Raw genomic sequence first — 144,179 nt, forward strand, 5'->3', positions numbered from 1 at the left:
TTCTGTACCAGTGCATTGATCAAGAAATATTTATAATACGGCGAGGATCTAAAGAGGTATATTTCCATTTAAATGGAGGTAACTCCTCTCTTGGGAATTATCTAGTCCTAGATAATGTTAAGAATGCAGAAACACTGATAATGTTTGTAGTATTAATCTCCTATTAGATTTTGAAGGAAACACATAGAACTTAAACAATCTAAAGTCATTTAGGCAGAAAGGAAAATTGTGATCAAGGATTACCATCAAAAGGTAATTAGTTTCACTTTGGGTGTTGTGGATTATTTTCTAGCTTCAGATATGTTTCCAAACTGTTTATTTGGCCACCACATGGATTGATCTCATAATATGGCCTCTCATATCTAAACTGCCATTGTAGCTGCATGTTCTTCAATAAAAAAAAGAAAATGAAAACATGTGTGCCCGATGCATGACCATATGCATCAATGGATTATAGCAGTCACAGATTGAGACAAATGGATATGTAAGAGACGTTACGAAATTAGTTTACATAATTACATCAATAATAGAAACAAGGAATGCCGTTTTTTCACAAGAAAATGGGAAACAACATTTGAAAATTATAAATTGATAAAAATATGTACATAAAGAGGTAAGATGGAGATTTGGTAATGCACTCTTTCCTCTGCTTTGTCTCTTGTTATCTGCTTTCTGTGTCCTTTGTTTCATTTTTTTCTCCCATTTTCTAGCCGGTCAAGTGGCACAGCGAGTAGAGCGCTCGCTTTGACATCAGTGCAGCGCCTGCGAACGCAGGTTCGAATCCCAGCAGCGCCAAACTCAGCGTTTCATCCTTCCGAGCACCACACACCGTGGGTAATAATAAGCAGCGCTCAGATATCTGAGGGTTCGTAGCGCTATATAAATGCCAAATTATTATTATTATTATTTTGTGGACATTAGGCAGAAGGTCAACTAAAACCGATTAATGTGACTACAGCAATAAGGTGGGACCTCGGATAAATGTGTGGAACCCCTGATGAAGACTGGGTCTTGTTAGAATTAACACATATTTGATCCTGAAGCCAAAATCGGTCAGTTAGTTGAAAAAATCAAATTAAATTAACATTTAAATGTCAAGTTGTGATTTTTATCACAAATTGATAAGCATGCGATATTGTAAATATTGAAATGATTATGTAAAAACGATTGTATATCTATGCGATGGTGTCGTAAATCTCCCCCCGTCTCACCAGTAATCGGGATCTCCCTTGTTCGGCCGCAGGACTCTTCCAGTGGGTGGTTCAGGTCTTGAATAGGCTCGCCCGAGCCTCGTCAGGTTGCAGAGCGCGTTCAGAGTTCTGGGAAGTTCGTGGTTCCAGGGTGTCCAGGACAAGCGATAAACAAGCAATGTAGGGGGGAAGTCCAGGAACAGGAAAAAAGGCAAGGAAGGAAGTATGAGGATCAAGGAAGCAAATGTAGAGGGCAAACATACGTCGGGTCACTATCGAAGATAGCGTTGAGACGCGCGGACCCGCAGGGGCGTGACCAATTTATAGTACGTGCTACGACGTGAAAGCTAGTGCGTAGCACGGAGCTTGGTACGGCCATGTTGGGAGGAACAAGGAGTACAAGCCCTTCGTGACAATGACCATGAGGTCCAGAAGGGGCAATTTCGCCGGGTCATGACAGATGGTGGGAAAGTGGTTGGCATAAAAGGTATGAAATGATTGTTGAAGTTGCCTTAAGTAAAGTAAGACATTGTTGAGCAAGTTTATTTCTTACTGATAATGTGAGTATTTGGAGGATATTCTGATTTAGTGTTCTTTCTTTTACATATTTTTGTACAGGTAATTATATATTCACAACACTTCCACAAAAGAAAGGAAAAAGTCAAAATAATTTAAATTTGGGAATTTAATAAGAAAACAAAACAAACTCTAGAGTGTGACTATTAAAACAAACTTGCTTGTTAGACGAAAATAAGTTCATTTTTCAATTGTGTACTGTCTGTAACCTGTCGGACACTCCTGATACCCTGTTGTCTCCATTTAACAAAAGTATAACTTCAGTTTTGGATAACCTGGTGCCTCTTATTTGATGCAGAATCAAGTCTTTTAAACAGATAATAATTTTTTATGTACTTCAGATCTGATTTATTTAAAGAGAGAAAGTAAGCTCTTGCAATGCCGCCAGGAGAAGACTCTGGTCCAAGCAGATAAGAACAATTGTACAAATAATTCAGCCCTTTATAAAGGAACACTTTTTTGTGTGAAAGAAAGCATAACATGCTAATGAAATGTCTGTGCCACAATACTGAACTGTTTCAAATGTTTCAAAAGTGTGCAACAAGCCTTACCACAGAGTACAAGTTGTAGTAGTAGAAGGAGTTTTATCCTGGCAGGCAAGCAAACCACAAATGGGACAAATAGAGGTTAGTTCTGGCAGGCGAGTGGACCAGGAAGAAGAAAACCTGAATTACTGTGAATGTTGTATAAGGTTGTGGTGGATAAGAAGTGGCAATTCCACTACTGTGTTTGATTAACTGAACTATGATAGGCACTTTGCCAAATGAAGTACATATTAATTGAAAATAACTATATTTTACCTCGAGTGAATCTTGGCTAGTGAAAAGAATGTTCTGGAAACTGAAATTTGATTTGAAATATCGTGCATTGATCCAGGGAAAGCGGATTCAACCCTGTTTACAAGGATTCTTGTTTGTATCTTTTTTGTGTTTGAAGTTATATGTTTTATGAAGTCTAAACAGCCAAATGCGTCCTGTGTAATTCTGTTGTATGTATAAGTGTGAGGGACAGATACCTTTGGACACCATGTCATTTTCCTTTAGCATTAGTTTGTTAGGCAGGGAAATCCTTGTTAGACTAGGGAAAGATATGCATTTGTCTCACCCCTTTTCATTTAATAAAATGGATACTTGTGTGAAAACTATACCTATGTGTCCATCTCACATTCTTGACCCCTCACAGTACACACAGCCCAGCGGTGCTATCTGGTAATTTAGCCACCCATTAATTTCCACTGCCCATGCTAGTCCCTCTGGCAATTCCCACCACTAAAAGCCTTGTCCCAACAAAAAAAACCTCCAATATTATTTCGAGATAGCTGTGCTTTCTGAACAGCTGTCTGGAAGGTAATGTCTTAACTGCAGCAACAAACCATCTTGTGGTGTGATAAAAATGTCTTAACTAAGTGTGGCTTCAGCCACTTGCTTTATAAGCACTATGGGTGTTCTGGTCTATTTTCCTTGCACTGAATTCCTGTTAAAAACAAGCATTGACAGGGCCATAATGTTTTATTCATGACCAGGCATTAAATAGGCATTTACTGAGGTACTAACATAATTTTCCAAATGTTTCCACCTTTTGGCCAGGCAGTACCATTATAGCAGTGCCTGTAACATGCAGATCCCATTCCTACACAAAAGCCAATGCTTGCTCTTCTGGGTTGATATTTATTGTTATGTTTACTCTATTTTGTTGGTTTCTATGAAGTCAAATATTGTATTGTTTAGTGTTTTTGTTTAGCACCTTGAAACTGTTTTTTTTTAATATGCCTGATCTTAATAAATAATTTGACCACTACTTTGTATCCTGCTTGGCTACTTCATAGCTCGGGCTACGCGCTATAAAGCCCATATGTATATATTTATATACTATCTGCAAAGCAATCACTTTACCCCATGCTGCATGGATGACTGGTGAACCTTGAGTATATAGGCCATGTCACACATCACATTGAAATGCATTGGGGTAGAAAGCAGAACCATATGTAAATGTCCATAACAAAAGAGAGTGCACAGAACAGAGCCTTGGTGGTATTTCTAGCTAGTAATCACTCCAACACAGCACCTGGAGAGGGCTGGGAGGAAGCTTCCTTCACCAAAATACACCATGCCTTATAAACAGAAAACCCACTAGGTGTTTCTGCCTCACATGGTCAGGGTGGGTTACATATTTTACGGAAGGCATTGAATACCAACTGATCTTACACAATCATAAGATGTACATGAAGGTGTGTTTGTTCTAAAGCTACACAAAGACAGCAAAGGGTTCAGAGAAATAACAACTTTGACTTAACAAACATACCTTTGTCCATAAAAAGCGCTTAGACAAAGAACAAGCTCGATTTAACAAACAGACCTTTGTCCATAAGAAACGCTTAGAAAAAGAACACAATTGATATAACAAACAGACCTTTGTCCCTAAAAAGTGCTTAGGAAAAGAACACCATTGATTTAACAAATAGACCTTTCTCCAGACAAGGGTTCAGGCAGGGAACACGATTGCCTTTCCAAACAGATCATTGCCAAGAAGAGGGGTTGACCAAAAACAGTTTACAGCTCAGACAGAGCAATGTGTGGGTTATGCAATTGCTAACAAACATTTTCTTATAGCAAACCATTGTGTGGATTCGACATTTACTTACAGTCTCTTGTAGCAAACATGGGGTTCAAAACCAGAACATACAATCTATACTTTCACACATAAAACTAGTCAGACATGTTAATTTTGACAAAGCAGTTTTTCATAACCCCAGCTGGTTGTTTTAATTTTTTTCACAAGCTTGGAACGATTCAATGCCAGGTTGTTCCCCGACTCCACTTAACAGGGAATGCCCGGGTTTTATCCAGCTAGGAGGGTGATCATGAGCTCATTGCTGTTTCAGCCATACGCAAATAAGTCAGGCTGAAGCTTCTTCTCATGCATGGTTAATTTGTATTTTAACTCTCTCATTGCCTTTAGAATGTATATGTATGTCTAAAAAAAAGTCATGTTTTACCTAATGTAAGACTTATCGATGCACACCCTAAATTGGGGTCGGGGTGATCAGTGTGCCCTGCATGTCTTGGTCCCTGGGGCCAGTGGAGGGGTTAGGTAGTAAAAAGGTTAAATCCATTGGTCTTAATATTTGGTGGTATCCTGGTGTTAACATCAGGATGGCCGGCCACATGCTGACTACAAACTCAATATCAGTGGCTCTGCACACTGAAGTAAACAAAGGCTCTCTGCCCCATGTTATAAGCAAGGGAAAATCTTTCCATTTTGACTTTCAGTTTTGAGAAGCCAAAAGTTTGCTCTTCAATCTGAAGTTGGCCAGCAAGCAAATCTTCTCACTTCACCTTTGCTCCCCCCCACCCCCACCGCTGCCCAGGGTTGAGGGGGGACATACAATTGGCCTAGACAACTATAAAAATAACAATCAGGATTGCAAATGCCAATTTGTTACTTTTCAAGACAAAATATTTGCATACCACCCAATAGGTATTTGTTGGTAAAATATTTGGCAAATAGTGCCTTTTAAACCATATTTGGTCAGTAACATTGGTCTAAACTACCATCTGCACACTGCAGTAGGTCATCACACTGGACAAAAATAACAGGCCCACACTAGCCTACTGGGCTGGCCCTTCTTGAATTGCCCAAATGCCCTGTAGACAAGTCCAAACGTGCCACTGCTTCCTTGAACAGTGTGTTGCCAGACTTTTGCTAGTGCTTCCTGGCATCACTGACAGCCAGATTGGCTCCACTTGCTACAGTGCAAGTTTATTTTACTTTACATACAAATGGTCGCTTCTATTGGAATGGAGAAGCCCAGAGTCGGAGCACGGATGCAGAGCACAACCTCTAACGTCAATGGAAGCCTCTGTCTTGGAAGCCTGTAGTAGAAATATTTTAGTCATCACTGTGTGATTTAATACAGGACTGTCAATGAAAAGAAAGCATATTAGTCCACTGCAGACTATGACTTCTTTAGAAATGTGAATGCCCTACTGCATGGCAGTCTTTAAAATGCAAAAGGCTTCTTCCTGTCCTCTCTAAAATTGTTGATTGAGCCTCATATGCTCAGGTTGCCAGTTATCTAAATCTTCATTCTCTTATCCCACCTCTCCAATCTGGTTGTGGTCCTTCTCATTCCACAGAGACTGCTCTCTTGCATGTCTCCAACTCTCTTCTGTCTGCTCATCACCCCAGGCTTTCATCTATCCTTATTCTTTTTGATCTTTCTGCAGCCTTCGATCCTGTTGCTCATTCTCTTCTCATCTCGGGAGGATAGCTCAGGGGCAACATGCTCGCCTTGGAAGCAAGACGACACAGAGCAATACAAGTTCGATCCCGGGTCCACGCTTAGAAACCTATGGGTATTAAGCACGTTATAAATAACCTATATTACTTCCTCCTTACTCTCCATTCCCTTGCTTCCTTTTGAATCACGTCGTCTTTATCATTTACTCTCAATTGATTTTAAATGTACCCATGGTCTGGCTCCTCCTTATCTTCCTTCATTAGTGTTGTTCCACTCTTCGATCACAGAATCTATTCCTTCTCCCTATTCCTAAACCCACTTGTGCTTCATCTTATTTCCGTTCATTTGCTCTTCTAGCCCCTAAATATTGGAATTCTCTTCCTCTCTCTTTCCGCTCTTCGCCGTGCCTTTGTATTTTTCGATCTCATCTGAAAGCTCATCTCTTGTCTTCTCTTTCCACTCAATGCTACCTTTTCTCCCTTCTTCTGTTTTTAACTGACATTGCACTTTCATGTTATTGTACTGCTTTTCTGTAAATTCTGTTCCGCGTCCTTTCCCGAAAAGCACTTTATGAATCTAATGAAATGAAAAGAAGACTGCCACAAAAACGGTAAAGATTTGTTTTTTATTAAAAGAACACCTGTTTTGAATCAAAATGTGCCTGCTGAATCGATTTCCCTACTCTGTAAGATCAATCGGAGCCTATTTAAATGCAAATGAGATCTGCCTGCAGAAGAAGCTGAGAATTGAAACTCCATCTGGCTTATTGAAAAGCAAATGGCACGGGAGGTTTGGGGAGGAGGGTTGCTTTGGGGGATACGTTAAATATCCAGATCACTTCTGGGTCAGGCAGCTTCTGCTTCCTCCAAACTGCTCCGTTACAAAATAGTAAACCCCTCTCTTTTAGCATTTGTCCACTTTTTCAGTTATAAACCAATGGCTCCCCAGCCCTCAATTGAACTAGGAAAATAATTTAGAAAACACTACTCATCCCTGTACTCCTGCAAAGCAGTAGTCATTTTATCACAGTAGTGGGTGGTTAAAAAGGGCACAAGCTTGTTGGACCACGTTTCTGTTGTGTGTCCTTGTGTTGGCAGAACAGCAGCAAAACCCAGAGGACATTTTTTTAGACTCATGCTGCTTTGCTTGGCTTGAATTTTGGGAATGACCGAAATAGGGTTGAGCAAGGCCTGGACGTGGGGTGGTTTGGGGATACAGCCTGACCCAAACAATACTTTATGTATGACAGAATGACATCTGGTTAGGCCGGGACAGACTGAGCCTTTTGATTTTTACTGATAAAATAATGCAGGCAATTCTGTTTCTGAAAATGAGTTCTGCTAATCAGATTCCACTTTCATAATACTCCATGCTAACAGCATAATACACTAATGTACCTTGATGGGACTATCTCCTGGCACCAGTAGCAACTTCCCTACAGTGGCAGCAGCACAGGTTCAAAGGTCACGTTTGCAACCCTGAACACAGCTGCTGGAGAACAAAGTTCCAATAGGCAGAGATTGCTTTTTAAACATCTACACCTTTGGTTCAAAACATCATCATGGTGAAACCTAGACAGCATGTTGGCAGTTAATAAAATATCAATCTAAGCCTTGTGCTGTTTTGACATGATAATTACTGAGATTCCACAAATATACAGTCACAGGCTTTTGGATGTCATTATTGTCAGCATGGTAGGCACTGACTCATTCATCACAATGCTGGGTGTACATTAGTTGACTGACCTGGAGAAGGGATGACACATTGCTCCAGGGAACAGGAAACCCCCACAGGAAGTCTTGTAGGGACCAGTGCTTCAAAGATAGTCCTGTCATAACAATAGCCACCTCACACCAGGGTGCTGATTACTGGAGTCCTTTTGAAGTAAGCAGACAGAGAAAGGGGCAAGGTTAGAGTAGATGTGGGGGAGGGTCAGGCCCCAGAGGGATTTCACCATCTTGGTTTGCTAGAGCTCCACAAACGCCCTGTTCCCTCTCCCAACTTCCCCTTCCTGGGGACAAGGCACACTTGGTATGACATCCACGGGCAAAGAACACTTGTGTTAGGCCTTTGACAACAGACTTGCTCCTCACCAATTCTCTTTACCATTTTGCCTATATAAAGGTGGGAAAACCCTCCCCTTATTTGATTTGTTGTTGGACTTCAAGACAAGAAGGGTTCACTTAGAGCTCTTTTGGGACACAGTCTATTCCAAAGTTGTCTGCCTCAGAGGTGAAGACGGAGAGTTCCAAGCAAGAGAAAGCTCTTCTCCCCACCCATCTCCAGGACCTATGTGGGATGAGCAGCTGGCAGCACAAGGCCTACTACAATGTAGACACTGGTATCCAAGACCCTGCTCACCAGAGGTGACAGAGCTCTGCAAGTGCTCTTTACAATACTTTCTGGTTGGGAAGTGTAGAAGAAAGGACCAAACTTGCACCTCAAAGCCTGGACTGGGTCTCCTAGCAAACACAGACCAAAGGGAGAGACGTCTGGCTCTCCCTCCATCTGCAAACCACCTTGAAGGCGTTTTGGGCACTTCCAACACTGTCAAAGCTGCAGCAAGGGAAACATTGGAGTCATTTCTGACCCAAGTGCTTGACTGACTCCACATCATCAGGTTTCGCTCAACGCCGAATCTCATCTGAGATGCACTGAATCTTCTTGCGTCCCCAACCCAAACCTGTTGCCTGATCACCAGTTTCTTCTGGCTCCAAGCCGACACCACTGCAGAAGCCTAATGCCGTGGTGAGCCAACTGAGCCCAATCGCTGCAGAATACAAGTTTCTGCTTCTGTGCACCCGTGGATGCCGAGTGTTTCAGTGCCGTCAACCTGACATTGACTGCCGTCTCCAGTGTCTTTGACTCAAAACCCAACACTGCTGCCAAACAGAACATGTTAATGCTGCACCCCGACTCAACCCCGACTAAGCGCCCAAAGAGCCCAGACTTCTAGTTTGACACAGAAATGTCTGGCTTAATGCTTTTGAGCCCCAAAGCAAGAACATAAGGTCTTAGAAGAAGCAGTGTCCCCCTGCTCCACCTTAATGGACCCTAGTTTTCCCCAATCACCTTTTTTGTGAATAGGGATCACTATCGCTCTCTTCCAAGAACTCAGCAACTGGTGACATATGCCAATAGTCGGCCCTTTCCCCACACAAGCACCAGTACATGGGACTTGCCGACTGAAACATCTTGGAGAGCCGGACCGGGTCAAATTCCCATCTATGAAGAAGCTTTATGACGTGTAGTTTGTACTGAATAGAGATTGAGGTCCACGAGACCCCCTTGCACAGTTTCAACCAACGCCCTGGGTCTGTTTCCCTATCCATATCTCTTTCCTACCTCCGTCTCAGGTTCTCTGTGGACCCCTTACCTGTGAGCAAAACTGCATTGTACATGGCAGAAATTAAGCCCTTCGTTTCACTTCTTTTATCCAAAGGGAGTAAGGTCTCTCTGTATCCCCTTTCCATTTTCACTCGTGAGCACTCCTTAGTTGAAGGTATGAGAAGAACAAAAGAGCTCCTATGCCCAATTCCCCCTCCGGGTCCATGACTCTTATGAAGGAGCCCGTCTTCCACAGTTGGCCCACCCTCTCTAGGCCCACTTTGAACCATGCTTGGAATCTCTCGGGGGTTTGGGATCGTGTCACAGACACCAGGAGCCCAAAGGTGACTCAGGGGAGATGGCCATGTCGTTACTCTTTGAATATCCACCTTCTCCCACCAGATATCCAAAATGGTCCCCAGGATCAGGTGGTCCCTGATTTTACACAGAAGCTTACCTCTTAGTACACAAAGCCACTCTGCTACTGTAGAGGGAGCTAAATTACGGTTGTCCAACCCAACCCACTGGATTTCCTTATGCATCCTAAAATGAGGTATGAGGATCCTTAGCTGTACAGCTTTGTAATACAGTTGCAGGTTCGGAAGTCCCCACTCTTTCTTTGGGCAAAGCGAGAACCTTGTACGCAACTCTTGCTTTCTTCCCTTGCCACAAACACCTAAGCATCTCCCCTTTTGTCTCCCGGAAAAAAGACTCAGGGACCCGGATCGGAAGCATCTGAAATGCATATAAGAACCATGGCAGGCAAGCATCTTCAGGGCATTAAGACGTCCGAGCCAAGATATGGTCAGTTTTCCCCACCTTTCAAGGTCAGTACGAAATCCGGAAATGAGTGAGGGGAAAATGGCTTCAAATAAGGCTCCCACCTCCCTTGTGAGATTGATCCCCAGGTATCTCAGTGTGTCCCACTTAACTGTTAATCCCAGTTGGGCGAATCTATTTCTGTCTTCATCCCTGTCTCCCTTCAAAGGAAACAGGACAGACTTGGCCCTGTTAATCCTAAAACCGGCTAGCTCTCCATATCATTCAATCAAGTGGATTACCTTTGGTATCAAGGTTAGGGGGTTCCTTATTTGCAAAAGCCTATCATCTGCATACAAAGCCACTTTGTAACCTATCCCTCCCACCATGAGTTCTTCTACTCGGGGGTCCTCTCTGATTCTTTGAGCTAGAGGCTCTAGGGAAAGCGCAAATAAGATCGGATAGAGGGGACTGCCCTGTCTCGTATCCCTACTTAGGGTGATCCAGCAGAATAACTGGCATTAACTGCCACAGATGCCCTGGGGGAAGTGTACATTGCCATTATGCCCCTCCTGAACCTGCACCCCAAACCCACCTTGCCCAGAACTTCCTCAAGAAAGCCCCACTCCACCCTATCAAATGCTTTCTCAGCATCTACTGAGAGATGGGCGTGATTCCCCGCCATCTCCCGCGTCTCATGAATCAGATGCAAGGTTTTCCTCCTTGTGTCCACTCCCTGTCGACCCTTTATAAAGCCCACTTGATCTGAGTGTATCAGGTGGGGAATGTACGTTTCCAATCTCGCCATCAGCACCTTTGTATAGATCTTGGCGTTGATATTCAGGAGGAAGATGCGGCGGTAAGATCCACAACTTCTGGGGTCTCTACCTTCCTTATGAATCACCGATATTAGTGCACGGGAAAAGGATTCCACACTTCCCCCGCCTCGAGAATATCTTTAATGAGTTCCGCCATAAAGGAGAGGAGGGGGGAAATAAATTACTTATAAAAGCCCGCCGAGAACCCGTCTTCCCCCAGGGCCTTACCCAACAGTAGTATCACCACCGCCCTCTTAATTTCTTCTCCTGTAATTGGGGTGTCCAGTGCCTCAGCCTCCTCCCGGGAAACCCTTGGCATCTGCATTTTGGCCAAATAGGCCGATATCTCTCCACTCCCTGGATTAGCCTCCGATTTATAAAGATTTTCATAAAATGTCACAAATGCTTCTTGAATCCCTTCCATCCCAGGGTGCTGTGTCCCATCCACCCCTTCTATGGCTGCCACCCATCTCTCGGACCGCTGCCCCCAGTAGTGCATCCGCCTTGTCTCCCTTTTCATCAAACCTTTGTTTCAGGAATTGTAATTTCCTGACTATTTTACCTGATTCCAGGAGCCACAGCTCTTCCCTTGTCCTCCTTGCATCCAAAACTCTGACCTCCCTCTCTTCCGTGGCATCCCGTGTCCACCTATCAAGGTGAACGATCTCCTCTCTCAGCCTGTTCTCAATTAACGTCCGCTCCCTTTTCTTCCTTGCCCCCTGCATAATCAGGAGCACCCTCAACGTTACCTTCCCTGCCTCCAACACCATCCACACCATCCTCCTTGAGACCTTTCCCGTATGATTTATTTAAAAATATTCCCCAATTTCGGCAGTCATTTCCGCTCGGAACACCGGGTCCTTCCACAGTGACTCATTACATTTTCATTTGGACCCCCTATGTACCAGGCCAAGCCTGTTCAGTTCCACTGTTACCATATTGTGGTCTGACCATGTGATTGGGGAGATCTCCGAGCCCAGCGTCTCCTCCCACAGCCCCCTTGAGATATACAAATAATCTATTCTGGTGAAGGTGCCGTGTGAGGCAGAGTTAAAGGTATACCCCTTTGCTTTCGGGTGACGGTGCCGCCATTCATGTCCCCACACCCCTTCCAGGCAGGTCCTGTGTCTCTGTTTCTCCCACTTGTCTATCCAATTTAATATCACCCCCACATGTTAAAATCCCCTCCCAATATTATATGGCCTGAGGCCTCCAATATCAACTTCGGGAGAGTTTTCAGCAAAAACCTCAGCTGACCCTGGTTGGGGAAGTAAACAGTGGCAAATGTAAAACACACCTTTTGTACAGTACCAACAACCAAGAGAGCCCTGCCTTCTTCATCTGCCCATAACTTAGTCACCTCCATTTTAAGCCCCTTCCCAATGAGAATTCCCACCCCTGCTTTCCTCAAGGGCACAGAACCCCAGTATTCCTGTCCCAAGCCGCGGACCGGGATCCTCTGTTCCTCCCCTCTGGCGTATTTAGTCTCCCGGAGGAACATTCCATCAAGGCCCGCTCTATGGAACTCCCTAGCCACTAACAACCTTTTCGTGGTGACTTCTTCCCTGTGACATTCAACGTTCCCACCCTAAGATGACCACTCCCTGGGTTTTTTAATTTACTGCCATAGCACTATCCCACTGCCCTTGTCTTTTCTTCCCTCCCCAGGCGGCCAAGCCCTGAACTGCACCTCCCAACAACCGAAGAAACACAACTTCAAGAAGACGCCTATCCTAACCCCTTTCCCACTGCCCACCCCTCCCCACTCAACACCCTTCAAAGGCGCCCAACATCTCCCAGTTGTCATCACCAGGCTGAGGTCGGACCACCAGCAGGGACTGTTTCAATCCCAGTCCGGCACTTGCACGTCCTCATTGCCATTGAGCCCCCTCCCCCATCTCCGTCTAAGCAGCATCTTTCAAATCTACTTGCGGCCCCTGTGGGTCCCACAAATCCCCTTGAAAACGCTAAAAAAACATAATCAAACACGAGTACACCCACATCCTCTTTGCCACCATACAACCCATTTAAGACCACATCCTTCGCCATTATCCTCATTACTGTATTCCCGGAGTGATTCAAGTGTCTACCATGGGCGATGCATTCAGCTTCCTATACTTCCTGGATCCCGGTATATGCCTCCTTCTAGGCCCTTTGATGCGCCATTGTCTATCATCATCCGACCTTTCGCCCTGGTTCTTTGCGCTATCTGATCCACCCAGCAACTGGCTCATGTCTCTGTGAATGTCTTCTTCTGTTGTCAGCCTATATTTGTGTCCATCCAATTCAGTTCAAATGTGAGGGAAAACAGGAACCCCATCTGTAGCACGCTCCCTTCTCCTGGAGCCACTTCATAAGAGGCACACACTTCCTTCTATGTGCCAGTGAGGATAGATCCAGAAAAATGGTTACTCTGGACATCACATACATGATCGGGCCTTTCTGTTTCACTTTCTCTGGGATTTTCATTTTGTCCGCGTAGTTATGAAACAAGGCCAGGACTAACTTGGGGCCCCCATTAGCCCCTCCCCCTGGTGTATCCTCTCAATCTTAGCCTCGTCAATGGTGTTGTCTTCAAAAGCCAACTTCGTGACTTCATGAAGTGTTCTTTTCAAGTCTTGCTCCGACTCCCCCTCTCTATCTGGGATTCCGACGAGTCTAAGATTGTTCCGCCTTTCGCGGTTTTCCAAATCGTCCATTTTCATTCGAAATTCCTCCTATCAGCGCTCCATTTCCGACATCCGCAAGTCCATTTGTGACTCTAGGGTATCCAAGGAGGTTTGATTATGTTTGAATTCCTACAGCCACGCCTCCATTTTATCTATCCTCTGTGTAATCTTGTCAACCCTGCTTCCAATATCTGCCCTCATGTTCCTTGTTTCTTGCATCAGGGCCACCACATCCTTTTTGGTTGCTGAGGATTCCTCCGATGTGGAAGCCATTTTGCCCTGCCCTAGGGTCCCAGGCCCGGGGTGGCTTGCTGTATATATGTATGTGGCCAATGTCTGCTTTGCCTCCATGCACCAGAGCCCATTATCCAGTGCATGTCCCGCTCTCTGCCCTCTCCCCCTATGTGCCCCTCCGGACTGTGGATGTCGCCTTTTATATGTCTTTCCATTTGGGGTCACTTGCTCATCCTGGGCCGCTGCTCCCCTGCTGCAACCCGTGTGGCGGGCACACGCCCCAGTGTTGGGGGCCCACACCACTAAAGTCTGGCTTAGGGAGCCCTCCTCCACTGCCCAGTCCTGTGTTTCAGTTAGGGAGGGGAGCACCTGCCAATGTGCAATCCCTGGGGTACCTTTGTGAGTGAACACCAGCTCAGCCCCACGTGCTTACAGTCCCGTCCAGGCCGAGGGGCCTTCCTTTGCTTTACTCTGTGTCCCAATGACTCCCTCTTCACTGGGTGCGTGATCCAGCGCTGATCATCGAGTAGACTCGGCCACCTCACACCATGCTGTTTCCTGATGTCCGGGTGAACCCCTGTGTAGAGACCGGGGCATAGTGCTGCGCAAAGTACAATCCCAGTGTCTCTTCAGACAATGGCTGTCGATCCCCAGCTTATACCAGGGAGGCGGGCATACACCCCAAAGTTGGGGGCCCAAACTTCCCTTCGTCATCTGCGGGGGTCTACCTCATCCACCGGCTCTCCAACGTTATCTGCTTTCACGTAATTGCTGCAGCGTCCCTCGAACCCCCCGCTGCCGGCTCATGCTTCTCCACCTTAATTCTATGCAGCCCCAGAGCCTGCATGGCTGAGGGTGGTCACTGAGCCACGGGGGGACACATGCATGTTCCTGGGCATCCCCTGACTTCACTCCTGGGGTTCTATGGCATCCCCACCACAGCCTCTGCTGCAGGCCATCTCCTCAGGTTTCCCAAGCCCTGCAGACTGCAGGGTGGGGGACAGAGGGAGAGGGGCGGCCCTTCACTGTCACAGGGCCAATCGACTGCTGGAATTCAGGGGGGAGGGCACACACTCACCTCCCCCACAATCTCGGGAGGGATCCTCCGCTCTCCCTGCTGTTTCCGGTCTCTCGACAGGGATACCAGCCGACGCACGCCACCTTTCAAATCACCCGCTGGGAAGAATCCAACTTTCTCTCTTGTCCCAGGTACGCTGTGCTGGTTCTCCACGATTCCGGGCACATTTTGTTTCACCTTTTCTCCCTAATGTGCCGCAGCATATCACCTTCACTCACCTCGAATTTCATGCGCGGGGGACATAAAGTGGGGGCTCATGCTGCTCTACGGTCCCGGGCTGGGAGAAGATCGTGCTCAGGCTGCATCCATGAGCGAGCCCCCAGGTGGCCTTCTCCCCACCCTAAAAACAGTTTTATGACCCTAAAGAGTATCTGTTCAGATCTGAGTACTGCCCCACAGTTACATAGCTACCACTTGCTCCGATATCATGTGCTGCACCTTCAAACATTAGTGTCTTTTTAGCAAACTTTTTTTACTTTCTACGTCTTCTGGTTTTGTTGTTGAAATTAGTCACATGATCCTACAAGCCCTGACATGTCAAGTGATCCTGCTAAAAGTCCAAGAATGTCTTGGTTAATGGTGCCACTCAAAACAAAGGGCGTGTTGGCAGATGGAACTGTTTTCCCTTCTCGAAAATTAAGATACCATGGGCCTCATTACGACCCAGGCGGTCCGGAAATAACGGTGGCGGTAAACCCGCCGCCACCGTTGTTTCCGGACCGCCTGATCCCGACCTCTGCAGGCGGGAGGTGATGTTCCCGCCAGGTCTGACCTGGCGGGTTTAACACCTCCCGCATGCAGGCGGACGTGGAAACACCGGCAGCATTACGAGATGCTGCTGGTGTTTCCATGATCCCGATTCCCATTGAGTCCCATAGGACTCAATGGGAATGGGGATTTACACCATTCCGCCTCCGTGATTCCCGGAAAACCGGTGTTGTAATGCCCCGGTAATTCCGGGAATCATGGAGGCGGAATGGTAATACGAGTCCGGCGGTAACCAGGCGGTTTTACCGCCGCAGTTACCGCCGGACTCGTAATGAGGCCCCTTGTCCTTCCTTTGATGCATTTGCGTCGGTATTCATTTGCATCTGTGCATTTACATCGTTTGCTAATTTTTTATGGAGCAAGCATAACAGGTGTAAGAAAGCTTAACAGAGCATAGAAAAAGTAAAAAGGGACTGAGGTATTGGATATCTCCCTGCCTTTTTTTAAGTGTTGCAAATGCACCGATGCAAATGTATAACGACAAAAATGCACTCATGTAATGACATGGAAACAAGTGTAACCATGTTCTGTCTGCAAAAGAGCGAAAGGGACTATTGCAGCTCTTAATAATTAATTAACAAATAAAGGGTTTGACTGCTTTTCCTCACTCCACTTCAGAGTGCGCAGGCGTAGATATTGGGTATGTGGCAACTGTCCGGGCAGAAAGAGATTGGACAGACTTTACTGCAAGGAAATGGAAGCCTCAGACAAACCCCTCACTGCCATTTTTTTCAAACCTTTGTAGGTTTTGGTTAATAGATTTTGGTTGAACAGCAACAACTACATAAGAATAGCATTTAGATGCATACTCTCTCCTACACTCCTTTATCCTCTCGATTGAGCCTCTCAATCTCACCAATTAGTTCACAATCTCACTCCATCAACTATTACTAGGATGAAGTTCTTACTTGGACCATGACAAATGCTCTCCTAGTAGCTCTCTCACCTCTGCTGGTCCTCTCCATCAAACTGGACTTCCATGATGTCCGATGCAACTCTTGCCACATCCTTTGACTATCACTGTCCTGCATGCTCCTTTACCCACTCCCACCCTCAAACATGGACAACACAAGCTATCCAACAGCTAAGGACATCCGTGCACCTGCACCCAGGGCACACGTATCACTCCCCCATTCCCCTTCTCCCTACTAAGACTCTTTCATTGCCATTGCTTGTCTCAGCCACATCATCCTACTATACTGACCATGTTTCTTCTCTCCAATCCCACTGTCACAGGCTCTCTGTGACCATCCAAACTATACTCTCTCCTTCTAAAATACGCCCTCCATCATCATTTCTCACAGCTGACAATGTAGCCTATTACTTCTCATCCAAAATCATGAAAATGTGATGCCTTAAAGACTCTTCTATCACTTCCAACTCCTTCCTCCTTCTCTCAATCTCCTATCACCCCCTATCTTTTCTATCTCAGTTCCCCTACTTTTCCCAAAAGAATCTCTACTGATCGTCTGCTCTGCCAACCTTTCCTGTGCACTTTTGTGTTCCCTTCGCACACCTCTCCTCCCTCTTTAATCTCGCTCTCTCTCCTCTGATACTTTCCCTGTCTGCTATAAAAAAAAGCCACCACCATCCTAATTCTAAAATTCTAAAGAAATACACTGCTGCTGACTCTAAAAGAGCCTCTTTTTCAGACCTGCCTCTCTTCTGCCTTACAATCCTAAAACCATTGTGTAAGTCGTCTGGAACCCTATTGTCCACTACCTTGAGGACAACTCTCTTTGTGACCCCCTACAATCTGGATTTGGGATTAAGCATTCCACTGAAACAGCACTTAAGACACATCTCCAACTTTATAACCACTGTCACCACTCCCACCTCTCCTCCATTTTAATCCCTTGGCTTTAATGGCATTGCACTCAGATGAGTAGCCTCCTAACTCTCCTACTGTTTATTCTCCATTTCTTGGAACTCTAACACCTACTCCCTTCCGCCCTTTCCTGTGGGTGTCCCCCAGCGATCTGTCGTTGACCCAATCTTATTCACAATTACACTGGCTCCCTGAGTAAGCTCCCCTTCTTCAGCTTTCACTACCACCTCTTTGCCAATGGCACCCACATCTTTTTCTTCCCAGCCTTATTCACCTTTGCCATCTTTCCAAACTTTACCAATGCAGTCATCCATCAATGGATAACATTACAGGTGCGGACACAGCTGCACAAATCAATCTCTGCAAAATTCGGAAAAATGCACGTCCCCCATCTTAACGACCAGACATCCAAAATGCCAATCTCTGCTTGTCTGCTCAGTAAACTCGATTACTGCTTAATCTCATCTCTCGGTCTCCACCTCTACTCTTTCTCTCCCCAACCGATGCACATGACCACCATGCGGTTGGCTCTCAACGCAAAACCACTCTCTCTTTAAATTCCTTCTTCTTGTCTTAAAAGTCGTCTATGGTCTTGCCCCCAGACTTTGTGACTGCATCTCGCTCTACTCTTCCTCATGAACCCTATGATCCTCCTGCCTTTTTAATCTCTGTCCCCCTGCCCTCATGTGGCTCCTCCCACTTTTCTGCACCATCTCCTTACTTGCCCCAATCCATTGGATTGCACCCCCACATATCAAAGCTATCACATCTCCTGAGCACCCCAAGACATGACTCAAGCTATACCTTCAGCCCTGCAAAGGAGCTCCTCCACCTCCCCCCAAACTGACCCAATAAACCGCAGACACAATGCTCCATTACCATGTGCAGCTGTAAATATGAGAATATGTACACAATTATATTTTATGGAACAAGTCCCATATTAAATATACTTCTGATGTCTGTTTGTCCATGTTCAAGATTTCTGTATACCTTTACCTTTCGTTAACAACTGGCTACTCATTCCCAAGGGAACCTCATCCTGGCACTGTCTTTGTCCCCTGTACACTTACCACGTCATTTCTGTTCAAAATGTCAACCGCCTGTCAATAAATATAAAAAATAAATGTAACTTTATACACTTTATTATGTCAGAGTATGTCAGACCAGCATAATACAAACATGCCTCAGCACAAACAGCTGATCTTGAGCCAAACATATAGCTTCAGACTAAGGGCCTGATTCACAGAGCATTTTTCAATGGGATTGCCCCATTATAAAAATGATAATGATGTGTTATTTATATAGCGCCTTAATCCAAAGCGCTTTACAAAGCACATATTTACATACAATATCAACCAACCGAAATTGGTACTCATTTATCGACCTCGGAAGGAAGAAATGCTGAGTTGGCCTTGCCGGGATTCAAACCTGCAACCTGCAGATCACGTTCAGGTTGCAGCAGCGAGCGCTCAACCCGCTAAGCCATCGCCCTAAGAGTTTCTTGCAAGATGTGAATACAAATCTGCTTCTATGTCTATCTCTCGGTTTACATTGTGGGTGTGATATCGATCTGTATATTTCTTCATACTGTAGCGAACCATGTCGCAGATCCACTGTGCACAATGCGGTGGTTGTGTTCACAACCAATATGTTTCTGAAAGGCACAGGGAACCCCACACTCTAGATTAGGGTATTAACATAACAGTTGATGACGGAAAGAAAATCCAGAGGATACAATTTGAAAGTACGGTATCAAGGATTTTATTACACCTGATATATTTTTCACTATATGAGTTAAATCACGATTAAATCTGCACTCGGGCAATCATTTTACATAGCAGGAAAAAATTTAAGATCACAACAATCCCATAAAATTCATACTATTAAGTCATTCAATCATTCATCCACATACATTCATCATACATCAATCCACTCATACCAAACATCAATAGGTACAAGATAAAAACCTATAACAAATATATATCATAACAAACAATTCATCAATAATTCAATTATTATACAAAAATTGTGCAATACAAAGTGCATAGCCACAGAAGATCATATAAGTGGTCAGCAATTGGGATGGGTCCCAGAAATCTTCGCAAACGGCCTCATCCCAAATTTCTCTACCGGTTTCGACGTATTAACGTAATTTATGTTACGTCTTCATCAGGAGATAACAAATTACTTTCTAAAGAAAGGGAAAACATAAAATCATAAGTTCCCTATTCTTAAATTGCATCATAAAAAGAAATCTTATACAAAAAAAAGGAGGGGTGGTTTTGGATGACTTTAAAAATGCTAAATAAATACACAATTAGATCAGTTCACAACAGTCACATCATTATAAAAACCAATTTATACATAAACCAAACAACAACCTACTCTCACCCCAAATCTGTGTTTCTAGGGTGGACCATGGGTGTCAGGCGGAGAGTGCTACCATCAAAAATTGGTGTCCCAGGGCATAGTGGAAATGGGTCATGGCCCACAGAATTACCAATGATTAAAAGTGCACTTGCATCATGCTAGAAAGTTGGAAAATTGCAAGTGCAAGGTGCTGAAGGGTTAGGCAATTGTGTAGTTTGAGTGATTTGAGACTTGCAGTTACCGATTATTATTATTTTTTTTTAAATGTGCAACCTAAGGAAGCTCATGAGTAGTGAGAACTAACCTTGGCATAAAAAACAAGAAACAGTCCATTGCTTCTTGTATGGTAAACTGAAAAAGCCGCCGTAAAAATTGACAGCGTCCAGATGAGTGTTCACAACCAAAACATAAGTATCTTTCTTTTGGCAAGTAGCATTACTAGGTCTGCAAATTTGGTTTGTGATGGTTTTGCAGTGAGTAAGATGTTAAGAAGGTTTTTAGCCCACACTCAAAAAACATAGACCCAGATGAAAAACAGTGCTTCAAAAAAACTGCCACCCTTTCAAATGTTAACTGTCCCTCGCCTTCATAGTCCCAAATCAAATCTCACACGGACGGTTTTGCACTCTAACAAGAACCTGCTAGTGTATATACCGGGCATTAATCACAGCCACATGTGGGATAGATTCCCCAACATTCATTTCATGCTCAAATCTGTGTCAAAGGAAATTCCTGGCCTAATTTCCTGTAGAAAATTCTGTTTGGGGATATTCTCTTAAGCCCTCTCTTGCATCACTTCTGGGCAATAGTTATCGGTTAGGTAAACACTGCTTTATTGGATGTCCTGGAACCATGCTCCCTGTACCGAATGGTGGGTAAGAATATGTTATGTTATGTTATGTTATTGGGCATTTGTATAGCGCCTTTTGCCATCGGTAAGATCCCAAAGCGCTGTTGGTTGAACGCCCTTAGGGACGGCAGTCCAGGTCAGTGGAGAGAGTAATGTAGTAAAGCTTGCTTGGGTGCACTCAGTGTGTGTTCAGTCAGTGTGGATTAAGTGGTGTGTAGCTGCATACTAGTGCTAGCTGTGGGGCAGTGGTTGTGTGAGATCAATAGAATGTGTGCAGCAAGGCCAATGGACTTGGGTATCTGCATTATGGCGGCACTGGAGTTTGTAAGGGAGATTATGTGTGCAGCTATGCCGATTTAGAGGGGTATTGCTGCTTTCTAAAGACTGTTTAGGTGATTGTGGAGGTGTAGAACTATGTGTGCAGCTAGGCCAAATTAATCGAGCAGTATAGCTGCATTTTATTGTTTGTTGGTGCAGTGGAAAGAGTTAGCATAATGGTGTGTTTGAGTGTCTGTGTGCTATCCAGGGAGACCATGTTCTCTGATGAGCTTCCAGTGTCGGTCGAGGGGGTGGTGTATCCCTTTGGGTTTGAGCTGTTAGGCTAAGGTCATCCCTGTGTCTTGTTGGGCCAAATTGTTTTGCCGAAGACTGACGGGTGGTGACAAGTGACAACACGTGTTGGCTGAAGTGTTTTATCAAGCGTACAACATTAAACCTTTTTTTGTCTTGACTAAACGTATGATCAATGTATTCATAATTTCTAATAAGACTAGCGCAAACAACTAGAACCAACTTGCCATTTCTTAATACTTCTTGAGGTTGAGAGTAGAACCTCAAGGTTTCAGTTGCGCAGCATGCCTACTTATCTGCCAGGACTACAGCGCACTAACAGTCGGCCTTACTCACTCACTTTAAAGCTCTATTCAGAAGGCAATGGTTACCTCAGCCTTACAGGCACCCAGACTGTCCACTTAATTAAAGTTTTACCTCCAGTTTTAAAGACTGCTCTTACAATCTGATTGCCAAGTTATAGTTTATCACAAGTGTGGAGGAATTCCCATGGCAGCAATAATGATTGTATAAAAAGCAAATTAAGTTCTGTTGAAATACACAGTGCAAACCTTTTGTAGTCTGCAGGGTGAACCCAAGCTGGTTAGGTCTTACGTCTATAGTATCCTGTGTAACCATCATCTGAGGATTCTACAGAAATTGTTGTCTTATTGCTATAGTAACATGTTTTTAGAACTATTGGCAATGGGTGATGCTAGGATATTTCAGTAGTTTTTCTAGTGGTTCGATTTTTTTGGTTGCGTGGTCATGCTAAACCTTTCTTAAGTTTGGTATTGTTCTATTTTCATGGAAAATTGGACATGTTGGGACTAAGAGCTGTTCCTTGATTCATCCATGGCATTATTGTTATGTAACGTGATGTACAATTTGGGGTGTGATATTAACCAAATATACATGCAATGTACATGGATTGTGCATGTGATGTGGATGTAATGTTCATGTATTGCGTAAGCAGTTGCTCAAGGATTGATAGACAGGTGTGTATATACACTGTTCTCGACACGCTTAGTGTAGCGCCCCATATGAAATGGCTGGGTCCCACACCACATTCTGCCCAGCTACCACATATTCACTGACTGTGAGAAATTGCCATCTGGCATGGGTGCAAAACCCTGGCTTTTTTGATTTGTTATTAATGCATACAATCTTTCTGGTGATTTCTTCTCTGAAGGTTCATCTGCTAACCAGATCCCCTTTGTCACCAACTCCATGCCAAAAGCATGGTGTACTTGTGCCCTGCTGCATCAGTAGCCTAATGCACAGCACATGCCCTACTCATGACGCACAGCAGGTTCAAAGGTCAAAAGATGCCCACTCGACTGCTGCAGTGACAGCCAAATCACTGCAGCACAGGGGAGGAATTTAAGATATGCCCCCTGTACCAAAACTACAGTGATCATGAGTATCACATACTGGTGGCAAAGTAATCTCTAAAAATAAGCTATTCCTGAGTTTAGACATAGTGCATGGCACCACTTATGATCATGACTGCCCCATCCAAGTTGATATTGCACATGTGTCAGCTCCTCTCAGTCAGCTTTGCTGTGGAAGGGAATATTTATTTTGGTCAGCTGGGCCGATACTGCCAAATTGCTGGATAGAAACCCAGAGGACCCAGCTTTGCTTTGTCCCCCTTTGTGAGGGCTGGCAATCCCCCCCACCCCACCCTATCCCCTCTACCCCCTCAGGCAGATGTCCTGGGGCCAGGTATTAAAGAATTACACCATTAAGAAGCCTCACACCAGGGTGCTGCATGTCTAAAGGCCTTTGTTGCAGTAAGTAGGGAAGGGGCATGAGTAGGATAGGCAGGAGGGTTCTGATCACTGGAAGAAGCCTTCCACCATCTTGTTTCTCATTGTTTCTCTTTCCCTTTCCACTCCCCTCCAATTCTTCTGGAGAAAATCAGTTTGGGTGGGACATCAGCAGGGCAAAGTCTACTCCATCCAGGAGCAGGCATTGTACCACTAAGGCAGGCCGACTTTAGTCCAACCACCTGAGGACTCTTGCCCTTAAAAGAAGGCATTTTCCACCCCTTCAGCAGATTCCACTCAGTTACTCTCAGATCCTTTAAGGCCACAGGTTCGTTCTGAAGAAGTCACTGGACTTCCTTTGTCACTGAACTTCCTTTGGGAGAGTTGCACTCTCCAACGTCCTCAGCATAAGGTAAAGAAAGATTGTCCAAAACAGAATAAAGATCTGTCCCCTAAACACTCGCAGGGCACATTGAGGGTGCCCAGTGCTGTCAACTAGGAACAGCCCCTCTGCAACGAATCTCCTAAACTAGGGGAGCAGACCCTGAATGGAAGCATCCTGTCCGCGAGTCCTCTGCGGAGGTCTCACAGCAACCGGAGGGCCAGACCAGCCAAAGCAACCTGTTCTACTGCACAGAACTGGTCGCTCTGTGTTCCCTGCATCTTGAACAAAGGGGAATGCGCTGGTGCTGGTGTTTGCATTCCTACACCTAGCCAAACTATTGCTTGCATCTCAACCAGCTCGACAATGCATTGTGTCTTAGTGAACCACATTACCTGCTAGGCCCAAGGTGAGTGCTCAGAGCCAGAAACAAAATTTAATTACTGACAAGTCACTCGCTCACTCTAACCATGGCTCAGCCCAGCTAGTTCTTGAACTGCTGCTTCAGTGATCACACATCGATGCACGCAAGATCACCACTTTGACGACGGTCGCCCGCCGTCTCGAACCACTGGAGCGTCACTCATGGACCCCTCATAGGGGCTAAAGCCCAACTCGGCCTGGCCAACTGCTAAGCATTACTGGGACTACCCCAACCTGCATCATTAAAAAGCTGCGGTTCTACCCAAAAGCACCCACATTTGCCCCTACTTGACTCCTGTGTTCTGTCCGGGCCTCCCAAATCCTACATGCCCGAACTGAGCCTGATCAGCTTGCATCAATGTTTGAGCCAGAGTCAGACTGCGTCAGCCCACGAAGAACTGAATCCAGGTACTGTTGACTCTGAACTGCCCCCTCGATCCACTTGGATGCTAGAGACTGGTTCGGTCACGATTGCTCCCGTTTTCTACAAGATACCCTTTTTATAGTAGTACCTAACCTACCACCGCTGGAACCACACTCAGAGGGCTACCTTCTCCAGTCTGTTGCATCCTTTCTGTTCACCCGTTGGGGAGGGATTTTGTATAGTGTCTCTTTTCGTTCTACCTACAGATGGTGTGTTTTTATTAAAGTGTTTATATTTGTATAGAACCTAGATTAGGCATTCCCTTTATTTGGATCTGTGATACTGTGTTGTTTGGGTCACTACTAGTTACCCTTCACACCCCTCTTGAGAGTATAGCCTTCACTCTGCCCATGTTGCCACAAAAGTCAAAGGAGTTATAAATAGTCCCTCTCTTATCTTTATGATTGCATTGTGTTTTGCGTGAAGAATTGTGAGGGCTGAAGGTGCTATTTTACCCCTAATCATCCTTGTACTCCTCTGAGGCAGAGTCCAATTCGTCACACTGACATATCAAATCCACAGCACCTCACACCCAATACATAAACTGCTAATATAATGTGACTGTTATAGTAATCTCTGTCACAAATTGCAATTTGCCTATAAACATACATGTATACTTTCATGAAATGTACTGTTTTATTTATTTTGTGTTTTTGTATGCTGTGCCAGTAGCTTCGGGGCACTTGACAAGACACAGAACTGATGGAAGGTAATGAAAGGCATTTGAGAAAAGATGAGTTTTGAGTAATATTCTTAATTAGAGAAGATTGACTGGAAAATGAAGGTTTGGAGGTAGTGTATTGCATTGTATTGTGTTGTATTGGTTATTTGTACCGTGCACTTGGAAGACTAAGTTGCATTTCTGCACTGATCTTAAAAGTTAGACATGCAGATAGGAATAGATAGCTGCACGCATATCATTGGAAAATATGGTATCAGGTAATACAATTGCGGCAAAAATGTTGCTGGTAAAATAAATAGCCGAAAAATTGCTGTGGTTTGACCCGGTAAAGGTGTACCCCATTATACCATTTAAGGGAGCGGGGTTGCGGGGTTGTCCCCAGATCCCCTTAAATGGTATAATAGGTCCGGGGGTTGAGGGGTGTCCCCCTCGTCCTTTGCATGATTGTGACGGCAAAACCACAGCATGTTTACCTCGATATTTTGTATTTACTGCCATTTTTGCCGTGAGTTTAAAATATGGAACCGAAAATATGGGGTTTTAATTCTTTCCAAAACATCAAAAGAGAGGAGATATTCCTTAATTCCTGTGGCAATGAGTTCCATAATTTGGGTCCATTGAAAGGTCCAGAGTGAGGTAACTAATTCGTATGAGGCTCTTCATCCAGGGACGATGCAATTAATGCAGTGCAGGAGATCAGGATTAGTGACTAACAGAGGAGGTTGTGAGCAGATTGGTATTGCAGATCTGAGCCATGGAGTAGTTCCTGGATAAGGCAGAGCAGTTTAAATAACGATTACACTCTTATGGGTACCCAGTAGAGGCAACATATGCCAGGTCTGGTATGGTGCAACGGGGGCCATCTGAAAATTGTCCTGGCAGCATGGTTTTGGATGATTTTCAGTTTATAAATTAATGTGAAAGGCAATCCGGCAACAAGCATGTTACAGTAGTTTAGGCTGGACAGGATAGTTCGAACTATAATTGAGCCATGGAGGGAATTAGAAGGACTTTTTATATACATTTTTGTTTGAAGATTGCAGTGGCTGAGATTATGGCCTTGTAAGGGGTAAATAAAATATTGCTTTCAAAGATGACTCCTAGGTTTTAGAAGTTTAAGATAAGGGAAAGACATCCACCCAAGCTCTTGTCCCAAAGGATACTGAGGGTTCGTGGAGTTTGGTTGGATAGGAGAAGGATTTCAGATTTGGAGCCATTAAGGCATGATGTATGTTCAATATGGAATGTTTATCCAATGTGCATGTATTATAAATGTATTTTGCAGGTGGTGTGTATGCAGTGTATGTATAAACTATTACTGAGCCCTTAACTGTAAATAGTTTCTCATAGGGTTGATGGACATGTGTATTTATTTACAGCAAAACAAAAGAGGTGATGGCTAGAAGGTTTAGAGTGAAACTTAACCTCTGTCATTGCTCTGGGCAACCCTCTAAACCATCGTTCTTTGCCTGCCAAGCCATTACAAAAGGGGAAAGACAATGGGCCTCATTACACGGTAGGCGGTAAGGGTTTACCGGTACCGGTAAGGGCACCGGTACCGGTAAACCCTTACTGCTTTACTACAAGGTCCCTTTGCGGTATCCGACCTTAACGGTTGGTTTTACCAGCCATTAAGGAACGGGCCCGCAAAGGGACCTTGGTGCTAATTACGGTACCGCAATTTGCGGTACCGTAATTACCTCCTTCCCCATTCCCATTGAGCCCTATGGGGGCAAAAATGGGAATGGGGAAGTGCCTTGGTGAATGGGGAATTACCGCCCCCGCTCACCTTGGAGTAGGGCGGTAATTCCGCCATCCACCAAGGCGGACACGGTAAAATACCAGCGGCAACCATGGCGCTAATAGCGCCATGGTTACCGCCTACCGTGTAATGAGGCCCAATGTGCAAATAAAGCATGGTCCCACCCCAAAAGGGGCGGTCAAGCCCGAACTGCTTGTTCACATCCCTTCTGCATGAGACCACAAGCATCCCCAGACACGTTTCACCCTCGTTGGGTCTCATCGGTGAGGAGTAGCTTGGGTCTCTAGACCCAGCAGGCACAGGACCCATGTCTGGGGACACCTGTCCCACTGTGGGTGACTACAGCAAAACAAACTAGGTGATGGCTGGAAGGTTTAGAATTAATCTTAAGCTCTGGCATTGCTCTGTGCAACCCCCAAGATCATCGTTCTTCGCCTGCCAAGCCATTTACAGATGTGGGAAAGACCATGTGCAAATAAGGCTTGGTCCCACTCCAAAAGGGGCAGTTCAACCCGAACTGCTTGGTCACATCCCTTCTGCACAAGGCCACAAGCATCCCCAGAAACGTTTCAGCCTCATTGGGCTTCATCAGTGATGAGTAGCTTGGGTCTTTTGCCAGAGGTTTAAGATTAATACTAAACTTTCCAGCCATCACCTCTTTGTTTTGGTATTCATTTATTTAGCCAGTTAAGATGTAATTATAAACAAAAATAATGTACATATGATATGATTAAGAATTAGATAACTAAGGCCATCCTGGGTGAAGGTGCCTTTACAATAAGAGGGGGATAGGGCGTTGTAGGTAAGCCTGGTGATGGTGGGGTAGATCCAACAAGAAACATAGACTAGAGACATTAACAGTACTGCCCCCGGTGGGTTGTGGGATTGGGAGGGCTCCAGTCCTTATCTCTTCTACCTGGTCTGCTTGGATGAGATGAGTACCATCTCAATGTGCTCAGCAAAACCCACAATGATTCTATTGTTACCTGCGACAGAGCAGCGGAGAGGTCCCATGGTCAAACTGCCATCTTAAACATGCAGGAAATACATCACATGAACTGGAACAGTGACTATCATTGCAGTGGGTGGCCACTGCCTGGAACTGGTGGACCTGGGTACAGAAGGGCGTGGCAAGGTTGAATACCTATTTTATGTGTTTTAGCACCTGTAACACCTCCCCTAGGGAACGGAAAGACCATGGTTAGCATGGGGAACCATGTGAGAGAAAGAGCCAATGGAAAGAGAAGGAGAGGATAAAAAGAGGCCCAGGAATCAGGTATGGGTTATTTGGGTGAGGTCAAGGGAGGAGAAGGAGGGTCAATAGACCAGACGGAGGCTTGGCAGTGTAGTGGAGCATGAAGGAGTATTACTGAAGGAGCGTGCAAGGTGAGGTATTGGTTGGTAGGAAGAAGTGGTACTTGAGCTTAAGTGTGTATGCAAGGTTGCTGAGTGGGGCTAATAGAAGGAGAGTGGGGAGTTAATGAGAAGGCGACTAAGGGAGTGAAAGGAGATTGACTATGGGAGAAGGTGTGGGTGGAATGTAGAAGTAGTTCAGTGTAGAGAGTAGCAATAGTGTGGAAAAGGGAGTGTAGTAGTGTGGAGAGTATTAGTAGTATGGAAAAGGGAGTGTAGTGGTAGCAATGTAATGTAATTGTCATTTTTCTAGCACCTTTTCTCATTGGTATGGTTTCAAAGCACTGTAGGTGAACGCCTTCAGGGGGCGAAGTTCAGGTTTGGGCAATTAGTCAGAAGGGTTTAGAATTGTGTGTGCATTTTAGCCAATATGAAGGTAGGTAGGTAGGGGTGGCCAAGTCCTTACTAGCAACTGTAAGAAAGGCATGGCATCAACAGTAAGACAGACACAAGTGCTAAAAGTTCAAGGGTGTTAATTGAACTTCAAAAAAGGTTTGAAAAATGCCTGCCTAATCCGAAATCTATAGATGGGAGCAAGCTACGCCTATCAAATAATAATAATGTAGTCCTAGTGGTGTCTTGTCAAAATAAAAGGGCCTATACTAATAAACCTGTTGCCAATCATTACCTCTAAATAAAAATAGTGTGGGAAACAGTGTTTCAAAAAAGAAAGAAGTGTTCACAAAATGATATGCCAGGATGTTCAGGCCATTGGCCTTCTTTACCCATGTTGTCAGCACGGGGCAAGGCGGTACACTTGAGCTTAGTACAGTCTCTGGCTTCTCTACATTAGGATACAGTTCAGAACAAACACTAGGGCCTTCTGCATCAAATTCTCTTTCCCCTTGAAAGTCTTATTCGTAGAATACCGTGGAGTGTAAAATAATATTTAAAATTTGCTTCTCATTCAGGCTTACACAATTGAAATGGGATATCCTGCCCCAAGCTTCATATGTCCAGATTCGCTTTGCTTTACTGTCAGAGACTTTCCAAACTATATGGCTTTGCTTTAATCCCATACATGACCACTCTGACACTGCTGCATTCTGGTACTTGTATTTCTTAAGATCAATTCCTTTTACTTTACATTCAGTTCTGTTTCAAGCAAGCCTTCTTGGGGATTCTATTCACATTTCCTCTATTTAGTGATTTCCCTGTTTTGGCTTTTAGTTTTATTTGCTTTTCAGTGTTCACATCACTTCCTTTCACTTCAGGGACTTCGCTTTCATTTTGCAGAGTCTTCCGATATAGTTTTCACTCACACGGGGTCACTCTATGACTTTGACTCTCATTATCTTTCAGGTATCACTTTCCAGGTGATTCACGGATCACCCCAGATCCCCCCAGCCGGGCTCAGAACCTCTTAACACAATGTTCAATTAGCCGTCCTCCTCCGGGCTTGGACCAATTTCAATTCAACTCAAACTTGCTTTAATAAAAAAGCTCTCAGCTGATCTTCCCCCGCCAGGCTCAGACCAACTTCATTTATTTTGCCATTAACTCTCACCTTCCTTTTTGGGTTTGGGCCACTTGCCCGCTATACTTGGTACCTTCCCTCACGCGCTCCGCTTCTCACCTGCTTGCCTGAGTTTCTCTCACCGCCTCTTTTGATCAGCTTTGTGAGGTCAGCAGCTCCATCCTTTGGCTTGGGGATGAGGTCAGGGTCCCACCACCTGCTCCTCTATATATTTGGGTTTGGCACTGGTCCCAAGATAACAAGCAATTGTCCGGACCTCAACAGCAAGGTCCTCGCTGACTGAATCCACCATGTAGGAGGCACGTCTCCTGTGACATGCTGTAGCCCTTCCTTCTAACTGGGCCAGCGACGCCGCACGCTGTCCTACTCTGGATTCACCTGACAGCTCCCAGCCTCTTGGTTTCTCAGCTCCAGACATATACACCTGTTAATGGGCAGCAGGTGTGTGATTAGGATTGGGTCTGCCTGACCTTAGCTGACTTCATTAAGGGGACAGGCTGCTGTCAGTGTTGTAGTCTATATTCTGTGTCTTAGTGGGTTTTTCACTGGTAATCTTCACCTCCCCCAGGTTGCCTCTTCCTCTTCTTAGTATTATGCAAAAAATGGGAGTGCGGGGGAGTAGATGTTATGTATTTGAAAATACCCCAAAAAGACAGAGGGGTTGTATGGTTGTGGATAATGGGTGAGAGGGGGATACCGCGTCTCGCCTAGGGTATTCCCATGAGAATGACCCCAGACTCCCCTACCAGGGTGATCCTCCCGCACTGGTCCACCCCCGGGTCTGGATCAAAGGCGATGGCCGTGCCCTGGCCACCCGAATCGAGGATTCTCTGGGCCAAATGGGAGACCACCCCTAGGTTTCTCACACAACTCATGCAGAGCTGGCATGTGAATGGGTGCTGTGAGGTAGTCTAGAGAGTATGCAAGAGCAGGAGACTCATGTGTGCAGCTAGACCAAATTTTTATCGTGAGGGATAGCTGCATTCTCATGGCAGAAGTGTTGTGCGATGTGATAGCAGATGCGGGAGGATGCGTGGCCATGCCTTCAGCTATCTTCTATAAGCAAGGAGTTTGATACGTACCCATGTGTCCTGGCTAGTTTCTTGGTTTTGTAGATGCAGCTGAATTTAGAAGGGGTGAATTCAAAGCGCACAGCTAACTTCTATGCAGTGTCTATATTCAGAGCAGCTAACTATAACACAGTGACTGAACTAAAGAAAGTAGCTAAATATAACACTGAGGCTATACTCAAAAAGAATCCATCACTGTAACGTTCACTTTCTTTGCTTAACCGAAACCTGGATTACTCCTGATAATTCTTTTACTCTAGCCTCCTTTAATACTGCTTCTAATTTTCCCAAAGTCCTCACCCATCTAGGCATGCTGGGGTACTGGGGTTCTCTATAACTCTTCCTGGACTCTTTCACCTCCCCTTTCTGGTCTCCCAAACTTTCCCTCTTTTGAATACCATTTTCCTCCTTTTCTAATCCCTTTTCTATCTGGTTTCTTGTTGTTTATCATCCCCCAGGTCTAGCTACTGATTTTCTTCAACATCTTGATCTTTTCTTCTTCCTTTTTCTTCACCTCTTTTTCTTCCTGGGGACTTTACTTGCCCCTTCTCTAATTTATCTTCCCCCTTGCTTCTTTCTTTCACTGATTACTACCATCTGCATTTCCTTCCTTCTCCCCCTTCCCATCAGTCTTGCTCCTGCCTTGATCTAATCTTCTCTTCACTTCCTTCTTCTTTTCCTTTGTTTTCCTGTCCCTTTTATGCTTCAGATAATTTTCTTCTTCCTTTTTCTGTTTCTCCACCTGCTCCACTTACTTCTTCCTCGACTATCTTTACTCGTTGTAATCTTTCTTCCTTTGACTCTATCTTTTCTTTCTTCTTTGCATTCTTCCCTTCCATCAATCTCCATTTTCTCTTCCTTTTCTTCTGATCCAGCTACCAGCGCTCTGCACTCTTCTTTGCTATCTGAACTTGACTCAGTCTCTCCTCTGCTCCCCTTTTCTCCTACTCGTAAAACTCCTCAGCCCAGGCTTTCTCCTGACCTTATTTCCCTCCGCCGCTACCTGCGTAAAGCCAAAATGCCAGTGGAGAAATTCTCTATCTACTTCTGATCTTACTGCACTTTCAGCTTTACATTCTTCTTTTGATTCTGACTTACTTGCTGCAAAAAAAACGTACTTCTCTGAACTTAAACTTTCCCTCTCCCATCACCCTCAATGTGCCTCATTACGACCCAGGCGGTAAGTTACCGCCTGGGTCGTACCCTTACCACCATGGTGTAAACTATGTTTACACCATGGTGGATGGCGGATTTACCGCCCCATTCCAAGGTGAGTGGGGCGATAAATCCCCATTTCCCATTTTACCCTTCCCCATTCCCATTTTTGCCCCATAGGGCATAATAGGAGTGGGGAAGGCGCCAATTACGCCACCGTAAATTACGGTGGCGTAATTAGCACCATGGTGCCTTAGCGCCATGGTTTTTAACGCCTGCAAAAAGCAGGCGCTAAACTCACCATGGCGCAAAGGGACCTTGGAATCAGGCGTTAAGGGTCGGCGCCGTTTGCGGCGCCGTTAACCCCTTAACACCTGATTCGTAATGAGGCCCAATGTCTTTATCAACTTCTTCACAATATCTTGTCTTCCAAATCTCCTTTTAAAACTCATGTTTTCCGGCTGCTTTTAAGTGTGCACTTATTCTCTGTATTCTGAAAAAAATCTACTCTTGATCCATGTATTCCTACTACTTTTCAGCCGATCTCGCTTCCGTGATTCTTTTCTAAAATCCTTGAGTGGCCGCTTACGCTCAGGTAACTCGTTATCTAAATATTCATTCTCTTTTCCCACCTCTTCAATCTGGCTTTCGTCCCTCTCACTCCACAGAGACTGCTCTCTTACATGTCTCTAACTCTCTTCTCTGCGCTCGTCACTCTAAGCTTTCTTCTATTCTTATTCTTCTTAATCTTTCTGCGGCATTCAATAATGTTAATCACTCTCTTCTTATATCTTCTCTTTATACCTTTGGTATTTCTGGTTCTGTTCTTGAATGGTTCCATTCCTAGCTTTCTAAATGGTCCTAGTTGGGCCAGACACTCTTCTTCCTCATTTAGTCGGTAGTAAAGCCATTACCGTATTCCAGTAAAGCGCTACTACTCTTATTGCCCTACATACCATAGTGCACCCTTGTTAGTCATTTAGTAATTAGATTCCAATCATGTATCTCAAATGTAGGTGTTTCAACCATGTACTGTTGATTCCAAAATGTAGGTGTGCCTCCCACTGCTCAGGTATCCCAAAGTTAGGCGTTTGTGGATGTACTGTTGAATCTCAAATTTAGGCTTTTTCTCCCACTGCTCAGGTGTACCAAAGTTAGGCATTTGTGGATGTTCTGTTGAATCTCAAATTTAGGCTTTTTCTCCCACTGCTCAGGTGTACCAAAGTTAGGCATTTGTGGATGTTCTGTTGAATCTCAAATTTAGGCTTTTTCTCCCACTGCTCAGGTGTACCAAAGTTAGGCGTTTGTGGATGTTCTGTTGAATCTCAAATTTAGGCTTTTTCTCCCACTGCTCAGGTGTACCAAAGTTAGGCGTTTGTGGATGTACTGTTGAATATTAAATTTAGGGATTTTCTCCCACCACTCAAGTGTCCCAAAGTTAGGCATTTCTGCATGTACTGTTAATTCTCAATGTAGGTGTTCCATCTTTAGGCATGCCTAAAGGGCAACACATATCTGACCAAAGAAGAGCCGTCAACTGGCCATCAATGACCGTATCAAACTTAAAACTCTGAATATCACACACAACTGTCTTAATGCTAAAGCACCTGCATACCTCACAGAGAAATTCACAAAGCATACCTCTAAACGACCTATCAGAAAGGCCCAATCAAATAGTATCAAAATCCCCAACTTCAACCTGAAAAGAACTGGAGGCTCCAGCTTCCCAGTACTAGCAGCTCATCTTTGGAACTCATCCCAGACTCACTCAGAGCCACTCCTTCCTTCCATGGATTCAAATCTAACGTCAAACTCTGGCTTCACACCAATGACTGCTAAAAGCCCCCCCATCAAACATAAGCTCAACTGTATCTGATATTCTGTATATTAATGTAAGATATTTGAAAATGCAACATATGTTAATGTAAGATATGTGATACTGTAACATAAGAAATGTAAGATATGTGATTCTGTAACAGAAGAAATGTAAGATATTTATGTACCTGTAACCTAAGATTTTATCTCTCGCAAGCGCCCAGTTGCCTAACGGCCCGGTGCGCTCTATAAATAAATAAACAATACAACAATACAACAATCATGTACTGCTGATTGTCAAATCAAGGCGTTACTCCCAATGCCCAGGTGTCTCAGGTCTGCATGGTTCACATTTCACTCCCGTGCCTCGTGTTTCAGGCTTCTTTGCATTCAATGCTATGTCTCGAACTTAGGCATTCCTCCCACTGCTCAATTGTCTCAAATCTGGGTTGTCCACCATGTACTGCTGTGTCTTATATTTGGGCGCTCTTCCATTTACTGCTTTGCCTCAGACTTGGGTGTTCGTCTGCTTGCTGCTGTGGCTCAGACTTAGGTGTCCCTCCCACTGCTCAAGTTCTCAAATCTCGGGAGTTCTCAGTTTGCGAGAACAACCAATCGATTTGAACCTAAGAAAGCAGCATCAAAGATGAACTCCATCCGAGTGCAATGTAAGTATTAATCGCCCCACATGTGTGGGCACATGCTGCAGGCGCTGCTCGCATTAAATGCACTCTAGAATGCCGCTACGGCTATGACAAATCCGGTCTAGCTTAACGCATAGCCGTCTGCACTGAAACCCCTGACGTGCCTCAACAACTCTGCATTTAGTATGCAACGACAACCTATGACAAATTTCGGTCTAGCTGGGCACATATCCAGTCTCCTGGACTTGCACTCTTCTCAACCACCGATAGCACCCTCCCACATGCCTGACCTCTAGGTTGCTTACTGGAGCCTAGCCAGCTCTCCTAAGTCCTAATTCTGGCAGAATGCACACATGCCTCTTAAACTAAACTCTTATTTATTTATTTTATTTTATTGTTTTTTTATAACGCACCTAACAACATACCTGAGTTCAGTTTCTAAGCGCAGATCCAGGATTCAAACCTCTGCTGCTTGGCATGGTCTTTTTTCCAAGACCAGCGTGTTGCCCCTGTGCTATCCTCCGTTCTTAGTACTTCCCGTACCTGTATTTCAGTTCCGGAGGGCGTTCCAACTATAAAGTGAATTGAAGCCATACAAATGGGGAAAGGGCGCTATATTAAATGACGACTACAATAAAATACAATAAATATAACACTGTGTCTATACTCAAAATGCATCTAGGTATTAGGCAGTGGTGATACTCAAAAAGAATGCAGCTAAATATAACAATGGCGATACTCAAAAATGCAGATAACTATACCACTGTGGCTATGCTGAAAATGCAGCTAGATGTGATGTACTCAAGAATGTGGCTAAATATGACACAGTGGATATACTCAAAAAGAATGCAGGTAAATATAACACAGAGGCTATACTCAAAAAGAATGCTGTTAAATATGTAAATAAAACACAGTGGCTACACACACAAATACAAGGACTCGCCTGGAGGTTGGGGGGAAATGCCAGGTCTTGAGGGCCCTCTGGAAAGCAAGGTGGTCCTCAATGCATCGGATGCTGAGGGGAAGTGAGTTCCAGATAGAGAGGGCTTGGACGGAGAAGGAGGACCACCCTAATCTTGTCGATTTGAAATTATGGATTGCAAAGAGTAGTGCAGTGCCTGAGCGTACGTTTCTGATTGGTTGGTAGCAGGTGAGTATATGTTGAAGGTATTCAAGGCCTGTTTTGTGTAGAGCATGGTGGGTAATGCACATGGCTTTGAAAGTGGACCTTTGCCCGACAGGGAGCCAGTGGGGGACATGGAGGGCAGGTGAGATGTGCTCTCTTGGGCCGAGGGCCAGGAGACTATAGCTGCGGTGTTTTGGACCCATTGGGCTTTCTGAGTTGGTAAGCGGGGGTGCCCAGGTAAAGGGAGTTTGCGTAATCTAGGTGGGAGAGAATGATGGCAATGAATACAACAACTCTGTGAGTGTAGGAGATGTAGGGGAAGATGTATCTGAGAATGACGAGGTGTAGCATGTAGCAGGATTTAGACACAATGTTCTTGTGGTGCTAGATTGTCAGGTCAGCGTCCAGGGTGCATCCTAGGTTCTTTACTGAGTTGGATGCGGTGGGAGGGGGTCCTAGGGAGGATGGCCAAGGGGTGGGTTGGGTTGGGGGAAGAGAGCCCTCTTCTGCAGATCATTATTTCTGCTTTTCCAGGGTTGAGGAGGAGTTGGTTGGCCGTCATGCAGATGTTGATGTCAGAGAGGTAGGCAGAGAGGATGGGTGGGGGAGGGAGGCACACTTAGGAATGTTACATATGATCTGTGCAAGGTTGTGTGAGTGGATAATAGCGGGTAGGGGGCTCCGGTAGAATTTGAAGAATTGGGAAGAAAGTGAGGTGCCCTGTGGGACCACATTGGAGACAGGGCAGTAGGCAGAGGAGAAGGGAGAGAGCAGGGTTGATTTGTGATCTATTAGCAATGAAAGAGGAAATCCACCTAAGAGCTGTGTTATGCCTAGTGAGTGGAGTCTAATACAAATCTAAAGATGAAGTATAATATTTTCTGTTTAAATATATACAGAACAGGCAAAAGTGCTCCCTGAAAAATGTAGGAGAGAGACTTGTAAATTAACTTTCTTTACTGCTTGCATCGAGCTCTAAATTTAGTGATCCATTTCGCTAGAGTAATACTTTCTGGTTTTCCTGTCAGGACATCTTTGTTGTATTACATTTATGTTTCACTGGTCCTTGACAGAGTAGGGGTCGACTCTCATGTGCACCATAGTGAGTGGAGTCTGTCAGTGAGGATGTCATGGTTAATGGTGTCGAAGACAGCTGAGAGGTCTAGGAGGATAAGTGCGGCACAGCCTTCAGAATCTGCAGTGTTTTTGAGGTCATCCCAGATGGAGGCTAGGGATGATTCTGTTCCATTGAGGGGTCTGAAGCTGGATTGGGCAGGGTTGAAGAGGTGGTTGGAATCTGCAAAGAAACAAAGCTGAGAGTAGGCCATTCAGTCAGTAAGTTTAGCTATGAAGTGGTTGTTGGAGATAGGTCTGTTGTTGGCTGAACAGAGGGGATTCAGGGAGGGTTGTTTGATGAAGGGTTGTATGTGTGAGGACTTGAATGCTGCTGAAAACAGGCCTGAGGTGAGGGAGGAATTAATGATGGATCTTGATATACCGCCTGCACAGGTGAAGGAGATTTCTTTGAGGAGGGCGGGAAGGCATGGATAATTTGGTTATCCCAATGGATGGCTGTTAGCAAGTAGCTTTAGGAATTCAGGTCGGGAGATGGGAGTGAAAGAGGAGAAGATAAGGCGAGAGGAGGATGGGTTGGAGGACTTGGCAGTGGTTCAGGTGGTCGGGGAGGGAGTGCTGATAATTTTGCACATATGATGAGGTTTCTTTCTAAAGAAATCTTGTAGAAGTGGTCTGAGAGGACATCGCAGAGAGCTTGGGAGATATAGGAGGGGGCAGTGCAAAGTGGGGGCCTTGAATTCTGCGAGATTGCATTGAGTTCCTTGGTGCAGTTGCGGGCATTGGAAATTCTGCTCTGGTAGAAAAATGTTTGGCCTTCCAGATTTCTGCCTTATCGACATGAATCTGACAGGTGAATGCTGCTCTATTAGGAGGGGAAGGAGTAGCCCGCCACCTATGTTCTAAAGTGTGGTTGAGAGTTCTGAGTGGTTTGAGTGAGGGCCCTTGTATGTGGGAGGCTTATCTGTTGGGAGTGAGAGGTTCAAGGGCACTGGAGAGCCATAGGTCAAAATGGCTGATGGAGAGTGAATCTCCAAGAACTGGCAGATTTGGATGGGTGAAAAGTAGAGAGGTCTGCCAGGTCCGGTGATACTATTGGACATTGTTCCACAGCGGGAGGATGGTCAAGTGGGGAGGAGTGATAGGAGTTGCAAGCAAGAAGATAATGGCTGCGTGTTCCGTCCATATGTGTGGTCGGGGGAGCGTGGAGATAAGGGAGGTCGAACTGAAGACTGCATTTAGGGTATGTCCTGTGGTGTTTGTGGCACCTGCTACTAGTTGGGTCATGTTAAGGGGTTCCAGGTTATCTAGAAGAGGTTGTGGTATGGGGTTGTGCGGAGCATCAAACCATATGTTGAAGTCTCCAAGCATGGTGAGTGAGGGGTGGGTGAACTGGTTGTCCGCTGGGGAGTTGCTTAGAGGGATAGCAAAGTCTCTGTTGTAATCAAATACAAAAAACTGTCTTGATAGGGAAGTAACTTCTAAAAGGAGCTGAGTTACTGAGTGCTCTATGTGATAAAAAGACTCCCATATAGTTTAAATCAGTGTTTAGGGAAGAAATAAACACACCTGAAGACGTGTTAATATTTGTCAACTTGCATATTGCAAAAACTATTTAATCTTTATTAGTTTTTGCAAGCTCAATACCTGTATTCATAAAATTAAAGCGTACATACATGCATTGCTTTCCATGCAAAACATAATTGTTAAAGCAATATACAGAGGGAAATTCTCACAGACATACATGAAACCAAAAAGAGTCATATATAATAGACATCAACATCCACAGTTACATGTTAGAGAACACAGGGAAAGGTCCTGTGCATCAGCCTAATCACATAAATCTGGGTTATGTTCAGAAATGCCTCTCTGTCTAGCTAGGCACAGAACATATATAACTTAAAGTGCTGCCAAAAGTACATCTTCATGGGCTCAGGGCTCAGGGGTCTCTGTTGTAGCCTGAAGGTCTATAGATCAGTAGGAAGCTGTGGGTAAGAGAGCGTTTGATGCAAAACTTCACTAGCATGGATTTGTGGAGGATGCTATCCTGCCTACTTTGCTCATTCTGTTGTGGGTGATGAGTTTATAGCCTTGTGGGAATGCTTTGTGTGCAATGGGTCAGAGGTCATCAGAGAACCATGTCAAATATATTGTGTTGGATCTTGGCAACTGATTTAGAGTTGATGAGGATGCAAGGGAGTAAGGAGGGGTGACTGTGACCGATGGCACTCGGATAGGTGTGTGGCAGAGGGACGGAAAGGGAGGGGAGGAAAGGTGATGGAGAGGCACCCCTGTTGGATGCCCAATGAGGTGATCCAGTGTGCAAAGTGTGGAGAGTGGGGAGGGTGGGGTGTGCGGCAGAGGGAGGTGAGGTAGAGGAGTGTATGATAGGTGGAGGTGAGGGGTCTGTTTTGTTATTATGGGGGAGCCCTGGTCATTCTTTGAGTGTGGGAAATGAATGCTCATGATGTGCAGATTCTAAGGGAAAGGTCAGGAGTGATGGTGGAGACGAGGGGGTGTAAGAGGGATGAGAAGGATCTGAGTTAGTGGAGTATACAGGGCTGGCAAAGGAGCGTGAAGGTGGCTGGAGACACCAGGAGGAGTAGTTGGTGATAGGTGGTTAGGTTTCTGTTTATTAGAGGGGTTTTAAGAGGGCTGGGTGTGGGGGGTTTGGCCGGGGGTGTTGAAGCAGGAGTTGAAGAGGGATTTCACTGGGTTGGGGAGGTGGGTGATGTGATGATAGTGTATGATAGGGGTGCAGGAAGAGATCTGGGGGGAAGATAGGGTGAGGCGTGAAGAGATGAGATGGTCCGGGTGTAGTGGGTTCTGTCTTTAAATGGGTTCTGGGGAAGCCAGGGCAATGCTTAGGCATGTGGAGGCTGAGGTGGGAAAGCGTCAGGAGGGCTCAAGGGAGGGGGAGGGAAGAGTGGGTGGGTTAGACAGGAGGTCTAAAAATGGGAAGAGGTCTGTAAGGGGGAGTGTGCACCCCCTGTGGGTTATATGTGAGGAGGGTGCTGTGGATTTAGGCAATGGTAGAGGAGATGGCCGAGTTTCTGGCATGCAAACGTGCCCCTCTAATCTGGGAGTTGGTAGGCAAGATAAAAAATCTGTTGTGTCTGCTTTGGTGGCTAGAGGAGAGAAGGTGGGCTTGCTAGAATTTCAGGACACTCTAAGAGGCGCATGTATTGGGGGAGGCAGAGTTTGAAGGTGCGGTGGGGGGCTATCTTGATGTTACAGTGAGATTCAATGCAAGGGTGAAACCTCAGAAGTACGAATAAGGGGCTGACACTTTAATATGCACCTAAAATGAATACATTGGCTACACTCTAAAATGCACCTAGATTCAATGCATTGTCTACACTCTGATATTCACCTAAATTCAATACAATGGCTACATTCTAAAAAACACCTAGATTCGATACATTGGCTATATTCTAAACAGCACCTAAATTCAATACACTGGCTACACTCTGATTCTCACATAGATTCAATACATTGACTACTGTGATGAATCCTGTGTAGTCCTCACAAAGACTCTACCTAAAGCCTCCTCCCAGGTGGCCAGGGGAAAGCATCCGCTACCTGATCCTAACCCTGAGGGTGGTAATAGCTGGTAGGATCACCTGGGGTTGAAAAGGTCCCCGGGGGGGGGATAGGAGGACTCTGTTGGGAGGGACACTGTATTTGTCTTCCTCAAAGGAAGAACTGTCAGTGCTGCCAGAATATCTAATAGCTTGCTGTCGGAGGGAGGTTTTCTTTCCCAAAGCTAATTACTTTGATACCGATGAAAACTGTCAAAATCAACCATCTATTGGAAATAGGAAGCCCACCCCCCCACCACTAAAGCAATTCAGAGATATGGTGGTGAAAGCCTCTTTGATCCAAAGCAGAATGTGAAAAACGAATCTCCAAATATTACCATCTTAGATTCTGAAAACCTTAACTCTTTTGTGATTTAGAACCACTCATTAAGTCCTTATAAAACTCTTGTACATGATGTAAGTGAGGATAAAAATGAAAGCAGTACATTTGGAAATAACATTCAAAACAGAAACAGGGATTTGAACATTGAGGACTTCAAGTCCCACATTGCCCAAAGTACTGGGATGAAAAAGAGGGAAGCAGAGGCTCAAGACTGTAAGTGGCAGTCTAATTGTACTAATGACCCACACCTGAGGAAGACTAGGGAGTATAAATACCCCCTCAGGTGGCGGCCAAAGAAGAGAGCAGTTGGAGGAGGTGGAGTGATTGTCATAACTCGTGTTGCAGTTTCAGTTGAAAATGAAGGAAACTGTGGGAGACGCCAGAGCTGCCGTAATTAGCAGATTGCATGGCGGTTCTGAGAGGGTCTCGCCCTTCAATTACCCTGTATGCAAAGGTTGCACAGCGGGAGGTATTGTTTGTGAAAGCTTTCCCCCTGAAGACCGTAGATGCAGCGCTTGCGCAGCAGGAAGAGTTAAATATAAAAGCTTTCCTCAGTTTGAAGAGGAACTCAGTGGCAGGCAAGCACCGGAATGTTTCTGGAGCGAGGAGCTCTCCATTCCCAAACGGCGAGGGCTGCGTGAAGCAGAAAGAAGCAGTTTGCAGGGCAGCGTGCAGCAGAGAAGGCAGAATACCTGGAGGCAGCGCAGTGAACGGACACATATGTGATACCCGGTAAATTCACTATTGATGTGTGACCCCGGAACGCTCCATGATCGCACGTTGGCCAAATCTAATTCTTTTGAATACTGAACTGATATAAAGAACTTAACGTGGCAGAACAACAATGTTTTTGAATACCCAACTGATACCAAGAAGCTAAAGTGGCAGAATAAAAACCTTTGGTACAAAGGATATAATTATATGGGTAAAGGTCAGAGACATTGCAAGAGTCAATTGAGGGCAATATTGAGGCAAGTGTATCAGAACCAGCACTGCCAACGCCAATAGAGGTCAACTTAGAAAACAGTTGTTTGTAAGCCATATTGCCAAATTGAGAGAGAAGCAAAAGTTGTAAGTGATCTAAACAAGCATTGTCCAAGCCAAAGTTGGAATACAAGCCATTATCAGCCATTGGTTAACATAAAAGTGGGACAACAGAAGTGGCAGGAGAGCTGCCTTCCTGATAGGAAGTATTCAGGAAGAGAGGAACATAACCTGCATTGCATGTGGCAATTACAAGTGTGGAATAAACAGCACCAATGTGTTTCATGTCTTACAAGAAAAAGTAGTCAACCCTGATGTTGTGGAAAGTCAAAAGAAGAAGAAGAAGAAGAAGAAGAAGAAGAAGAAGAAGAAGAAGAAGAAGAAGAAGAAGAAGAAGAAGAAGAAGAAGAAGAAGAAGAAGAAGAAGAAGAAGAAGACTAAAAGATATTGTGAATTGTCATACAATGATCCTGACAAATCATTATTGCTCATGCAACTATATGGTGAACTATTGTGGAATCATCCTGACGAAGAGTCTTTTGTTGATACAGACAAACTGTGCCAATAGTTGTATTATCTGAGAAGTGGTTGTTTTGAACTCTCTAACACCTGTTGAAAGATAAAGACTGGTTCAATATTTTGAACTGTTAATTCAAGTAAGAGTCTCATTCCAAATCCGGCGGCAACTGAGTCGGAAAATCCGGCAGGTTGCGCCAGACTTGGAATGAATTACTGGCTCTGGAATTGCCACAATTACCGGGGCATTACAGCCCCGGTGGTCCGGTTATTCTGGAGCTGGCATTCTGTTACGCCCCATTCCCGTGGAATCCCATAAGACTCCATGGGAATGGGAGCCGTGGAAACACCGGCACATACGGTAATGGTGGCGGTGTTTCCGCATCCGTCTGTGGCCGGTGGCGTTATGTCCGCCAGGTCAAACCTGTCGGGTGTAACACCACCGGCCGCAGAACTTGTAGTTAGCCTGTCTGGAAATGGTGCGGTACGGTTTTATCGGCACTGTTAAATCTGGGCCGGCTAACTTGTAATGAGGCCCAGTGGAGCAAGAGGAACTTTATTATTTGAACTTTGTTGCAAGAGGGAACTATCCTATTTAGAACTCTGGAGTCAAATCTTGTAGAATCTGGGGAAAGGGGATTTCATTCAGGTTACAAGGAAAAACAGTTAGCAGATGTACATTGACAAGAAATGTTACTTATGATTTGAATTGCCATCCATTACCTAGTTAAGTTGTTGTATGAACAAGTGTGCGGCTCAGATTCCTTTTGTTAGAGTGTTTCCTTTAGTTGCTTTGACAGGCAGGGAAATCCTCGTTAGGGTAGGGATAGTGAGGCGTTTGTCAAACCCATTTAAGTTAATAAAATGGCATTTTTTGAAAAACCTTTACAAAGTTGTCTGCCTCACATTTCTAACCCCTCACGCTACACTCTAAAATGCACCTAGGTTCAATACCTGGGCTACACTCTGATGTTCACCTAAATTCAATATATTGGGTCTCATTATGAGCATGCTGGTCTAGTAACAACGGTACCGGTAAACGTACCAGCACCATTGTTACCGGACCGTCACACTCCGAGTCTGCTGGCGGCTGCCGTCCCACCCGCCAGGTCTGACCTGGCAGGCGGGACGGCACCCGTCGGCAGACTTTCCAGGAAGCACTGGCACCGTTATTAACAGACTCAAATGGGAATGGGGATTAACATTCTTCCGGCACCTGACTTCCAGGAACACTGGGGTAGTAATCCTCCATTGTTTCCGTCGAGCCAGGTGCCGGAAAAAATTGCAACTGCCGTTTTTACTGGCTCGGCTACCGCCGGAGTTGTAATGAGGCCCATTGTCTGCACTCTGATGTTCACCTAAATTCACACAATGGCTATATTATAAATAACACCTAGATTTGAAACATTGGACATATTCTAAAAGGCAAGCTCATAGGTATCCATAAGTGCAAGCGCTTCTCAAGAAATAACACTTCTTCAAAGTATAACTTTTTTTGAGTTTGTATTACAAGCCATTAATCACAGCATACATATTGCAAGTGAGCTAGTAACGGTAAAGTCAAACAAGAGCTATGCCTACAATTTTAAGTCAAACAATAACTGTGCCAACTGCACAGCGATCAGTTTTCCCTCTGGGCTTTACCAAGGCAACTGCATATTATTCAACAAGAGGAACGATTAGTGCTTCCTTTTAGTTTACAAATGAGAAAGCAGACTAAGCTGCGTTGGAAAAGGTGAGAATCAACAAATGTCACATGAATTGACATTGTACAATTTTCGAAAATATGATGTTTGTTCATTTGATCCCCAATCAGACCAATAACAAAGAATTGAAAAGAAAAAATAAAGAATTAAAAGAAAAGAATGCAAGAAATTAGTAAGACATGCTTAGTTTATGGAGGATGTCAACAAATGTTAGCAAAGTAACCATAATATAAAAATACCTTAAATGAGTCTGTATGGCAGATAGCTCTTCTACTACTCTTTAATAGATACTAAATTAATCTCTGTAGAACACGGACATATAAATGTATGAGTCTCATTAGAGTATAACCAAATCAGCAACAGTGTCATTCAATTAACCGTTCATAAATTAGACCAGAAGAAATTCTTTGCCAACTGAAGGCCATCAGTTTTGCACTCTGGGCTTTGTCAAGCCAATTGCATACTATTCAACAAGAGCAACGGTTAGTGCTTCCTTTAATGCACAGTGCTTATTTGGCTTCACCGTTACTAACTCACTTGCAATATGTATGCTGACAGTAATGACTTGTAATACAAACTCGAAAATGTAAACTTTGAGAAAGTTACGTTTTTTGAGAAGCGCTTGCAATTAGAGATAAGTATGAGCTTGCAGTTGGTTTAGGCTCTTGGTTGTGGGCCACTTCCCTTGCGTAGCAGCTCCCTATTATTCTAAATTATTTTAGTGGCACAGCCTCAGATACACTGACAACCATAATTGCTCAATTCAATTAGTTGACTACACTCTAAATGCACCTAGATTCAATACCTAAGTTACACTCTGATGTTCACCTAAATTCAATACTTTGGCTACACTCTGATGTTCACCTAAATTCAATAAATCGGCTATGCTCTAAAATGCACCTAGATTCAATAACTAGGCTACACTTTGATGTTCACCTAAATTCAGTACATTGGCCACACTCTGATGTTCACCTATATTCAATACATTGGCCACACTTTAAATTGCACCTAGATTCAATACAATTAATTCAATACTAAATTCAATTGGCTATACTGTAGTATTTACATGGAATTTGAAACATTGGCAAAGCTCTAGTATGCAGTTAGATACCACACAGTAGAGGGGCTCTTCTGTGCTCCTAAAATCAAGTACAGTTTAGTGTATGCAATATGCCCCAATGCAAATGAGCATATATAGTCTAATGCCCTAGGTACAATACTTTGGGCCTCATCACGAGTTGGGCTGTATCCCAGCTGTAATACTGCCCGACTATAATAACCCTAGCACCCACCGGTCCGTCAGTATTACCACCAGATCATGAGTTGGGCATTAACGGTAAATCCGCATACCCCATTGGGTTCATTGGATCCAGTGGGGCATTTTCGGTGCTAATACTGCGGGCTAATACTGTGGGCTTTAACTAGAATCATTACTGTGATTGTATTCAAGATGCAGCATAGTGAAAGAAAGGAATGGTTATATGCAGTTGTGCAACTGAAGTCAAGTCTCGTGTTAAGTATTATAATTACTCTGTGGCTGTACTACTATATGGTTGTTGCTTACCTGGAAGAAGCTGCCGACCGATTCTAGGGGCTTGGCATGCATGCCCTGGGCAAACAGTGCAAACAGGCGATGGAGATGCCCTAAAGAGGTGCCCTCTGCCTATGGCCCTTCACTGGCGGCCAGGGCAAGGCTGCCCTGGGGCTTTCAGCTAAAGCTGAGCACCATGGAAGCTGAGTGAAGGAAGGAGCTAGTGGAGAGCAGGCATAGCACGAATCCCTAAAAATGAGCGTGGGCAGTGCAATGAAACTAAATAAAACAAATATAAAATACAATGTGCTTTACGGGCCTCACAGAGGATCGCAGGCTTACTAGGAGCATGACGAAGGTCTCCTTATAAGATCATGTCTCCGGGTGGAAAGTAGTGTGAAGAGTAGTAGTAGCGCAGAGAGGGGAGTGTAGTAAGGGTGAGTAGTAGTAGTGTGGAGAAGGGAAAGTGGTTGTAGAGAGTGAAGGGGAGTAAGAGTAGAGAGAGAACATTGGAGGGACAGACAGGAAGAGTGTGTGAGAGGGAGAGAGAGAGGGAGAGAGAGAGAGAGAGAGACAGAGGGAAGTGGGAGGTAGAAGTGGAGAAGGGTAGACAGAAGGGAGAGGAAGAATAGAACATCATGGCAAAGAGTACAATGGCATGATGAGGAAAGGCAAAGTGGGGCTTGAGTGCCTGGAAGGCACCTATCATTATGTTACATTTCATTGGACACCTACGTTAAGGACCTTGTAGATTGTTCCGTTGGGAGATAGTTAGAAAGTGTGTTGTCTATTAGACCATCACCACCAGCCAGCCAGACAGAATCTTAGTAGGGGTTACTGATCTCTAGAGATCTTACTGTGGTTGAGGGAACTCCGTACTAGGGAGGGAATGGTCCACACTAGATGAGATATAGAGGGATGACCACTAGCAAGCGCCTTTTCAACTCTATATTAAAACACATGAACTGTCTCCAGGAGTTGGTGCATTCCTGAGGCCATCTGTGAATATATTTAAGCAATGTACATACTGGCATACTTACACCCCTCAGTAAAATAATGTCAGGGGTGTTAGGGATTCCAGTTTGAAAGCATTTGTGAGATGGTAGGAGATGCACTCTCACTAGCTAGGAGGTTATGTTTGAGTTGGGTGTTGAAGAGTTCCACTGTTGAGCTGGTTTTGAGGGTGAGAGGGATGGCAGTCTAGTTGTGAGGGTGTATAGGGATGAAGAGCAGAAGTGGTAGGAGGCACACGATGGGTGGGGCACTGAAAGGTTGAGGGGAGCAAAGGACCTCATGGAACTGGAGGTGGAGTAAAGTGAGATGCAGTCTGCAAGATACAGCCATTGATAGGGTTGAAGCATCATTTTGAAGAGGGGGTAATTGTACATGGAGGCTATCCCACATGATGTCTGTGGGTGATGGCAGGGAGGCTCTGCGTAGGGCATTGAGGGTGTGTGGCAAAGATGAGGACTTTTTCCAGAGGGGAGAGTAGAGGCTGAGGAGTATGTTAGAGCAATGGTCAAGTTTGCTGATTTATAGGGAGATTGAGTCTTGGCTATTTGATGGGTGCTGTGGGGCCAAAACATGTTTATATTGACAAGATTGGTGGTGGTGGTAGTGATAAATTGATGGAGTCTAATGTCAGTGTCCAACAGGACTCCAAGGTTGCATGCCTTGGGTAATAAAGAGAGGTAGTAATTGAGAAAGGAGATGGGAGATTGGAGAGTGGGGTTGGCTTTGGAAGATGGTAGAAAGGCAACTTCAATTTTGGAGGAGTTCAGCATCAGAAAATGTAGAGCTATCCATTGTTGGATAGCTCTGAGACAACTGGTGATGCATTCCGAGACGGCTGGGCTAAACAAGAGAATGAAGAATATGTTTGAGTGTCATCAGCAAAGCGGTGGCACTGAAAGCCAAAGAATTGGATGGGTTTACCCAGGGAAGAGTTACAGAGAATGAAGGTGATTGGTCCTAGTTTTGACGCCTGCGGAGTGCCTTGTTGGTTGGTGCTGCAGAAGATGGAGATGGAGCAGTTATGTAGGTAGGAAGCAACCCAGTCAAGGGCAGTGTCCTTGAAGCCAAGAGAGGAGAGGGTTTGAATCAGAGACGGACAATCAACTTTGTTGAAGGCAGCAGAAAGATCAAGTAGTATGACCATGGATGAGAGTTGAGAGTGGTGAGGTGGTGACAGAAAGGTGAGCACATGGACGAGAGCAGCTTTGGTGGAGTGTTTACTCCTAAATCCTCAATGGACTGGATTACAGAATGTCCAAATGTCGGGTAGTTCACAATGTAATGGAAGACAGCATGCATGAGGATTGTGGAATGGTGGGGTAGATGGGAGACATGTCTACAAAAAGAGTGGCTGTTTGGATCATTGGTGTGTTTCTTCAGTATGGGAATAGCAGTTGCTATTTTAAAGCAGGCTGGAAAGATACCTGTGGAAAGGGATAGGTTCAAGAGGCAGGCGAGGGGAGTGGAGATGATGTGTGCCAGCACTTTAATAATTTATGAAGTGATGGGGTCATTGGGAGCAAAGGATGGGTTAGCTCAGTGGCGGATGGGCAGGGGGTCAGTGGGACAAGAGGGAAGGAAGCGGGATAGTGGGAAAAGGGGTGTTAGGAGGTGGAGAGAAGCAGATAAGATAGGGAATGGCTTGCAGAGTGTCTCATATTTCTGTACTTTTGGTCGACAAGTAAGATGAAAAGACTTCAGGAGAGAGGAAGGAGGATAGGGAGCGGTTCTTGAGGGAAGAGGGAAGAGGGAGAATCACCTGGAGGGTCATGGATAGTTTACGTAGGTGAGAGAGGGGAGAGAGAATACAAGGTTAATATGGTAAGTCGACTTGGCAGAGTCAAGAGAAGTACTGAGGGCTAAGAGAGGGTATTTGCAGCTGATAAGAAGAGTAGAGGATCAGTTTCTAAGTCAGTGGAGCAGGTGGAGTTGCATTGTTTTAATTAGTTTCTGGATAGCTGGGGAAATATAGGGTTGTGTGTAAGAGTAAGAAGGGGTGAGGAAGTGCTGCAGGGTAGTGGCAGTCTAGGGAGGCAGACAGAGCATCTTTGAATTCAATGGAGAGTTCAATACAATGGGTAAGGGCAGGTGAGAGACAGTGAGGGAAGACTAGACCACATTGAGGCATCATGGAACCATGTTTGAATGTTTTTTGGGGAATTGCAGAAGGTGGGGGAAGTGAGAGGGAAGTTGGAGTGGAAAGTGTGAAGTGGATAAGCAAGTGGTCATTGGGAGCGGGGCAACAGAGAGAGCAGAGGAGTTAAGAGTGGTGAGAAGAAATGAAATTGAGGGGGTTCCCTAAGGTGTGAGTTGAACGATTATGCATGTTAATCAGAGAGTGATCAGAGAGAGTGGAGTAGAGTTGAAGGTGATGGTCCATCATGCTGGAGAGGTTAAAGTCACTCATTGTGACAACAGGTACAACAGCAGGTAGTGTTTCTCGACTGTAACACAATGTCCGATATTAGATGGCTGAGTCCCATAACAATTTCAATCAAGTTATTATGTATTCACTGACATAGCATTCCACACCACACAGTAACTCTGACCCAGCTCTTAAAACTGCTAATATAACATTGCTGTGCTCGCCATCTTTGCCGAAGATGGTCATTTGATGGTAATCATAAAAGTAGAGTTGTATACAATGCAATATGTATGTTTATACTATGGTCTGAAGAACTGCTGGACATTCCAGAGTTCTTCGAAGCCTTGGCAATGGCATTTAGTGCTATCTGGAGGACAAGATCATCTGGGGGCCTGATTTATAGCCTAAAATGTATATTACATGTATTAAATCTAGTTTCCAGTGAGGCTTGATGCAAAACATGACTGTATCAGCCCATACTGCTGTTCACCTTCAAAACGGTTTTTTAAATGTACTTCAATGCAGTGCCTGAAACCTGTCTTGTTAAATCAATTGGGCATGTTCCCTCTTGGCGAAAGGAATGACAAATCTTTAACCCTGTAAACAGGCGCTGAACATTTTGTACAATTTGGAGGATGGGATGGATGGTTGTGAGTTATATGCATTTGTCTATTTTATTGAAAAATCAAGATTGAATGTAATGATCTAATTGTAATGGTACTTGAATAAAAAATTATGTAATTTAGGATGTATTTTAACTGTAACATCTGCTATGTTTTTAACTGTTTTGATAAGGTTTCCAAGGCTATACAAATAAATCTCTGTGGGAACTGCTCTTATCCCACCAGAGAGGTGGCATATCTTCTGTTTCCATACAGGATAGTAAGATTCCGTTCCCAAGTTCCCCAGCAGACATCTGAAAAGTATGTCCAGTAGTTCAGATCAATCCACCAGCAGAAGCAATTGCTGTAGGCTTCTTTGTACCCCAATTATCTTAACACCCTCTTATTGATAATGCTAATGGCTGTAAGGGTGCACCAATCTGCTACCTTGATTCTCCCTTAATTATGCTAGCCATTGACCATAAACGTGGACTCCTTGTGTGGAAATTTGTTATCTTGGAACACAATCTTACCCAGTGTCATTGGCATGGATTATAGAGAAAAGACAGGCATGTCTCTGGACCAGGTTAAGGGGAACATTTAAATCAGCTTCATTGAGTCATGGTCATGCCTTCCTATTGAGGCTATCGAGAGCCAGCACATGTGTGGCAAGTCTTTTGGGCACCCAATCCTGATATAGTTAGGGCGAACACATCTTGAGAGTCCAAGGCCCTCATTACAAGTTTGCCGGTATTCCTGGAATTTCTGGGATATTCCAGGTGGCAGAAACGCAGTAAATCACAATTTCGTGGAGTGCCATAGGACTTCATGGAGGGGTTTGCCGGTATTTCCGGCACAGTAATACGGGTTGCTGGAAATACTGGCTGTTTTTTGCCAGTGGGGGGCATGATTTACCTCCAGCTCTTGGCTGGAGGTAAATCAATGAATCCCCACTAGCAAACTTGTAGTTTGCTGGTCCGGGAATATTGTTGGTTATGGAATTACCTACAATTTTCCCAGACCAGCAAACTTATAGTTACCCTTCACTGGAAAGGACTTCTCTGCAAACTCCACAATGCCAGCTCTAACACCTTTGAATAGTAATTAGGTAATGGAGAGGGACAGCAGTTGGCATCAACTGACTCTGATGAGGCTTAAAGCTGGTGTAAGTATTGAGCCTGAACGACAACTTAAATCCACCAATGGCCTACTCCTGTGAAATAGCAAACACAAGGGTTAATTAGTTGCCCTTAAACATTAGCCAAATGAGACATTCATGAACATTTGCCCAAGAAAGTATTTGTATATAGTCTGGAAGATACCTTGAGCATAAAACGCTGTTATCTCCTCCCTTCTCTGTTCCCTGTATCCATGCTATCTATGATACATTGTGCCTTCTCTTCTTTGTTCATTCCATAAAGGGGAAGGATAAGTTATATCCTCCCCTCTCTGTTCCCTGTTTCCTTGCTATCTATGTTACATCCTGCCTTCTCTTCGTTGTTCATTCCATAAAGGGGGAAGGGTGTGTTATCTCCTCCCTTCTCTGTTCCCTGTATCCTTGCTATCTATGTTAAATCTTGCCTTCTCTTCTTTGTCCATTGCATAAAGTGGAAGGATGTGTTATATCCTCCCTTCCTTGTTTGCTGTTTTCTTGCTATCTATGTTACATCCTGATTTCTCTTCTTTGTTCATTCCATAAAGGGGAAGGAGGTATTATCTCCTCCCTTCTCTGTTCCCTGTATCCTTGCTATCTATGGTACATCCTGATTTCTCTTCTTTGTTCATGTCATAAAGGGGAAGGGTGTGCTATATCTCCCCCCTTCTCTGTTCCCTGTTTCCTTGCTATCTATGTTACATCCTGCCTTCTCTTCTTTGTTAATTCCATAAAGGGGAAGGATGTGTTATATCCCACCTTCTCTGTTCCCTGTATCCTTGCTATCTATGTTACATCCTGCCTTCTCTTCTTTGTTTATTCCATAAAGGGGAAGGATGTGTTATCTCCTCCCTTCTCTGTTCTCTCTATCCTTGCTATCTAAGTTACATCCTGCCTTCTCTTCTTTGTTCATTCCATAAAGGGAAAGGATGTGTTATCTCCTCCCTTCTCTGTTCTCTCTATCCTTGCTATCTCTGTTACATCCTGGCTTCTTTTCTTTGTTAATTACATAAAGGGGAAGGGTGTGTTATATCCTCCCTTCTCTGTTCCCTGCTTCCTTGCTATCTATGCTACATCCTGCCTTCTCTTTTTTGTCCATTCCATAAAGGGGAAAGATGTGTTATATCCTACCTTCTCTGTTCCCTGTATCCTTGCTATCTATGGTACATCCTGCCTTCTCTTCTTTGTTAATTCCATAAAGGGGAAGGATGTGTTATATCCTACCTTCTCCGTTCCCTGCATCCTTGCTTTCTATGTTATATCCTGCCTTCTCTTCTTTGTTCATTCCATAAAAGGGAAGGATGTGTTATCTCCTCCCTTCTCTGTTCCCTGTATCCTTGCTATCTATGTTACATCCTGCCTTCTCTTCTTTGTTCATTCCATAAAGGGGAAGGATGTGTTACATCCTACCTTCTCTGTTCCCTGTATCCTTGCTATCTATATTACATCCTGCCTTCTCTTCTTTTTTCATTCCATAAAGGGGAAGGATAAGTTATATCCTCCCCTCTCTGTTCCCTGTTTCCTTGCTATCTATGTTACATCCTGCCTTCTCTTCTTTGTTCATTCCATAAAGGGGAAGGATGTGTTATATCCTGCCATCTCTGTTCCCTATTTCCTTGCCATCTATTGAACCGAGATCAATGTCATGTCTGTAGCTGTGATGTCATCCTTTTTCCTTTCCCTGCCAGCATCCTCTCACTGTGTAATCCAGGAGTGACAGAAGAGTGACAGAATGTGTTACATCTAGCTTCCCTGGGTAATGGATGCCCACTCCTAGTAATATTCTGCGCCTCTGTAATTTCCTTAATAAAGGCACTTACTTGAAACCTCCAAAGCATCAATTACAACAAACACTTTCATGAAGAACTAATTTGGTTGGCTGCCAGCCAGAATTCATATAATCCTTTGATCTGTAACTAATTTAAAATGTTCATTCAGGAATGTCAGGAATAGTGTTCACTTTTCTCTGGAACTTGCATAATAATTTCAGTAGTTACACACAAAAAGGAATTGCCAGTAATACCGCTCAACAGAATATGAAATCCACGTTGCAGGGCCAAGACAAGTATCCAGGTCTTACCCTTCAGATTGTCAAGACATGAAATTGGTGTTGCACTGCTTGCTCATCAATGTCTGATCTCTAAGTGTGTTTCAGTAACTGTACTGAGCACATGCAGCTGAGAAACATTACTACTTCACACATTGGGCCTCATTACGAGAATGGAGGTAGCCATGGAGCTATTAGCTCCATGGGTTTCTCCGTTCCGGGCTCCATTACCGGCTTCCTCTGTAAAAACGTTCAGGTGCAATATGCATTTTACCGGGTTACTCTGACATAGGAGGACCCGGTAATTCCTCCTTGCAGGAATCCATCCCCATTCCCATTTGAGCCCCAATAGGGCTCAATGGGAATGGGGAGGGAGGTAATAACGGACAGATTACATCTGGCACGTTATTGCCTCCCTAATCCCCTCGCGGGACCCGGAAAGCACGCCTGGCGTGCGATCCGGGTCCCGCGATGGGAAGCTCGTAATCGGAGCTCCCGTAATGAAGGGGGCCGGTCCCGTACCGGCCCCCTTCATTACGGGAGCGTCAGCCTTACAATGAGGCCCATTGTCTGTTTAATGTCAAGAAAGGGTAGCCCTGTTGTGGCCCCACAATCCTCATGTTGCATTCTTTTTTTATACTCTTTATTTCTTGTTTTCAACAGAAAGTAACAAAGACATCAGTAATCACAGCTCAGGTCATTGGATTATAAACAACACCTCAGTTCAAAACAGAATTCAAAGTAAACAGCAAACTGTAGCTCTAGAATCCACAAAATGACCCAGACTTAACCCAAAACAATGCGCATTAATCTGACATCCACAAACAATTAAGAGGACGCAAAACAAAATACAATACAGACACAACCACCCTGCCACCCAACACACCCATTAGTTTTGAAAGCAACCAACTCCACTACACAGTTTGATTCAAGATCACCCACAAAGTTCATTGAAACGTCCCCATAGTTCCTCATAAAATACTTCCTTGTGTTGTTTATAATACATAGGGCATCATTACGAATTTGGCTACCCCCAAACCCGGGTCCGGGTCTGGGTTCCCTGAATGGGGAAATACTGGGCCATTCCGACCTTGGAGGGCCCGGTATTTTCCCCATTCAGGGAACCCGGACCCTGTCCATCCCCATTGCCATGTGAGCCCCCATAGGGCTCAATGGGAATGGGGAGCATGCTAACAACAAGCCTATTAATGACGGGCCTGTTGTTAGCATGCTGGGCCGCTCGCGGCACCCGCTAAGGACGTCTGGTAAAAAGAGGCATCCTGAGCGGGTCCCGTGAGCGGACCTCGTAATGGGGTGGTAAGGGGTTAATGGCTCCGGCACCTTTACCGGTGCCATTAATGCCTTACCGCCCTCCTCGTAATGAGGCCCATAGCCTTCTCATATCTTGATAGAACTTGCACATCTAAAATCCATTCCTCCACTGTCGGTTTCTTCCTTGTCTTCCAGACTTTTAATGCATGTTTAGTCGCCACCAACAAAGCTTTATTGATCCAACAAGATGTTACCCAACTATCAGTATGACCACTTCTTGGTAGCTGCAGGATGACTGCTAAGGGATTGCGTGGATAAGTAATGTTTCAGATTTGGTCGATTCTGTTGACAACGTCCCTCCAAAACGTCACCACTCTTTTACAACTCCACAACATATGTAGCAGACTACCCCTCTCCTTACTGCAACCCCAGCTACAATCATCATCAATCATCCCCAACGCACACATAAGCACTGGGGTCCAGTAGATTCTGCTCAGTACTCGCTGATGAGTATAGCGTAGCTGTAAATCTGCCTAGGCCTTTGCCAGAACTTTCCAAACCGCATCCCACTCTTCTAGTGTAAGACCTCTGCCTAACTCCTCTGACCACAACAGCTGTAACGTGTTGCATTCTTAACCCTTAACCATAACTTATCTTCTAACACACATATATACACATTCAGTCAGATCCAGATGAATGTCACTGTACACCGCGACTCAATCACCTGCACCAGCCTAACCAGGAATAGGACCAACTAAGCCCAGAAAATCCCAGATGGGCTCCAATCAATATTGCTTTAGCCTTGAAAAGGACCCTTGAGTTCGAAACACATGTCGGCTGACGATTCAAGACCACATGTCTTCTTCGCACTAATAAATCCACTACAGGATTTGGAAAAATTGTGTTGTAGATATCAATCTCTATAATTAATAGTGTAAGGTATCCGGGTCCATTTTCATTTCATATATATATATACACCCACTCCAACTGAGGACTCAAAGTTTGATCTAAGAACAGTGTGTCTTGATATGCCAGCCCCAATTCAAGGACATGCCACCAATATGAACAAAAAATAGAGGGTTTCATTTCGAGTTTGGCAGTCATTTGTTGGTAATTCTCCTATATTACTGCCAAAATCAGTTGCCGTTACTGCCACTTGGTCCCACAGGGTTACCATGGGATTACAAGTGGTAGTAAGACTATGTAAAAATCCAGTTTTTAATTCCATAGGACTCTATGGGGATTTTGGCGGAATTACCAAGATTGGTAATGCTGCCACAGTAATTCTGCAGATTCTTGTTGTTAAAGTGGAGGATTTGAATCGTATTACCACTGACAATGGTGAACAGGCGGTAATGCCACCCCAATACAATGGTATTACTGCTACCACCACCACAGCTGGCGGTATTACCACTGACTCATGATTCAGCAGTAGGGTAAAAGTGGTAGTTGTTCTGTTACCACCACTTTTACATATAGCACCAAACTCACAATGACCCCCAGTGTCATGTCACCCAGTCCATAGGATAATGCAGTAACAAAAGACATACTCGTCCAATCATTTAAAAATAAAATAGGAATGTCTGATTAATTCCTGAGAAGCCTTTGGGTGCCTGTCTGAGTACTTGGGGCACAGTCCTACCTGGGATATTGACGTTGCCAACTGTTATGAAATTGGAAGAAGACTACCCTTGCTCTAAAGATTGCAGCTGCTTAAGCAATACTGGGCATACATACAAAGAGGGGTCATATCGAAGAGTGCAGAGTCAGAGCTCTGGCTTCCAGCAGCAAAGCTCATTCAGACCAAAATAGCACGTTTCATGCACAAATGCAGACAGTATCTAGGTCTACACCATCTGGGTTTGAAAATCAGCAAATATTTCTCTGTGTGGCAGCTCAGGTTAGCATATGCCTCAATTCCCAGATGCTGCCTCACTACCAGAGGACGGCTATATTTAGGGCAAGGTTTCTCCATTTTAAATGCCCTCCCCGGCTGAGGTTGTTGGAAGAGAAAAGTTAAAAGAGCAAATTGCTAACCATGTACCTTTTTAGGTGCCCACATGAAAGGTGTAAGCACCTTACAGTATGTTTCTTCGATTTCTCAGTCAATGAGATCGCACCACACAAATAGTATTGGCCAGTCAATCAGTCACCTCTTATTTTTAAAACTCCAAAGTAGGATGAACACCATGTCTCGGTATTTTGGATCCAACGCCTCTTCACATTGGCCTCTTTACAGTTTGAGCTTCATAAGCATTGATTTTCCAGCGACAGCTTGCCCTCCATTTAGCTATATGGGGTGTGTGGAGGGGGTGTGGGGTAGGGAGGGATGGGGGTTCAGCATAGTGCACCAGGGTTATCAAACTTGGAATACTTGCAACATAAAATCTGGTGCATAATAGAATTATACAGACATTTTGCAAACAATGAATGTGCAAAGATTTTGCAACTGTCATATACTGGATTTTTCAACAGTAAACTGAAAATGTACTAGAACTCTGAAAACTAGATCGCAAAATGGGTAATACACTGTGATGACTCTGCAAAGTAGGTCTGGACTGGGATTTTAAAAACAGGGAATGGTCAGGGATTTCTGCAAACTCTAAATGTACTGGGATTGAGCAAACTGCAGTGTGCTGGTGTCAAACTGTGCACATGCTGGAGTTGTCACATTGATTGGTTAAATCCTGCCTTCTCTTCTTTGTCCATTCCATAAGGGGAAAGGGCGTCCTGAGAGGATGGCTCAGTGGCAACGTGCTCGCCTTGGAAGCAAGACGCCACAAAGCAACACAGATTCGATCCCGGTCGGCGCTTAGAAACCTCTGGGTATTTAAGCACATTATAAACATGCAACTAAGACAGCAACAACAACAAAAAATCTGTAACTGCCTCAAAGCGGGCTGTGTGAGCGCTTTAAAAATAATGTCAATAAATTGGTTACTGGAATTGTGTTACTAATTTTGAACAGTGATGGGGAAACTGTAAAGTACACAGTGGGTTGTCAAAATATTAGTAATATTGAGGTTATCTTACTCCCCTGAGAATAGTTTGCTTGTCAAAATAAAAAAGCGTACTTTTAATGGGAATGTTTAGTGTTTATTACAGTTATATATGATTAGATACTCTGTACAATGGGCTTGGATTAGTAATGTAAAATAATAAATATATTGGGAGTCTGTGAATTAGAAGAATTCCACAACTGCAAAGTTCAGAAAATACTGGTATATTGCAAATGGCCAATATAATGGGATTGTGATCAATTACAGCAGATTGTGATTGCCAAACAGAGAATGCACTGGGATGGAGAAAGTGGGAATGTCAAACCAGAAAGCCTTATTACACACTTCCCCAGGCTCCCGTGAAGCCATGAGGGTGGCATGCCTGATGCCCAAATAGGGCACACAGCATCACTGGCAGTCACAGGATCTTGCAACACTGAGAATGCTGGATGCTGAAGGGCTATGGCACAAACCAGGACACAGGACCACCATTGGAGTGAGAGAGAAAAAACAGCAAACCTGCTAACGAGCAGAGAGCATAACCACTGGGCAAGCAGAGAGCACAACCACTGGGCAAACATCCAGGCACCATGATGGGTTTAGAAGCGGACTGCGAGGGGGGATGACAACCCTTCCCCACAGAAAGGAGAAAAGGAACACCCCACAGAGAGACGGTAAGTGTGAAATAGGCAATCCTCAGAAAGGAGGTATGTGATAAAGGGGTGGGTAAAACCCAACGGGGAATTCGATGGCCATGTCAGTTTAGTGAAAGATATGGCATAGGAAGGACAGCTGGATGGTGATTTTCTGTTTTGGGTATCATTATTTGGAAGAAGTGGAAGATGGCCCCCTAGAGCGGGTCAGTTGGAAAATGGGCTCTCTGCACTAAAAGCAGCCTGACCTTCAGACTGGTGCTAAAGGAAAGAGAAGAAGGACTGGCTGGTTCACCAATCGTATTCTGAGACCATCCTCAGACCATATCAATTTCCAAAATGTTTCCATTATTAGAATTCATTTTAATTACCCAAGTCAATTGCACTCGTGTGTAGTGTATATTCTGTGTTGCATATATGCACAGGTTCAGTGAAGATGAAACCTTCTGTTCCCTCAATGTAAACAGTGCGTTGCCGTAGATGTCTGCACATCCCACGGAGCCCAGTAGGCTTTTCTGGAGTAATGTCCTCCTCCCCCACAAGTGTGTGATATGTTTCTAGAACAGCAATCTTTATTTTGATCTTGCCCTAGTTTAATTAAGAGACTGTAGCTTTAACGAGTCTCTGGCACGGGCTCTGGAAGAATGGCGCAGGTGCTCTAATTATAAACTGAGCTGATGTTATCAGAGAGTTAACGCAAGAATGTGGCACGTGAGCCAACTCCGGCAGACCATTCCACTAACGGCAAAGGAGGGGAGGACAGGGAGGGCTGCTTTATGATGTCAGTGCATTGGATTGGACCATTTACTGGTTTAGGCGAGTTTAGGGTGCCAGATGCTGTTCTTGTGGTACCTTATGCATTTCACTAACATTAAAAGAGGCTCCTTTCAGCACTCGCCCAAGTGAAGGGCGGGGCTTGCTCATTTGACTTGTGAGCTTTGGTGCTTCAGCAGAACGTTTTTGAGACCATGTGGTCACAAAAAGGCAACAATAAATTACATAAATACAAGGTACCTGACATCAGTATTTCAACGTTTGCTTGGCTGGTATGCTGCAGCAGTGGCATCACTGCAAATCACATTTAGAAGGGGCACAGAGGGGGCCACAGACAAATGTAGGGAGGCCATAGACAAAAGTAGGGGGGCCATGGAAAAAAGTCGGGGGGCCTATAAAAGGGCAATGTGTGACGTCAGAAGCACTCCTGAAGAGAATCTTTAGTGCACACCAATGAAGATTCCCCCTGCTAATAGCGCATGGAGTCTTGATTCCATTAAAGACAAGGAGGCGAGCATTACGCTGCATCTTCAATTTATTCCTGTCTCCAGCAGTTTCAACAACAAACACATTTTTGTAACTTCCCATATGAGAAAAACATTTTTTACCTTTTCAACCAAAAAACGACATTTCCCTTTGTTCCAGGCCCAACTGCAGTCCCAGTTTCCTGGCCACGTGGTCTTAGTCCTTCCTCTTCCTGTTCTCTCCCTCTTCTTGAATGCTCTCAACTGCACTCCAACTTCTACTGAACTCTTCAACTAGTCCCAGCATAGTCTCTGTCCTCTGCACTGGACTATCCTGTTCCGCTTCTGCATTAAACTGGCGACCTTGCTCTCAAACAGCTCCTATTTCCCCAATAACTTGGCTAAGCTGTTCTTCTGATCATCTCCTAATGGGAGGACATAAAATCGTATAGTAGCGAGGCGGATACACACCCTATCCTGGGAGAAAATTCCATCTTAAGTACTTTATTATGCATTAACAAATAACTCTCCCATGTATCAAGGGCAGGAAAGTAATACTCGCCTCCTTGTCTTTAATAGAATCAAGACTCCCTGCACTATTAGCAGGGGTAATCTTCATTCTATGTCAAGACGGAGGCGAGCATTATGCTTGTTTAAAACTTGTAATCACTGTCGCTGCCACTGCATGTACAGGCTTAAAATAGAATGTTCTAAAGGTAGCACTGGCCCATTCGGCCGCACGTACGATATCTTGCGACATCGTGCTCTGTACTAGCGCTTTTGAAGCCATCCCACCCCTAACGGAATGCGCTCCAAACTTAGCCATATCTATTCCTGCTAACTGCATCACTTCTCTCACCCATCTTGCTATTGTGGCTGTTGCTACTGATTTGTGAGGTTTTCTACACGCATAAGCAATTGCGTCGTCTCCATCGACCTCATCTCTGTGGTCCTATGCTCGTATTGTTTTATGCAGGCTGCCACGCACCACTTGGGGTGTTCTTGCAGGTAGGGGTAGACTATTATCGCTGAATCTGTTTTTGTTCGTCTGGCCAGAGTAAAGGTTACCCCCACTGGTCCGTACACTTTCCTATTTACATCAAGTGCTCTGACATCTGCTACTCTCCTACATGACACTAAGCACAAAAGCATCGCCAATTTCCCTGACAGTTGTTTCAGTGAAAGGTATCTGTTCCCTGGCCAACTAGCTAATAGTTTCAGGACTACTGAAACATCCCATAATGTGTCATGCCGTGGCTTTGGTGGTTTCCTAAATCTGATTCCCTTGAGTAGTCGAACTACTGCTATGTTCTCCCCTATGGTCAATCCCTCTATGGGTACGTGACCCACTGATATTGCAGATCTGTATACTCCAATCATTCTCTATGACTTCCCGTCTTGGACTAACTCCACTAAGAAGTGTAATATTTCTACTAGAGGGGCTGAAATGGGATGAAGACCTCTCTTTTTGCACCACTGTGACCATCTATTCCAAGCTGCGTCGTAGCTCCTTCTGGTAGATGGAGCCCACGACTCTGTGATGAGGCTAGCAGCCTGTGCCGAAATCTCTGGGAGATTCCAGCGTCTCCTGCTATCATGTGTGCCATCAGCGGCAGAGTCCCTCTCACTCTTAGAGGATAATATGGCCCAACTGGGTCTGTGAGAAGATTGTCTCCTGGGGACAGTACCCTCAGGTAATCAGTCACTAGTTCCATCAATGTTGGGAACCATACTTGCGACTTCCAGATCGGGGCCCCAAATATCATTGTCGCTCATTATCTGCGAATCTTTGTTAACACCTTGTTCATCATAACAAATGTGGAGAAAGTGTAGTGCGTCTCTACTCTCCATTCTTGGAGAAAGGCATCTACGTCTGCTGCCATCTGATCTAGTGTGCAGCTGAAGTATCGGTTCTTTTGCGCATTCGGTCTGGAAGCAAAAGATCTGTGTGTGCTGGTCCCCAGAGCTCCTCTATCTGCCGAAAGATGGTCTTGTCCAGCATCCAGTCGCTGGAGACCACTAGATATCTGGAGTTCCAGTCCGCTACTACATTGAGCGAACCGGGGAGATATTCCGCTATCACTGTGGTCCCTGACTGTAGGCAGAAATGCCAAAAGTCCTTGGCTAGTTCCGCTAATAATTTGGACTTTGTCCCTCCTAAATGATTGATGTATCTGACTGCTGATATATTGTCAATTTTCAGCAGGATACACAAATTCACTCTGTATTTAGTAAATGCCTTGATCGCAAACAACCCGGCTAATAGTTCTAGACAGCTGATGTGCAATTTGAGTTCCTCTGTGCTCCACTTGCCTCCTGTCTCTAGCTCTCCGCAATGAGCTCCCCAGCCTGCTCTGCTGGTACCTGATTCTATCACCAGATCGGGCCAATCACTGAATTTGCCTTTCCCATTCCAGGCATCCATATTTTGTAGCCACCATTCTAGTCCCGTCTTCGACTCTATGTCTAGGGGTACTAGCTGATGGTATCGCAGACCTTGTTGTGAGTATTTTATCTTCCGTAATTGTAGGGCTCGATAATGTAGGGGCCCTGGGAATATCGCTTGGATTGATGCTGCTAGCAGACCCACTACTCTCGCTATCGTCCGCAGGGAGATTGTGCTTTTACTGAGGTAATTTCTTATTTCTCGCTTTATATCTCTTATCTTCCTAGCCGGCAATTCTAGTGTAGCCGTCCTGGTGTCTATGACGAACCCTAAGAATTCTATCCTCATCGCTGGTGTCACTTCTGATTTCTCCCAATTTACTAGGAACCCTAGAGAGGTCAGGAGGTCTGTTACCCAGTTTGTCTGGAGTCGGAGTGTTTCCCTGCTGTTTCCCATCAGCAGGATGTAGTCCAGATATATTATCATTCTTATCCCTTTCTCTCTGGTTTCCGCGGCTATCGGCCTCATGAGTTTCGTGAATGCCCATGGCGCTGAGGTTAGCCCAAACGGAATTGTCGCAAATTGCCAGAATCGCCGGCCCCAGTCGAACGCTGGGAAGGAGCCATATGCCTCTTGGACTGGTATTGTGAGATATGCATCTTTCAGATCGATTCTCGTGAGCCAATCGCCCTGTCTGAGTGTATCTCTGAGCTGATGGATTCCTTCCATCTTGAAGTGATGGTACGTCACCCAGTTGTTGATCTCTCAGATTTATTATGGGCCTTACTTCATCCTTCCTGTGTACTAGGAACATGTTGCTTATAAACTTCGGTGCCAGGGGAGTTGCTAGGTCTGGAAAAGACCCGGGGCTAAGCTGATGTCGGAACTGTTGGGACTGGGGGCTAGCTAGTCTTTTGGCTGTAGCGCCTGAGATTCTATCCGGGGACTACAACCAAAAGGTCACAGGCTTTAACCCCCTTAGCCCCCCCTAGCAACGCCCCTGTTCGGTGCTATGGTGCAAGGCTCTATCGCTCTTTTGAGTGCCAAGCTTCGCAGCCCTGTGTGTAAGGTCTCCTTCTCTACTTGCACTGAGCGTAAGAGATGAGGGGGGTGGGATTGTGTGGGTATCTGTGTGAATTCTAGCTGCAGCCCTCTGTCTGTCTGCAATACCCAGGCGTCGCTTGATAGCATGTTCCAGTTCTCCTAAACTTTCTGGTGGATATGTGTGCTTTCTCACCTGCAGGGAAGCTTTGTCCTCTTCCCTGTCCTCTGCCTCGCCTTCCTCTCAGTAAGCGATCTCTTGGGGGAAAGAAAGCGTCCTGCCTGTTTTCCCAGTATTGGGCCTTGTTGTTCTGAGGCTTTCTTGCGGCTCGGTACCGACCAGTCCCGGCAAAAACCCATCCGGGGAATATTTCCTTTATTGACGCTTGAGCCTTCTCCAAGGAGGTGTAGGGGCCTACAAACCTCCTCATTTCCTTCTTGAAGGTCTCTCCAAATAGTAGTCCATGGCCGCTTCACCTGCCTCATAAAACGCCAGATCACCTAACTTGGGATCTATTTTAAGGAGTAATCCTCTTCTGCACTCCGATGATATGGCGCAATTACAGTTTCCCAGGAGGCATAGTGCCCTCTGTGCCCAGTATGCGAGGACCTCTAGGTCCACTTCTTCTCCTGTATCTCTTGCTCATTCAGTTAAGTCCATGGTCCTGCTAGATCTAGCACTTTTGCCTGGCTGCTTCTCCGGGATCTGTCTATCCCTTTTCTAGGATCTCTGGAGGTCTTTGAAACAAAGGCCAGCATCTTCGGATCGAGCTCTGGTGCTTCTACCACCTTCCCCAGTAGTTCCGATTTAGAACATTCTGCTCGCATTCGCTGTCTCGCCTCTTTCTCTAGGGCTTTGCGCAATCTGTGGGTCATGTATTTTGTAACCCTTGGTGATGGCAACCAATCTGAGGATCTAGGGTTTCGGAAGTCATCTGGCTCAAACCTTTTCTTAGGTGGTGGCTGCACCTCCTCCTCATCCCCTTTATCGTCCTCATCTTGTGAGGATCTTGGGGTTTCTGTTGTCTCCTCTTCGCAGTCTCGCCCTTCATTGCCCATATTCTCTTCCCCTGGGTAGGGGGTCGTGAGGCTCGATACTCCCGACTTCTGCATGAATGCATTTTGCAGCCTTATAAATCCATTGGTAGCCTCAGGGACCTTTGGTTCTGCCCCGTCTGGATGACCCGGAGGGTCCGAAGAGTTCTTTCTCTTCCGGGTCTTCTTACACCCCTGTGGGTCCTCTGGCGTGACCCTTGTGGATGTGCTTTCTTTAGGTATAGTGCCTTTTTCCTTCTGGCTCAGGTATGTCTCAATGGTTTCTAGTCTCTCTTGTAGGGGTTTTACCCCTTGAGCCACTGCCTCTATCAGTGAGTTTCCCAGCACTTCCTTGAATCTATAGGCCAGATGCTCAGAGTAGGCTGCCTCTTGCTCCTCCTCGCTCCACTCGAACTCTGTAATCTTGCTTGTGCTGTGAAGTGCCCTGAAATACCAGTTCAGGTGTAGTGGCACGTCCAATAACTCACTGTGTGTTCTTTGTGAGGCTGCACCTTTTGGACCTGCTGTGCAGGCTTCGGAATGGCACTCTCTAAGTACCTACTAACCAGCTTGTAATTGGCTGGGTGTTTTGAGCATTCTTTCCCTTGTATTCAAGGGCTCTGGAGTCCTGTACCTGTTCTGCAGGTGTAATGCAAACTTTCAATGTAAAATATTGATCTCCAGAGTATACTTCAGTCCTCCGGTGCACAACGCCTACACTAGAAGCTGTGCGAATGCTTCTATTTCCGTCGCTGTGAGGAGAACCCCTCCTTCCCAAGGGTGGGGGCGCCTCACCCTGCCAATGGGCGCTCTGCTCTGTTTTGCGCTCTCAGTGCATCCTTGAGCTCGCACGAGCCTGACTCCGCCCCCAAAGGTGGGGACTGCTGCTGACGACTCGCGTTTGCCACGCGCGCCTAACTCCACCTCCCCAAGGGAGGAGGTCCCCCTTAGTGTGAATGTGGATGGCAGCGAGCCCCAAGTGTGCCGTGAATGCGGCACAGGGCCGCCGTCTTCCGAAATGAAAGCTTAATGTAAATGCTAATTAATCACTTTGTGCGCTCCTAGCTATCAGAATCTTTGGCGCTGATGCTTGCTGATTGTTGAGCCTGCTCTTCTGAATCAATATCTAGCGTTCTAACTACACAGTCTAGTTAGATATGTACACACATTATACTGCTCAGATTTAATATTACTTATCTGCATGGAGAGCAGGAAAGAAGAGTTCTGGGAGGATAGCTCAACGGCAGCATGCTCGCCTTGGAAGCAAAATGACATGAAGCAACACAGGTTCGATCCCCGGGTCCGCACTTAGAAACCACTGGGTATTTAAGCAAGCTATAAATACGCAACTAAGACAAAAAAAAAAATTATGCAACTAAAAAAAAAAAACTATTCCCGTAACACCGCCTGGATGCCCGCGGGCTGTGTGAGCATTTTAAAAATGCAAAAAAAAATAAAATAATAAAAAAGATGGAGAGGAAGGACTAAGACCACGTGGCAAGGACACTGGCACTACAGTTGGGCCTGCAACAAAGCAAAATGTCGTTTTTTGTTTGAAAAAGTAAAAATAAAAAATGTTTTTCCCATATGTGAAGTTACAAAAATGTGTTTATTGTCGAAACTGCTGGAGACAGGAATAAATTGAAGAGGAAGCATAATGCTAGCCTCCGTCTTGACATAGAATCATCACACCCCGCTGTACCTCTCCTCCCATCAGAATGTAGGCACTAAACCATTAAGTCACTAATGACCCATCATTAGCGGTTTGGGGCACTACATTCTGATTGGAGGGGCTGCACTTGGCTGTAGGGGGAACTTAACAGCTCTTCATTGTTGTGTGGTTGCATTGATTGTGGCCCTGTGTGTGTGCTGTGCTGACGACAGAGCATTTCAGACAGTGCAGAGAAAGTAGCCCAGCTGAGGTGGGGGGCACAAAGGGAGCCCAGGATTTCAGAGGAGGGGCCGGTCCCTTCTCCCCCCCCAGAAATGCCACTGTGCTGCAGGCTTCGCACACCACAGTGACAGACTGCATTGCCTGAGCAAAACGCGGCTTCTAGGCACCAGGACTTTTGAGGGCCCTTCCTGATAGTTTGTGAGGCTTTACGTCGTTATGATTAGTGGCTGCTCGGATCTATGAGATGGCGGCTGCTGGTTATCATTCCAATAGGTGCTGCGTACATTCTCTTCAGGAGTTTGCAAGTAGGGTGGCCCCAATGGATTTTGGGGGATCCCTGCCGAGGCAAGTAGTAGAGTAATGGGCTAAAATGGTGCGTACTCCAGCAAAATTTTAAGAAGAAATTGGCCAAAAAGCCGTCGGATTTACAGTAATTTCTAAAGAGGAACATTGGGGAACACAAATTCCAATACAAAATATATCTTCTCTGTCTCAGTACATTAGAAGCATTTTTTCACAGCATGTGTGCCATGTTAGTGAAGTAGCGCTTGATGGTGAGCTACTTCCACAGGAGAACAAAACCTGCAATCATAAAGCTTACCCTGGTAGACATTATAGCAATTTAAATGATTGCACCAGACCATTGATCCTGTGCTGCTCAGAGTAAAATTCAATCAGAATTGCCAGAAAATAAAACACAAAGACCAAAATGCAACAATAACCACGTTTCACATCAAAGAACGATTCTTGACTATTCTAACAGAAATTGGCATCGCTATTCTATGCACAACACACTTTAAAAAACACAATTTGTTTTTGTCTTCTCTCTTCAAATTTTATTATTTATTTATTTATTTACTTAACCATTTATGTATTTATATTTTTTGGTGTGCACTGTGTGCTAATCTGGTGTCTGTCTAGTGTTTGTTTTGGCTTCTGAGGCCGTTTTTCTTGTTTGGGCTGCATGCAAAGGGTGCAGTCTGTGGGGTGTAGTCCTTTGTTTGTGTGTGGCCTTTTCCCAGTCCCAACCTCCCCCCTCCAATCCACCCTGATTGGTACATTCACCTGGTCATAACTGACCTTCCCAGGGCAGCCCTCTGCCCGGCAGCCCCTGCGGCTAAGGACCCCAAGGCAAAGGGCGGCTCCTGCAATGGCGGCTCCAGAAAGTGTCTGCAGGGGAAGCAAGTGAAGCCAGCAGCGAACAGCAGCGAACAGACACCAACAAAACTGTAAGTGTGGCATGGGTGGGGGTGTAGAGCAATCACTGTCCCCGCCACTCTACCTTATCTTTCCTTAACGTAAACTGCCATAGACTCACACCATGCACACCTAGAGAGATTTGACCACCAAGCTAAATCCATTCAAGGCTGGACTGTAAATGTTGTCCTGCATAACATACTAACATACTTACCAATGTTAACTTGTGCCACTCCCAGAGACAATGATGACGATTAACCAGCCTCACACTAAGACAGGTGCAACAATGTTACCAAGAGCCACACTTAGATGGAATCATGAATGATATCATGTACCTCATCTAGACAGAATTATGGCTGGTAGCATATAGCTCACTTAGTTGGTACTGTAGATGATAGATAGAATTGCGAACGATAGCATGTGCCACACCTGAAAGGAATGTTGAATGATAGCATATCCCACACTTAGATAGACTTGTGTATGATATCTAGAGAGTGTGCCCGCCCTAATAGCGTCACTGTGTTAAGGTTGAATCTAAAGTGTGCCCTAATAGAGTTGCTGTGTTAAAGTTGAACTTAGAAAGCGTACCCTAATTAGCGTCACTGTGTCAATATTAAATCTAGAAGATATTGCCAACATCAATGTGTGTGCCCAAATAGCGTCATTATCTTAAAGTTGAAGCTAGAAAGTGCGCCCTTATAGCATCTCTGTGTTAATGTTGAAGCTAGATGGTATTCCCAACATCATTGAGTATGCCTAATAGTGTCAGTGTATTAGAGCTAAATCTAAAAAGTGCACCCTGACAGCACCACTGTGTTAAAGCTGAACTTAGAAAGCGTGCCCTTATAGCATTATTAAACTCGCAGCAGATTGTGATTTCTTGTGATTGTTAGCATATTCCACTGTTGGTTGGAATTGTGAATGTTAGCACGTCCCACTCTTGCTGAACGCTGAATGATAGCATATCACACTCTTAATTGAATTGTGATTGTTAGCATATCCCATGCCTGGTTGGAATTGTGAATGTTAGCGCATCCCACTCTTGGCTGAACGGTGAATGATGGCATATCCCACTCTTAGTTGGATTGTGATTGATGGCATGTCCCACTCTTACTGAATCTAGAAAGTGTGCACTAATAGTATCACTATGCTAATATGGAAGCTAGACGGTATTCCCAACATCATTGAGTGTGCCCAATGACATCAGTGTGTTAAAGGTGAATCAAGAAAGTGTCACCATGTGAAAGCTGAATCTAAAAGTGTGCCCTAATTGCGTCGCTGTGTTAATGTTGAACCTAGAGAGTGTGCCCACCCTAATTGCGTCACTGTGTTAGAGCTGAACTTGGAAGGTGTGCCCTAATAGCATCCTTGTGTTAAGCTTGAATCTAGAGAGTGTGCCCCAATAACGTACCTGTGTTAGAATTAAACTTAGAAAGTGTGCCCTAGTGGCGTCAATGTGTTAAAGTCGAACTTAAAAAGTGTGCCCCAATAGAGTCACCATGTTAAAGTTGAATCTAATAAGTGTGCCTTAAAAATTGTCACTGTGTTAATGTTGAATCTAGAAAGTGTGCCCTAATAGCGTCACTGTGTTAAAGTTAATCTTAAAAATTGTGCCCTAATTGCGTCACTGTGTTAAAGTTGAACTTAGAAAGCATACCGAATAGCGTCGCTGCGTTAAAGTTGAACTTAGAAAGTGTGCCCTAGTAGAGTCGCTGTGTTAAAGTTGAACTTAGAAAGTGAGCCCTAGTAGAGTCGCTGTGTTAAATTTGAATTTAAAAAGGGCGCCTTAGTAGAGTCGCTGTGTTAAAGTTGAACTTAGAAAGTGCGCCCTAATAGAGTCGCTGTGTTAAAGTTGAACTTAGAAAGTGCGTCCTAATAGAGTCGCTGTGTTAAAGTTGAACTTAGAAATCATACCCTAATTAGCGTCTGTGTCAATGTTAAATCTAGAAGATATTTCCAACATAGCGTCATTATCTTAAAGTTGAATCTAGAAAGTGTACCTAATAGCGTCATTGTGTTAAAGTTGAACTTTGAAGTGTGCCCTAATAACATCACTGTGTTAAAGATGAACTTAGAAAGCGCACCCTTGTAGCATCTCTGTGTTATTCCCAACATCATTGAGTGTGCGCCATTAGCGTCACCGTGTTAAAGTTCAACCTAGAAGTATCCCCTATTAGAGTCACTGTATTAGAGTTGAATTAAGATAGTATCACCAACAACATTGAATGTACCCTAATAGCGTCACTGTGTTAAAAGTTAAATTTAGTAGGTAGCTGGTGCCTAATTGCATACACTTCACTGATTACCACAATATCACACTACAGCCCTTACTATCTCCTATACACCACCATTCAACTAGAACACAGCAGTACTATGACACATTCGGTAAAGCTGTTCTCATACTAACATGACCCATCAAACCACCCATCATCCTAATAAAACACAGCTAGCCAGCACACACCGGCTAGCTTAGGCGTCTCCTCAGGCCTAACGCAGCCATAACTCAGTCTGGTTGTCAACCCTCCAGACTGAACACATTCAACTGATCTCCTCAGCACCACACCTACCGCTAAGAAGCAGCTATCATGCAACAACCACACCGGCTGCGCACATACCTGGTGCGCCCACGCACTTTACGATTCTCTCTCTCTCAACTGACTTGAACTGCGGTTTCCGAGGGCGTTCAACCTACCAGCGCCTTGAGATCATACCAATGGTACATAAGGCGCTATACAAATGCAAAATAACATAACATAACATAACCTAACATCTGATCAATTCTGATCCCATAAATTCCACTGATGCTTGGGGTGATGCCCTCCTCTAGCCAAACCCCCACACCCCAAGAGCGATACCATGAGACACAAACCCCGATTCTGAACCAACCTCCCTGTTCTTGTGGCCCTTACAGGTGTGAGGCCCTCGCATGAGTGTTGTGTCAGATAAGCAGCCTTACCGGATGCCCCAATCTTCAGGACTGAGGGTGCTACCGAGTCCTTTAATCGGTTCGAACAGGTATTCTCGGATTTCAGTGGACAAGACTTAGGCACGGAGTCTGGGAAAAGATTATTTCCGTACAAATTTGTGCGTGGATTATTTCCTGACATCCAATCGCAAATTATGTCTTCTTAGAGCGCTTGGCAAGCCAAGTCTCAATCAGAAGTACTGCACATGGCTCAGTACTATGAGAATTGTGTCAATAATGAAAAGGAAAGAGTCGAAAAGAGAAAAGGTGATTTAAAGACAAAAGTATTATTACAGCAAATTGTTAGAGGCCCTAGAGGGGGTAATTCGCAGTTTAAAGGTCAGTATGTTCCACAAGGAAATGTGCCCTTGGGTCCTGTAAACATTAATCAGTGTGCCTATTGTAGGCAAGAGGGCCATTGGTGTGCACAATGCCCGGTCCTTCGACAAAGGTCAAATAAAACATTTGGAAATATGGGCAGACGGTCCAGAGGTCGCCCGGGTGTTGGGGGCCATGGTAGAAGTTAGTTTGCACAGGATCCACGGCAACCTTTTTTGCAGGATAATCAGGCTCTGAGTGTGGATACTAGAAACATATTCGATCAACCTTCTGCTGCTTACATCTCTGAAGAACTTCCTTTTGATGACATTTTGTTTCGTTAGGATTGCCCAAAGCAGGGTTTGGAACCAATGCCTATTCCCGTTAATCAGAAAGGTCCCTACATTGAGATGATAGTGGGAGATAGGAAACATCTATTCATGATAGATACTTGGGCACAGAAGTGTTCCATTGATCATTCTCGGGTTCCAAACATTCCACTGTCAGGGCAAACCAATGTTTCTGTAGGGTTTTCTGGCACACCAGTTGTCTGTCCAGTTTCTTCGCCGGTACCTATTTCTTTGGGTCCCTTTACGGGGGACCACTGTCCATTTCTTTTGACTTTGAATTGTGGATAGAATTTGCTGGGGTTGAATCAGTTGAAGGAATTAAATGCGGTAATTCATTGTTCTTCCGACGGAGTGCGTTTGACGATTTCACCACAGCAACTTTCCGTTTCCCAATTCTTGGCTAGACCTTTGCCACCAGAACTCAGTGGTCTACCAGAGTGTTTATGGGCAATTGACGACAATGATGTCGGTGTTTTACAGATTGAGCCTGTTAAAATAGTTTTGAAACATGGAGTAAAGCTGCCACGAAATGCATCGTCTCCGATTTTGTGCATCGAGGGGTGATTGAGGAAATCGCAGGTAGTTTGTGCAATAGTCCAATTTTGCCCGTGTACAAAAAAGGCGATAATGCAATTCCATTTCGTTTCATAATTGATCTACATGCCATCAATAAGGTCGTCGCTCCACAATTTCCAATTGTGCCTGATGTGACGATGATATTAACTATGATTCCGGCTTAAGCTACTTACTTTAGTGTTGTGGATCTGAAGAATGCTTTCTTTAGTATTCCTATACACAAGGACAGTAGATATTTGTCCGCGTTCACCTTAGGGGGACGCTCGTTCACCTTTACCCGTGCACCGCAAGGTTACACGGAGAGTCCTAGTATCTATAGTAGGGCTTTGAAAGAACAGCTTGATACTCCTGAATTGCCCTCTACTTGTACACTGCTTCAATATGTTGATGACTTGCTTTTAGCTGCCGACTCAGAGAGTGCTTGTAAGGAGGGCACTGTGTTATTACTTATACACTTGGCTAAACATGGACACAAAGCTTCGCTAAAAAATGTTCAATATTGTTGTCAGGAGGTCGCCTATTTAGGCTATCTCCTGTCAAAGGAGGGAAGAAGATTGACGCCTAAACGGATAAAACTCATTTCTAGTATGTCTGTCCCAAATACACAGAGGGAAGATAGAGCCTTGATAGGTATGGCTTCTTACTGTAGGCAGTGGATCCCCCGTTTTTCACTAGTGATTAAGCCGATGTTGGCTCTGACGAAGAAGGGCATTTCTTCGCCATTGCCGTGGAACATGGAGCACTAGCGTGCATTTGATCTGCTCAAGACTGCATTGTGCTCGGCACCGGTTTTGGGCACACCAAACTATGAAAAGGCCTTTGTGTTGTTTGTGCATGAATGTGATGGATGTGCTTTGGCTGTGTTAACGCAGGAACATGGAGGGAAGAATAGGCCATGCGGTTACTTTTCTTCCGCCCTCGATCCTGTAGCATGCGCTTTGCCAAGATGTTTGCGAGCTGTCGCTGCTGCTGCCTCTGTAAAACAGAGTGAGGGAATGGTCCTAGGCCATCCTCTATCCCTGATGGTGCCTCACTCTGTAGATGTTCTATTGAACAGAACTCAAACGCAACACCTCACTTCCGCACGGTTGACAAGATATGAATTGATCTTGTTTGCTCCTCACATACAAATTAAGAGGTGTTGTGTTCTTAATCCGGCTGAACTCTTACCTTTCCCGCAAGGTACTGCTTGCAGTGTACACTACCGAACAAGAGACAAAGGGTAGAATTGACCTAAAAGACAATCCTTTGAACAATTCACAAGGGGAGCTGTTTTGTGATGGCTCTTGCTTCAAACTTCCGGATGGTACATCCACAGCTGCTTATGCAATCACCACATTAAGCACGGTCATGGAAACCAAGAGAATCACGCATAACTCTGCGCAGGCCGCAGAGATTATAGCATTGACCCGAGCTTGTGAACTTTCTAAAGGGCTTACTGTGAATATATACACTGACAGTCAGTATGCCTTTGGGGTGGTCCACAACTTTGGGAGACTTTGGTCAGAAAGAGGGTTCTTAACTTCACATGGTACAAAGATTCAGCATGGCTCCCTAATAGTACAACTGCTCTCAGGGCTTGCACTCCCTACAATCCCTAAGATTGTAGATGATATGGGAAAAGGGAACGCTTTCACTGATCAGATGGCTAAACAGACTGCCACCGATTTCTCTGCAGATGTATACATTTTGAGAGGGACTGTAAATCCCTATACAATAGATGAGGGTGTTGATTCTGTAAGGGACATCCAAGCCGATGCCACATTAGAAGAGTCCAAGAAATGGGCTGAAGGCTTGTGGAATCTTGATGAGGATGGATGTTGGGAGGATATAGTTGAAGGGAAATGGCTACTCCCTGAAGCATACATAATGATGATGGTCGTCATGGCTCATGGCCCTACATATATATGTGCCCAGAAACTTACAAAAATGTTGGAGAAAGTTTGGGCGAATGACAAAATCTCTAAAATAGCTGAACGATATGTTCAGAACTGCATGATCTGTTTACAGCACAATGTGGGAAAGGGTACACCAACTCCTAGGGGAAGTTTTGGTCCACCTTCTGTCCCCTTTGAGGTCATATACTTTGACTTTGTCATTTGTGCTTTCAGCAAATGGGTTGAGGCTTTTCCTGTTAAAGACGCTACAGCCATGATTACGGCAAAAACTATGTTATAGGAGTATTTTCCTAGGTTTGGGCTACCAAGAGTTATCTGGTCGGACAATGGTCCACACTTTGGCACTTCTGTAATTCTGCAGATATGTGCGGCACTACAGATCGACAAACGGTTCCATTCGGCCAGACACGCCCAGCGTGCCGTACTGGTAGAAAGATACAACGGCAACATCAAGAACAAGCTCGCTAAGACGTGTGCCGGCACCAAACTAAAATGGCCGGACGCCTTACCGATTGTGTTGCTAGCCATGCATACAACCCCTCAAACTAAGACTGGGCTATCTCCATTTGAGGTGGCAATGGTTAGACCTGCTTAAATTTGGAACCTTCCAAAATGTTGGTCTTTGAGAAATGTTGAAAATGTACTTCTTTCAGATTATTGTAGCCAGTTGACTAAAAACTTGTATTTGATTTATCACCAGGGGCGAGAGGCTTTACCAGTACGATATAAGGGCCCAGGTCATAGCATTTGGCCTGGTGACTGGGTGTTGGTAAAGGCATTTGAGCGATCTTCTTGACTTGCACCTCGGTGGCGGGGCCCATTTCAGGTCCTGCTGGTCACACAAACGGCAGTGCGGGTCGCAGGCAGAAAAAACTGGATCCACGTGACACATGTTAAGAGGATTCCACGACCGGTGCCATACAATACAGAAGAAACAGAACCCCTCACCAATACTGCAACCAACGATCCCGAAGCAGTAAACAGCATTGAGAGTGCATCAGAGATTCTCTCTGAGCCTGTGAAGCCTGGGGGAACAGCCATCTTGCCTCCACACTCTCCAAAGGTTTTGCTTCCGGAAACTGTTGTTCCAGTTCTTGCATCTTCACTTGCTCTTAATACGTCGCTTCCAACGGGAAGTGACCACACGTTGTTGTTGGATCAATCAGTACCAGGGACAACGAGGTACAATTTGCGTCCAAGAAAATAGACTTATGGCACGGTTCGGCTGTGCATTCGAAGAAGGAGGAAAAATCATTAAGGGCTTGCTTTTTGTCCAAGTAATTGTTTAAAAAAGGGGATTCTGTTGGCTATGGTTGTGGAAGGACTAAAACGTCACTCGGCCGGGAGGCCGCCAGCCAAAAACACTGGGGTTTTTCATTTGAAGACTGCAATGCCTGCAACTGCTACTGCTCGTACAGGACTGATAAATGATTGTGTGACCAGCTATGAGAATGGACAAACTGTTTGGGCCCCGAAAACATACTGCTGTCTTTTTATAATGTTAATGGGTTTTATAATAGTAATTGTTTTAGGCTTTTGGTACCTGGAAGAAGTGCATCCATTCGAAACCTTGTTACCGTCTGAAAATGTACCCACTGTCTCTACTCCTTTCGTGCATCTGCATACTTTATATCCTAGAGACTCTCAGCATAGACATAGATACTACAATAATACATTATTACTTATCATGAATGCTACGCATGCCATTTTTAATAAGTCCAACTGTTGGGTCTGTTCTCATTTACCGCAGCACGGGGATAAGGCGCTGGGTTGGTATATTCATCCTTTACCTTTGACAACTTCTTGCTGTGCTTCTCTTAGAGCACTGTTCTTTGGCCGATGGAACGATAGCATCTCGGGGAACTTTGATGGTACTAATTTGAATAGTTTTGAGAAACATGTTCTTACGCCCCTGGGATGCTCGCTTTTCGTGAATAGGAGCAAGCTCAACGTTGCTTCTATTAGGCCTTCTGATAGATTGTCTTGTCCTTTCCAATCTTTGATTTCCTTTAAAATGGCTCCTATAGGCAATAAGGATGCCATGCCTCCTTCTTACACTGTTAACCATAGCCCCGATTCAGTTTCTTTCTGCATACAGAGGAATGGTACTCAGTCAATGGGAAATTTTAGAGGTTGCGCCAAAGTTGCGAATTTGACTGGGGAAGACAGACCTTTGTACGTAGGCGGGCCTGTCTACTTTGTTTGCGGTAATGTAGCATTTCCATGGCTACCCAGGGATTGGCAGGGAACTTGTTATTTAGGGATCCTGTTACCAGGGGTATTCATAGCCATTACTGTAGAGGTTTCAAAGGCTTGCCCATGGCAGCACAGGTTCTGGGAGACGTAGCGAAATCCTTTGTGCCATTCTGGGGGCAAATAGCGAACTCTGAAGACATCAGGACACTAGCGAGAGTACTGGGGAGAACCATCAACCGGACCACGGACATACTCTATAATATGACATTAGAACAGAAAGCAATAAGGTTAGTAGCACTTCAGAACCGGATGGCATTAGATGTCATTCTGGCTGAACGTGGTGGAGTGTGTAAATTAGTGGGGTCCGCTTGCTGTGTTTTCGCGCCAGATTCCTCCCCAACTATCTTTAAGGCAATACAAAATCTGCATGTCTTTAGTTCAGAAGTGCATGTTCCCGAAGGAAACTGGGATTTTAGCGCTTGGTTCTGGGACTTCTTGCGATCTTGGGGTTGGAAGGTGTTTTTGGTCTTACTGATCATTTTGGGAATTCTGTTATTTCTTTGTTGCTGTATACAGTGTCTACCTAGTATTTGTCCGATGCTAGGGGGATGTTGCGCACAGGCGATAGGTACAATAGGACACAAGGTATACGCCCCGGATAAGAACTCCAAAGAAATGTGTTAAAAGAAATCCTGATAACCGATCTGATGGCAATAGATATTTCTGACAGTGATTCAGGGTGTATGGACGTTGAGACTTGGAGTTGTTCATAAAGTGTAGTTAGTGCTTGGCATAGGCCAAAAGGAGGTTTTGTCGAACGGGAAATCATATTGAGCCTCCTATACTATATGAATATATGTATATTGGCCCACGCTAAGCTGCTTACAAGCCACTTTCGAAGAAATCCGCGTTGCAAGGTCTTGACCTTAGATCAGTGTAAACCACCATTTTAGGTCTATCCGCCATTTTAGATTCTCTCTCTAAAGTCACCCTGTGTTCTAAGATGGTGGACAGTGTCATTCCGAATGTAACATGGCCGTCTTGACCTCCGAGTACAAACCAATATGTAACTTGCCTGCAGGCCACATGTTAGGACTAATAACTTTGAGAGACCAATCGAGTTATTTAAAGACGTCTGTTCCTGAACTCGTAACAAAGCCTTTTAGACACTACTAGACCAAAAGGGAACAGCATGTCTCTCTCCTCTACAAACTAAACCACCAACTCACACTCAAGGTCCATGAACCAAATAAGGACCTAGTCTCTAGGTTTTGAAAAACAGGTATAGCAAAATGCAATTTTATTAAAGAAAACACAAAATACGCAATTATCTAACAATCACGATAACAAATCTTAAAAAAGTGTAAAATATGGGGCACTCTTACTAAAACATCAAATCCAAAATCAAATACAGTTCTCAATCAGTTTAAATTTTTTTTTTGAAAAACTGATAAAAAAAACAACACCACCAACCTACTTAGGTGTCACCTATACACCCAATAAGCTCCTGCCTATACAAATCCAGACAGAGTAACATTACAAATCAAACCCTGGTGTATAGTAACGCTTTGGTATGTAGCAATTCCGAACAACCGTAGTGCTTGGCTTGTTTGGAGTGTGTCATTAGTCAACTATCTGTTAGTCGTCTACCCCTTAAAAATGCTGCTGGGGTGACTACAAACCTCTAAGTTGGTTGATGAACCACACCTTGCAATATAAGGTGTTCATATGTCCGACATGTTTCATTCACATATTTTTTTAGCACAATTGTGTGAACTTCATCAGGGAATCCAAAACAAAATCCACTATACACAATAGATGAACATTATAACAGACACATTATTGCAACTTGACTGGGAAGGTGAGGGATGTCTCCACGCTGGGTTGTTTCCAAGTGACTGAAGACTTATAGTAAAAAGACAATCCACAAAGCTAGTTTTGCCAATGCAAATACTGTTAAGTGATGATGAAGAGGGTAACGTCTCCGCTGTGGACGTTTAAACACATTCCTCAGGGGAGAAAAAAGTGTAAAAACACTTTTTGCGGCCGCCGGATTCCAGCCGTGTCTAAGCCAAGACTTGTGTGGAATAGTTTCCCGAGTGCCTCTAGATCATGCACCACTACTTGGTTCCCATGTCTGTAAATCGCGGGCTGCACAAACTTTCCAATGCTCCTGACGGTGCACCCACATTATTGCCTCTCTGCCCGTTAGGGTCATGAACTGAGACCTTGTCCTTCGTTGACCTGTTTGTAGAGGATTACCTATGCCAACGAAGCTAATCCGCATGAACACAATATATTCAAATACCGAAATGTGAACACTTGTTTGACTGCATTGTATAAAACTGTTTGAGAAGGCTCTACGAGAAATCCTAAGACATACTGTTGCCATTGTGACTTGTTAGTGAATGTATTAATGTTAAACCCTAAATGCATAGATGTATGAACTCGGCACAAACCCTAGATCTGTGATGTATTAACTTGTATTAACTTGTAGGTGGGCTGAACATCATGTTTCTGATAGTATAAAAGGTGCGACTATTCTAATGTACAGCCCCACTCACTGAGCACACCGAACAGCGCTGGAGTTCGTTGTGTTGTACTGAGGGCCGATAGCTATCTGTTGCTTTGTCCTTTGAAACTGTTCAGTATAGAATAAAGATCTTTGTATCTTTCTTTGTAACCCGCGTTTGGTGTATTTTCTTTTGGGGTACTTAGCTTCGATATCTTCTTTTTGTTTTCACAACGTGAGAGATTTGCCTTAAGAAGCGTTTCTTGCTCTCACTTTCTCTTAATTTTCAAGTTGGTAAACTGAGGATAGGGAAGCAGAATGGAAGGCTATGAGTTTTGGAGGTTCTCTGTTTTTTTTGTTCCTCATATAGTTTGCGTTATATATTTAAATTAGCTTTTACGCTAGCAAGTTTGTACAAACGAAGAAAGGAACGCTTGCTGCGCTTACCTGCACGTTTTCTAGTTGATCCTTTCAGATGCGGGATCGGGCGGCTTGATAACCTACGAGCTACTGAGTTTGCTTCCGTATTTAGTTTCATTTTAGGTCGCGGTCACGTGATAATCATTACCACGTGACCGCTAGTCCACCATTTTTGACCGGGACCATTTAGAATACTTTAATTTTTAGTTTTATCAATTCTATTTCTACTGGCTTCGGTTTGGATAGTTGTAATCGTGTTAGTTTGGTGTTTCATATTTGTGTGTTAGTATGTACTTCATGGTTACATTGCTTACCTATTTTTCTATGTGAGTGCGCCATTTTGGATTGGGAACTAATTGGTATACCTATGATGTTGTCGTGCATTAGTGATATTTTTTCATTTTAAATTATTGTGAACTCTATGTTACGCTCACCTGGTATCCACGGGGACGCTACCCAGCCCTGGTTGGATGATTTGCACTCTCAAACCCTCTCCCGGTCCCTTGGTAAGGCCTCTGGTTAAAGATGTGTCTGCAATATAGGAGAGTTGGATTCAATACCAGATTGTCTTTATGTTTTCCCACCTCCCTTGGCCTCAACTCCTTCCTCCCCCTTGGGCCCTCTCCTCACCTTAATATTGTAAAAGGTGGATTCTCCGTCCTGCTCGTCGTGGCAGGGGCGCGTAGATGTGTGTGGGTGAGCTGCGACCAAGTTACTTCACTGGTGCAAGCCCCCCTGTGGGAATCCAGGCCTGCCGCAACTCCGTAGGTTTGCTGCTTTACAGTCTTTATATGCAATTCTTATGTTCCTCTTAGTTCAAATAATAATGTCTTGCTTCTTTCCTTTTAGGTATGGAAAGGTATTTTGGTGTAGTCATGCAGTTTGAAGATGAGCATGGGCCGGTAGGCGAAAGTGCGGTGTGTGTGCGATGCTGTCCGGTGAGTAATGCGCGATATGCGGCGCTGTTTCACCTTTTATATTGCTAACCTGTGTCTTTGCTCTCCTTGCAGGTTGCAATGTTCCTCGCCGAGCGCCGTAATGTTCCAGCAATGATACTGACCAGGAGATGACTACCCAGGTAAGAATTGTGTGGCTTTCTTCATTCGGGAGGAAACGTGAGTAAACGCTTACTAATGCTGTCTTTCTTTCTCCTCTTTCCAGGTTATGGTATTCCAGGATGCATGCAGTGCCGGATGATGGAGTTTGTACCTTCAGGTGAGTGGAACTGAAGTCAGAGATGGATTGAAGACAGGATACTGTTCCAGGTAAGTTTCGTAGTGTTCGTTCTCTCTCTGCAGGTCCTTGGTTTCAGGTAAGCTGGCATCAAAGAACTGGACACGGTGAGCGTTACACTGCCCACAGCAAAATAACGCAAAGCATGTTCTGCTGTTTGGGTGCGGTTTAAATAGTCTCAGGTAAAGTAGTCCAGGTAAAATAGTCCCAGGCCTGCCACACTCAAAGTAGTCCAGGTAAAGTAGTCCCAGGCCTGCCACACCCAAAAGACTAGACCGCATAGCTCAGTTCCTTGTAACTGAGCTATGTGTGTACCTCCATGTTGGCTGAACCCCCCCCAAGTTAAATAGTAACAAGTAAATAGTCCCATTCTAATGTTGGTCTTCAAGATGGTTATGAGTCTGGCGCCAAAGGCGGCACGACTGACTCCAAGAGAGTCTTGGATGAGGTTTTAAGGCCTTTGACCTGGCCCCAACTGGAAGGCTGACTTACCAGTGAGGGCCAGGGGCAAGGGTCATGACAGCACTCCCCCCCAAGGCCCCTCTCACGGTGGCACTTCTGCCTGGTCCTGGTTTGGCAGGGTAATTCTGATGGAACATTTTAATTAAGCGAGGTGCATGGATGTATTCACTAGGTTCCCATGATCTGTCTTGTGGGCCGTATCCCTTCCAATCAACCAAGTAGTATAGTTTGGATCTGGTGTATTTTGAGTCTAGGATATCCTTTTCTTCAAACTCTGGTTCTCCATCAACTAATACTGGTTTTGGTGGTGCTGTAACCCGAGTACCGGGTTGTACCGGTTTCAGGAGTGATAAGTGAAACACAGGATGAATCTGCATAGTGGGTGGTAGGGCTAATTTAACTGCCACTGGATTTATTATGGATTCAATAGAATAAGGTCCCAGATATCGGGGACGAAGGTCTGAGTGCCTTTTATGGGCACATATGTTGATGCTAACCAGACCTTGTCTCAAATTTGATAGTCGGGGGCTTTACTACGATGTTGGTCAGCAAATTTCTTTTGTATGTTCTTGGCTTGGAGTAAGTGTTCTGCTGCTTCTTTGAAGGCATGGGAAATAGTCATATGTAGGGTCTTAACCACTGGCATTTCCAAAGAGGTTGGGAGATCCAATTCTGAAGTACGTGGATGTCTACCATATATAGTGTAGAAAGGGTTTAGTCCAGTGCTGGTGTGTAATTAATTATTATAGGCATATTCAGCTATCCATAACAAGTCCTTCCAATTTATTTCCACTTGATGTAACATGCAACGTAGGTATTGCTCGAGGGTTTGGTTTGTTCTTTCTGTTTGGCCATCTGTTTGAGGATGGTGACTTGTGGATAGTCGAATGTCAATTTGGGCCATTGAACAGCATTTCCTCCAGAAGTTGGATACGAACTGACTACCTCGATCTGAGAACAAGACCGATGGAAAGCCATGTAGCTGTCATGACCGCAGCCTTCAAGGAGTCAGGTTTAGCGCAACTGCCTCGGAAGCTGGGTCACAACTTCATTTCCAGGCACCCATCGGCTCCCATAGGGGCCTTATGGACCTTGTCCTGGCGCCAGTGGCGCCAGGCTCATAAGGGGACCCAGTCCCGGCACAGGACGTGCCGGGCTCATGATGTAAGGAATGGTGCTTGGGTGGACCTACCGGCTGCAGACCATGCTGCTCACTCACCTGCAGGATGAAATCCTCATCCATCCATGGCTGGAACTACTTTACCTTCTGGGTGTGGCCAGCACCACTCCCTGGGACTGGATACTGGAACTATTCTGGAAGCTGGGACTTCTTACCTGGGCGAGGCTGCTGTGGAAGGAGACACCTAAGCACTCCAGTAGGACTATTTAAACCACGCCCGATCAGAGCAACGTGCTTCGCGTTATTCTGCAATAGCAGCAGGACGCTCACCGTGTCAGCTCCAGAGAATCTTCAACTTCTGCATCTAGGGAAGAGAAATCCGTAATCTTACCTTCTGAAATACCATCTTCGTCTTCTGCAGCATCTGAGAAGGGAAAAGAACACCAGGTTAGCACGAGATAAAAACCAGCGCAACACTTACCCAGTCCATCGGTGCATCTCAAGCCACGGGCTGCAGCTTTCCATTTTTCGGCACCCTGTGGAAGCAAGGACATTGGTTAGTAACCACCGTGAAACTTTCCTTACCTGCGCTGCATTCTTCTCGCCTCCGCCGACGCTGCTACTCGCATCTGCAAAACAAAAGGACATCATTAAGAAATACAAAACTCCATCTATACGCACGTGTTTTGGGCAGCTCTCATCTTTCTCACTCCTCGGCGCATTCCTCGACATCTATTTTTCTACCCAGCTGCTTCTGCAACCTGAAAAAGGAAAAGAGACATTAAGAAGTGCTTTTAACTTCGAATTGACATTTTCTACTTACTTGCCTGCAATACCTTCGCCATTCCATCGCTCTCCGGACCTCCATATTCAAGCAACCGCCGTTCGTGCTGCTAACGACGGCCTAGCTCCAAATCTTCATCCTCTGCAACCAAGAGGCTGGACAATTAACCAGTGAAGTAACTGGCTTCGGCGCCCCTGCACAGACGCAGGATGGAGAGCTCCGCTTTCACCTATATAAGACACCTCACCCTTCAGATCAAGATCTCAGTGAGGAAAGGGCCTTTCCAGGGTGGCATTCGAGGCCTGCGCGTGACCCTAGAAGACTCCGAGAACCCCCAGCCCAGACCTGCGCCTCCGAGGGATTCAGGTGAGCGTTACAGAACGCGAAGCCTACCGCAATATTCCCACCCAGGCGCAATGGAAACCTCGGACACAGATCAACTGGCTCAATTGCTTGGGGAACTAAGGGCAGAAGTACACGCATCTCGCCAAGAAACAAACGCTTTACGAAGGGAGTTGATCATTGCCAAGGAACAGACGGATGATCTGGCCAGAGAGTTGCTACAGGCTCAAGCGGGACAGACGCCACTGCCTCCCTATGGAGGGGGCGGCACTCCTACAACCTCAAGTAATCCGGTGCAAATTAATCTGCCAGGGAATGTGCCTTTGGCCCCGCCCGAACGTTTTTCCGGTGATCCAAAGCGATATGCAGTATTCATCAATCAATGCCGCTTGCACTTTCTGTGTAGACCCGCCGCATTCCCAACGGACCAAGCCAAGGTAGCGTTTGTACTTTCCTATCTTAGCGGTAGTGCTGCAGATTGGTCCATTCCTCTCGTGACACAGGATGACCCGCTCCTCTATAACTTTCAAGACTTTCAGACCAGTATGGAAAAGTTGTTCGCAAGACATTCACAGGGGCAGGCCTTGGACAATGAACTCCTGTCACTCAGACAAGGTAATCAGGATCTCCTGGCTTACATAGCGTCCTTTAATAGACTGGTGGTTGAGACCAGGTGGCCTGAAGATAAGAGAATCACGCTCTTCTACAGAGGTCTACGTGGGGAACTTAAAGACGTTTTAGCTCAGGTGGTGAATCCGCCGCAAGACTGTTCAGATTATATCGACCTAGTGGTCCAATTAGATCATCGGCTACAGAACAGGAAGACCGATCGATCCAGATTTGAAACCCGGGTACTTTCAAGACCTCAGAGCTCCGCTAAAGGGAATGACTCCGTGGAACCAATGCAAATAGGAGTAGTAAAAGGACCATTAACTCAGAAAGAACGGGAAAGAAGAAGGCAATTACAGCTGTGCCTATACTGTGGGAATTCTGGACATTTCCTTCGTGATTGCTCAGTGAAACCGGTCAAGAAGACCGTAGGAGCTTCTGATAAAAATGCTGAGAAACTGGAATCGGGAAACGACCTCGCCCGACAAGCGTAGAGGTCCGCTTGCCGAGCGTTAGAACCAGTTCCTTGACCTCGCATTTGGTAATGCCTATGGTCCTCATAAGTCCCAATAGACCAGATCGCATGCATGCTATCAAAGTATACATTGATAGCGGAGCAATCGGTAATTATGTGGACCACGACTTGGCTACCAGGATGGATCTTCCCCTACGTCCCAAGATGGTAAAGGACGTAATCACTACAGTGGATGGTACTGAAATAGCTTCCGGACCAGTTTCTCATACCACCATGGAGGTAACGTTGTTATGTCAAGGCGGACATCGGGAGAAGATCGTGTTTGATGTAATCAAGGCCCCGCAGTTTCAGGTGATTCTGGGAATGCCTTGGTTGGAAAAGCACAATCCTCAGATAAACTGGCGAGCCAAGGTGATTCGGTTTCCAGAATGCGCTTCAACCTGTTATCCTCAGCCCGAAATCAAGCTAGCAGCCATCACTTCCGAGGACCCCCGATTACCTCTGGAATACCAAGAGTTCAGCGACGTCTTTCAGAAAGATCAAGCCAACACCCTGCCTCCGCATCGGTCATACGACTGCCAGATAGACCTGATACCTGGGTCCACCCCTCCGTGCAGTAGAATATATGCCCTCACTGAACCAGAAAACCTCCATCTCAGGCAATACTTGGACCAGTACTTGGCTAACGGATTCATCCGCCCCTCGAAATCCCCGGCTTCCTCAGCTTTGTTCTTCGTCCCGAAAAAGGAAGGTGACCTAAGAACGTGTATCGATTATCGCGCCCTGAACCAGATTACAGTCAAAAACCGATACCCGTTGCCCTTGATTCCTGAATTATTGGACCAGGTAAAAGGCGCCTGCATATACACAAAGTTAGACCTCAGAGGAGCTTACCATTTGGTACGCATTAAGGAGGGCGACGAATGGAAGACGGCCTTTCGCACTAAATATGGATTATTTGAGTATCAAGTAATGCCCTTCGGACTATGTAACGCACCGGCCGCTTTCCAGTTTATCATGAATGATGTCCTCAGAGAACTAATTGATGTGTGCGTAGTCGTTTATATTGACGACATCCTGGTATACTCAGCCTCAGAAACTGATCATCGTAGACACGTCACAGCGGTTTTACAGAGACTTCGCCAACACCGCTTGTTTGCTAAACTGGAGAAGTGCACCTTTCACGCAAAGGAAGTGGAATTTTTAGGATTCATCTTACCACCCAACGGAGTTCACATGGACTCAAGAAAAGTGGATGCTATCACCAAATGGCCGTCCCCAACTTCTGTGAAAGGTGTGCAGAGCATGCTGGGCTTCGCTAATTTTTACCGAAGGTTCATTCCTGAATTCTCTCGGGTAGTCCAACCTATCACGGCTCTTCTGAAAAAGAATAAAAAATTCGAGTGGACTCCAGAAGCCGAACAAGCCTTCCAAGAATTAAAAGCCAAATTTATCTCTGCTCCAGTCTTAAGGCATCCCCGTCCAGAACTTCCCTACATCGTCGAGACAGACGCTTCCAGTCTTGCAATGGGGGCGGTGCTGTCACAAAGAGACCCCGAAACGCACCAGTTACACCCTGTAGCCTTTTGGTCTCGCAAATTTTCGGCTCCTGAGATCAACTACACAATTACGGACAAAGAACTCTTGGCAATTAAGTCCGCCTTTAAGGCCTGGCGGCATTATCTTTTGGGAGCCCGGCACACAGTAACTGTAATCACGGATCACCGTAACCTCCAGTACCTGAAGTCAGCTAAAGCTCAATCTTCGAGGCAACTACGCTGGGCTTTATTCTTCGCAGAATTCGATTTTGTAATCACATTTCGACCAGGCGTTAGGAACGGAAAAGCAGACGCCCTTTCCCGGATAGGGGTAGACGAACTTACAGCTAATCCGGAGCCAGTGCCAATAATTCCTGAACAAAAGATACTAGGAGTAATCAACACATTATCCCTCGAAGAGATTAAAGCAAGGGTCAATCAACTCATAACTCCCGAAGATTCATCGAATTGGCAATTGAAAGGAAAGGATTTTACAATAGATCAGAACCTATTGTATTTCCAAGGAAGACTATTCTTACCCTGCGCTGACTTACGAAAACAGGTCATCACCTGCTACCATGATTCTCTAATGGAAGGACATCCTGGAGTTGCCAAAACCTCAGAGAAAATTAAAAGGCATTTTTGGTGGCCATCTTGGAGGAAAGATGTTAAGGAGTTTGTGGCTTCTTGTGGTATCTGCGCACAAAACAAGAGTCAGAAGGAAAAACCAGCAGGATTATTACGTCCAATAGACATTCCACCAGGCCCGTGGCACACGCTCTCGATGGATTTTATCACGGATTTACACCCTTGCTCCGGATACAACACAATTCTAGTGATCGTGGACCTTTTTTCAAAAATGGCTCATTTTATCCCACTGAAGGGTTTACCTACAGCTTCCATTCTAGCCCGAGAATTTCTTGAAAACATTGTCCGGTTGCACGGTTTCCCTTCAGTACTAATCTCTGACCGAGGGAGCCAATTCATTTCCCATTTTTGGCGGAGTTGTTGTCGTTTAGCACAAATTGATGTACGACTTTCCACCAGCCATCATCCTCAAACCGATGGGCAGACTGAGAGAACTAACCAAACTCTAGAACAATATCTGCGCTGCATGTTGCATCAATCCGAGGGTACTTGGAAGGATGTCCTTTGGATTGCTGAATATGCTTACAATAATTCAATCCATTCTGGGACGGGAAAAACCCCTTTTTTCCTGCTGTATGGAAGTCATCCTCGAACCTCAAATCTGGACCCACCTCAAGCTCTCGGAACACCTGCTGTTGACCATCTGCATTCGACGATAACTCAAGCATTTAAAGAAGCCACAGCTCATCTTCAACGAGCTAAAGAATCATACAAAAAAGGAGCAGACCAACATCGAAAAGAGGCTCCTCAATATCAAAAAGGAGATCAAGTCTGGCTGTCCACTAAACATTTATCTTTAAAAGGGCCACGCACCTTCAACCCCAGATATTTAGGACCCTACTCGATCGCGGCCGTGAATAACCCAGTGGCTGTCAAACTAGAATTACCTACTCGAATGAAGATACATCCTGCCTTCCATGTTTCTCTCCTGAAACCTGTGCAACCCGGAACCCGTTTGACTAAACCTCCTGAGCCAATCCAAGTTGACTGAGAATCCGAATTTGAAATTCGAGACATCTTGGACTCCAAAATTTCCAAATCAAAACTATACTACCTGATTGATTGGAAGGGATATGGACCCCAGGAGAGATCTTGGGAACCCTCAGAATATGTACATGCACCTCGTTTAGTCCGAAAATTTCATCGGGCTTTTCCCAACAAGCCAAAACCTCCGGAAAAGACAAGCTTGGGAGGGGCCTTGAGGGGGGGTGCTGTCATGACCGCAGCCTCCAAGGAGTCAGGTTTAGCCCAACTGCCTCGGAAGCTGGGTCACAACTTCATTTCCAGGCACCCATCGGCTCCCATAGGGGCCTTATGGACCTTGTCCTGGCGCCAGTGGCGCCAGGCTCATAAGGGGACCCAGTCCCGGCACAGGACGTGCCGGGCTCATGATGTAAGGAATGGTGCTTGGGTGGACCTACCGGCTGCAGACCATGCTGCTCACTCACCTGCAGGATGAAATCCTCATCCATCCATGGCTGGAACTACTTTACCTTCTGTGTGTGGCCAGCACCACTCCCTGGGACTGGATACTGGAACTATTCTGGAAGCTGGGACTTCTTACCTGGGCGAGGCTGCTGTGGAAGGAGACACCTAAGCACTCCTGTAGGACTATTTAAACCACGCCCGATCAGAGCAACGTGCTTCGCGTTATTCTGCAATAGCAGCAGGACGCTCACCGTGTCTTCAGAATCTTCAACTTCTGCATCTAGGGAAGAGAAATCCGTAATCTTACCTTCTGAAATACCATCTTCGTCTTCTGCAGCATCTGAGAAGGGAAAAGAACACCAGGTTAGCACGAGATAAAAACCAGCGCAACACTTACCCAGTCCATCGGTGCATCTCAAGCCACGGGCTGCAGCTTTCCATTTCTCGGCACCCTGTGGAAGCAAGGACATTGGTTAGTAACCACCGTGAAACTTTCCTTACCTGCGCTGCATTCTTCTCGCCTCCGCCGACGCTGCTACTCGCATCTGCAAAACAAAAGGACATCATTAAGAAATACAAAACTCCATCTATACGCACGTGTTTTGGGCAGCTCTCATCTTTCTCACTCCTCGGCGCATTCCTCGACATCTATTTTTCTACCCAGCTGCTTCTGCAACCTGAAAAAGGAAAAGAGACATTAAGAAGTGCTTTTAACTTCGAATTGACATTTTCTACTTACTTGCCTGCAATACCTTCGCCATTCCATCGCTCTCCGGACCTCCATATTCAAGCAACCGCCGTTCGTGCTGCTAACGATGGCCTAGCTCCAAATCTTCATCCTCTGCAACCAAGAGGCTGGACAATTAACCAGTGAAGTAACTGGCTTCGGCGCCCCTGCAAAGACGCAGGATGGAGAGCTCCGCTTTCACCTATATAAGACACCTCACCCTTCAGATCAAGATCTCAGTGAGGAAAGGGCCTTTCCAGGGTGGCATTCGAGGCCTGCGCGTGACCCTAGAAGACTCCGAGAACCCCCAGCCCAGACCTGCGCCTCCGAGGGATTCAGGTGAGCGTTACAGTAGCCATATGATTTCCTCCAGGAATACTTTTGCTAAATTGGATGCATTTGGAAGACCCTTAAAAGGAATAAAGTGTGCCGTTTTAGAGAACAAGTCTACAACTACTAAGATGGTGTTGAATCCTTGACTGGTAGGTAGATCTGTAATGAAATCAAGGAACAGTGGGGGTCATTCTGAGGTTGGAGGTAAGGGATTACCGGCGCCTGTAAGGGCACCGATGGCGGTAATCCCTTACCTCCGTATTCCGAGTTCCCTTTGCGGGTCCCTCTTTACCTCCTACTTTTAGCAGGAGTAAATTACGGGACCCGCAAAGTGACCTTGGAGTAAATTACGGCACCGTAATTTACGGTGCCGTAATTACCTCCTTCCCCATTCCCATTGAGCCCTATGGGGGCAGAAATGGGGATGGGGAAGGGCTATGGTGAATGGGGAATTACCGGTCCATCCAACCTTGGAATGGACCGGTAATTACTCCATTCACCATGCCGGTATTCCATGGAGTAAATAGCTCCATGGTTGCCAACCATGGAGCTATTTACTCCATGGTGTAGTCCTAACTCGGAAAGAGGGCCAGTGTGTGCCATGGTGCGGGAGGAATTTCCAATGGTTGGAGAAGACCAGCTGGTTTCTGCTTTTGGGACTTGTTTTGTTCACACACACACCGCAAGATTGGAGAAATTGTATGATATCTTTACGCCATGTGGGCCACTAAGAGTTTTGTTTTACTTTAGCTAGAGTTTTGGTAATTCCAGGATGACCTTCAATCAGGGAGTCGTGATAACCCAAAATAACCTGCTATTGTAAATCTTTACTTGGCAAGTATAGACGGTTCCTAAAATATGGTAACTGGTCTTTAATGGTGTGATGTTCTCCTTGAGTACACCACTCTTGTGAGAAAGTGGGATCCATTAAGAGTTGGATCTGTTTTGGAGTTCACCCTGTGTCCATGTTGTCGTAAGACCCAGGAGTTTGTCTTCTGGAATGAAGGCTACTGGATCTGGAGTTCTGTATACCTTTTCATCAACACCCATGTGGGACAAGGCGACGGCCTTTCTATTTTGGACTCTGGGCTGTAGGTGATCACATAGTCATATTCAGCAAAGAAAAGAGCCCACCGCAGTTGACGGGATGATTAAGCCTTTGCTGTTTTTAGGTATTGCAGGTTTCGATGATCAGTTATGACGGTGACAGTATGTCTAGCACCAAGGAGATAGTGTCGGCATGCCTTGAAAGCTGATTTTATAGCCAAGAGTTCTTTGTCTGTGATGGCATAGTTGAGTTCAGGAGGTGAGAATTTTCATGACCAGAAGCCCACAGGGTGTCACTGGCCAGTTCCTGGGTCCCTTTATGAGAGAACAGCTCCCATAGCCATGCTAAAGGCATCTGTTTCAACTATATTAGGGAGGTCTGGGCGAGGATACCGTAGAACTGGAGCAGAAGTGAATTTTTTCTTAAGTTCTTGAAAGGCCTTCTCTGCTTCTTAGGTCCAATGGAACTTTTTATGTTTTTTCTCAATAGTGATGTAATTGGATGCACTATTTGGGAAAAATCTGGGATGAATCGGGGGTAAATGTTTGCAAAGCCCAACATACTCTGGATTCCTTTAAATGAAGTTGGTGATGGCCAATTAAGAATGGCATCTACCTTGTGCCTATCCATTCTGATACCTTTTGATGTGAGGATAAAACCGAGGAACTCCACTTCGGTGACATGAAAAGAGCATTTTTCGAGTTTAGCAAACATTTTATGTTGGCAGAGTTTAGTAAGGACGCAATGGACATGCCTGACATGGTCTTCTTTTGTAGCAGAATACACTAAGATATCATCAATGTAAACCAGGACGCAAACATTGATTAACTCCCGCAAAACATCATTCATAAAGTCATGGAATGCAGCAGGAGCGTTGCAAAGTCCAAAAGGCATTACCTGGTATTCATACAAGCCATATTTGGTACGAAAGGCTTTTTTCCATTTGTCTCCTTTCTTCACTCGAACAAGATGGTACGCCCACCTAACAGTCCAGTTTGGTATAGATTTGGGCGTCTTTGACTTGATCCAATAATTCGGGAATAAGGGGCAGTGGATAACGGTTTTTTACTGTGATCTGGTTTAATGCACGATAGTCGATGCAAGTCCTCAAATCTCCTTCCTTCTTTGGTACGGAGAATAAGGGACTAGCTGCCAGTGATTTAGATGGGCGGATAAATCCATTTGCCAGGTACTGATCAAGATAAGATTTCAAATGGAGGTTTTCTGGTTCAGTAAGTGCATAGATTCGACTCCAAGGAATTTGCGCACCAGGTATGAGGTCGATGTGACAATCGTAGGGCCTGTGCGGTGGTAGAGTATTGGCTTGTTCTTTCTGGAACACGTCTTGAAAATCTTGGTATTCATTTGGTAGAGTACTAGTCACACGTAGTACAATCACCGCCGTCCTGGGAGTAGCAGATGTACATAAGTCTGTTTTCCCCTTTTCTTGGTAATAACAGGTACAAGCAAAATCATCGGAAAAGGCCAACTTCTTGGCACGCCAATCTATTGATCAAAATTACTGGTAATACAAAGTGAGAGGTCTGTGGCTGATCCTTCTCGCTCGACAAGCGGACCTCTACCCTTGCCGTGCATGGTAGTTTTCCAACTCCTTGTTATTATCTTCCTTCTCTGTGGCTCCAACAGTTCTCCTTGGTGGTTTCATTGGACATTCTTTGAGGAAGTGGCCTGATTTTCCGCAATATAAGCATAATTGCTGTTGCCTTCTCTTGTCTCTTTTAGTTAAAGGGGGCGGTACACCTCCGATTTGCATGGCTTCTACCGTGTTTTCCAATGTACGTGGAACATTATCCTTTGACCAGACATACACAGCTCAAGTGTCTAACCTTATCCGGTCGCTTTTCGGTCTTGTAATCTGTGATCTAATTGCACCACAAGCTTGACGTATTCCCCACAGTCTTTAGGTGGGTTAACCACTTGAGCAAGGACATCCTTTAGTTGCCCTCGTAGACCACGATGAAATAGTGTGGTCCTTTTTTCCTCAGCACACCCAGCTTCAACGACTAGTCTGTTAAATGTTGCTATATATGTAAGCAAGTCTTGACTTCCTTGACGGAGTGACAAAAGTTTGTTGTCTAATGCTTGGCCTTGGGTATGACGACCAAAGAGTTTTTGCATTTCCATCTGGAAACCCCCAAAGTCATGTAACAACGGGTTATCCTGACTTACCAATGGTACCGAACAATCCGCAACACTGCCACTCAGATATGACAAGACAAAAGCAACCTGCGCTTGGTCGTTAGGAAAAGTCCCAGGTCTGCAAAGGAAATGAAGACGACACTGGTTCATGAACGTTGCATTCTTCTTGGGGTCCACTGTAAATCGTTCAGGTGGAGCCAAAGGAACTGCCTCAGGAAGGGTGATTTGTACTGGATTGGTGGAAGAAGTTGGTACAGGTGCTGGCAGAATGTTACCAAGCAATGGGGTCTGTCCTGCCTCTGATTGGAGTAATTGTCTACTTATTTTGTCAGTACAATCCTTAGTAACAATCAAATCCCTCCTAAGAGCATTGGTTTCTTGCCTGGCTGAATGTACTTCAGCACGTAAGTGTCCCAACAACTGAACTAACTAGTCAGTCTCTGAAGTCTCCATGCCGCCCAGGTGGATAACATTATTGAGGCTTTGCGTTCTGTTACGCTCACCTGGTATCCACGGGGACGCCACCCAGCCGTGGTTGGATGATTTGCACTCTCGAACCCTCTCCCGGTCTCTTGGTAAGGCCTCTGGTTAAAGATGGGTCTGCAATATAGGAGAGTTGGATTCAATACCAGGTTGTCTTTATGTTTTCCCACCTCCCTTGGCCTCAATTCCTTCCTCCCCCTTAGGCCCTCTCCTCACCTTAATATTCTAAAAGGTGGATTCTCCGTCCTGCTCCTTGTGGCAGGGGCGCGTAGATGTGTGGGGCGAGCAGCGACCAAGTTACTTCACTGGTGCAAGCCCCCCTGTGGGAATCCAGGCCTGCTGCGACTCCGTAGGTTTGCTGCTTTGCAGTCTTTATATGCAGTTCTTATGTTCCTCTTAGTTCGAATAATAATGTCTTGCTTCTTTCCTTTTAGGTATGGAAAGGTATTTTGGTGTTGTCATGCAGTTTGAAGATGAGCATGGGCCGGTAGGCGAAAGCGCGGTGTGCGCAATGCTGTCCGGTGAGTAATGCGCAATGCGCGGCGCTGTTTCGCCTTTTATATTTCTAACCTGTGTCTTTGCTCTCCTTGCAGGTTGCAATTTTCATCGCCGAGCGCCGTAATGTTCCGGCAATGATACTGACCAGGAGATGACTACCCAGGTAAGAATTGTGTGGCTTTTTTCATTCTGGAGGAAACGTGAGTAAACCCTTACTAATGCTGTCTTTCTTTCTCCTCCAGGATGCATGCAGTGGCGGATGATGGAGTTTGTACCTTCAGGTGAGTGGAACTGAAGTCAGCGAAGGATTGAAGACAGGATACTGTTCCAGGTAAGTTTCGTAGTGTTCTTTCTCTCTTTGCAGGTCCTTGGTTTCAGGTAAAGTGGCATCAAAGAACTGGACACAGTGAGCGTTATGCTGCCCACAGCAGAATAACGCAAAGCATGTTCTTCTGTTTGGGTGCGGTTTAAATAGTCTCAGGTAAAGTAGTCCAGGTAAAATAGTCACAGGCCTGCCACACCCAAAATAGTCCAGGTAAAGTAGTCCCAGGCCTGCCACACCCAAATGACTAGACCGCATAGCTCAGTTCTTTGTAACTGAGCTATGTGTGTGCCTCCATGTTGGCTGAACCCCCCCCCCCCAAGTTAAATAGTCCCAAGTAAATAGTCCCATTCTAATGTTGGTCTTCATGATGGTTATGAGCCTGGCGCCAAAGGCCCCAGGACTGACTCCAAGAGAGTCTTGGATGAGGTTTTAAGGCCTTTGACCTGGCCCTAACTGGAAGGGTGACTTGCCAGTGAGGGCCAGGGGCAAGGGTCATGACACTCTATATTGGTTTGGCTAATCATTCTTGTGGAAGGTGCTAGCAATATACGATAACATTTTTACAGTTCATATTAGCTGAACATTTGTACATGCACATTTTACGACATTCAATTGCTTTTACAATTTTGGTCTTTGATATTTAGAATTTTCTCTCTGGCTGAACAATATTAAATGCTTTCTTTAGAGAAGGTGGATTAGTCCGTGTCCGTGTTCAAACCCGTATGGCAATTGTCAAGTGTACAGATCCAATAGGCCTCTCTGGATATAAGAATTTTCTCCAGGTTTACAACTCTCTGTGGCTTGGTTATTTTTTCTATTCCGAAGAACCTTATTTCTTTGTTTGGTTGGTTTGCGTGTTCTATCAGATGGTGGTATCCTAATGGGTATCTGAGATCATTCCTGTTTATTGCTCTTAAGTGTTCTTGAATTCTTTTTTGAGTTTCCTCATTGTCCTTCCAACGTAAATATTGTTGCAAATGCATATGATGGCATAGACCACTGTTTTGGTGTTGCAATTTATGAAGTCCTTAATTTTGCATTGTTTTCCATTTTGCAAACTGTATACTTGGATTGGCAAAATGAAAGTGCGCTGTCTAGGTTTATCAATTTTGATGTATATTGGCACTTTTTCAGATTAGAAGCGAACTGGGTGTTTGAAACTAAACTGGTAAAGTGGGAATATTTTGGGATGGTCTTACTGGGTATCCTTGACATTTTGTAAACTGTGAATCACATACTGTTTGTGTGTATACTGGCATTTTGCTATACAGGGGTTTCACAAACTGGGATTAGATTGCGATTGCCAATCTGGAAATATGATGTGGTTGGGAAAGAGCGGCGTATGCTAGTATGGTCAAGCTAAGAATATTCGGTGATACCGAAAACGAATTTCTGATTGAAATTATGATTGAATTCGCAAACTGGGAAATACTGAAACGATCAAACAGGGATTTTGAATATTGAAATATTAGTGAAAGATTGAAATATCCATTCCACTAAATTTGTGTAATGGGCTGTACGTATACCGGAAATGCACACACTGTTTACATATTGGAATTGACAAAAAGTACAGTAAACTGAAATGATGCTAATTGGAAGCACTGGGTTGATGTGATAAGAAGGTTCAATAGGAAATTGCAATCATGTGCTGACTAGGCATAATGTAGACTGCTAGTGATGTGCGAGCTGTGTTCAAATATACATGTGTACAGAAACTGATAAAGAATATTATTTATTCATTAACTTAATTGGTGCTTTTTGGTGGCATTATCCCTTTAATTTGATAACTGGCAGAAGTGTACTGATTCAGCCTCCAGTCTCCAGGAGAAGTCCTTCGAGTGTTATTATATTCAACACAATCCAATGCTATCCCACCCTGAAATTGTTGTTCAAACTAAGGTGCTTCACCCTTCCAATCTATTTAAATGAACCAATCAATTCCGCTTCTTCGCCTACTGCTCCATGCAAACTTGACTTCGACCTACATACACTCCCAGCATGTGCATTCGTCAGCAGTGGCAAGTGGTGGACGATGTAATTGGAGGGGCGTAAAATGTTCCCAAGGATATGTTAGTGTGAGCGCGGGGAGTGCAGGCGGTGGCACTACCAACAAGAACATTTTCTTTAATAATGGGTGCACACTTTCTGTAAACAATTGGATAAAAGTAGTTTCGGTTTTGTAGTGTAACGCATGAAAATAATATCAAATAGAAGCAAGACCCTAACAGTGCAGACGAGGATTTTGAAATTTGTTTCATGATGCCTTTTTTCACAGTATCTGGCACTAAAAAAACATTTTTGAGAAGGCTGTGCCTATGCATTTCCATGCTGTCTGAACTAATATATGGCACTTTTCCCATATAAGAACATGCTCATGTTTACCTTACTCATAATATATGTGAGGTGGGGTGCACTACACAATCTTGTTACAATTTATTTTATTTGTATAGTGCCTGGCTCACGGCCCTCTGGGCGCATGTCATAGTTACAGTCACAAAGTAATACAGCATAATAAAATTACATATGTGCATGAGAAGCATATATACACAAAGAGAGTAAACGAGTCAAAGGCCAAATAGCAGGTTTGCATATGTGGTTCACAGGTTATGCAGGCAGTAAAGCACAGCAAAAGAGAAGGGTCCAGTCATTTAATCGTTTTGGGTGACTAGCCATAGTTTGGCTTTATGTTTAAATGAGGAGGGGGAGGGTTCCGTCCTGAGAGAGACAGGCAATGAGTTCCATAGTTTAGAAGCAAGTACTGGGATGCTCACCCCGCCTGCTTTCTGCTGTTTGCATCTAGGTATGGACAGGCAGTGAGCTTGGGCTGTTCTCAAAGGGTGGGTGGAAGTGTGTTGAGAAAAGCGGTTGGCCAGATAGATGGGGGCCTGATTGGTCACACATTTGTGGGTAAGGGCAAGTGTTTTCAGAGATATTCTTTGTGCTACTGAAAGCCAGAGTATACTTCTCCTAGTATTGGAGATGTGTGATGATCTGGAGATATTTAGGGCTGTCCTGATGGCGTTATTTTGAATAACCTGAAGTTTGTTGAGATTTTGTTGGTTTGTCCCTAGATAAAGAGCATTGCAGTAATCAAGTTTGGACATAACCAGAGTCCTGGCAAGGGTAATGCAATTAGTCGTACTTAGGAAGGGGCGACACGCTGTGATGAGCTTGCATGTATATGCAGAGGCAGACATTACAGCATTGGTTTGTCTATTGAGTGATAGTGTGGAGTCAAGATATATTCCTAAAGTTCTGGTGTCATTGGAGACCTTAATGGAGTTGCCGTCAATATTAAATGCTTTGAATGAGGGATCAAGTCTGTGCAGTCGATATTGGGAACCTAGGATGAGGAGCTCTATCTTGTCATCATTAAGACAGAGCTCATGTTGGGCCATCCAACCCTGGATGACTTGATAAACATCATTCAGAGCTTTGGTGTCCACGATATGGTCAACTGTGATGGAGATGAGTATCTGGGTGTCATTAGCATAGTTAGTGTAGGTGACACCCAGATAGTCAAGTATGTCGAAAAGTGGCTTTATAAACACATTATAGAGTGTCGGCGAGAGGCAGGAGCCTTGTGGAACCCCGCATGGAACTGGTGACGGTTCCGCCGAAGCAGATGGGGAGAAGACCCTCATGTACCTGTTATCCAGGAAGGATCTGATCCATGAGGTGGCTTTATCCGAGAAGTGGGTAGCTGTTTTAAGATGGCGGCAAAGGATTTGGTGGTTCACCAAATCAAATGCTGCCGATCGGTCAAGGAATAATAACAGGGCCATTTTGCCATTGTCTTTTAGATCTTCAATTTGTGTTTTGGGGTCAATAAGAGCTGTTTCCTAATGTAGTTTTTTTTAGAGGAGGGAGGACCCAGCATCCTTAAGGCTATCAGGTACAATGCCAAGGTGAAAAGATGAGTTGATTAAATCAGTGATGAAATGGGCAAGTTTGTGTGCAGATTCCTTAATAATGGGTGCAGGGTAAGTGTCGCCCTGACAGTTAGATGGTTTGAGTTTGCTGATGATATTTTCCACCTCTGGGATGGTGAGTGATAAAAAACTGAAAGGTGTGTGTGTGTGTGTGTGTGTGTGTGTGTGGTGTGCAGGGTTTTACTGGTCGTGGGATTAGATTGAAGGACAGGCCATTTTTTTTCTCGTTGCTTTTAGATTGTAAGGTGGATATCTAGGTAAAGAGAGCTTTTTGGATGTTACCGCACCAGGTGCTATCTTTACTGCAAGTGTTGGGGGGGATGGGAGGGAAGGAGATTCTAGTTTAGAATTTTTGAAGAGCTCCTTAGTGTTAGATTCCGCTTCTAATATACGTGTGTTGTAAGTCTCCCTTTTTGCTTGCAATATAGCCTCCTTGTAGTTGAGGGACACTATGGTAAGACTATCTTTGTTGGCGTCACAGGGAAGACTTTTCCAACAGGCTTCAGCATTTCGTTTTTCTTTGCGTAGTACTCTTAATTGTGGTGTGAACCACGAATTCAGGTGACCACGCTGTTTAGGTTTCCCAGATTTTAAGGGGGCGATAGTGTTTATTGCTTTGAGCATGTTGCGGTTGAAGGTATCAACTAGGATAGTGGAGTCATCATTTGTTTGAGCAACTTTGTTAAGGATGGGCAGAATGACAGGGAGCAATTTGTCCCTGGTGATATCCTTTTTGTTTCTTGTGGGGATAGAAGGCGCAATGTCTTGTTTAGTGTAGGGATCATTGGCGGGGATGTTGAAGATAATGACGTGGTGGTCGGACCAAGCACATGGGAGGTTTGAGATAATATTAATATTGCAGTTTAAATCAGCTACCCAATCGAGTGTTCTCCCCTTGGTGTGGGTGGGTTTGCGGATGTGATGTGAGAAGCCTTAGTTTGACAGAGTACTGGCAATGTCCAAGGCATTATGGTCGTTAGGGTCAAGTAGGCCAAGGTTAAAGTCGCATAGTAGGAGAATGTGGGAATTTATCTTAGTTTTATCTACAAGGATGGCAGTAATGTCATCGGCAAACGTTGTGAGAGGTCCTGGGGGCCTGTAGCTGAGGTGCACGGTGGCAGTATTGTTTTGGGATATAGTGAGTTTAACAGACAGTGATTCGGCTGAGGGAGCTGTAGGTTAGGGATAGTTCTCAGGTTGATGTCATCTTTGTGAATAAAGGCGACACCACCATCTTTAGATAGGTTGGAGTTGCGGTCGCTTCTGGTAATGGCATATCCGGTGGGAATGGTGAGTGCGAGTAGGAGGCCTGAGGCTGCATGTAGCCAAGTCTCATTGATGGCGATTAAATCGAGGTTTTGTGAGGTGATGAGATCAGCGATGTCAAGAGCGTGTGCCGGGAGGGATCTAGCATTGATGAGAGCGCCCTTGATCTCATTTTTTGGGGGGATATATGAGTTTCTGGCGTGTAAGTGGGAGGTAGTGGGAGGTGCTGCTTTCACTGTTGGGTGTAAATTGCGAGATTGTATTGCAATCTGGATCCAAGTCTTTAGTTTCTCATGTGGAGTGCGCATGGCTGGTTAGGTGTAGGTTTAGCCGCAAAGTGCCATAGCCAGGGGGCATGGGAGTTCAAGTAGGGATTGGTCACTTGTGGTGAGGGAGCGTTATTTGTACATAGTGGGGCGTTAGGTGAGGTAGGCCTATCATGGGGCATGCTGTGATGCAAAGGCAAAATGTATTGTTGTGGGCAGAAGGCAAGTGTTCTGACTCCGAGTCTCTGTGGTGGTAAGAAAGGTATGAGGGGTGTTGCAGTGATATATGATTAGGCAGGTTAGTATGAGTACCTTGACCACTGGTTCAGGGATGCAGCGAACAGTGAGGTGCAGTCGCATAGTGATAAAGGTAGCAGGGCAGGATGGGTATTTACGGCACTGTTAGCAAAGGTCAAATAGGGAGATGGAAAAGGGTATTCGGGTATACGTGTGGGGCGAGTATACGCACATACGCTAAGGCAGTGATGATGCACACTGTCTCGGAATCATTTAAGAGGGGTCCCGGTTAAATGAAAGAGGTACAATGTAGCAATCGTGATAAGATCACTTTCAACAGTATCAGTATTCGATGATGATCGGAGGTGAGGCTAAGGAATGTCAATGGTGCCATGAATTGTCTCAACGGCAAACCGCGATAATAGGATACGTCAGGACAATTGGTCACTGAAAAAACAGTGAGACTAGTGTACAAAGTATGAGGGGCACTGTGACGATAGTCATCGCACGGTGAGACAGAGAAAGGAATGAAGGCTCCTGTAAAGCATCGTACGCGTCACGAGTTGGCAAGAGGCAGTACAAGAGTACTAGGAAGCCTTAGGCATATATAGTACAGTCAAAATAAATCGTACAGCATATATAGTAAAGTCAAGGTAGGAGGTGATTGGCATGGCATTACAGAGGGCAGCCACAAATCGGCATTGTAAGGGCCAAAGCCTCAAAGTAGTACAAGTTCCATAAGTGACATTAAAGGGTGCAACCATATGAAAGTTATAGTGAATATACAGGCGCTGGCAGTATCAAAGTATCCGGTATTTGTACAGCGACACACAATACAGTGTGTGGCATCACAGTATAGAAATGCTCAACGAGATAAGGGGTAGCACCAACCACAGGGAAATGAAAGATCAAACGTATGCGTGTTTATTTCTTTGTGCAAAGGAGCTCGGATTACAGTAATTGATTAAGCATAGGTTTCTTACCGGCAGTGTAACGGGCAACACAGATCAGAGGCCAGTATATTACTAGATAACAGAGATTTAGGGTCTGGGGTCTGGCAGTTCTGGACAGGCTGGAGACAGGAAATTAACCTTATTCTCGTGGGCCTTACTGGAGTGGGGCCGGCTTCGCCTGTCGGTACATGATTGGTGAGGTTATGCGATGCAGCAACCAATAAGGGAACAGGCTGGGGTCTCAACGGGTTTGTGATGCAGATGGGGTTTAAAAAAATTCTGGCGGCCATCTTAGAATAGGGTCGTCCTCGTGGCCATCAATGGCCAGCTAAGTTTCATACGTGAAAAGAGCCTTGCACCTTACGAGTAGGCTATGCTGAAGAAGGGCAAGTTACCTTGAATAAAGTCAAGGTGAATGCTGATGGCGATCCGTTTCTTTTAAAGTAGTGCAGATGCCACAGAAAAATATTGCGAGTGTCAGGGGCCAGATGGCTTACCTCGTGGAATGCTGGATGGCGGGGGACACTGCTCCTGCAGTGTTGGGGGGAGCTCCTCCTCCACCCATGGCTAGAAGTGATATTCCCAGACTCGGGACAGGAAATGAGCCTTTGCTGAGTTTTAAAAATACAGTTATCTTTAATTTCAGGTGCCCTGGATATGTCCATTGCTACATAGATTCTGAACTAAACATACACTGCTCATCAAACAAATGACAATTTATCCAGTCACTCCTGTGAGGAATAATCCCGCAATTTGTGATCTGATAAAAGGACCGCCTGTCCCTAAACGCGTAGTGGAAAGGACACACCATCTTTGCTGATGTTGAATTGTTCTCACACATGTTGTAGAATTGTCTTTGAGTATATTAATGTATTGTGAAGCATGCATTTATCAACAAGGGATTAACGGATGATGTTGATCATTGAGATATGAGGATTGCATTCTTCTTTATTAAGAAAACACTTGATGTATGAAACATTTGAGTGAAATTAATGCTACTTGTAAAAAAGTATAATTTGTTCTTTATTCTGATTTCCATGAATTGTTTTACTAAGTATTTTTCCTTTATTGAAAATATTATGAAAACTGAGAGCATTATTCCTCATAAGGAGCTAATTGATAACTTGTCAATTTCCTTGCCAATAAAGCCAGCAATCATAGTATAAAAAAGCAGGTCCATGCTGGCTCTGCCAAATATGCCAGAATATGGTTATAGGTCAAAGGATCGAAAAAAAGGGTCGAATGACAAAAGAGTTGCGTTAATTCGATCGATTTTTATTTTTGGGGGGGTCCCCCACCCAAACTGCCGTTTTTGGGGTAAAAAAAAACCTTTTAAAGCTACACTAGAGCAAAAATATATATATATTTAAAAAAATGTTTCGATCCTTTGGTTTTCGGTTGAATGCACTCGACCCTTTTGCATTCGACCCTTTTGCTTTCGACCCTTTAACTGGACACCCCAGAATATGTTACGTCTCTTCATGCCTAGTGGGCTCACTAGCAACACTGGTGTGCCAACAGGCCATTCCAACATGGCCACCAGACCAACAACTATGCCTGTGATGTCATCACATCATGCTGTCCATATTGAAGCAGACGCGAGAGTGTTCTCGCAGCTCAACGCTCTGCATCCTTCATGAGCGGACACTTGTTCAAACACATGAGTACTCGGCTCCTTCCCTGTTCCATCTCCCCCTCCTAGCCTTATGTTTTTTTCTGCTTCCTAACCATGTCCTACCGTTTCCTCCAGGATCTCCATTCAGCCTTTCTTCTTCTCAGTTTAGTCCCTTGTACATTCAGACTCCCCTGCCTTTCTGCTGCTTGGAGACCTCCACTGAAGTTTGGATCCATCTTCATCCTGGTGTCCAGCTATCCTGCAGGTTTCTTCAGTATGTGCTTTTTCCTACAGTATTTCACAGACTCCACCTGGTTTCCACTTTGTCAGTGGTGTGTTCCCTATCCACCACTTGCTATAGTGATTACCAGGCAGGGCCAGACTTGCCTTGCAACCCCATCTCATCAGAAGAGAGAAGAGGTAAGGTCCAATGCTGACAGAATCACTATGTATGAACATACTCATGCTGGCATTTCTGGTTAAAATAAATGGCATGCTACAGTAAGAAAACATTTCTAGATTGGCTTCACCAATGTAGGTCAGCATTGCAATGCAAGAAAACTCATGTTGTCTTTACTTTTGATGCCAGTAAAAAGACCTCACTATAGTAAGAAAATATGTCTACACTAACTGCACCAATATAAACCAGTATGGCCTCGTAAGAGCACTAACTTTGACTTTACACTTGATACCCAGTCAAAATACCATGCTACAGTAAGAAAAAATGTCCAAACTGGCTGCACCAATGTAGGCCAGTATGGACACATAAGAATATTCTTCATGTAGTCTCTACACTTTATTCCAGTAGAAAATGGCATGACACAGCAGGAAAACATGTCTCAACTAGCTACACCAATGTAGGCCAGTATGATCATGTATGTACAATCATCATGTTGGGTTTACTCTTGCTGCTTGGTGAGAAAATATGTCCTGACTGGCAGCACCATTGTAGGCCAGTATGGCCATCTAAGAACACTCATGTTGTCTTTACTCTTGCTGCCACTAACGAAATTCCATGCTACTGTAAGAAAGGTTTTCTCATGTGTCCAGGGTGGCCTACATTATTGAATCCAGTCGGACTGGCTGCACCAATGTGTATGGCTATGTTAGACTCTTGACCTGTCTGCTGCCTTTGACACTGTCGATCACTCTGATCTCCTTAATACTCTCTTTCTTCTTGGGATTCACAATATAGCCTTTGCCTGGATTGAATCCTACCTTGCACCTAACCAATTCTGTGACTCCTGGAGCAACAACAGCTTTCAACTCACTCCTCTAACTGTTGGTGTTCCATAAGGCTCTATCTTAGGTCTGCTCCTCTTTACACTCTACACCTCTGCTCTTGGGGCACTAATCTTCTCCTTTGGATTCTCGTAACAGCTCTTCACAGATGACACCCACATCTTCTTCTTTTTTCCCAAACTCTCCTCTGATCTCTCTATCAAAATTTCCAACTGTCTCTCTACCATTAGATATTGGATGGCTTTCCACTCGCTGATGTTAAACTCTACCAAAACAGAGGTGATCTTCTTCACTGCTTAAAGCTCTCTCTCATCTCTTCCTCTGCTTATCTAGTTCTCTCCACTACTCTTCTTATGCTAGAAACATCAGCATCATCTATGACCCTTCTCTACTTTCATCTCCAAAACTGGAACAGCAGCTTGCCTCAACCTCTTAAATATTAGGAAAATCAGACACCTCCTTCTTTTCAACACCACTAAGCATTTCGTAACCAATCATGTCTTCTCTAAACTGGAATACTGTGCCAGCATCCTCCTTGGTTTCCACAGCTATGCTTTCTGTCCTCTTGAAAAGATCATTAACTTTGTTACCAGGACTTTCTTTTAACTCCTCACTTCACACCTTCTTCCTCGTACCGTCACCAGGATGGATGGCTGACGATGCAAAACATGGCAAGATTTAACTTTTTTGTCCTGGTTCACAAATATATCCACAGTAAGACCTCACTGTACCTATCTTCCTCACCCCAACTCTACAACCCTTCTCATAATCTCTGCTGTGCCTCCTAGACAAGCCTAGTGGCTCCTCAACCCCCTGTTCTTCCTCTCGCTTCTGCTTTTGCTCTGTTCTTGCTCCATTTGCAAGGAACTCTCTTCCCCTAGATATCTAAGAAATAGTCCACACAGATTTGTTCAAAACCAAACCGAAAGTATACTTCCTTGCCTTTGGGTTACCCTCTTTACCTACCTCTCATATGCCTGGTAGCTAAAATATTTCCCTCGTCTCTAACCTTCCTCTGTCCCTCACTTCCTCTGCCTCCACTCTAGCACTTCATCCATCATGGTCACATCCTAAGCACAGCTGGCCGTACCGCCTAGCTGCACTCAGAAATGTCCAATGTTGGTTGTCCTTAATTTATATACGTCCACTTATGTATTGTGCCCGGTTACTGTTTCCAGTCAAATCTTATTTCCTATTTATTGTTCGTTCTTTTGTGATCAAAAGAGCATTGTTCCTACTGTATATAAATAAATAAAATAAATAAATACACAAGATTTCGGCTTTACCCCTGATGCCAGTAGAACAATGACATGCACACAGTACGAAAATGTTTTCAGACAGACTGCACCAATGTGGGCCAGTATAGCCGCCTTAGAAGAACCCTCATGTTGGATTTACCCTTGATGCTCGGCAAAAAAAAAAACGCCATACACCAGTAAAGAAATATGTTCAGATTTGTCTGCCACTGCACAAATGTAGCCTTTACCCCCCTCCCAAATCAGAGACCCACTCGCACCCTTTCACACACGCTGATCCTTTGGTCGAGACTGCTTTAGTTTGCCCACGTTATATGCACGGCCACTTTAAGATTGAAATAAGCTGCTACATGTATTTAAAAAGCATTTTACATTGTTTGCACGTTTTCTGGAGGAGAAAAATAATGTTTATTTCAATGTGAATTTGAAGCTAATCTTGGTGTGGTTATTCTGGGCTTGTTTGACTGAGCTTTTGAAAATATGTTTTAGGCACATTTAGCCTGTGTATTTTGAGTTAGTGTTGTGTTGCAAGTCTTGTATCGTCACTGGCCAGGAGCGCATGTAATTGGAATGTTGATGCATGAATGATGAGCAGGTCAGGAGAATGTTGAGTCGGTCTATGAGTGAGTGTTCCATGAATGTCAGTTGGAGGCCTGAGCTGGGTGTGTAAGGATGGCCAGTGGGTCTCTCTGTCTATATAGTTACCTGTCCCTGTTCCTGTGCTGTCTACTGTGCTATTGTACATACTAAGAGAAATTGGTTCCTGTACAACTGTAGATATGTATAATAAAGATGACCTGGACAAAACCTCATGGCTCCACAGCTGGTCTGTGTATGGATGTTCAGAGCCCAACTATAACAACAACTTCTATTTATAATAGTTAGCCAGAGATCTGAGGTCCCCAGCCGATACTCGGGACCGATCGCACTTCATTTCCCATCAGGCCCGGGGCTCGTGTACCGGTACTGACACGTTGCCAGGGCGACACAGGTCATGACTGGCCTGCGGCCTGTTTAGGCCTGTTTGTGGCTGGTTTCGTAGCGTTTGGCGAGAACTTCTGTGTGGCAGTTGGTGTGCTGTGGCAGGTAGCTTCCTGTGCAATTCCTACACTTGATTGCCAGGAGGTGTATGTAATTTTGAAATCCCAGCACCTACTGCATCAGGGAGAATGTGTTTCTTCTCGGGCCCCGGATTGAGGGAGCTTGACCTTAACAAAGGCCATCTGGTCCTCTGACCGTTACACAACATCAGGAGTTTAGGCCTAGAGAGAAAATCCACTAATATTAGAGACCTAGGTGAAGGGTTAGAGTTAAAGGGAGGCCCATTGAAGGCAGCCTTCCTGAACGTGAGGTCAGCAGTTAAGGATGTATGTGAGATTAATAACTTCATTGAGACTCATGATCTGGATTGTCTGTTTATTATGGAGACATTGTTCAATGATTTGTTGCAGGCCATGTTCTATTTACTGGTCCCCCAAGATTATTCTATTCAGTTTATAAACAGGTCAGTCAGGAAAGGGGGTAGGGTGGCAGTCATTCTTAGATCTTCACTTAAGCTGTCTCATTTAGAAGTGCTAGATTGGGAAGCTTCTACACAGATAGGACACGCCTGTATTTGTTGTTCACAGATATCATCAATAAAAACTATTTTGGGATATGGACCACTGGATTCAACAAGGGTGTTTTTGAAACAACTAGATCTGTTTCTTATAAATATTGGAAGCAAACACGAGGAGCTGCTGTGTCTGGATGACTTCAATATTTAGTTGGATGATGCCACTTCTCCGGATACTATGGAGTTATTGAACATTTTATCCACTCATGAGCTAACACCACTAGTAGTATCCCCGTCACATAATCAGAGACACTGGGCCTCGTTAGGACCCTGGCGGTAGCCGTGCCCTTATTAAGGGCACGGCTACCGGCGGTAATTATTATTTTCCAGGGCCCAGAAAAGAGCAATAACCGGGTCATGCCGATCTTGGCAGACCCGGTTATTGCCCTTTTCTGGGCTCCAGAAAAAACCATTCCCTATTCCCATTCGAGCCCCACAGGGCTCAATGGGAATGGGGATGATGCTAACAATGCGCCTGTTAATGACAGGCCCGTTGTTAGCATCCCGGACTGCTAGCGGGACCCACTAAGGACACCTGGTCTGACCAGGCATTCCTTAGCGGGTCCCGCAGCAGTCCTCGTAATAGGGCAGCCCGTAATGAACGGTGCCAGTCCCGTACCGGCACCGTTCATTACGGGACCGCCAAGGTCCTAATGAGGCCCACTGTCTTGATGTAGTGTTATATAGGGGAGAGAGCATAGACTTTCTAGAAACACTTGCTTTCCTGTGGGCTGACCATGCCGCAAGAATGTTCAGGCTTAAGTGGGCTGCAGCAGGGTGTTTGGGAAGGAACAACCCTACGTATGCTCACTATCGGAGGTTTTAGGACTTGCTGGAGATATCTGGTAGTGAATTAAAACATGTATTCAAGGCAATCAATCCTTCTTGGAACTGTGATGAATTCTTTAATGCAGGGATGGAGATCATGGACAAGATCTGGAGTCGAACTGCCCCTATGAAGGAGGGTAAACCCAACAAAGTTTCTAAGCTATGGTTTACACAAGAACTGCTCACGCTACATCGAGATCTTAGATCAATGGGAAAAAAATGGAGGAGGGCCAGAACTCCTAACCTTAGTGAGGTGGTTAAGGCAGGCACGTTGCCTATAACAAAGCCATCTTTAAAGCTAAATCAAGCTTTTTGATAAAAGAGATCGATGAGGCCACCAATAGACCTAGAGAATTATACTCGGTCATTACCAAGTCTGTTGAACCAAAATGTGCCTTACAGGCTTTAGGAGCTTCTCAGTCCCAGGTGGATGTGTTCAACTCATTCTTTCCTAAAAGGATCAAGCTGATTCAGGAACAAATTACACAATTGGCTGTCACTGAACAGGAGCTTACAAATGACTGTAGTAGATCCAAGGAATTTAGTGGTTCACCAGTTAGGTAACATTTTTACTTCTCTACGGTAAAAGAGGAGCCAGTAGGATTACTTTTTCAGAATTTGGAACCCACAAATGATACATTATGCCCCATGCCAGCCAGTGTAGCCAAAAGGGTTGCTTTTGATATGGCTCCCTTTGTGACTGATTTCGTGAACAAATCCTTATCTTCAGGTTCAATACGTACAGTCGTAAAAAAAATCAGTGGTTACCTCTCTCTTAAAAAATGAAATGAGATCCCCAAAACCTGCAGAACTATCACCCAATGGCTGTCCTACCCTAGCCAGGTAAGATTCTTGAGAAAATTGTAACCTCTCAATTGCAGGAGTATGTGGAGAGGGAGTCCCTGTTGGACTCACTTCAGGTAGGCTTTCTGTGGAAACAGAGAAATTGACATGAGGCCGGGAAGCCCAAAAGGAAACACACCAACACAGGTTACAAAGGACATACAAAGCGCTTTATTTCAAAGTTACAAAGTTTACCAAAGTCAATTGACATGCGAATAGCTATTCGGCCCTCTGACTAACACACGAACCTTCAACGTTAGGTTCGCACTGAAAGTGGGAGAGAGCGATCATCGGGATGCTCGGGTTTTTATACATTTTGTACTGCATTGGCCAGCCCTCTTGTAAGTTAACCATTCTTAGAACAACGGCTAGGGTTCGTAGCCAGGTCGAACACACAATTTCCATATATTAGATCAGTTCCGCTGATACAGTTACATATTTACACGTAGGTTAAACAGAGGACAGGGTCTTAGTTCATGACCCTAACAAGTAGCCTGCGGACATATTATTCATTCACGTGTGCGGAGGTCACCATGGCCGAAGTCTTACTCGAAATGTCATTCGGCCTCCATTTTGTGATTCAGGGTGACTTCCACACTGCAAGAGTACCTAAAATGGCGGCTAGATCCAAGATGGCGGCTTACACGATACATTAAGGTCAAGACCTTGCCGCGGAACCTATGTACATAATATTCTTTAGACAGCTTGGTGTAGGCCAACATACATTTAAACAATGCGATTGGGGTCACAATATTATATCGATTTCCACAGACCCTCCTTTTGGCCTATGCCAAGTGCTTAAAACATCATTCCCTAATACTTTTGAAAATACTTGAAGGCGTTATCATCCATAGGTTCCGCATCATTGTCTGAAATGTCAATAGCCATAAAGTTGTTCATAAGAACTTCTTGCAACATGAATTCTTTAGATGCTGTCTTCGGGGTGTATATTTTACGCCCTATTGCGCTCATAACCTGGGCACAACATCCCCCTATCATTCCGCATATACTCGGGAGGCATTGAAAACAACAGCAAAGAAATAACAGAGTCCCTAAAATACTTAAAATAACAGAAAGCACCTTCCACCCCCAAGATCGTAGAGAATCCCAAAACCAAGTACTAAGGCTCCAGTCTCCTACAGGGATATGGACTTCAGAACTAAGAGTGTGTAAATTCTGAATTGCTTTGAATATTGTTGATGAAGAATCTGGTACGAAAACACAGCAAGCGGACCCCACTAATTTACATACTCCACCTCGTTCAGCTAAAATGACATCTAATGCCATTCGATTTTGAAGTGCTACCAATCTTATCGCCTTTTGCTCTAAGGTCATATTGTAAAGTATGTCCGTGGTCCGGTTGATCGTTTTCTCCAATACCCTCGCTAACCCCCTAATGTTTTCTGAATTTACTATTTGTCCCCAGAAGGGGACTACTGATTTGGCTATATCCCCGAATACTTGTCCAGGGGTATCTCCATCATTATCCCTTCGCGGGCGAGCCTTAGATACCTCTAAGGTACTAGCTATAAACACACCTGGTAACAATATCCCTAAATAACAAGTCCCCTGCCAATCCTTGGGCAACCAGGGAAAAGCTAAACTACCGCAAACAAAATAAACGGGTCCCCCTACATACAGAGGCCTATTTTCCCCAGTCAAATTTACAATATTTACACAAGGCTCGAAATCTCCCATTGGCCTAGTGCCATTTCTTTGTACACAGAAAGGGACAGAATCAGGACTGTGATTTATAGAATAAGAAGGAGGCATGGCATCCTTATTGCCTATCGGAGCCATCTTAAAGGAAACTAGATTTTGAAAAGGAAAAGAAAGTTTATCAGACGGCCTAATAGAAGCAATATTAGGTCTACTCCTATTTGCGAAAAGCGAGCATCCCAGGGGAGTCAATTCACGTTTTTCAAATTCATTCAAATTAGTGCCATCGAAGTTCCCTGAGATGCTATCATTCCACCGGCCAAAGAAAAGTGCTCTAAGAGAGGCATAGCAGGAAGTCGTTAGAGGTAGGGGATGTATATACCATCCCAGTCCCTTGTTCCCATGTTGTGGTAAGTGAGTACAAATCCAACAATTACTCCTATTAAGAATAGCATGCGTAGCATTCATTACTATCATCAAAGTGTTATTATGATATTTCTGTCTATGCCGGGAGTCCCTAGGGGACAGAGTGTGAAGGTGTACAGAGGGAGTCAAAACAGTTGGTACAATTTTGGTCGGTAACAGAGGCTTCAAAGGATAGATTTCTTCAAAGTACCAAAGTCCCACGGCAGCAGTTGCAAAACTAACAATAATCAAAACGAGAACACAACAGTACGTTTTCGGGGCCCAGGCACATTGTCCATTGTTCGAATTGGTCACCTCCTTATCTAATAGTTCAATACGAGGAGCAGCGGTGAAGGCGGCAGGCATCATGGTTATCCCGATCGACGGCCCCAATGTTCGTTGCTGGCGGCACTTCGGCCGCGCGACTTCTTAGTCCTTCCCAACCCTAGCCAATAGAACCCCCCCTTTTCTTTGTTCCAAAAAAAAGGGAAGACGATAGTATTTCAATCACTCCTTTTTCTTCCAGATGCACGATACTCGTGCGGCGATTTTATTTGCGTGGTCGAAGGTTGTACCGGATGGTACCCAAGTTTGTTAAATCCGAAAGCAAAGTATCGTCGCTCCCTGAGGGGAGCGTCGTATCAGTAGCGACGGAAGTCGCAGAGCTCGAAACAAGGTTTTCCGGAAGTGATTGATCAAGGGAGTGCGGAGACAAAATGGACGGCTCCCCAAGCTCCTCAGGCTCAGAGAACTTCTCCGACGCACTCACAACGCTGCCTGCTACTCCGAGATCAGAGAGTGTAGCATCAGCGAGGGGTTCTGTTTCTTCTGTAACGTGTGGCGCCGGGTGAGGGATCTTCTTGATATGCGTTGCGTGTATCCAGTTCTTCTTTCCTGCCACCCGCACTGCCGTCCTGGTGACCAATAAAACCTGGTAGGGTCCCCGCCAGCGAGGCGCGAGACAGGAAGACCTTTCGTAGGCCTTTACCAGGACCCAGCTGCCGGGCAATATATCGTGTCCTGGGCCCGTAAACCGTACAGGTAAGGCGGCATTCACCTGGTGGTAAATGAAATACAGATTTTTAGTCAATTGATTACAATAATCTATGAGCAATACATTCTCCACATCCCTCAGGGCTTTAGGTTTAGGGAGACCCCAAATATTAGCAGGCCTTCCCATTACTACCTCAAATGGAGAGAGCCCAGTTCTAGTCTGGGGTGTGGTGCGCATAGCTAACAACACAATGGGTAAAGCATCTGGCCATTTTAATTTAGTGTCGGCACATGTTTTTGCAAGTTTGTTTTTCAAAATTCCGTTGTGTCTTTCTACCAACCCCGCACTTTGAGGGTGCCTAGCTGAATGAAAACGTTTCTCTATCCCTAAGGCAACACATATTTGCAACATTACGGCTGCGATGAAATGGGGACCGTTGTCCGACCAAATTATCCTCGGGAGCCCAAATCGAGGGAAGTACTCTTTCACCAGGATCTTTGCGGTAGTCATGGCGGTAGCATCTTTGACAGGGAAAGCCTCGACCCATTTGCTAAAAGCACAAATAATGACAAGAACATATTTCAAGTTATTACGTCGCTCCATTTCAATAAAATCAAGGTGAATGGTTTCAAAGGGGACAGAGGGGGGCCCGAAACTTCCCCTTGGAGTCACTGTCCCTTTACCCACATTATGCTGCAGGCAAATCATACAGTTCTGCACATATCTTTTTGCAGTTTCCAAAATTTTATCATTCACCCAAACCTGCTGTAATATCTTCGCAATTTGCTGGGCACACACATGTGTTGAACCGTGTGCCATCGTGACCATTGCTAATACATAAGAATCAGGAAGCAACCATTTCCCGTCAGATGCGTCCACCCAACACCCTTCGTCATCCAATTTCCCCATGCCTTCAGCCCATTTCCTAGATTCTTCAACAGAGGCATCAGTCTGAATGTCTCGCACAGACCCAATGCCTTCATCTATTATACAACCATCTCTCACTTCCCTCGAGGTATACATGTCTGTACTAAGGTCTGTGGCTGTTTGTCTAGCTATCGAATCTGCAAAGGCATTTCCTCTGCCCACATCGTCTATGACCTTGCGATGTGCTGCACATTTCATGATCGCTAGTTGTTCAGGGAGTGAGAGCGCTAAAAGTAGTTGTACTATTAAGGGACCATGCTGAATCTTGGTCCCGTGTGAGGTCAGAAACCCTCTTTCCGACCACAGTTTTCCGAAGTTGTGAGCCACCCCAAAGGCATACTGACTATCCGTATAAATGTTAACTCTATGCCCTTGGGAGAGCTCACAAGCGCGGGTCAACGCTATAATCTCTGCGGCCTGCGCGGAGTTATGCGGAATCCTTTTAGTTTCTACAATCTTGTTCAAGGTAGTAACTGCATAAGCAGCTGTAGACGTGCCATTCGGAAGTTTAAAACAGGAGCCATCACAAAACAGCTCCCCTTCCGCATTCTCCAAAGGAGTATCTGAGAGGTCTATTCTGCCCTTTGTTTCTTGTTCGGTGGCATACAGGCAGTCATGTGATCCGTCATCGCCGCAAGTAGTAGTTTGCGGGAGAGGCAAAAGTTCAGCCGGATTGAGAACACAACACCTTTTAATTTGGATATGAGGAGCAAATAGAACTAATTCATACCTGGTCAACCGGGCAGAAGTAAGGTGTTGTGTTTGAGTTTTATTCAATAGAATATCAACAGAGTGAGGTACCATCAGAATCAAATCGTGGCCTAGGACCATCCCCTCACTCTGTTTTACAGACGCAGCAGCAGCAGCAACAGCACGCAGACATCGCGGCAAAGCGCATGCAACAGGATCGAGGGCGGAGGAATAATAGCCGCACGGCCTATTCTTCCCTCCATGTTCCTGTGTTAACACAGACAAAGCACATCCATTACATTCATGCACAAACAACACAAAGGCCTTATCGTAATTTGGTGTACCCAGAACCGGTGCTGAACACAGCGCGGCTTTGAGAAGCTCAAATGATCGTTGATGTTCCGATTCCCATGGCAGTGGCAGAGAAATGCCCTTCTTCGTCAAAGCCAACATCGGTTTTACCACTAGGGCAAAGTTCGGGATCCACAGTCTACAGTAGGACGCCATCCCTATCAGGGCTCTGACTTCCTTCTGTGTTTTTGGGACAGACATGCCAGAAATGTGTTTTATTCGTTCAGGTGTCAATCTTCTCCCCTCCTTTGACAGGAGGTAGCCTAAATAGGCAACCTCCTGGCAACAATATTGAAATTTCTTAAGTGAAGCTTTGTGACCATGTTCAGCTAAATGAACAAGCAACAATATAGTGCCTTCTTCACAAGCTTTCTCAGAGTCTGCAGCTAGGAGCAGATCGTCTACATACTGAAGCAGCGTGCAAGTAGGTGGCAATTCAAGGGTGTCGAGCTGCTCTTTTAAGGCTCTACTATAGATACTAGGACTTTCAGTATACCCTTGAGGTGCCCTTGTAAATGTAAACGAGCGTCCCCCCAAGGTAAACGCAAACAAATACCTGCTCTCCTTGTGTATCGGAATACTAAAGAAGGCATTTTTCAAATCTACGACACTAAAGTGTGTAGCCGTAGCAGGGATCATTGTTAAGATTGTTGTTACATCAGGCACGATTGGAAATTGTGGGGCTACCACCCGGTTAATAGCACGAAGATCTATTATAAACCGGTACGGAATTGCATTGTCGCCTTTCTTATATACTGGCAAGATCGGGCTATTACATAAGCTACCTGTAATCTCTTCGATCACTCCACGATGTACAAAATCGGAGACAATGCATTTCAGAGCGCGCTCTCCTTCAATTGAAATTCTATATTGCGGAATGCGCGGTAGCTTAACCCCATGTTTCAATATTATCTTAACAGGTTCGATGTGCAATATCCCGACATCATTATCGTCTATTGCCCACAAACATTCTGGGACAATGTCGAATTCGGGAGGTAGAGGTCGGGTCAAGTATTGGGAGTTAAAGGGTTGCTGTGGTGAAACTGTTAATCTTATTCCGTCAGGGGAACAATGAATCACTGCATTCAGTTTCTTCAACAAATTCAACCCCAGCAAATTTTCTCCACGGTTTGAAGTAAGAAGAAAAGGGCACTGGTCTGTAAAAGGACCCAAAGAAACGGATACCGGCGCAGAAACCGGACAAACAGTTGGTATACCAGAGAACCCTATAGAGACGTTTGTTTGCCCTGACAGTGGGATGTTTGGAACCCTCGAATGGTCGATTGAGCACTTTTGTGCTCCAGTGTCGATCAAAAACTGATGTTTCCTATTCCCCACCAATAATTCAACATAGGGGCCCTTCTGAATAACGGGAATAGGTAAAGGTTCCAAACGCTGCTTCGGGCAATCCTAATAAGGCAGAACTTCATCAAAGGGAAGTTCCTCAGAAAGATAGGCGGCGGAAGGGTGATCAAATATATTTCTCGAGTCCATACTCGGAGTCTGATTTTCCCGTGAAAAAAGTTGCTGGGGATCTTGTAGAAGTTGACCCCTATCAGGGCCTCCTGCTCCGGGGCGGCCCCTTGGTCGCCTACCCATACCTCCAAATGTGCCTCCTGACCTCTGACGAAGGGCAGGGCACTGTGCTCGCCAGTGACCTTCCTGGCGGCAATAAGCACACTGATTAATATTTATAGAATTTGGAGGAGTATTTCCTCTTGGAATGTACTGACCTCTAGTCTGTGTCGTACCTCCTCTGGGGTTCCTGACAATTTGCTGCAACAATACCTTAGTCTTTAGGTCACCCCTTCTTTTTTCGATTTTCTCTTTTTCATTATTAACCCGATTCTCGTAATACTGAGCCATATGCAAGACTTCTGACTGAGATTTTGCCTGCCAAGCGCTCTCTGAGGACATAATTTGTGACTGGATGTCGGGCAACAATCCACGCACAAATTTGTCCACAAACAACCTCTTCCCCGACTCTGTACCTAAATCCTGTCCACTGAAGTCGGAGAACACCTGTTCGAATCTATTAAAAAATTCAGTCGTACCTTCAGTTTTCCCTTGGACGCAGGCCGTAAGCTTGTCCCAAATAATCCTTTTTTCTGGGATTATAGTTTTTAATTTAGCAACTATTCTATCGGGTAAAGTGAGTATTACCTGGGGTGGTTTCTCACCAGCTGGTCGTTCCCCATCTATTCTAGTCAGATTTACCCATGTATCCCCTAACCCCGGCACATCATCTATTGTTCGTACCTGTTTCCATACATCAACAGGCAAAAGCACTGGAAACAATAAATCCATGTCACTTAAGGTGAACACAGAAGATTGCAAAACGGATTCTATTTCTTTATAAAATCCTGTCGGGTTCTTCCTGATATCAGGAACTGATTGTCTAATCGTGTTCACTTCCTGTCGAGAGAACGGGACGTGAACAAACTGTGATACGTAATGTGCAGGGATATCCACCGCGGCAGTACAGGCCGCCGCGTTGGCGGGGATTTCTACTTTTGGGACAAGGGTCGGAGGGACCTCTCTCATAGGCAACTGAGATATAGGGACCTCCGACCGCTTACTAAGTAATAAGGCCAAATCGAGCGCTAAATTAGCTGTAGAAGTGTCGGGCGAAAAAGCTCTTTTACAAATACCTAATAACTCTGTGGGGCAACCAACCTTTTTCCTTATACATTCCTCCTGCAAATGCTGTACCATCACTTGGATCACCTTCCTTTGCATCTCTACCGTGTATTGACTATATGTGTCATATACCTCATCTGGCGGTATCGATGAATCCGAGATCCATCGAATCGCATCTCTAGTACAAATCCGTACTTCCTCAGGTGCTGATCTTCGGCACGAAAGGAACCGTTTCTGCACATATATCCTATCGTCCTCATCATCCTCGTTTTGTAACCTTTCAAAATCCCTTCTAAACTCAAACAACTTATTGACATGCCCATATACTTTCTGCTCTGTATCCCTCGAGAGTGCCAAGGCATTCAGATCTCTCACCCCTTGTGGGAGATCCGAAGTCTGCAATCTACCCCACATTACACATAGATGAATCCCCAGTCCTTCAATAAAAACGTTTTTCTCGGGAAAATCGTGTAAATTAGACAATGTTGAAAATACATCAGTTTGATCACCTTTTTCCATGCAATGTTTAGCCCAAGCAAATAGTTCCTGTTTCCTGCCTGCAGGAACAGTACTACGAGTCACTATTCTCGACCCTGCACCGGGATCTGATTTAATGAACACAGGACTCCCACACAGAAGGAAGTGTAGGTGAACCTAACAAGGGTGCAGGGGAAGGAGGTAATGTAATAGACAAAATAGACAGAGGAGCGACAACCAAAGAACTAGGGGCAGTAGGCTGCGCAGGAGGAGTAGGAATAACGATAGGAGCAATAGCAGGAACGGGCAAGGTGCCCACAACGGGAGCATACGGAGGTGGCGCTGAAGAATCAGGCCTCCGTTCGTTTAATATTTTCTCAATAAACTCCTCGGAAACATGGAAATCTTTAGAGGGGTAAATTTTTTGGACCCCGAGCGAGAAAGCTCTATCCATCGTCTGGGTTTCATCTAATCGTTTTTCCTTGTCATACAACAATGCCTTTTCGGCATTCGTTTTATGACGTCGTGCATGTTTATCCCTACTTTTAAGCTGCTGTAATGCTTCCTTTTTCCAGTTTTGTAACACATCAAAGGCTGCTGGCCTAGCCTTCTTTTTAAGCAAGATCGACTCTAAGTATTCAATACGGGGGATCTCAAAACTACCATTGATTGGCCACTGAAATTCAGAGGCATTTCTGGTCTGTCTGTGCCAAATGTCATTAAATACAATACTACCAATGCCATACTTACAGTACATAGTACACGCCGGCGACCCCTCCTGTGGTGCCGGACGGCTAAATTCCAAAGATTGTCGATCGCTGCGGAATAGAGCCCTAAAACAGCTAGACAATTTCCCAGGCATTTCTCAAAGGATTGGTGTTACCTGGTCCAATAATTGTGTCTGCAGATACAATACGCCAAATTCAAATTGTCAGGGTTAAATTAAGAGCCGGGTCACGACTACACCTGACCAAACCTAAGGAGGACCGTACGGTTTACAAAGGACTTCAACTAACAAATTTTACCTGCGTTCGGTGGTTTCGGCAAATCTGCCCGCCTCGGAATTGGACCCTCGTCAAGATGCCGTGTCAGACCGCACGACTATCGCCCAAGGATCGGATCGTGCAGCGCTGCCGAGGTATCGCGTCTCGATCGGTCGGGCCCGCAGAATCACACCGTCCGATCCCGATTCGATAGTCTGCGTCAACCTTCAATGATCCGGCATCAATCTTGAGGGTCCCTATTCGGGCGCCAACTGTGGAAACAGAGAAATTGACATGAGGCCGGGAAGCCCAAAAGGAAACACACCAACACAGGTTACAAAGGACATACAAAGCGCTTTATTTCAAAGTTACAAAGTTTACCAAAGTCAATTGACATGCGAATAGCTATTCGGCCCTCTGACTAACACACGAACCTTCAACGTTAGGTTCGCACTGAAAGTGGGAGAGAGCGATCATCGGGATGCTCGGGTTTTTATACATTTTGTACTGCATTGGCCAGCCCTCTTGTAAGTTAACCATTCTTAGAACAACGGCTAGGGTTCGTAGCCAGGTCGAACACACAATTTCCATATATTAGATCAGTTCCGCTGATACGGTTACATATTTACACGTAGGTTAAACAGAGGACAGGGTCTTAGTTCATGACCCTAACAAGTAGCCTGCGGACATATTATTCATTCACGTGTGCGGAGGTCACCATGGCCAAAGTCTTACTCGAAATGTCATTCGGCCTCCATTTTGTGATTCAGGGTGACTTCCACACTGCAAGAGTACCTAAAATGGCGGCTAGATCCAAGATGGCGGCTTACACGATACATTAAGGTCAAGACCTTGCCGCGGAACCTATGTACATAATATTCTTTAGACAGCTTGGCGTAGGCCAACATACATTTAAACAATGCGATTGGGGTCACAATATTATATCGATTTCCACATTTCGACCTGGGTTTGGTACTGAGACGTCCCGGCTGACAGTTTGGGAGAACCTCCTCGAGGTGGCGGATCAGGGGGAGTTGTCACTGCTGATCATGTTGGATCTGTCAGGAGCATTTGATACGGTGGTTTATGGTATCATGCTGCAATGTCTTAGTGAGATCGGGAATGTGTCCGAGCATGCCAGCGGGCGGTTTCGGTCCTTTCTGTCAGATCGGGAACAACAGGTTAGACTTGTGGGTTACCTGTTGGACTCTCTCCCACAGATCTGCGGTGTCCCACAGGGGTCCTCTCTCTCCCCCCTCATTTTCAACCTATATGTGAAACCGCTTATAGACATCTTGAGGAAACATATAGTTAAATTTCACTCTTACGCAGATGTTCCTAAAGGTTGGTAAGATCAAGGAGACTTTTGAGATAGCTGAAAGTTGCCTAAAGGAAGTTCAAGTGTGGATGTGTGCGAATCGGCTCCTGCTGAATGTTGGGAAAACCGAGGTGGCCCTATTGTGCCCAAAACATTGGCTTCAGAATGATAGGCGCCCGCCATTCCCCTGCTTTTTGGGCACTCATCTGGCTCTAGCACCTAAGATAAAAACAACTTGGGCTGTATTTGGGAGGAGGATCAGGGGAGTAAAGCGCAGGTGAGTGCGAAAGTTCAATTAGTCTTTGGGACCTTGCGCCTGTTAAGACAGGTTCTTCCTTTTATACCAGCAAAGGATCATGCATCAGTGGTGGGAACCCTTATAAACTCACGTCTGGACTATTGCAATGCTCTGTTGTCAGGTATTCCAGCTACTCAGTCCAGAGATTGCAGATAGTCCAAAATGCGCTGTTAGGCTTATCTGTGGGGTCCCTAAATCCTCTCCCGTTTCAGACCTGCATTGGTCCCTGCATTGGCTTGCAGAGAAGGAGAGGATTGACTTTAAAATTCTTTGTATGGTATTTCAATGTATTAATCATTCAGCCCCTAGCTATCTTGTGGACAAAATGAAATATGTTCCTGTGATAAATTGCTGTTGATGGTCCCCCCTTCTAAATGTGTTTTCAGGAGTGACCGAAGATTTGGGATTTATGGGCCAAAGTTGTGGAATAAACTCCCATTAAAGATTCAAGCATTAAAAACACTTGCGGCTTTCCGAAAAGTTCTGAAAACACACTTATTCGGTTAAGCTTGGGGAACTTGCCAATATATCTGGCCAGTCGGGTTATCAGTGGGTGTGAAAGTTGGTAGGAATCTGCTTTGAGATGGTTGATCCCTTGGTGGGTCCCCTAATGACTCCAGCTGCGCCCATATATGATTCAGTTCGTCAGGCGCGTGTTATAAATGACTCAATTCAATTCAAGCACATACATTCCTACAGCTTACATGCTCTCATTCACATGAGCATACATACAACATGCACTCATTCACCCGAACATTTATGCAGCATTCAGTCTCTCGATCATTTACCCACACAGTATTCAGACAACCCCATGCATGCATGCATACATGCATACATTCAAACACACACATATACTGTACATAGATTAATCAATTCAAGAATGACCTGCTCGCACCCTCCGCACACTGCCAAACACAGGAGAGAATTCCTCTACTGTCAGTCAACGTGCAGCTGCTGCATCCTGTTTGCACAAAATTAGTGGTGGCAGGGCTAGACTTCCTGCCCCCCATCAGCCTCTCATTATTGTAGTCTACGGCTTTTGCTGGAGCCTGATTGGCTCTGAATTGTAAAATTAAAAAAATAATGGCGCAGGACATGCCTCTTCAGAGGCAGGCAGCACAGTCCCCTGTGCAAGGAAAGCACCCGGGCTGACTGTGCTTTCTGGCACTGTGCTTTGTGTGAAGACATAATTTACGTTTAGATTAACATACATATTCCACCTGATACAGACTATGTCAGAATGTAAATCTAAACATATGTCTCTTCACCAAAACCAGGGCGGCAGCGCTCTTCCTCTATAATGAACAAGCCAACACCATCATTTAGGCAATTGATGCATCTAAGAATTTTGCAATACATCTTACAAGAATGACTCAACTTTTTATGGCTCCAGCAATTTTCGGCATTTTCGACATTGACGGTTTTGCTTTGGCTAGAGGCTTTGGGACCAGATGGTTGTTCTCGGTGACGTTCAAGTTCCAAATATAGACAAAGGCTCACATGTTGTTTTGCTAATATCTGCTCTGTGCCAACAAATTCCATGTGCGTAGACTCTGCGTCAAAGTATAAGAAGGTGTGCCAGCTTTTAGCTAAATTTCCAAACAGCCTATGGTACCTGCTTTGACAAACTGCCTTATGCTAAACTCCTCTTACCTGGGTTGTACATTTCATAAAATGACATTCTAACTTATATCTGAACACCCTTTTTATAGGGTGCTGCTTTGAAATGAAACCAAGGCTGTTGTTCCAATTTCAAGGACATGTACAGAATAAATTATAATAAACCTGAGTATAGGCTTGCTGTAAAACGCACAATCAAATTATAACAAGAAGGCATTTTAGTCTCAGCCGCTTTGCTTTAGAAATGGGAACTATGTGTTGGCTGTTTTAAAAATATGTTCATGACAAACACCATTTGGTCCTTGAAATACTTTGTGGGATGTGAAAATAAGCAAACATAGCTAATGTTAAAGGGGAAGGTCGCTCAAAAATATTATTGTCCCGATCGTTCCGGCATGTTTTTTTAAGCATACTGTAATCGATCCTAACATTTTTTCCTATGCATCTTACCTTAGTTTTCTGCATTTTTAGACATGCGAAAAACCACGGGTTGGGTACGGCCATCTTGTGCTAATCTTATCCGTTGAGGCATCGCTCTAAGTTGAAGTACGCTCCCTGCAAGAATACAGATCGCCCGCCCCTGAAGCTGACATCACTAGACGCATACCGCCCTTTTCACAACGACAATGCAAGTCTTGTGTCAACGTTCTCTGTCTGCAAGCTATTGACGTGTCTCCATGGAAATGCCCGGATGCTTCTTTCCTCAACAAGTATAAACTGTCAGGATTAGTCAGGCGAGTACAAAGGCAGCGAATATGGGAAGGGAAATGTGCACTAAATCACACAGTGAATAGCTTCAAATTAAACTACGTGCACACAGGAACAACGGCTCATGTATGCTAGAACCCAGGAGTGCAAATAGAGTGTGACAACAAAACCAATATATGAAAAGGGATGTGGGGTAAGCACCTGACCGCGAGGAAAGTCGGCAAGCGCCTTACCCCCAATTGGTGTTACAGGTACTGACAGCGCTAAACCCACGTGGAGGGCAAGCAGTGACAGGATCTGTGAACTAACACTATTGATGGTATTAAATAAGGGAACTAAAGACCTGTACTCACGAGGACGAGATAAACCTCTTGAATGTCAGCTAGCCCACGAATCCTGTTGATGAAACTGGGACCCAGAAAGGCTGGAACAGCAATGGGAGGAAAACTAAATACCTAAGTTGGAATAGTGATTACAAATTAGTGAGGAAAACATAAGCATTCACACAGGAGCTAGCTACAACCGCACACCACACCTAATAATCAAATGGGAAATAAATGCAGAAGTGCAATGGAAAACATGGAATGGATCCCAATAGAAAGTAAGGAGCAGGGAAAAACGAAATAACCAATGCAAACTTCTCCCTACCCCTCCAAGGAAAAGACAGGAAGCTAATCTAAGAGGAAGGCTAAGGCATACGGGTTTACAGCAGCAAAGGACAGAGTCAAAGAAATATAGAACACAGACAAACTGGGCTTCATCTAAAAGGGGAAAGCACTGAGAAATGCTGCCTGCAAACAGAGGAAGACAAAAAGGGAATCAAGGGAGCAGAAATCAATTAGCGCATGAATCCAAGATTCAGGGCGGAGGAACAAAAAAACAGGAACTAGGAACTAGGTACAAAGGCAAGGAACAAGGAACAAGGGACTAGTCACAACAGGAACACTGCAAACGATGACCAGCGCTGGACTGAAGTAAGACTGAGGCTTTTAAAGCTGCTTAACGAGCACACGCCTCAGGTGTGCTGATTGCTGCACCTGCAGCCACAGCTGTTACCTATCCTCCACCCAACCCTGTTCTGCAAGGGTGGAGGTGGAGCAGTGGGCCAGGCATTCTGGGAAGCAGAGTCATTTGGTTAAAGAAGCATGCTGGCTGCCAAAAACCTGGAATGGATCCGGAAGGGAAGTAGCTTGGAAAATAGGGATTTAGCGCTCCCAATTCATCACAGCACTGTAGCATAAGGTTCGGAGGAAAGGTCCAGTAGGGAATAAACCCCAAATCATGCCCCCAATTGGTGGGAACGGGAGCGAAGGGAGCGAGTCGTGACAGTATACCCCCTCCTACGGCCGTCTTCGGGTGCCCGCCACCTGCACGAGACATCTTCTTTCCATGATGGGAGTGCTTTTTCTTTGGAGGTGGCACTGATGGAAATGGTGGCCTGTGGGCAAAGGCAGATGGACTTCCAAGATAGGAGTGCTTTGTCTTTGGAGGTGGTACTGATGGAAACGGTGGCTTCTGGTGAGGAAGAGACTCATGGTTCGAAGAAAGGCATGAAGGACTTGCAGGACCTGAAGCAGAGTTGGAAGGTCCAGGAAGCTCAGTCACTGGGAGTGGACCCTTATAAGTCTTTGAGGAGGGAGGCAGGCTGGTGCAACATGCCTTAGACAATGGTAGAAGCCCTGTTAGCCTTTCTGCCGAGAGTGGACATGCGGGAGGTGAGGAAATTGCTGGCTTCAGGAAAGGTTTATGTTCAGCCATTAGAGAAGGTGGCGGCTGAGGTAGAGGTTCAGATTTTCTTCTGTCATCCATCTAGGAAAAGGCTTGTGGTTGAAAGTGACTAAGGTTTGACTGCACATGTTCTACGCCTTGGAGACCTGAAAGTCCAATGGGTTGTACAAGGCTGGTACTCCTGGTGACAGTCGTGTAACCACCTTGTTGCACGTGGGATACAACAGCAGGGACGTTTGGCATACTGATAGGAGTGATAGACGCAGTACTTGGTATTTCAGGCACACTCGCAGAAGGAGCAATAACAGACACATTTTGAACTGCAGCAGTCATTCCCTTCCTTTGGCTACTAGCACCCAACTGGTGCTTCTTGGCGGAATTCTGTTGCACAAGTCCTGTAGGTAATACGCCGGTCTGCACCACCCCCTGTGCACACCCAGGTGAGTGGTTCTGACTCACCACTTGGTCCAGCTTGATGACTCTGAAGCGGGAGCTGGCAAAAGTCTCAAACTCTGATGCTGCATTTTTAGGAGGCTCTGATGCTAAAGTGAAGCAGTTGGGAGAATCGTCTTGTGGAAAAGGCAGGCATTCTGGTGCTCCTCCTGAAGCAAAAGAAAGGCAAGCTAGACGTTCATCGACAGTAAATGGTTGGGATTCAGGAGGAATCGCTGGAGCAGAAGAAAATACAGCAGGATCTGATGGTGTAGACAGGTATACCTCTGATATTGGCAGCGAGGCTAAGCAGGATACAGGCGTCTCATGAACTGAAGGCAAATACTCAGTATACTCCGGGACTGAAGACATGCACTTTTGATGGACTACCGGAGGCTCTAAAGCTGAAGGATGATCTGCAGGATGAGTCACTGTAGCTGAAGACAGGCAGGCCAGGGGAAACCTTGAGGCTGAAGGCATGCAAGCTGAAGCAATCTCGGTTGCTGGATACAAACATGTCCACGTCTTTGGGACTGGCTCTTGAGTAAATGGCAGACATGGCAGCGGTTCATTGGTTGAAGACACGTGTGCCAAAGATGACTGCAGGGCTGGGGATTGGATCATAGAAGAGTCAATGGTTGTAGGAGGACAGACAGAAGTCTCAGAAGTTGACAGACACATTGGTGGCTCAGGAATGGAGGGCACCTTTAGGGCAGTAGACTCCTTGGCACCAGTAACCAAAGACTGAGCTGTACCCTTGCAGTCCCTTTCTTTAGTGGGTGACACAGAGTCTCTTTCTTTGTAGAAGTCAAAATCAACCAGTGGAATCACCATAGTAAAGTCTCTGTTAATCAGGATTTCATCAATTGTCCATTCCTCTGTTTTAGCTTCTGAAAGAGGCAGATTAACAATCAACAGTTCAGGAATCGCCTGCCGGTTTTTTGGTTCTGTATACTGTGGAATGAGTCCATCAGAACATGAAATCTGTACTGTCTCTGACTGTTCGTATTGATCAGAATTAGCAGAAGGAAGAGTGAACCCAGAGGTAACATCGTTTTCCACATCAGCTTTAACATCTACTTCAGTCTCAGCAGCTGTATCAAGAGCAGGGCCTAAGCCTACTGTAGTGACTGAATCTGTGTATGCCACCATTGTGGATTGTGTTTGGAAATCAGAAGCTTGTATGTGTGCTAGCTCAGAATTATGACAAACTGCTACACAGGAAATTTTAGGTAAAGGAGTGGCTTGTAAATCTTCAGCTAACTGCAACCCCTGACAAACAGCAGAACAATTGTTAGAAACTGTGCCCAGATTAAGCACTGTGCTAGACGAAAGACCTTCACTCCCAATAGATCTAACATATTGACAAATATCATGGTTTACCAAAGTCTCTGCACTCAGGGGCTGAACAGTGTTCACTTCCTCAACATCAACAGATAAAGTCTGAGGTGTATTCAGTAAAGAGTGCAAGGTTTTATTCTCCTCTTGTAAAGAAATGAATTCTTGTCTTAACTCCTCAAGCTTAGCTCTTAGCATGCCCTGCATTAACTGTACATCACTATCAGTAGGCACAGGGGGAGGCATAGTGGCATCAGGGCTGGATCCTGCACTAGCAATCTGGATGTGCACCGATTGTACATTGTCCTCTACTGCTTGCAGGTTCTGTGATTTATAGTTTCTCTTACCAACTTGGTCTGTGTTTCCCTTAAGCAAACTATTGACATTAGACCTTTTGGCATTAGGGACTACAGTATGTACCTGTGCAAAGGAGTATGCTTTAGACTGAGGGTAGAAAACAGAAGTTATGCAAGAAACCCCTCCATTCTTTATGTTTGTACCATGAAACTGTTCTATCTGAGGTGAAGCACAACTGGAATCATGGGGTTCAACAACAGAGGTACTCTTGTATAATAAGTCTAACAGTGTGTTGTTTTCTGTGGCTAAGGCTTGCGCTGACATAGAATCGGGATCAAAACAAAAGATAGAACTAGGATCAGGCAATGTAGGATGTGCCATCCTATGGGAAAAATACTTTGCACGTAAATGCCCATTCGTGACAAGGAGTTCATTTAAGTCAGGACTAGTGATTTGATTGTCACAGGTAAATGTAGGGGAAGCTTTCTGTACAAACTTGTTAGAGGCCTTGCTGCCTTTCTTTCTTAAACTTGCCATATTCAATGGGAATTTTGGGCTGGTCATTCTGTCAGGATTAGTCAGGCGAGTACAAAGGCAGCGAATATGGCAAGGGAAATGTGCACTAAATCACACAGTGAATAGCTTCAAATTAAACTACGTGCACACAGGAACAACGACTCATGTATGCTAGAACCCAGGAGTGCAAATAGAGTGTGACAACAAAACCAATATATGAAAATGGATGTGGGGTAAGCACCTGACCGCGAGGAAAGTCGGCAAGCGCCTTACCCCCAATTGCTGTTACAGGTACTGACAGCGCTAAACCCACGTGGAGGGCAAGCAATGACAGGATCTGTGAACTAACACTCTTGATGGTATTAAATAAGGGAACTAAAGAACTGTACTCACGAGGACGAGATAAACCTCTTGAATATCAGCTAGCCCACGAATCCTGTTGATGAAACTGGGACCCAGAAAGGCTAGAACAGCAATGGGAGGAAAACTAAATACCTAAGTTGGAATAGTGATTACAAATTAGTGAGGAAAACATAAGCATTCACACAGGAGCTAGCTACAACCGCACACCACACCTAATAATCAAATGGGAAATAAATGCAGAAGTGCAATGGAAAACATGGAATGGATCCCAATAGAAAGTAAGGATCAGGAGCAGGGAAAAACGAAATAACCAATGCAAACTTCTCCCTACCCCTCCAAGGAAAAGACAGGAAGCTAATCTAAGAGGAAGGCTAAGGCATACGGGTTTACAGCAGCAAAGGACAGAGTCAAAGAAATATAGAACACAGACAAACTGGGCTGCATCTGAAAGGGGAAAGCACTGAGAAATGCTGCCTGCAAACAGAGGAAGACAAAAAGGGAATCAAGGGAGCAGAAATCAATTAGCGCATGAATCCAAGATTCAGGGCGGAGGAACAAGAAAACAGGAACTAGGAACTAGGTACAAAGGCAAGGAACAAGGAACAAGGGACTCACAACAGGAACACTGCAAACGATGACCAGCGCTGGACTGAAGTAAGACTGAGGCTTTTAAAGCTGCTTAACGAGCACACACCTCAGGTGTGCTGATTGCTGCACCTGCAGCCACAGCTGTTACCTATCCTCCACCCAACCCTGTCCTGCAAGGGTGGAGGTGGAGCAGTGGGCCAGGCATTCTGGGAAGCATAGTCATTTGGTTAAAGAAGCATGCTGGCTGCCAAAAACCTGGAATGGATCCGGAAGGGAAGTAGCTTGGAAAATAGGGATTTAGCGCTCCCAATTCATCACAGCACTGTAGCATAAGGTTCGGAGGAAAGGTCCAGTAGGGAATAAACCCCAATTCATGCCCCCAAGTGGTGGGAACGGGAGCGAAGGGAGCGAGTCGTGACATAAACAGACCCTTTCTGATCAGACAACATTGGAGCTGCTTTGCCAATCGTTTCACTGTATTTAGTTTAAATCGCCCGTGACTCGTTTCCGCTCTGTTCAGCTATCGTCCCAGTATGAAGCCCCTGCGAAGAGGGAGCGAAGGGAGCGAGTCGTGACATAAACAGACCCTTTCTGATCAGACAACATTGGAGCTGCTTTGCCAATCGTTTCACTGTATTTAGTTTAAATCGCCCGTGACTCGTTTCCGCTCTGTTCAGCTATCGTCCCAGTATGAAGCCCCTGCGAAGAGGTACTTACACTAGCATAACTGATTACACTCGTTACTTGCGTTTTATTTAAATATTTTCCATATAATGGCAACAATACAGCTCTACCAATACGAGCTTGAGTATTCAGAGGAAGAACTAAGGGAAGGAGAGAAATGCGGAAACGTTGGCCAATCGGACGATAGTTGGGAAGATGAATCATCGGAGCATGAGCCTGTGCCTAGTCGCATGGAGTATGTTTCAACCTGGCGTACCTGCAATCATTGTGAGGTCATGCCAACCAAGGCGGAGAACTGCTGCTGCCGAGAAAACTCTGGATGCATGTCCTACATAGTCAATGAAAGCTCACCGCCGCTATGCATTACTGAGCTGCATGTCTTCAGGGCAGCCGGCCTCACAAAGTCTGTGTTGGGGATTATGATGGTGCTTATGCACGAACTTCGTGCAACACTTTGGCCTCGCAATCCAAGTAACAAATAAGTATACTCTAGATGTGAGGTCATTTTGATCAATGAGACGACTACCGTTTCATGTTTTTCTCCTATATTGTCGAAACTTTGATCGATCATTGACAAATTAATGTAGTGTGTAAATTGAATACATTTCTATCGCTTTTTGGAAATCAGAGTGTTCATCGCTTACGTGTCTTTCCCTTTCAATAACAAAAAACAATATTTTTCTATGGCCCAAACAGTTCTGGCCTGAATTGGTGTTCACTTTTGTAATATGTCAAGACTCCAAAAACCAATGTCAATTTTCCAGAAAGTTACTTTTCTAAGGGCACCTATGCCATGGAATTCGGGGTGCATTTTCAAATAAGGTGGTACACTTATCCGGTTTATTCAATGACAATATGTATTTTTCTCTTTCATAGGTGGTACAGGCTGGTGGCCTACCGTTCATTTACATGGTGGCTTTATGGGAGTCTTGGATTCCGCGTTTGACAAGTAATACCCGCATGTGTAGTTGGAGCCATTCGTGCAAAATTCCCCAGTGACAGCGGACAGTACAGAGGATTTTCACATACTGTGCTGCAACCTCAAGTAAGAGGTAAACCCACTGCCACCGTTGTTTCCAGACCGGCAAACTACGAGTTCTGCAGATGGGTGGTGTTACTCCCACCAGGTCTGACCTGGCGAGAGTAACGCCACCCACCTGCAGACGGGAATGGAAACACCGGCACCGTTAATTACTGTGCCGGTGTTTCCATGGTCCCCATGGAGTCCTATGGGACTGGGGGGATGGGGACTCCATGGGAATGGGGAATAACGATATTCCGCCTCCGGCAGTAATGCCCTGGTAAATCTGGCAAGTCCGGAGGTGGTAATTCATTCCGAGTATGGAGGCAGCCTGCCGGTTTTTCCGGCACATCTACCGCTGGACTCAGAATGAGGCCCAATGTGTAGTTTGTTTGTGCCATCAGCATCACCAAATTAAATAAAATGCAAATGAGCATTTACGAATAGTAGATTGAATTTATCAGTGAGTCAAGAACAGGCTCAATTGTCTACAATGGTCATGAAAGAATGGTTGGTGCCCTTTTGCGCTCACCTCGTCCCCATCCAGCCCCCCCTCCAGTATTCCCCCTCTGGTACTATGTGGGTGGCAACTCTCAAGTTCCCCAACACCATGTGCACTTCAAAGTGATCTTACCCAAAGGGACCATTGTTCACATAACCTCAGTCAAACCCAGGGTCTGCAGATTCCCCTCCAAGACCTCGCCCCAGCAATCAACCTAAGTTTATATACCTTCACTACTGTTCCGGGCCTTTTTCGCTCACCTCATGCCCATCCATCCCCCCTCCAGTATCAATGGCAGTTGACAAACACCATGTGCACCTCAAAGGGTTATTTCGCACAGGGTCCATTGTTCACATGGCCTCCCCAGACCCTGTGTCTCCAGACTCCCCTATTCAAGACCCTGACCCTGCCCCAGCAATCAACCTAAGTTTGTGTCCCTTCAGCAGTGTTTTGGGCCTTTTCCGCTCGCCTCATACCCATCCACCCCCCTCCAGTATCCATGGCAGTTCACACCTATGGCTGTGCGCTCCCAAAGGGGCTTGGTGGGTGGGAATACTCCAGTTGACAAACACCATGTGCACCTCAAAGGGTTATTTCGCACAGGGTCCATTGTTCACATGGCCTCCCCAGACCCAGTGTCTCCAGACTCCCCACTTCAAGTCCATTCATCCTTCTCCCTCCCACCTCAGTATTGATGACATTTCACATCCATGAACATGCACTCGAAAGGCAGTGTGGTGGTTGTGGACTCACAAGGTGCCACAAGCTGTTGAATAGCTAGCCTCTTTGTAGTATAGAAAATATACATTACGCATCATATATGATTATGCAGACTCTTTGTTTTGGTGTTTGCAACAAAGGTCTGTGGCTTCTATTTAACATAACAATAACAAACTAAACATGATTACTGTGTTTGTCACAAATCAACCGGTGTGCATCGTTAACAAAGTTCTGTACTTTTTGAGCACTTGTACCATGAAACAGGACCTGACCCTCCGGAGCTCACTGACTGCCCCCATTGTGACCTCTCAGGTCTGTGTGGTGGGGACTTACATCTTGTCTGGTGAGCTCTCTTGCGCTTGCTGGCAGTTTCTTTCCAGCTCCATGGTATCAGTTGTCCACATGGCCAGGCCAGACCCAGTTTCGACAGAATCCACTTTTCAATACCCCGCCCCTGCAATCAACATATGTTTTTATCTGTTGAGCAGTGTTCTGGGTCTTTTGCGCTCACCTCGTCCCCATCCATTCTCCTCCCTAGTATCAATGGAAGTTGGCACCTATGGACAGGATCTTACTGGGCCATAGGATTTTCTCGGGCACTAATGAAAACGTGGCACACTGTTCAGAGTCGCTGTTCCTTCCTTTTCATGCACCGTTTGAACATTACACAACAGTGAGTATATTTTGATGCAAAGGAGATGCAAACTGTGCATCTAAAAAAAATATATTCAGCAGCAGTGTTCACTACTACTAGCCGCATATTGAAGTAACTCATCAAACTGGCACGCATGGCCTAAAAATGTATGCCACTTTCATGTTAAAAAACACCCACACAAGCATTTTGTGTTTGTGTTTCAACCTTGTACCTATTGTCCTATATGGTGTACGAGCATGGCTATGCCTGAGCGCCTGCAAAGGTGCTGGGTGGGTGGGTATGGCAGAAGTGAAAGATTGGCACCGAGGCTGAGTGGGTGTCAACAAACAAGTCACACATTCACATACACACCCACTTTTCTAAGCCTTTATAAACACTTTGAAATTTACCAGGGGAACATCTCGGAGATCTACAAGGTATATTATAATCGAGCTACCTGTTCCCAGCATACCTGTTCACAGCCACTTGTTCCCTGCTTGCTGAATCAGCTCATTTGTGCATCGAAGTAAGGGTAGGTCACCTATTTACTTCTCTATGTTCATTGATCGCTGATCTGAAAAGTTTCTATCAAATTCCACCTAATGTACTCAGTATTGTAATGTTCATTTATCTCAAAGACTTCACCATTATCAAAGGTTTGATGTATTTTTATCTCGGTAAATAGCACATTGCATCACTGTGCACTGTAATAGAATGGAATGTTTTGTGGTCCATGTTTGCATGCATGTTTTCTATTGATGCTTGAAATTTAGTTCAACGGACGAGTAACACGTTACGAGTTGTGGAATATCAAATTTATCGCAGAGTTCATTCGACTAGGTTACACAGTTTTTCTTTATTTAAAAAAAAAATTCAGACACAGCTGTGTTATAATTAATTTATTCTCATGCATACAGTTTTATTTTTTAATTATTGTATTTTTTATACAGATCTTACTTTTAAAGAATGCCTTCATGTATGGTGTTCGGTTGCCCTTCTGTGAGCCATGCCCAAACTCTGGGCACAGTCCGGCATACATTCCCGAAGGATATTGATTTAATAAAAAGATGGGTAACAAATTGCGGTTTTCCAGTGGACAAGATTGAAAGTAGAGCCCAGGCTGCCAAGGATGACGTGAGGTCCAATAGATTCCCCCTCTGCAGCCTGCACTTTACCAATAATATGTACGAACAATCAAAGTACACAAACAATTCCGAAAGCTCCTTAAGACTTTCCTCTTTTCCTTCTCCTTCCCTCCTTCTCTCCTCTGCTTATCCTACAGTTGCTGAATCTGTGTCCTTGGCCCTTATTTATCTTCGGGGCTGTAACCTCCCACATCAATTCTTCCCAGCTCCTGTCTATCACAGCACTTGCATCTGCACACTCTCCACTCTGGAGACTGGCACTTACACCTCCCACGCCCCAGGCTGTGTAGCACTCAACATTGCTAGCACTTGCCATGGCTCACCACAAGCTCTGACTCCCCAGCACTTACCCCCTCTTCTCTCTTCCTTTCTACACTTGCAGGTTCTGAATACTAACAAGGCATGGGAGGTTCATCCCTCTCCCTCTTCCCCCTCTGCTCTTAATATTGTGTTCTAATTTATTCCCTAAATCCCTCCCTGATCTGTGGGCGCTTTGAAACAGTATATTCTTATTGCATAAGTGCCTAACAAGCAAACAATAAATACAAAATACTGTCCGTGGCTAGCCTTTTCACTCAAATGCTGAATCAAATCGCTCCTTTTAGATCAAGGATGGTAAGGGATAACACAGTGCACCAGAAATGGTTTACTCCCCAACTTGAGACTTTAAAAAGACAAAAACATAAAACAGAAACTCAATGGTGAAAACATCAAACCAACTTGAACATAACTGCCAAACAAGAAATAGTCAAGGCTAAAAAGAATGTCTTTAATACCCTGATTAGCCAGTCCCCAAACAGTACTGGAAAACTGTTCAAAATCCTAAAATCTTTAGAAAAATCAAAATCTCTTCAAACCACCTGTCCACCATACAAGACTGTATAATGGCCCAGACTGCTTTTGACGCTAAAATCAACAAAACAAGAGACAAAATTAAAAGGCCACTCTCCCTATCAAAAAGTCTAATGACTTACAGACTTCACATCCTACCCACCCGACTTTTTCGTGCTCCCCAATATGCTAAATATGCTATTCTCCATGCAACGAACTTCATGTTCCGAGAACATTCTTCTGCTGTAAGGAAGGCATGGTATCAAAGCAAGACACACACAAGTGATCACAGTTCAAGGGTGTTTATTAAACTGTAAAATGGGTATGATATGATATGGCATTTATAACGCGCCTATACACAAGTGTTTCAAGGCGCGATGAGGCAAGGTAGAAGAAACAGAGGGAAGGCGGAGACAATGATCCTACTATGTCAGGTGGCATTGAGATCGCGCAAGTGCAGGGGAGGGGGGAAGTGGAAAAGTGCAGGGGGAAAGGAGAGGGGGCAGTGTAGGAAAATAGTAAAATAAGACAATAAGTGTATGGCCAGCTGGTGGCAAGGGTAAGTGCAGACATTAGGATACAGAAACAGTCCCCGACTGCAAGGGTTGCTAGGGGGGCAGTGCAGGTGTGCAACTGGCGGTGAGGGGACCTGGGCCCAAGATCAGAGGGTAGCCAGGTAACCAGTGCAATTTCAGATTCAGCCAGGAGATCAGCATGGGGAGAGGAGTAGAGAAAGCAGAAGCAAAGAGGAAGGTCTTGAGGCTCTTGCGCAACCAGAACCGGAGATGTTTCTCCTCAAGTTTCAGAGAGGCAGGGAGGCTGTTCCAGAGGGAGGCCCCAGCTGAAGAAAGAGATCTACCACCAACTCGCTGCTTGGAGAAGCGACTGACCCTGAGGGAGTTGGAGCTGGATGAACAAAGAGCTCGAGAAGGACGATATTTAGGAAGAGAGAGTTGAAGATATTGAGGTCCCAAACCCCAGAAGGCCTTGTGGACAATGCAGAGGGTTTTGAACTTAATCCTCGCTGCCACTGGGAGCCAGTGCAGAGATTTCAGTCCTGGAGAGATACAATCCCCAGACTTGAGGCCAAGGACAAGTCTTGCAGTCCTGTTTTGGATTAGTTGCAGAGGGCGGAGAGTAGAGGCAGGCAGATTTAGAAAGAGGCTGTTGCAGTAATCCATCCTAGAGAGAACCAGATCTCTGGAGACAGTGAGCTTCTGGGGGAAGGAGAGGAAAGGAAGAATACCCCTGAGGAGGTGCAGCTGGTAGTGTGACTTCTTAGAGACGTCAGAGATATGAGGGGAGAAGGAAAGTGTGAAGTCGAAGATGACCCTGAGGTTTTAAGCGTCACAGGTGGGAACAGGAAGAGGGCCAAGAGAGGCCAGCCAGAGAGTGACAGGAAAGGAGGTAGCAGGTGTGCTGATGAGGAGAATCTCAGTGTTACTGGCATTAAGGCAGAGATCATTGGCGGCACACTACTCCTGGATGGCGGACAGTCAGAAATGAGAGAAGGAGAAGAGGTGGCGGGAGGGAGACTGAAAATGAGTTGAGTGTCATCCGCATAGCACTGAAAGTTGGGGCATAGAGCGGCAATGTGGTGGGCAATAAGTGACAGATATTGGTTGAACAGCCAGGGAAAGAGGTTAGATCCCTGGGGGACACCACAGGTAGAGATAGCGGTAGAGGCGAGGAAGGACCGAAGTTGGAACTGGGAGGGTTGATCAGAGAGGAAGGAGGTCAGCCAAGCCAGGGCCTGATTGGTGATACCCAGATTATCCCGGAGATGGTTGAGCAGGATGGCATGGTTGACAGGGTCAAGGGCAGAGGAGAGATCAATTAAGATGAGGACACAAGGGGTGTTGGAATCGTGGTTAGAGAGTGGGTCTTCACAGATGTTCAGGAGAGCAGTTTTCGTGCTTCTGGCAGCTCTGAAGCCAGACTGATGGTCATGGAGACAACCAACAAATTCAGTGTGAAGATTAAGCTGGGAGATGGCCAGCATTTCCAGGAGTTTGCACAGGAAAGGAGTGATGGAGATTGGGCGATAGTTAGCCAGGTAGGAAGGGCCGGCACAGGGTTTCTTAAGAAGAGGGTGCACAAGGGGGTGCTTCGGGGGGAGGGGAAGACTCCAGTGGTGAAGGAGTGGTTGCAGAAATAATCAGCCAGAGTAGGAGCCAGGGTGTCAACGTGGTCCTTGATGGTTTTGTAGGAACAGGGGTGAACCTGTTTTGAAGAGACTTTCATAGCTTGGACCTGTCTAGAAACGTTGTCTGAGGAGAATAGGGGAAAAGCAGAGAAGGAGGGAGGAGAGGTGGCCTAAAGAAGGGCCAGAGGAAGAGCAGGGAGTAGGGGAGGAGAAGAGAGAGAGGACCGGGTGTCCTTTGTTTTAGAGATGAAATGTGAGGCCAGGGCTGTGCAGAGGGTCTGGGAGGGGACAGGAGAGGTAGAGACTGCAGCAGGATTGGCCAGCTCCTTGCAGATTTTAAAGAGTTTGGCCGAGTTGTTAGATTCCGCAGAGACGCTAGCTTGGATGTGGGCTCTCTTCTTGGTGTGAACAGAGAGCCAGTATTGCCTTTGGAGCAGGCGGCAGGCCAGTTTGTTACAGGATGTACTGGAAGCACGCCATTTCCACTTGGCCTTGGGCTTCAGGCGGATCCTCATGACAGGGGCAAGAACACCGAGAGTATCAGGTAGGGCAGAGTGGAGCATGGAAAGGGCTGTCTCAGGGTGTGAGTCAGCCAAGAGGACAGGGGGGTCACAGAAGAGTCCAGTGGAAGGACAGGAAGCATCCAGGTGGATGTGGAAGTCTCCAATAACGAGGAGTTGCCTCTTTGAGACCAGGAGTGAAGAGGAGAGGTCCGCCCACTCAGAGAGGAAGGAGGAGATCTGACCAGGTAGCCGATTAATGGTAGCCACAGTAAGGGAATGGCCAGGAGAGAGAGAGAGAGAGCCTGCAGATGAGGCATTCGAAAGGGGAGTAGGCCTGCATAGGAATGACAGAAGCAGGAATCCACTCAGGGAAAATCAGGGCTATAGCCCCTCCGGAATGGTTGGATCTGGGTGCAGAGATGATCTTGTAGGTGTCAGGGAGGAGGAGGAGAGTGTCAAAGCTAGTGATAGAGCTGGCCATGAACCATGTCTCGGTGAGACCGAGGACATCGAGGTCACGTTCCTCCAGGAGGCAGCAGATGTCAGAGGAGTGTTTGACAGCAGAGCGAGAGTTAAGAGTGGCAATATGGAGAAGGTTGCTGTCCTTGAAAGATTTCCGGGGAGGGGTACAAATCAGAAGTACACCCTGTGGAGGTATAGAAGCAGCCCGAGGGGGGGGGGCAGAGGAGGAAGGAGGAGAGGGCAAGGTAGCAAAGACGGAGACAGCAGGGGGAGGGGTGGAAGCCATGCAGGGGAGAGAGGGGACTGCAGGAGAAGAGAGGAAGTTGATGAGGTGAAGGAAGCGTCTATCAATGAAGAGAAGGTTGGCTTGAGGGCCTTGGTCCAAGACGATACTATTCAAGTAAACATTAATAATGAGCTTAGAGGAGTAGAAGGGTCAGATAAATGCCTAATCTAAACCTAAATATAAGATGGGAGCACTGTCCAAGTGGAGTCTAGTCAAATAAAAAGGGCCTATGCTAAGAAACCTATTGCCAATCCTTACCGCTGTTACAAAATAGTGTGGGATAATGTTCATAAGAAAAGACTGAAGCGTTCACAAAATGATACGCAGGAGGTTATGGCTGGGATCTCCCTTCCCCACGTTTTTAGCACAGGACAAGGTGGGACTCTTGAGCACAGCACACTCCTGGGCTTCAGCAGTACAAGGTTACAGATCCTTTTCCAGTATTCTGTGCTTGAGTCTCTTTTCATGCAAAGTCTCTTGTTTCAGAGGGCCTGATACACCAAAACAACAAAACAACAAAAAGCTCATTCTCTTACTTTTTATGGTGGTTGATTGAACTGCTAACTCATCTATATTGAGTTAGCAGTTTTTAACTAACGAAGCAAACGGGGAACCATTTATGTTTATTAATAGGATAAATAGGGTATCTTTTGTTTTCAAAATACTAAACATAATAGACAATACCTTATACATCATGATTATAATTTCAAATATGAGACCTTGACTACAGACTATTATGGGCTCAGTTTCATTCACTAGGGGATTCATGTTAGTGCACCTTTATATTTTAGTTAAGCCATTTATTACTGGAATGAGAATACACAATATAAAATAACATTACAGGTTATATTTGAAAGTGCTGCAGAGGCTGTTCACTGTAAAGCTCAGTAGCAGTAACATCAATTTTTCTCTGGACATATATAGCAACATTCAGGAAAATGTAGGAATGACGTAGCATGCTGCCTGGATGGTGTGTGACCTCATCAACAATATAAACATGAAAAAAATGGCAGATTCTGCGAAAGCACACAGACCGCCGCCCGGAGAAAGTGCCCTGAATAATGTGGCTATGATCGCCTGGCTGAAGAAGCAACGGGTGAGAATTGACACCTGCCAGTATGTGGGGACTCCGTCTTGCAAGATCTCGTGCCCGTGATCTCGTGAGACCAAAGAGCGTGAAGCACGCAAAGACAGGGAAGGGCTCAGAACCTGCCGGAGGCTGCAGCAGGCAGTCAGTCTCCTCTTGTCTGAGCATCAGTCATTCGTGTGCCTGCCTACAGAGGCCCCCAGTCAGCCATTGTTAAGAAGGATTTCTGAACTCTGTCCTGGAGGGGCAGAGGTTCACAAGGCCAGCCTAGTTTCTTGGAACAGGGTAACCTCTGGACAAGTCAGACCAATCAGGGTAGCGATGGCGGCGGTCAAGACTAGGTCTCAAGAGGGGTGAGGGTGACTGAAAGCCCTCAATGAGCACACAAAGCAAGGACGCTTACAAATTACTCCAGACAGGTGTTATATTAAAAATATAGACACATTTATTACAAGGCCTTTGTAACATCGACCATAGTAAAGAATCACGGCAAAACTCCCGTAAACCAAACATCACAAGCAATACAATATATATACAAGACCAAGGGGTCTAAGGAATTAGAAGCATGAAATACGCAGACCACCTAGATGGGGAGGAAAACAGGCAGTGCAAGTAATTGTTAGACCCAGTTCGACATCAGAGGCCACCTCGCTAGAAGGAAGTCCAACCCCTACGAAGAGTGGAGCCTTGTGCTCAAAAGTACCTGCACACGCGGGTGCCAACGGGCAAAGGGGAGTCTCTTCACGGAAATCAGGCAGTTCAGAGACGTGAACAAAACGATGATGAACAGATCCCCGCTACTCAAGCGCGGCCTCCACTTGTGGGCAGAAGCAGGGCGTGAGTGAGGAAAAGGGTGTGCTGTTTACAACAGTGATGGAAAGCCACAGGTTCCTACGGGAGGGTGACCGGTTAGAGTTTTGACTACTCACCGGTCCCCGATGCAGGCAGACCCAGGCTTCTCTGGTTCAGTTTCGGTACTGGCAGGTTCAGATGCGATCAGAGGAACGTCTCGACGCCGTGTAGATTCCGCGACAGCAGGAGTCAGGGTCGAGGGTGTCCCAAATGCAGCGAACATGCCCAGATTGTTACCACAGCAGGGCAACTCGGCAGCCGCGTGTATTCCGGTCCCAATGCACACGTCTCACTTCAGACCTGGGAACGCCAAGTGTACGAATCGTGTGAGAGTGCTGAGGACTCAGAATGTAGCAGCAGCCAGACGGCGGTGACAGAGCAAGATTCCTGTGTAGGCTGGTCAGTCCACTGGATGGCCCAGGGATGCTTCCGAAGGCTTACGTACAGGATTTGGTGAAGATGCCGAGAATAGTTCCCACTATTCTAAAGGGTCGAAGCGCCTTTGCAGACCTTCTTGTACGATCAGAGGCCGAACGGTCTCGCAGGACAACAGCAGTGCAGGGTGCCAAACCTTCAGCGGGTCACCAGCGATTCTTCGACTCAGCTTCTTAGTTGCAGGATACTTGGCTCCTGATCCTTTGTTCGTCAGAACTCAGGAGATCGACATGGTAGTGGTGTTTTCATCCTCCTCTTATCCAAAGTTCCCTTTGCGCCAAAGCGGAGAGGGCCCAATGGGAGATCCACTCACAAACACTCACACCATACGTGGACCTATCACGGACCACGGTGGTCCCAGGCAATCAGAACACTCTAGACTCTCTGGCACCCAGGATGTGTATTGGGAACAGACATCCCAGCCCACATTCTGGAGGCACACCGAAGGCATGCAGAAGCCCGCGAAAGCATTGTGTTTCGCGGGAAAGTGCATGACCAAATAAGGACTGCCCCGGGTCGGCTCGACCTGGGTGAAGGTGAAGGGGCAAGACGGTCAGCGAACAGGACAAAGAACCTTGTGGCATGGCCATTTTGGAGGCGAGGCCACCCATTTGGGCCAAACACAGGAAGCGCGGTTAACATGGCAAAAAGGGGTTCAAAACACAAAGAAACGATAGCTGCCACCAGTCCCGTCCGTGACACACTTGCACATTTCATAATAAGTCCAGCGAGAGTTTCTAGGGCCTTTGGAATGACTAGAGACCCAAGAGCGCGGTAATGTAAGTTACGGTGCACTCTTGTTTCATGTTGCTCAAAAGCTGCAACATGAGGAAAGGACTAAGGGAAACGAAGTTTCCCAGTACTGACTGTTTTAAGGGCATGTCAGTTTCCCCATAAAAATTGAGCGAAAGCCCAGAGGAGTGCGGCGTAAGGCTGCGCTTCACTGGCAAAGTCTAGATCAGGGTCTAAAACAACAGCAAAAAGTTTGGGGGTTGCCACATGGAAGGAAAATTACCTACAATTATGAAATCTTTCCTAACAGCCATAGAGTGTAATTTCAAGGCTGAGGGCAGCCTCTTGGGTGCTCTGGCTGCTACGTTGTGTGGAAGCTAACACACATTACTCTGCAGTGAAGTAACTGCATGAACTGGACAGCCTCAACTGTGAGTTCTTGCACTGACCCTGCCCTGGGCTTGTTATACCCCAGTTGCCCCCCCTACAAGCGGTGTTTCAATAAACACCCTTCCAAACACAGCCAGTGTTGTGTCATTTGTCCAGGCCACCACACTGAACCGTCTGTAAACTCCTCGAAAAATGTATGCACAATAAAGGGCCAGATATATATGTATGTGCTGATACAATCCTGTAATTATCACATGTCAGTGTAACATGCATTCCAAGATGGTCGCCAGTGCTCCTTGTGGTACTGGAGATCTCTTTAGTAGCCATCGACAGAGAAAAATTTGATAGATGTCTCCGTGGTTACTAGCACACACAGATTGAACGCGGCCTCAACGGATGCATTACCTCTGTGTCGCTGTGCTGCTGCCATCAACAGAGTCACTTAGAGTAAGTGCCAATGGGTTTCATGAATATCCATGCACGCCCCTCCCAATGCACATGGTGAAAGAGAGAGGTCCGCTCTGGGCTCCGTACACACACAGGACATTACGGTAAGAAGGAATTACCCTGTGCGGCGGCATCTAGGGGTCTACATTATACATTATTAATTTTCTTTGGCACCCCCAGCACAATGTCAACAAAAGGATTTTGGCTACATCCTAAAATGGGATGTTGACGGGACGGTCCGTTAAATAATGAGTAACGCCCTAGTGTTGTTTTTATTAGCTGAGTAGATAACGGCATGTTTGAATTGCCTTAACTTCCCTGCTTATATTCATTTATCAGTACCCCCTCGACATTACTATAGGATAAGGACACAATCGCTGCTTAATATTTTCGCATGAAGATCCTCAGTGCGACCAAGACACATGCTTACATGCAATTCTCTCTGCAGCGCTAATGAATGTTAAATGTTAAATGTTAAAGGTATTTTTACCGCGCACCGTCACCAACGGAGTTGGTCCCCAGGCGATCTGGCAGATCTGCAAACGAGAAGGTGGGATGGGTTAGTAGGTGAAGCGGGAGTAGGATAGTGAGAGGAGTGGTGTTCTGTTGGCAGCTTCAACTCGGTATACACCGGGTGCTGAGCTTTGGTGCGAGTATCGGATCAATGTCAGTTCTCGTGTGCTGTTGGTGCGGCTTATGTGTTGTTGCGGTGTTGTGATGTGCGTGCGGGTTGTTGTGCGAGAGATGGTTGTGTGAGATTGTGAGTGAGATAAGTCTGCAGAAATGCTGAGTATTTTTGTTAGTGGGTTGTATGAAGTTTAACATGCTAACATTCAGAACTCCGTCCGAGTGTGGCGCTCACCAGTCCTTTGTTTTTAACTCTTTCATTTTCTTTTCCTTTTCCCCTTTGTCTTTTGTATACCTATTGGCATAATATCTTGCCATCATTAATATTTGTGCAGCACTCTGTGTGGGCCATGTGGACTCATATGTTTGAAAACCATTTTTCAAATGGGGCAATAATCCTTCTACAAAATGTGAGTAGAAAGCCTTTTGTCCTTCTGAGGTGGTCATGTCCATACCACTAAATGAGGTGAAAACCTCCTCTTCTTGGGCAAAATATGTTTCCACTGTTTCACTCTCTTCCTGTCTACCAGCTGTTAATTTGTCCCAAATCATTTGTTTGCGGGGAACTAACTGTTGGATACGTGTGATTAACAGGTCAAGAGGCTCAATAATGTTCTTTCGGCACTAGTCCCCCCTTTTCTCTCGCATCGGCTATACCAGTAAACCCATCCCATCGTATTAGGGGATCCGCACAGTCCTGCTGTCGGCATTGGCACCAGATATCCATCGACAAAATACAGGAAAAGAGCTGATCAATGTCACTAAGTGTTATGGGGTCCATTCCTTAGAATACAGTCAGTCTGTTTATACCATTGCTCTGGGATTTTCCTAATGTCTGGATAATCCTTGGTAAAGGATAATAGTTCCATTCTATTCGATGGGACATGCACTTGGTGCGTAGGGTTTTCGTTATCAAACCCTGGCACTTCCCTCATGGGGAGGTGATGTGAAACAGAAGGAGGAGGGAAGATTGGCAAGCCAGTGTAATAGCATCAAGATGCCATTTGAACATTGATTTATAGAGATACTTCAATTTGTGTCTATCTCGCTATAGTCACAGGGAAGGTGATATATTGCTTCTTTTCTTTCCTTGTTGCCATTCATTTTCTTATGAATACGACAAGTTCGGGCACACAATTCATGCACAATGCATTCGTAACAAGCATTTCCAATTTGGGTATATCATGTTCAGCTAAACATATCCTTTTATCCTCCCATGCTGTGGATAAACATATGGTTTGGCTCATTTGTAAAGCTATGGGTCCAGGGTTCTTGGGGTTCTGGAAGGGCAGATGTTTTGTTTGAACCTGAATCCTCTTCTTGCTTATTATGAGGAGGCGGGGGAGGTCTTTTAGTGAGAATACATTATAATAAAGGGTCAATTACATCATCAGTGTGAGAAATAGGAGCTGTGGCAATGGTACAGGACTTAGTGACATATACTCCTTTGCCTTTATTAAGGATTCTCGATCATCTTGTTCCCATTCCTCCTTCATTTTTGTCCATATTTTTGTGTTTCAACCGTGCTTTTCTCATTGATTTTTGCCTAGCATAAGCTTCCCATTGTCTATAGGTTTCCCGCTAATGTTTCTCTAAGGTAACCTATTTTCTCCAAATCAAAGGTTCCATGCAAGGGAAACTGAAGATCAGAATTATTGGCTGTATAGATGTGCCATTCACGTAAAAACATTACTACTCCAAGCCCTTCATTTATCATTAATTCCCAACCTGGTGTGCCTTCTGATGGTGTAGGAACATGCTGCTCTAGTTTGTTTAAACCTTTTCCACAATTACAACATTTAGTACAAGCACTTCCCATTGTACCCCTTGAGATCACAAGATTATAATATACTAGATATTATAAAAAACATTCTCAATTTCATTCTATTTTCATCTCAAATATTTAATAATCAGAAACAGTCTCACTGGATATTTTCCAGATGCTTAACAATTGTCCACATGCTCAGTTTGTATTGGAGCCTCACAGGACGAACAACGTGTTAGTTCTCAACCTGGGACCTCGGACGCGACAAGTCTACGTGTTGAGTAGTCTGGCATGTCTGGCCTGGACCGTGGCTGCAGGATGTATGCCTCTCGTGCAGTGGCCTTCATGGTCATAAGCCACTCCTGGTCAACCCAGGTGCATAGTCTGAACTGGAGTCATCAGCTTTGAGGTCCGACCAGAGTCGCCAAATTTGTAAAACCACAAATTCGATCTGTGAGTTCTGCCAGCCTGGGAATAACAAGAAAACAGGCCAGGAGAGTACAACTTAGAATAAAGTTTTCACATACAACAGTTTATTTCATTCACTCGAGTGGAGAGAGTGTGATAGTCAATCGTTTGCAAAGCTCTCTGCCCTATGTACAGATATCTCCAATATTCATACCTTAATCACAAACATTACGTGACAGCTCGTAGACATTGCATGATCCTCTCGCGATGTTAGCATAAACATTCTTTGTGTGGAGTTTTATGGACAGAAAGCATCACATGTGGGGGTGTGGCCAAGTGGCAAAGGAGATGGCCGCATAGTCGCAGAGCTCTGCGAGCAGAGGAAACTTTCTAGCTTTATGAACATGCTTTTCGACCTGCATTTTATTTTTAGTTGCTACTTGTGAGTGGGATCAGCAGCAGAACTTAATTACTGAAGCCCTCACGTGACCGCAACTTTAAACAACTTTCTCTCCTAATTTTCGCCCACTTTGTTGCAGCTTCATATGGCACCTGCTTTCCTCACAAAAGCCTCTCACATCTTCATTTTACATCATACGGCTGTATTTCTTTGAATGGCATGGTGCTCTCTGCCAGGAAAATACCTTTATTATTGCCTTCAACATTAGCTGTTTGTTGCTTGTTTTACTCTGCTGGTGAACTGTAAGAAAACTGCTTGGCTGGAATGGTGGGCGAGGCCTGAAGCAGCAGCTTCGCGTCAGAAGAATAGCCGACACGTTCTGTCAGCTGATGTGGCATACGCGAGTAAGATGACCCGCTCCTTTAAGGAAATGCGTTTCTTTCACTACAAGGACCGTAAGTAATATTTAACGCTTCCAGGAGGATTCTGCCTTTTTTAAACACACAGGCAGCAAAGATAAAAATGTAAATTATATTTTCAACACTTTTGGAGCTTTGTATGATTAACTCTCCTATATTACTTAACTAAACAGTACCATTTGGATTCTTGCTGATTAACTGCTGCATTATTAAGAAAACTACCTTCAAAACATAGGTGCTTAGCACTATTTAGCAACTTTCTGTTCTATCTGGATACATTCCTTGTCATAAAAGTCTGAAATGTGTGATTTGGAGCAGCTCTGTATTTTGAATCTCATGGCCACTTGAAACTGTATCTGTCAAGAAAGGCCTGGCTACACAAGAAACATAATTTAAATCCTTGGGCTCCTAATTGCCTGGATTCTACAAGGAAATATAACTGCGTCATAGCTAGATATGTTTAGGCATTATAACATGTCTACCTGAGCATCAACTTTCAGGACGTTCTTGAGGCAACTTGCTCATTCTTTTACAAGATACCGGCGAATCTTAGTTTTGCCATAGGTCTTAGTGGGGTGCTCCGTCTTTATATCTTCGGATCCACCGAATCAACTTATGGCAGAGCCCTTTACTTGCCTCCCTTGACGTGGAAGCTTTTATTACATTGTCTGGCTCTTCAATCGCGTTATCTCCAGACTTAATCAACTCAACTCAACTTAACTCAACGCGACTTACTCGCTACTGACCTTTGATAGCAGAATTGCAAAATTCTCAACTTGTTCTATTAGAAGTCTCTCTGATTTTCACTCATTTTCTGCCTCATTGCTGATATCCACTACCCCTAAACATGACTGATATCACCAAAACTATGACATTGCCTGACAATGCACCATTCAATGCCCACATGGAAAAAGATTTAGAGGAACTTGGCAATATTCGGTCCTCTGTTTCCTCATTGGACTCCTGCTACTCCTCCATACAAGAAGAGCTTAAAGGTTTTAAAAATGATATCAAGACATTCTCCGGCAGACTTGATGAAACAGAAGAAAAAGTTGGTATTGTGGAGGATAGAGTGGAGGGCCTCAAGAACATGCAAGTGAGACTTGTGCAACTGGAAAGTGAAGTTACAGAACTAGAAGACAGAAATCGTAGGGACAACCTTTGCTTCTACAGGATGCCTGAAAAAACTGAACGCGATGACCCTATCAACTTCCTTACCAACTGGATCCCTTCAACCCTAGGTATCACCTTCTCACACCCATTGGAACTGCAACATGCTCACAGGATCAGATCCCGTTTCCCCAACAACAACACCTCCCAAAGACCCTTCATCGCTTGCTTCCTATGACATCAGCAAGAGCGTCAAATCCTACTAACTGCCAGGAAGAATTCCCCCATCCTTTTCCAGAAGAATAGAATCTTTATCTCCCCAGACTTTTCCAGGATTACCCAAGTAAAAAAGGAAAAGATTCCTAGATATGAGACATCGCTTGAAATCCCTTAACATCAGATATGGTCTTCTGGATCCCACAAGGATGATTATTACCATTCCAGATGGTTCAACTAAAGAATTCAAAGACCCAAATGATCTTCATAATCTACTTCAAGCTGTTCAAATATCACTGATTGATATAACCTCCACAAATCCCTCTGTCAACACTTCCAAGCCAGACCCTCTACTTAATTTGCCAACTTTCGGAAAACCCAAGAGTCAGCACATCAGATACACTCCTAGACGCAGCAGATCAACTTCCTCAATCCCATTTGATGCTCCATCAAATTAAACTCATCTGAGAGACAAATCAAGATCTCCCATTAAATCGATTGATCCTTCTCTCTCAACTTTACAAACTTGACTGAATCTATATGTGGATAATGCTCCACCATTACCATATCCGACTCGCAATTTATTGCTTAATTATTCATTTGGTTAACTACTTAGTAGTTCTTTTGGTCGTTCTGCGTGTTCATGCTTATACAACTTTAGATGTTACTCTCACCTCTTGCTCTTTGCTTCTCTTCACCTGTGCTTATTCCGTCTCCATACTCTGGTATCCCCCATGATACTCTTGCTTACTTAATTTCTAGCTAATCTCACCTTTACCATTCTGCCATTACTTATTCTTGTATCGTCCTTTTTATACAACTTGTACATTCATATATGTTTTTCCCTCTATTGTCGTCTCCCCTTCCTTATGTTTTCCCCTTGAACTCCAATGTTACCACTATATTTAGTGATTTCTATTCTGTTTACGTTTTGTAATTTTTTAAATCTTACTCATTGCAGTATATTAATATTTTATTATTCACTGCATTTTACTCTACGTTTGCCATTATCTTTCTTATCTTTACAAATGTCTATTAAGTTTATCACATGGAATGTTAAAGCGTTGGGTCATCCTATCAAATGTAGCAAGATTAGCTCCCATCTTGCTAAGCAGAAACCCAACATTGTGTGTCTCCAAGAGACTCATTTGAGTTTGGATAGCGAAAACCTCAAGATTAGAGCACCATGGGTCAGTCATACACTCCTTTCGAATGCTTTAGATAAGAAGGGTGGAGTTTCTATATTGATTAATAAGCATTTGAACTTTTCATTAGTTAGTGAAGAAAAAGACTCTGAAGGCCGATAGATCATTGTGGAAGCAATCATTAACAAGTTACCTGTTACCATTATTAATGTTTACGGCCCAAATGCTCCCAACCCCCTTTTTTGGTCCAATTTCACTACAAAGCTCTCACAGAAGAACTCATTTTTTGTGGTGATATGAACCAGATTCTTGACTTTGCCCTTGACCGTAAATCCTCCTCAAATTTTATCAACTCCAAATCTTGAAACAGTTTCCTAAATTTATTACAAAACGCAAACCTAATTAACCCCAGGCGCTTCTGTATCCAGACACAAAAAAATGTACCTTTTATTACCTTCCCCATCAATCATTTTCCAGATTAGACTATATTTTTGTTAACTCTTCACTAACTTCTACCATTTTAAACTCAGAAATTGCCCCATCACTATTTCAGCTCATGCACCTGTTCCCACCACTCTAAAATGGATACCCATCACAAAATGTTCTCCAAGATGGAGATTTAATGTGTTTCTTCTTAAAGACAAATCCTTTGTCGACAAAACTAATTCTTTCATTAAAGACTTCTTCTTTAATAACCGTCCTGAACACACCTCCATGAATAACAACTGGGAGGCTTTTAAAGCCACCCTTCGTGGATTCATAATTCAATTTGTTCCCATTAAAAAACGGCAATCTGAACTCACTCATAATGCCCTCTTAGCCTCAGTCAAACATCTTGAACAATCCTACTACGCAAACCCAGATCCTAACAGCATGAAAGCTCTTGTGATTAAACCTATTGAATTCAACAGAATTTGCATGGATAGAGCTGCTAACTCCATACTTAGGTCTAGAACTAAACTTCACATAGGATGCAACAAAGCTGGCAAAATGCTAGCCTCTTATCTAAAAAAGAAAAAAGAAACACCCCTTATTACCCATATTATTTCTTCTGATGGTAACAGATTAACTAAACCAAAAGATATAAACGATGCCTTTCTCGATTTTTACTCAAACCTATATTCCTCTGATCCCTCTATTAGCACTTCTGAAATCTATTCTTTCTTTGAAAAAAAGAAAAAGAAAAATCTCTCCAACCCGGTTGACCTCTCTCCCCTTGATACACCCATCTCCCTTACCGAAATCAAAGAAGCCATACTCGACCTCAAACCCAATAAAGCCCCTGGCACCGATGGGTTCACCATAGATTTTTACAAAACTTTCTTTGACTCCATTGCCTCAAAACTT

The sequence above is a fragment of the Ambystoma mexicanum genome, chromosome 12, assembly GCF_040938575.1.
Source record: "Ambystoma mexicanum isolate Mex_15411 chromosome 12, UKY_AmexF1_1, whole genome shotgun sequence".
Taxonomy (NCBI): domain Eukaryota; kingdom Metazoa; phylum Chordata; class Amphibia; order Caudata; family Ambystomatidae; genus Ambystoma; species Ambystoma mexicanum.